This window comes from Eupeodes corollae, chromosome 1 (genome assembly GCF_945859685.1).
Source record: "Eupeodes corollae chromosome 1, idEupCoro1.1, whole genome shotgun sequence".
In the NCBI taxonomy this organism is placed as follows: domain Eukaryota; kingdom Metazoa; phylum Arthropoda; class Insecta; order Diptera; family Syrphidae; genus Eupeodes; species Eupeodes corollae.
The window spans coordinates 309,869,811-309,977,594 of record NC_079147.1 but is presented as its reverse complement, the minus strand read 5'-3'; the positions used below and the strand labels follow the sequence as shown (position 1 = coordinate 309,977,594).

General features: G+C 32.3%; 6 protein-coding genes across 15 annotated transcripts; 4 read left to right on the top strand and 2 right to left on the bottom strand.

Moving 5' to 3' along the window:
* Nucleotides 1–6,786: 6,786 nt before the first annotated feature.
* LOC129952321 (putative nuclease HARBI1) lies at nucleotides 6,787–7,604 on the bottom strand. Its single transcript, XM_056064859.1, has 2 exons — nucleotides 7,272–7,604; nucleotides 6,787–7,212 (listed from the first exon to the last, which is right to left on the bottom strand). Exons 1-2 carry the CDS (start codon nucleotides 7,602–7,604, stop codon nucleotides 6,787–6,789), a joined length of 759 nt encoding a protein of 252 aa, XP_055920834.1.
* A 20,694-nt stretch (nucleotides 7,605–28,298) lies between these two features.
* Nucleotides 28,299–45,637, top strand: LOC129942868 (protein phosphatase 1 regulatory subunit 3B). The gene is made up of 7 exons (XM_056051979.1): nucleotides 28,299–28,778; nucleotides 28,904–29,009; nucleotides 29,255–29,482; nucleotides 43,669–43,872; nucleotides 43,963–44,137; nucleotides 44,206–44,566; nucleotides 44,634–45,637. The coding sequence occupies exons 2-6, from the start codon at nucleotides 28,924–28,926 to the stop codon at nucleotides 44,506–44,508; spliced, it is 996 nt and encodes a 331-aa protein (XP_055907954.1). The 5' UTR covers nucleotides 28,299–28,778; nucleotides 28,904–28,923; the 3' UTR covers nucleotides 44,509–44,566; nucleotides 44,634–45,637.
* Nucleotides 45,638–48,117: 2,480 nt separating this feature from the next.
* LOC129942867 (phosphate carrier protein, mitochondrial) lies at nucleotides 48,118–50,705 on the bottom strand. Its single transcript, XM_056051978.1, has 4 exons — nucleotides 50,547–50,705; nucleotides 49,914–50,298; nucleotides 48,981–49,321; nucleotides 48,118–48,916 (listed from the first exon to the last, which is right to left on the bottom strand). Exons 2-4 carry the CDS (start codon nucleotides 50,268–50,270, stop codon nucleotides 48,568–48,570), a joined length of 1,047 nt encoding a protein of 348 aa, XP_055907953.1. The 5' UTR covers nucleotides 50,271–50,298; nucleotides 50,547–50,705; the 3' UTR covers nucleotides 48,118–48,567.
* Nucleotides 50,706–54,023: 3,318 nt separating this feature from the next.
* LOC129942864 (rho GDP-dissociation inhibitor 1) lies at nucleotides 54,024–60,117 on the top strand. 2 transcript variants are annotated; one of them, XM_056051973.1, is made up of 5 exons: nucleotides 54,024–54,232; nucleotides 55,040–55,251; nucleotides 55,317–55,426; nucleotides 55,616–55,730; nucleotides 59,187–60,117. In XM_056051973.1, exons 2-5 carry the CDS (start codon nucleotides 55,062–55,064, stop codon nucleotides 59,381–59,383), a joined length of 612 nt encoding a protein of 203 aa, XP_055907948.1. In that variant the 5' UTR covers nucleotides 54,024–54,232; nucleotides 55,040–55,061; the 3' UTR covers nucleotides 59,384–60,117. The 2 variants fall into 2 exon arrangements, with proteins under 2 accessions (XP_055907948.1, XP_055907949.1); XM_056051974.1 differs by lacking the exon at nucleotides 54,024–54,232 and adding an exon at nucleotides 54,803–54,956.
* Nucleotides 60,118–65,538: 5,421 nt separating this feature from the next.
* On the top strand, nucleotides 65,539–81,004 carry LOC129942861 (protein phosphatase 1 regulatory subunit 16A). Of its 9 annotated transcripts, none has more exons than XM_056051963.1 (9): nucleotides 65,539–66,013; nucleotides 76,784–77,044; nucleotides 77,105–77,735; nucleotides 77,798–77,923; nucleotides 77,981–78,056; nucleotides 78,121–78,241; nucleotides 78,308–78,404; nucleotides 78,489–79,062; nucleotides 79,681–81,004. In XM_056051963.1, the coding sequence occupies exons 2-9, from the start codon at nucleotides 76,899–76,901 to the stop codon at nucleotides 79,944–79,946; spliced, it is 2,037 nt and encodes a 678-aa protein (XP_055907938.1). In that variant the 5' UTR covers nucleotides 65,539–66,013; nucleotides 76,784–76,898; the 3' UTR covers nucleotides 79,947–81,004. The 9 variants fall into 9 exon arrangements, with proteins under 9 accessions (XP_055907938.1, XP_055907942.1, XP_055907941.1 ...); XM_056051967.1 differs by lacking the exon at nucleotides 65,539–66,013 and adding an exon at nucleotides 67,771–68,375 and having other exon boundaries at nucleotides 78,489–79,002; nucleotides 79,696–81,004; XM_056051966.1 differs by lacking the exon at nucleotides 65,539–66,013 and adding an exon at nucleotides 67,771–68,375 and having other exon boundaries at nucleotides 78,489–79,002.
* A 10,001-nt stretch (nucleotides 81,005–91,005) lies between these two features.
* On the top strand, nucleotides 91,006–102,794 carry LOC129942859 (caprin homolog). Its single transcript, XM_056051959.1, has 4 exons — nucleotides 91,006–91,191; nucleotides 91,770–91,952; nucleotides 92,045–92,211; nucleotides 99,876–102,794. The coding sequence occupies exons 1-4, from the start codon at nucleotides 91,039–91,041 to the stop codon at nucleotides 102,397–102,399; spliced, it is 3,027 nt and encodes a 1,008-aa protein (XP_055907934.1). The 5' UTR covers nucleotides 91,006–91,038; the 3' UTR covers nucleotides 102,400–102,794.
* The last annotated feature ends 4,990 nt before the right edge of the window (nucleotides 102,795–107,784 follow it).

Genomic DNA, 107,784 nt, shown 5'->3' with positions numbered 1-107,784 from the left:
ATTATTATTTGAAAAACTGATAAGTTAAGAACAATTCCTAGCACGCTTTAGACAAGTGCTGATAATAGAACAGTGCATAATAGTGAACAAATTTGTTCCATATAGCTCTAATCAATTTCATATAGTTAATCACACCCATTATAATCATACAACTATAATAAAGTTACACACAAAATTTTTTATCCATTGATGAATGGTAACATAAATAATTTTAAGCAACTTTTATCTTCTTTTAACTGTTCTTAAACAAACTTAGAGAACATATAACATAATGCTTTTCAAGACCACACGGAATTTTATGTACAAACTTTTATAGAATTATTTTCTTTCCTATTTTGACAGCAAATTCAGAACACTTATAAGGTTTAAGAAATCAAACAGAACTTTCCACGTTAAAATTTTAATGTTTGAAATATGCATAAGGGCCGGTTGATAGTTAATCAGTAAAATGTTTGTTTTAAATTTTTAAACATGTTTGAGTTTATTTTCAGCAAAAGATAAATTAAGTTAATGCATTTTTTGAGATTTATTGATTGCTATAAAATCAGATGCCTCCAATTCAAATTTTTATTGATGGATTCTACTGATAGCCACAAACGGCCCCTAAGTAAGATTAAAGTCCTTACCTATTTGCAATTTTGTATGTAAAACCGTATAAAATACATTTTTGTTGTGCTCGTTGTAAAGAAAGAATATATTGCGGAAGAGAAATATGGGGTCAAATTCTGTTATACACGTGTTTCAGTTTTGGTTCCTTGTTTTTCAATATTTCTGATTTCCGTATTATTAGAAATTTAAACAACATTTTTCATACAATTTTCTCTGTTTTGCTGTCAAAACTCTGAGAATAGAAATTTTATAATAACAGTCCCTGGAAATTCTCAGAAACTTAAGAAATATAAACTGACCAAATTCTTCAAATTTGCATATTTTTAGGATGTTAACAGCTGTCAGATAGCGTACGGTGAGAAATAATATCGTTATAGAAAACTTAAGGCAGTGTTTACATTAAACTTTTTCGAAAAATTGACAAAAATTGGCGATGTAAATTTAAATCAATCATTTTGATGTCAAAACATCGTTTTTAAAATGTTTACTTCAACTTAATAGAAATCAAAATAAAATCATTATAAAAAAGCTAAGTTGATAAAAGTATAAAAAGTAAACAAATATATTATATTACATGATCAATGAAATAAACAAGATTATTTTAAAATAAACACAATTATTTTTTGATAATAATAAGTTTACTATAAAAATTGTAGTAAATATAATTAATTTGAAAAGCTTATACCGATTATGGTATAGCAGTAGCTGAAGCCCTTAGAAGTATATCAAAAAATTAAATAGAAATAAGTATTTAAAAGCTGACCCAACTTTTTGCTACTGCTTAAGTCACACCATTGTGTTCAGGGGCTGCCTGGAGGCTTATCGCCTCGTGCTGTTTTAATAATTTGCAACTGGCGCCATTAAATTAGGTTTAAAACGTTTGCGATTACTAACATGTCGTTAAAATAACATTTATTTCGAGTTCAAGAGATTGCCAATTAAATCTCATAAAATGAACTCTCCTCCAATGGTTCAAACATGAGTGGCAGGACCTTACATAAGGCAGAATTGCAATAATACCAGAAACACGTATAAGCTTATGAAACATGAAGTAATATGAGAAATATTATGGGTTCATTTGTTTTGATAAGAAAACTTGACATTCTGACCTAAATATATGCATTGTTGATGTCTATTATGAGACCGAATATTTAAGAAGTAATCAGTTTTAAACAAAACATAAACAATTAATTTCGCTGACACAAGTTCATTTGATTGATTTCCAAAACAAATGTTAGGGTGAGTCGGAATAATAGAAGGTAAGGTTGTCATATTGGATCCTTAGAAGAGACTTTTTTGACGTCTCATAATTGTTTCTTTTTTCGCCTTGATTATGCTTGAAAACTGAAAGGAAAGAAAGACACAGTTTTATGTGTAACCTGTCATAATGGTTGCTTATGGCTGTTAAAGTAAAAAACAGCTGGGGGGTCATTTCGTAAAACGATAATCGTTAGACGATAGCGTTTCGACGATAGTCTTACTTCACGTAAAACCATAATCGTCAAAACGATAGCGTTTGCACGATAGCTAAGTAGGTCTCGTCTGCTATTAATTTCCATTGATAACTAAGCAAATGGAAGTAAAAATGTTTCGGTGTAGTTTAGTTTTGTTACAAAATGAAAATAAAAACTCTAACAAATACAATGAATTCGGTTACGATTTTTTGCACAAAGCACTAATCCAAAGTAGTTTTGAAAACAAAAAATATTTTTTAAGCCAAGTTATGTTCCCTATTGATAAAATGGGTCTTCACTTTCTTCCCTTGGAGAAAATTAGGTTTATTACTGCAGCTGATTTACAAAAATATCACAAAATAGTTAGCATGTTTATTAACAATACATTTTTTGCAAATTTTTAAAATTTCCCAGAGAGAAAAACCAAGTTTAATAACATTTTCAAGTTATTGAACAAGCATTATCTTTCGTTGAGTTCATTTTGACATTTTGAATATACTCAACGAACTTATACTGAAAACGATTTAACGAGACGATAGTGATAAAGTTACGTGAAGCAAATTATTGACGACATCGTTAATGATAATCGTTTTGACGATTATCGTTTCGGAAATTACGGAATGACTCCCCTGATCCAAAAGCTGGGATGTCAAAAAAGTGATCCACGAATCTCTGAAATATGGTGGTACTTGACAGAACAACTGATTCAAAATAAGGTTGAATTTGAATCCAAAACCAGGGAAATTTTCAAAATTATGCGTATAAAATTTTGTTTTACAATAGTTTTGCATGCAACTGACTGTTGTTTTTATTTTTTGACAGCTATCTCAGTTTAGCTATCCAACTCGCTCTAATAAAATTCGTATCTCATAACATAAAGTTAAATTAAACTATTTTATATACAATTTTTTTTTTTTTATATTTTCTCTTATTAATTTATTCTTGTAAATACTTACATATTTAAATTTGTTGTTTTAATTTTCATAAACTATTTCTCATTTGTATGAAACTACCCAACCCGTGATAGCGTTGCTTAACATATTTTTCCATTCATAAGGAAATAACAAATTTTATTAAATGTGTGTCATTTACATAAATCAGTTGAGAATTTTATGAGATAACGTCTAGTTGACATTTAAGGTTCTTCTCTAAAGATAAGATACGAAAACAGAACGTATGGCAAAGTTATACATATTTTTATTTAATTTCACTATGTTTTATGTATACCCACTATACATTTTTAATTAACTATTCTTGAGAAAATTACATAAGTCTAGTTTAAGTTTCGAACAAACATTCAATTGTCATCATCAGAGTTCAATAAAACCCTATCTAAGTTACCTACAAGGGCACTTGCGAACTCATTTAAAATAATTTTAAACTAGCTTTAGGTGAAAAATTGAATGTGTCATCTATTCCTATAATGATAGTGACAAAAAAAACTTAACGATAATTAACCTTTATTCGGAGTTAGATTTTACAATTTATAAAAAGAAATTGTAAAGAAACAGTAGAGTACCTTTTACTAAAAATCCTTTCCCATAAAAATCGAATCCAATAAATAAGATTCCTGTTTGTTTACATGAAATGTTCCCAAAGTTTCGCAAGGCCGGTTTTTTTTCGTATGAGTTTTGACAGTTAAATTTGAAAATCTGTTAAAAAAAATTAAGATCAAGTTACCAAACACTTCTAATAATTCCGTAAAAATTGTTATCTTTTTAATTGTTTGTGCAATGGAAAATTCAATAGCTTTAGAACTTAATGTACCCCCCAGCCATTATTGTTTTTATTCATAGTTAAATTTGCAAAATTATATTTTGGTCATATTTTTAACTTAAAATACAAAATGAAAATCTTGTTCTAATTTGCTGGTTTAGTTTAATAAACGTAACTTAGGAGCAATTCTGTTTCATTAATACTATTTTGGAGTTAGTTAATTGAATAAGGCCTTATCTTTCGCTATTACAGGGCTAATTAAATCGTGCTTCAAAATGTACCTACGATGCAATCTTTTATGTTCTATTTTTTCAGTTGTAAATGGTACAGGAAGAGGTAATTTTTGGAATCAAATCTTTGTAGTTATGGAATACAGCTCAGGAAGTGCATATAAAAACTGTTCAAGTGGAGCATTTAGTTATTTTTGTTAACGCTCCGATTATTAGTCACAGCAATTAGAAGCAGAAAAAGCGATAACCGCAAATTTAAAGGTATAAACAACATCGACAAAGGGGCTTGAGAATATAATCTTATAAGTTCATTATAAAACATATTCAAATCAATTGACCTTATAGACAGAAGATGAACCTATTTTTTTCAAGTCAATAAAATTGTCCATAAATAAAATCAGTTTATTCTTAAATTGTTTTTTTGTTTTTTTCAAATAAAAACAATAATAAATACAGCAAAATTGTAAAGATTACACTGATTGACAAAATTACGTTTATTTTTCTGACCCACAGAGTAAACAACACTTTTTAAGTTTAAGTATGGTAATGAATTTCAATCTTACCTTTTAACTTGTGTATTACATCAAGTTTTTAAAATATGCCAATGTTGGGAATAACTAAGAACGTCGTTTTTAAGCCTTAGGTATTACACAACATTGTTCTTAACAATAAATTGTATAATAATCTTTGTCTTCTAGATACAAATTAAAGTATTCTAGTATTTTCTTTGCTCCTAAAAATTCTCATTAGTTTAGATTCTTAATTCAGTTTTAAATGGACTTTCTTAGACGTGTAGACTTCAAGAAGAAAAAAGAGGCTGGGATGCGACCCACACTGATAACTTCTCATCCCGTCTGTCGATTTGTCTTGCTTAAAAGTTTGTCTATATGTACTCGTATCAATTTTTTCCAAATTTGAGTACTATTTTTTGTAGATTTTATTTTTTTTATGAAAAAAACGGACTGTTGATTTTTATATAAAAATTACTGAATATCGAAAACAATATTTTCTGTGAAATAAAATAAGTTTGAAGATAATATTTTTAATTTTTGAAAAGCTATTTGAGTCGAAAGTAAATTTTTACCAAGTTTTAGTATTTTCAGAGTTTTATTTGTAAAAAAAACTATCAATTCGATTTTTTTCAAAATTTTATCAAATGTTGACAACAATATTTTTTGAAAGATAAAAGTAGTTTAAAGCCAGTTTCTACGACTTTTGAAAAGATAATTGAGTCAAAAATGAATTTTTATCATTTTTTATACATTTTTTTTTAGATTTTTATTTTTTGTAAAAAATCTGTCAATTCAATTTTTCTCAAAATTTGTCCTAATGTTGAAAATAATATTTCTTATAAGTAAAAGTAGTAAAAAGCTATTATCTCAAATTTTTGAAAAGATATTTGAGTCGAAAACCATTTCTTACCAACTTTTGTAAATTTGTTTTCGGTTTTTAATTTTTTGTAAAAAAAACTGTCAATTCGATTATTTTCAAAATTTTATTGAATGTTGACAACAATATTTTTTGAAAGATAAAAGTAAATTTAAGCCAATATCTCAAAGTTTTGAAAAGATATTTGAGTCGAAAATCAATTTTTACCAACTTTTATTAATTTTTTTTAGGTTTTTATTCTTTGTAAAAAAAACTGTCAATTCGATTTTTCTCAACATTTTTCAAATATTTGAATCGATATTCAATTTTTACCAACTTAGAGTAATGTTTTTTTAGATTTTTTTTTTATAAAAAAAAACTGTCAATTCGATTTTTCTCAAAATTTTATCAGAAGTCAAAAACATTATTTTTCGTTGCACACAATTGTTTTGGAGATGAAATCATATTTTAGTCGTAAAATTTTGGAGGTGAAAATTTTTTTTTAGTTTTTTTGAAAAAATATACTTCTTTGATATCACGTTACAATATATTACTTAAATTTAATTCAAGTCTCTAGCGGTTTTGGTTCGTAAGACATTTAGGGTTAACCAAAATGTTCACCTTTTTTTCAATCTGCTATGGTAAAGAACCACCCACGCAATTTTCTTGAGAGCCCTTTCTGCCTTATTATCTGTATAACAAAATTTATTTGAAATCGATATCTCTTCTAGTTCTTGAGCTATGGCCGACGAAAAAAACGTCGCGAACGTACGGACGTACGAACGTACATACACACGCACGCACAGACATCTTTCTAAAAATCTGTTATTTTGACTATTCACCTTGAAACGTCGACAAATGTTAAAATTTTCATTTTGACAAATCGGACCCATTACAATGGACTTTTTTTGGTTGAATTTTGAAGTTTATGCTTTTGACAACCAATAAAAAAAATAAAAAATGCATAATTTACAGCTATAAGTTCAGTGAAATAATGTAAATTTAATTATTTATTTAAATGATTTAAGAAATGTGGACAAATACTCAAACGGAAGTATTATTAACGCTGTTTCAAAGCTGGCCCAATTTGTATAACAAGCTAAACAAAAATTATAAAAATAGAAATAAAAGAATTGTGGCACTTGAAATTATTCGAAAAGAGCTTTTAAAAATCCAACCGGGTGTTACAATTTCGGATATAAAAAGTAAAATTAAAACAAGATGAGAACATACACCACAATTATTGTAAAATCCAAGTTATTTCACTTTCGACTTTAACGAACAGAAGCTGTAAGGAAGTTATGCAAAACGCAACATGCTTAGACAATTTTTTTTAACTTTTTCTGGGAGCAGATGAATTTTTGTCTGCAGAACTCTAAATCTATTGGACAAAATTCCAAAACTGTGTTCTATTGTCTGTCTGGCATGGCTAAGACGAGGTATGGAAAAGGCTTCAAAATCTGTTTTGTCAATGGAAATGCGTCGTCTCCAATGACAACATAGGGAAGATTTAGCTCATTGCCAATGACTTCATCCTTCGAAAGAGAATCGTCATTGTAAAGAATTTGATTCAGATCGCTTTGACTCAAATCTCCGGCATCATGGCAGCCTCCATTCAAACCAAAGTTAATATATGTGAACGTGTAATCTGCCTTACACATCGCCAGTAAAATTATGCTATTGAATCCTTTGTAGTTGTAATAGATGGCCCCATGGCCCCTTGATGCGCGGAAAGCTACATGCTTGCCATCTATAGCACCTAGGCTATGTGGAAACTGCCATCGAAATTCGAAACCTTTAGCAATATTTATCCATTCTTCGTTGCAACTTGGAAACTATAACAGCAGATATTAACAAATGTTTCGATTTATGTTTAGAATATAAAAATACGCACCTTCAGATATTCTGGTCCAAGTTTTTTATAAATGGCTTCACACACTTCAGGAACTGTAATAAATATAATTGATTCCGAAAGCCTACTTTGGTATTCAAGGCTCCTAAAAGATTCACCGGAGGCCAAGAATCTGAGAACAAGAGCAACCTTTTCTGGTACTGAAATCGAATTTCTCATCACTGTGTCCTTTTTTGTAAGATCAACCTTTACGTAGTTTATTAGTTCCTGGAGGCAATGATCATCCATTCGTAAGTACTGTTTAAAAGCATTTTTGTCTTCAACTAAAAGTTCTTTCGTGAGTAAAGTATAGCAACCACAATCTTCCCTCCTCATTTTCCATTTCTTTACCCACTCTCGTTTTTTTTTCTTTCTTTTCTTTGCTAGCTAATAAGCAAGAAATAATTTTATTAGTATTATCATCCATAAATTTGTTTTATTTTTCACTAAATTATTGCCACAGAAATCCAATTATAATTTGTGGGTACTCTCTGATTATTACTGCCCGGACCACGAAACAAAATTAAATTCTTCCCCCACAGTTTTTTCAGAAACGTCAAAAAGAGGAAATAACGTAAGGAACGAAAAAAGGAAAGGTGTAATCACGAGGGTAGGTACCTGTCAAAAAGACGAAAACGACCGAAAAAACATACCGTGTAATCAGGATCAACGTGTCTTAAAATAACTTTGTATAAAAGTTGAGTGCAATACTAGTGACGTAATAAGTAGTGCCTAGAACTGTTATATGGCAAAAGTCTTAGGTCGAAGCATTGCAGGTGCCATTTATTTATTCGTCTTAAAAGTTACACACTCCATTTAGACTAATAACTGTGATCAATAACATTCAATGCATAAATAAAAACCAAAGATAACAAAACCGGACAGTCAATATTAAAATTCAAGACATCAAAAGTAGAAAGTATTGAGTTTAATTTGCTTCTCGGGTCACAAATACATACGATGTCGACAAAAATGCCACAAGATGTTTGGGTTTTCTAGGGCGATGCTAGAAATGTTTCTTGTCCTCTTTTTACCGTTATTTTAACGGTTTATGCTTCAGCTTCGTTCCTCCCCTTAAACAGTTCAACCTTAACACTCGCTCTTCCAGGAATGCTCATAAATATACCCTCGAGCCCAACTTCGGTCGTACTATCAAGTACACAGATTCGTTCTTGAGCCATACTACGCGAATGTGGAATGCCTTGCAACACTCTGTCTTTCCCAGCCTTTACAATATTCAGGAATTCAAAATCAAACGACAAATTCTAGACGCGGTAAAATGGCTCCATACAATAGAACGAAAATTCTAAATGTGGTCTGACAAGAATAGAATAAAAAGATTTCAATATTTTAGGGTCTTCGAAATCTTTTGAATTTCGAATAAGAAATCATAGCATAGAATTTGCTTTTGAGATCGCATGTTATTGATATTGATATTACACCATTTAATTAAATTATTTAAATCGTTTTGAACTCTTTTTGCATAGTGCAATGAAATAATGGAACTGAATATTTTCAAATAATCAGAAAAAGTAAGATGTAATGAGAAGTCGTTAATAAAAATGATAAAAGAAGCGGTGCAAGGTGACTACCTTGAGGAACACCCAATTTCCTTACCTGTTTTTTACCTACTAAATAACACTTTATCTAAATTAGGAGCTGGCAGTGAAATCCATATATCTCTAGTATTCTTAAGAGAATACTCGAATGCCTTTGAAAAATCAGTGTAAATAGTGTCGTTTCGAGAACGATTTTCCATCTGTGATAGACAAAAAATTGAAAATATTGATAAATTTGTCGTGGTGGATCTACCTTTTAAGAAAGCATGTTGGTTAACTGGAATGTTATTGTGAATACGATTTGTTGTTTTGTTTTTTACTACAGCTTCGAAAACCTTAGGATTTAACTGCAGTTGTCAAATGGTCTGGTTTAAAGCTTTTTGCACTGGTAGTGCCTTTTGAGAGGAATTGAAAAACCCTCCAAGAGTAATCCTTGTCATGGAAAGTGCTTTCTATAATTAGCCGTTCGGATTGGGCCTACAAGTTAAGGTTGTATGCCCCTTCTGGACAACATTACTGGAACATAAGAATGGTTGAGACTTGTTAGTAACTAGGTGCTAGTTCTCAATGGATTGTTGCGCCAACTAATATATATACATATTTTTTTATTTTTATAAAGCTTGAGAAACCTTGAATTCAATGGTTTTATATATTCCAAAAAATATTTACAGACATTTTTTAAAGCTGAAAAAAATTTAACAACTTTTGCTAATTTTTCTAAAGATTTACGAAATGCTATAAATGCTTAAACTGAATATTGAAGATGGAAGGTCTTTGAAAATCCATGACGAACTTTATGGACAAATACTAAGATCGATCTTTGAGATTTCAAAACTTTCGACTGAGACACCAGATTTGATGAGAAGTTTCACACGCCGATGTTTAGAACACCAAAATGAAGCTATGAACGAATTTCAAACTTCATAATTATCACTCATTCCGAGGTTGACTCCAGATCTTACCTTGTTTTACTGGACTGTAAAGAAATTTGAATTGTACAAATTACCACATAGATTAAACGAGTTAACACTCGGTATATGTCAAAAATATCACCATTTATAATTTTTATACTTATTATGTTCTCAAACTATTTATGCATACCTAAATTCAAATGCAGACTTGTTAACTTAAAAAAGACCATTGAACTTGTGAATATTTGAAAAACTCTCCTACGGCCTCCTGCAATAACTATTGCAATTATTTTTAAGTATAGGAAAAGCCTCACATTGGAAAAGAACAAGCTAAATTTTGCATGCGTCAAATCATGTTACATAGTTTATTAATCATAGCTTGTTTCAATCTCTATGCATTTTCTTAAAACAATTAAGTCCAACTAGCAGCAGCGTTAAGAGGTACGAAAAACACGTTTAGGCTGTAAAACAAGATCTATGCACCTCTTATAAGCTGTAAGCCTGAACATAACATTGTTGAGTGTTGCCTACAAAAAATCATTCTTATAGGTTGCCACTTGGAATCGAAGAGTGGTGGGTTTCTCTTTAAGCGACTGACGCGACGGCGACGTGTAGAAAGTGTCAGACGCAATCTTTATGTACCATCAAGAGTATGTTAAGACTTGATATAGGTAGAAATTCATATAAGTGCCTTATTTTTATTATTTTAAGATTCCAAAAGGGCTCATGAATAATTTATATTAATGCATACCTACCTTTAGTTTGCTTGCATTTTTTATGTACACAACTTTGTAGCCTAAACATATATAATTATTATAAATGCTTTTTTTTCTTAGTGACACCAAATTTAGATATTTGTTTTGGTTAAGAAAACTGTCGAAAAGATCATTAAATTTTATGTTTAAGCAGCGTGAAATTCCGTGACAAACGAAGACTTTTTCAATGCTCACAATATAATTATGTTTATTGTTTTGGACGATTGGAACTCAGTTTGGGTTCAGGTCATGACTTTCCCAGCTTCTTGTACCATTTCCATATTTTGTTTGTCATTTCAAATAGAAAACTCTGTTCTCATTGCCTAAGCTAAGAATATGACATTTATATACTTATGAAAGCTAAGTGCAGGGAGTTTTCAGATCTCAAAACATTGAAAGAGCAGTCAATGCTCTGATAATAGCTCCCAACTATGATTGAATAATTATATGTTCCCTCGGTTGACAGATTTTATTTCTCAAAGTCTTGCAATATTATTGCCAGGTGGGTAGGTGATGATTGAGTTACATCCGATAATGTCAAACGTCAATCATCTGATAACAGCTGACAATGATGTTTCTGATGACAATATTAGACAGATCCAGACAACATAATGGCTGCGTTCAATCTCGTGTTGGATAGGTGGATTTTTTGATACCTTGTTGAACGAGTTTGATAGCAGTATTGAGATAGCTGTCAAAAAATAAAAACAACTTTCAGCAGAGAAACATTTAAGCTTTGAAGTCAAAATTGTTGTATTATAAAATATTTAATGGATAATTCAACTGATTCGTCGGACGATGATGAACTGATAGGTGCGTAACAATTTAATAAATAAGAGATGACCTTTATATGTACATACATATATAACCTGGATTTTGTTCTACCTCTGGAACAATATGAGGTTCTTCAACTTCAGAATGCTGGACACTAGACTGGAGGTAAGACTTAGCAAATTGGTCATCTACAAAACGAGAACAAAATAAGTCAATTTTGAAGTTTTAAATAAATAGATCATAATTATAACCTTCTAAGATTCGGAGGCAAATAGCTTCTTCATCGTATTTTATGTACTGAACATCCTCAAATACAACTTCAACTAACATTTTGTATCTTTTTGTTTACCAAAAAATACAAAAACCTAAAATCAATGTGTTGAATCAGCTGGTCTGTCAGATACCTACATACCCCAGAAATTCCTTTTTTGACTTCTCTGCTGTTTTTGATCAGCTGTTATTTTACACGTAAAACCCTAACAAAAAGGTATCCGGACACCCTATCTGTCTGAGATTGAACGCGGCAAATGGGCTGCATTAGCAGTTTACGGCAATCTTTAAAAACAAAATAAGACCAAGCCAGAAGTTTATTTTTCACAAGTCATTAATTTCAAACTTGAACTTGAACTTGACCCGACTATCTGTTATTTGCGGTGAGTTCCATCAATTTTATCTTACAAGTCCATTAAAGCTGCCTAAACAGAACGAAATTTTTGTCTTTCTTTCAAATATTTTATTTCGTTGTATTGTATTTGGTACAATTTATTTGTTGAAAGATCTGACACTCGTCTGTGCTAGGCTAAAGTCTCTACTACAATAACTAGAAAGAGACTAGGATCCGACCCACACTGATAACTTCGCATTCGTTTCCTTTTATCAATATATCGATATAAAAAAATAATTATTCGTTTGTGTACGATTAAAAAAGCTTGAAGTTAATATCTTTCTTCATTTTGTTGTGTTGTGTCTGTAGGCCTTCGCTTTTTTTTTTTTTTTTAAAGTTGTCAATTAAATTTTCCCAAAAAATGTACTAAAAGTTGACAACGATTTCTTGAACATGTTAAAAGAATTTTGATTTCAATATCTCTTTTTTCGAGAAATTTAAGTCATTCTCTAAATTTTTTTGAAAGTCCTTTTGATGTTATTATCTATAAAACAAAAAAGTCACTATCTCTGCCGGTTCTTAAGATTTGGCGAATGAAAAAAGATACTCCGAACGTACGAACAGACCTTTGATTTAGTTTCTAGGGAACTGGAAATAGCAAGAAATGACAAAAGTTTCAGTTCGATAAATGGGACCAATTTTTAAAAACTTGCTTGGGAAGTCATATATGATGTATTAAGCTACTAGCCTCAAAAACAACGATATGTATTAAACTCTGTAAAAATTCCTTAAACACAAGCTCTTCATAAAAAACGTATTCATTTCCGGATTGAAAGTGACTATTATGGAAAAATACAGCAAATAGATTTTATGAGACAATAACTAAATTAACCAACATCCTGATACCTAAGGTAAAGTTAGTTTAACTTCACCGATCAAAAATAAAAGTTACGTATGTTGGTCACTCTGCTAGTTTTTAATAAATGTACTGGACTACTTATATTTTATTTTCCTGCCAGACACTTTGCGTGGGATTATGGTATGGCATGGAATTGTTGGTTGTTGGCTGCATAGTCACATTTAGTTCACAATTGAACAATTTATCTGCGTTGGGAAGAAATACCTCAAAGTCAAAGTATCCCAATGTCTATACGGAGTATCCAGTGGATCAGTTGAAAAAATTTGTGCAGCCAAACGACAACTGTTGGTGTTCCAATAGAAGTGGTGGGACACCTAAATTAATTCCCCACCAACTATGCATATAGGCACTAGGAAAATGTTCAAAGCATGGCACCCACAAAGAAAACCGGCTAAGAACCTCAACCTACCTACATACCTACCTATGTCTATTTCACGTAGACATTCGCAAGTCCTGACGTAGATTTCAAATGTCAGGCGAGAAAGGCAAACTATAACGAATGGTGTGTTGGCTACGGCCATGGAGTTAACGGATTAAAACTAATGATTTACGTCATTTACAAGATCCCACGCAAAAACAAATATGCAAGGGAAGGATTATTTGAGAGGTTTTCTGACCTGGTGCGAAGGCATTTTTCACATTGAATTGGTTCAATTATTTAAACTGATTAATTTTTCATTTCAATTAATACAAGTTTTAAAAAACCTTAACAAATCTTTCGAATTGGGACCATGCATTCCATTAAGGCTTATTTTAAGAAATATCAAATTATGCACGATCTTGCAAGGGATAATCAAACCCGATTGAACGGATAAAATGTATGGTCAAAACATATAAATCTTAGTTCACCAAACGTATCGGAAGCAAAGAAACATTTAACAGAGTAACATATTTTTCAACATTCTCAAACAAACATCAAACAAAGTGATTAAAAGTAACATGAAATTGGATGTGCACTGAGGCGTATGTGCAACATTTTATTATTTATTGCTTTTTTAAGATGACTCTATTTCTACTCGGTTTGAAGAATATTTATTTAGAAAACTAAGCATTCTCTGCGTTTCCAGATTCAAAAGTGTGTTTATTTCTGTCCCACATGCAAAACAATGCCTTTTTAAACTAGTAACTTGTCTTTAATTCAAATTTTAAAATATTAAAAATGTTCAAAATAACTAAAATCTGTGGTTATAAGGCTAAGGTAAAATACAACATACAGTTACTCACAAATATATTGGGTCAAAACTTATATTTTAAAACAATAGTCCATAAAAAATATAAGCTCAGATTTAAGTGCAACCATTTCGTTGCTTGCACTATTGTGATTTTAATTGTGCTGAAAATAGTTCTCGTTACCTTAGTCAATGAACATCACTATAAGAAAAACAACATTACACAATTATTGGGTCAAGTATTCATTCGTGTATTTGACAGCATCAAGTGAGGATAACAAATTGAGCGCAGGAAAAAAAAACAATTGTACAGTTGTTCAGGTCCGTTTTATTAGTCGATTGAATTAATTTGTTTGCAACTTTTAACACAGATTTTCTGCAGTATAAGACGAAAAGGCAAAAATACTTCTTTTGACAAGAGGCAACGTGTTATTTTTCATGATGCCAAAGGAAATACGCAAAGATAAATCGCTGATTTTTTGAAAATTCTGTTGGAAATATCATCCGGAGGCCAAAAATGAAAATAGGATATATTTTAAGCCCAATCCTGGGCGTCCAAGAATCTTAAATAAACATAACAAAAGATGGATTCTGCAAAACCTCAGGAGAAACCCCTGTATGAGCGCCACAAAACGTTATTAGAGAAAATGGTTATGACGGTTAAGTGGAAAAAACCATTCATAAATGGAAAAAAGGTTAGAATTTGCTAAGACTATTAAAAATAAGCCATTGGATTTCTGAAAAACAGTCATATTTGCTGATGAGAGCAAGTACAATGTATTCGGATCGCACGGCCGAGGTAAATTATGGCGCAAGGCAAATAACGAGAAAGAAAACCTTTTACCAACCTTAAAACATGGTAGATTTCGGTGATGGTATGGGGCTGTATGTCGCATGCGGGGTTGGTAATTTGGTATTTTTTGAAGCGATAATGGATCGAATGGTGAATGGTGTATTTAGAACTTCTAAAGCAAAATTTACGACAAAACGATAACAAAATAGGTATTTCAGGAACTTTGCAGTTCTATCGAGATAATGACCCAAAACATAAATCCCGCGTCGTACAGGAATGGTTGCTTTATAATTTTCCTAAAGTCATGCAAACATCACCTCAGTGCTTGAACCACCCAAAAGTTAGTCGAATCTATGGGAAGATGTATTAAAGGGGTTATCGAACAGAAGGGATACTCAAGTAAGCACTGAACACAAACAAAAAATCCAAAACTGCACTATTAGTACAACCCAAAAGTATTCTTTTCATATTTTGGCCCAATAATTTTGTGATTAAAAAACTGCGGTTAAAATTAATTTTGTTTTTTTGTTAATTTTTAGTACCGAAGGAATTGCTTTTTGTTAAGTTTGTGTTGTTCTTTTTTTATGAATAACTTTTTAATTTGTTTTTATTGATTTGTTTGTTTTTCTTTCTTAAATTGACATTTAACTAAATAAATACATTTGAACCAATTATTTTGTGAGTAACTGTACATATTTTTTAACAATTAATTGCATGATTTTTCGAAAGGTAAATGTCTTTATATTCTTAATGGTTTTCAACCATTTTACATAATTAAAAAAAAAAAACTTTATTACCAGCAACAATCAAAACATTTTTGAACTTGGCTTCATTTATATGGCCACTGTTGACACACGTTTACAACGGTCCATTCGTAGGATCCAATTTTCTACGATTCGGGCGCTATTTGGCGATCAATATTGGCTATGAGCTCTTGCCACGATCGTCGTCGGTTTGTTCGCATAAACCAATGACCGAACGTAGCCTAATAGAAAATGGTCTAGAGGAATTAAATTGTACCAACGAGGAGGCCAATCGACTAGTCCATTTCTATAGATAGCACGCTCACCAAACTCACCATTCGGTAAATCGTAAACTTTTTTGTGTGGCTTGTGTCACGATACTTTTAAAACCCCATTTTATCTAAGTTTACATGTTCCAATTTAGAATGCAAAAAATAATGGGTAATCATGGCGCAATAGCCCTTGCCAATAACAGGAATTTGATCGTTATTGTCGATCAAGAACTATAACCCAATAACGCCGCTCCCGTCATTCAAACTCCACCAAACAGCTATTTTTGCGTATTAGGAAGCAAATGTTGATATTTACCCGCCCAATAACGCATTATTTACACATTTACAAGCCAATTGAGCCAAAAATGTGTTTCTTTACTTAAAAAAAAAGCTTTTATATTTTATGCAGGTACGTACCAGCACTTTTGGGAACGTAAAATGTTAGGAAACGATGATGAGCATTTTTAACAACATTTCAGAACGAGTCGCGGTACTTTCGATATACTCTGCAATGTACTAAAGGATCTGGAAATGCAAGATACAAACTTAAGTCTTATGTAGGTACTTATCAAGTTAATTTTTAGGAAAACAAAGATCTCTCCAAAAGAAAGAATGGGATCCCGTCATTAAGTGGTTTAACAAACGTTTCGATACTAACATACAAAAAAACTCCCAGTATATCACCACTAGCCGTCTCGGATTTGTCTTTGCCGTCGACACCTTTATGTCCACAATCCTTTCCTTTGCTGTGATAGAGCAGCATTTCAGCGCAGACAAGGCGGTAACACTAGCTCGTCTCGAATAAGAGTTTCAACTGAAGTTCTGGAAACGGGTGGAATGGGCTCAAGACATGAACTAACAAAAACTGCAAGCTCCCTTGGCTGCAGCGATCCTCTTTGTTCAATTCAACCTAGCCGAACAATTCACTAAGGTAATTGTTAGAAAATATTTCATAGAATCAATAACAAACAAAACTGTTAGATACAATACAAAATCATTTTATTTTCTTCTTCTTTCACAACAAATTCAATCCAAAATACTGAGCTTATGACTATTGCTTCTGTTGGCCAAATGTGCCTTATAGGCGGGGTTGAGAAGATTATGAACGATTTCGTGTAGGTCCTTATGGCCAGAGTAGAAAAGATCAATTCCTAGTTACAGATTCGTACCAAAATCACACTCCTCCAAAGCGATCACTGGAGCTTTTATGATGGGCTGCAATTTCTCCATGTCTATCTCTTTCTATTCTTACTTTGATGACTCGCCTGACTTGTCCAAAGCACTGAGGATCTTCTTGATGATGGCATCGCTGTCCATCTTTCCTTTCATACTTATTCTCCTCCACAAATGAACTTATCGCCTTTCTCGTATCTGCTAAGCCAGGTATAGTAACCGAAAGCATCGAACATATTTGTGGTTACGTGTTCAGAGACGCCTCAATTGCAAACGTCATTACGAACTATCAGCAAGTCTTCCACGTTCTTGGGGTCGTCACGCCAGTAGCCATAGTGAATTTCGGTTCCTCGCTTAACAAAGAACGGAGCTTCATAAAAGAACAGCCAGTGCCGCAAATATTCACTGGGGCTTTTATTCTCGACGTTGCAAATTTTACCGCAATTTTCTCTGCAGCCACGCAGCTCCCCCAAAGTTTCTTATATTCATATTCTGTAAATAAAAAACAAAGATAAAGTATTTGTATAAATAATATAATTTACCACGACCAAATTTATTTCAAAATGAAATATTTGTTTTGACAGCAGCCATCAGCTGTTTCTTTACATTAATTTGGGGGCTGAATGTTTGGAAAGGTTTGTTTGTTTAGTTCAACTTTGAATTGCTACTAGTTTCCGAGAGGTTTTATATCAAACTTGTTTTACGAAAACTTGTGGTTTACCAAAAATTGTTGAGTTTTCTCTGAGGTTTTCGGCGAAAACCGAACATTTCGCGAAACCGGCTTTTGGTCTTGGTGTGAAAAGCCTATTAGACTAGTTATGAATTTTCATTTGACTCTACAAAAAGGTTTAAGTTAACTTGTTTTTAAAGTTTTCATAGTTTCTAAAAAAAATTATTCGTTTTTATTACCTATTTGAAAATACCCGTTTCCTTCATTATTTGTATACTATTTCAATATGTTGTAAGAACTTGAGGCGATACCATTGTTTAGAGGACGGATTCGTCACAAAAACCAAAATGTACGTTCAACCCGTTTTGCCATTTTCTGTAACAAGTCGATTAAGCATAATTCGTTCTAATTTTTTGTAAAGATCTATGTGTGACAGGTAAGATCCAAAAACTAAAAGAAAGGTTTTTGAAAAATTTAATCTAATACTATAAGTATTTAAACTAAATATTGAAAATAAGTACATTATGTAAATATTATAGATTTGAAAACATTATTCATTTTATTGAAAAATTAATTTAGATATCCTTAATGATTCTTTTTTCGAATTTTAAAAAGTAATATCTCAAAAACCAGACATGAACAGTGACTTTGAATTCAAATTTGAATTAAGATCATCGATGCCCATCGTAAAAGTGCAATTTAATTGTCAGGACAAAACCTTGACGATGAGTTTATTTTAATGCAAAGTGATAATAAGAGTTAATTTTGTTCATATCGACAAAAAAGTAGTTCATAAAAATTCCATAACTTAATTTAATCGCAATTTAAATTATAATTTTTGTAAACATCAACTTTGAATAGTTTGGGCGTCTGAAGTATATATCAAAGGGCAGTTTAAAACACATAATTTGCGCGATAAGGAAACTATGAGTTCGAGCTCATTATCATTATCACTGGATGGATGGCGCCCACAGAAGCCAAGTCAAACAATGATTTGTAAATACTATCGTCGTCATTCGTATAGAATTCAAAACAAATCAAACTGAGATAGTTACCTATGCATGTAAACATATTTAGCAAAGGTAAACAACTTACGGCAAGTTTTCCTTCCTCAGCGCAAGTTTCATTTCTATCGGTTGGAGGTCCATGTTAAAGTCGTTCATAACTAAACCAGCTTAAGTTTTTTTCAATACTATATTAAGTTTTTGAAAAGTAAATCTCCGACGACGGACGGGGCAAGTCTTACCATTGACCTTCAATTAATTCTTAGTGCGTGAAGAAGTTCAAACTGTTATCAAAAGATACAATTTCAAGGACGTGCAACTGACTTCATTTCATTTATTGAATATGCACATGTGATCTTTAAACTCGCAAAACAAAGCAAAGTCTTTAAATCCAACACAAGATCAGAAGAATAATATTAATTTGGGAATTTAGCTAAAACGAGAGATAAGAAAGTATTTTTTTAAATATTTTACTCAAAAAAAAAAACATTATAAATCTTCTCATGACGGTGTATATGGCACGTATTATTGTTTGTTAAATTAATATGTCAAATATTGACATTATTACCTCGTAAAACTATGACTGATGCACTCGAAATCTTTTCATAGACAAAATTGTTTGATTTTATTTATATAAAAACAAAAAGAAAAACAATATAATTATTACTGAGTGCGATTAGAAAAATACGGTCGATTAACTTGAAAAATATTCCACTCTGATCAGATCAGCTTGCGCCAGCGTGCGTACAACAAGTGCGTGCTATTTATAAACGAGTACGAGTACGAGTATACGTAAATGGCTCATAAATGTATCTGAACCTCGTTCAAGAGGTGATTTTTATTGATAATGATAATAATGCAACGTGGATGCAGTCTATAAATTACGAATGCAAAAATAAGAAACAAAAACATCTTCCTCAGCATTGTGCACAATCGAAGCTAATTACATCTTTTTACTTTGCAAGATTGAAACACTTAAATACTAAATGGTTTGTTTTTAATTATTTTGCTTCTCACAGATATTTACGAGAACTTCAAAGATTATGCCAGAAACATTAAAACAATGGTGACCAGAGGTCTGCTCGTAACGCCAAACTACAAGTACTAGTACAAGTAAGATCCCCAGCAATTGATGGCTTCAATATTAATTGAAGTCATAAGTGCTTGTGCCACTTTAAAGTTTTTTTCAAGAGTTCTGTGCCTCTTTCGAGGAATTGACAAAGCCTTGTTGTCATGAAAAGTGCTTTCTCAAATTTGCCGTTCGGATTCGGCTTAAAATTGTAGGTCCCCTCCATCTCTGACAATATTACTCGCACACAGGAATTGTTGAGAGTTGTAAGTCGCTATGCCCTAGTTCTCAATGGACTCTTGCGCCACCTAATGTTTGTATTTATTCGGCTTAAAACCGGCTTCCTTTCTTCCCTGATAACAGTACTTCCCTGGCTTTCTAAAGACTGTTGCTTCATCCAATTTATTTCTTAACTTCCTAACATTTTCTACCATGGGTTAATTTTGGTGAATTAAATGGGTAAAAACTGGATGTGCTGTGGAGAAGGCTAAAAGTGAGTGACATTGTGCAGTATCCCAGCGATCGATGGCTTGAATATTAAATTTTGTTAACTCACTGAGACAGTACGTGATAAAATGCTACAAATTGTGTAGGATGGTTTATTTTTGACACTAGAGTGGTGAATAAAATAACTTAAAACTGGTCCCGCTTTTTGGCAGGAATATGACGTTTCTTAAGATAGTGAACAACATTTATTTTTTGCTTGTTATTTTTAAATTCTTTGCACGCTCACATTTAAAAATACGCAAAAGAATTAATATAAAATACTATGTCAAATTATTGATCATTTGCCAAACATGAGCACTGAAATAATTGGGCAGGTTTAAACAGTAAAAGACGCTTGAAGGTAAGGCAATTCCTAGTATCTAATTTTTTAGGTGCCATAAGAGTCCTCCAATTGGTAAGTTAAGAAATATCTCCCTTTCTTTCAAGTCAAAAGTACACTGTACAATTGTATGTAAATAATTCACCTGATGGTAACATTTTTTGTATAAATCTAAAGACTTTTTATTTCATCATGGCATGGCAATTTACATAGCAAAAGGGAAACATTTCATTCTACTTTTAACGAAATTTTAAAAACTAATCGGATTACAAATATCTGAATACAAAGATGGCCTAATTTTGAAAAGTTTTTCTTTAAGTTTGTAAATACTTTACAGCACCAACATTTCAAATTTCTCTCTCAACTGAACTTGGTGATGTTTTGTTAATATTCAACTTTTGTATGTTGAATGTTGAATCCACCCATATTGTGAACATCAAATATCAACTGATTGACGGTTGATAGAATTAATGAATTGATAAAATATTATGCTATTGTAAATGCCTTAAGTTTGTTATATTGTCAAAGTCCTTGAAAAGGAGGAAATCAATAAAATCTTCAATCAAAATGAGTTTAACTGAACTTTTTTTTGTAGAAGATGTGGAGATGCATGATCCTATAATTGTGGAACTGACTAGATTGCTCAATTCCATGAAATGATGAATCCTGTTCGAAACAGCTTTGGAACAGAATCCTTTGGCGAGATCAACGTTTTTTGTTGCTTATACCTTAATTATACCTTAATTAATTCAAAACTCATATTTCTTAGCTATTACAATATCATTGATTTTGCAGTTTGAGAAGAATTGAAAAATAGAGAGCTGACTAGAAAATTGATGCAAATTGTTAAAATATTTTAAAAGACAATGACAAATAAATAAACAATTTAACAGAAGAATTTTATTGAATTTTTTAAAATTAAATATTATGCCATTTTACATTAAATAAATAATTACTTAGTTTTAAACATCACCATTATCTATAAATAGCTTTAAATATAAACGTCTAAAAATACGGGAGGCTTTTTCGCCGGACCCTTTATGTAATTAATTAAATAAAAGGTGATAAATAGATTATGTTGTTATTATTATACAGCCTTTTTTAAAGAAATGAGGAGTTTTATTCTTTTGTGAGAATAACAAAACTTATTTTATTTAAATTTGATCATGAAAAGTGTGAATAAGTTAATAAACAAGTAAGGAACACTCCAACAATTTCGTTTTCACTAGATTCATCTACCTGCCCGTTTCATAGGTAAAAAATCATGGCTATTATTATTTTTCTGAATTGTTTGATAATAAGAAAAGGGAAAACATTTTCCAGTCTTGGTACCATAAGCCTTAGGCAAACAAAGTTTTTTCGACACACAAATATTTGCCTTAGGTAGCTAGGTATTTATATTTATGTGGATACACAGATACTCTTGCGTGAAGAATGTTGACGAAAGTACGTGCTTTGATGATTAAAACAGTTCTTAAAATGTACTTCTTCCATACCCGCATAATGAAAATATCTCCTTCCTATTTTAGGAAGTTACGAGTGGATTTGGGCATTAAAAACAGGTAAAAAATGAAATTGAAAAATATATTGGTAACTCTCAGATTCAAGGTTTCGTTTCTAAATCATGTTCCAGTATACTCCTACATCAAGCATTGATTTTTAAACTGATAAGAATTAAAGTGCACTCTTCGGTACGGTAGTAGATGTGAAACTCATTTTCCACGGTGTAACTATACTTTGAATATTCACCCAAGATTGAATTTCACTTTAAAAGAAATGTTTGCTAATTTTACAAATCTCAAAAAAAGTTTAAATGTTTTTTCGTTAAAACAAAAGTCAAACAAGTATTTGTTTAAGTACTTGTAGAGTACCAAAGATCAAAGACCCAATACTGCATGAGTACAGACCAGAGTGCCACTTTAACTGATCGTGGTTTTTTAATGATTCTTCATAATAAAAATCAAACAGATAAAATGTAAGTACATTTATTTTTCTAAGCTAAGCACTGAAGATGAAGAATGCATTGGTCTGGTCACCGACTTTGCTTCATAAGAAAAATCTTATGTAGCAACTACTCAATGCGCTATTATAATTTCACTCGAAATGGATGTGCGTGAGGGAAACCGGCTCTTTTTATGAATATTTCCAATCGGCTTTAATGCTGCTTTACGTACATTCGGATGAACCTACGCATAGTTCTTCAAAAAGAAAAAAAGAGTGAATGAATGTGCCACATCCCGAAAGCAAGTTTTATATTAAAACCATGCCGGGTTGGGAAATTACATTTACACAAATCTTGTAGGTAGGGAAATTAAAAAAGATTTTCTATGACAATCGTTTATCTGATTTGAATACTTTTAGAGTACATTTGATAGATGAGAGATCTTGAAACGCAGAGGAGAAAATTCTTTGTTGAATTCAATGATGTATAATTGGTTAAATGTTTGAAAACACCGCTATCGACTTGACATTTAACGGCTAAAACTCTGTATGGCGCATCATTTCTTATAAGGACTTTTAGATGATACTTTAAAGTTTCTTAAGTATGTGACCTAAAAGTTATATAAAACATAGCAGAAAACCCTGTAGAATAAAAAAATAATAAAGAAGAATGTTTCGCATATTTAAAAATTTATTGGAAAATAACAAAACAAAACTTCACAAGTAACTAAATATTTAAGAACTGAAATGTGCATTTTATCTCGTCCCAATTGAGAAGCATTTAAAAAAAAACGTAAATTTTGAACTTTCTATTTTTAAGATGGAAACTATTACTTTCGGAATGGGAATTACCCTTTTGCTCTCAGCATATTTCAGTCATAGCTAATTGCTATGGGCTGGAGCTGCAGTTGATCTTATAGGAGCAGATAGTTTATCTTGTACGATATTAGGCATTTACAATATACTATAAACCGGTCTTCGAAAGTTCTGTACAAAACAAAAATAATATAAAATCGTTCCAAAATTAAATAAATTATTGCAACAAATAAAATGGACCCTTCGTTCTAATATATTTTTTCATCCATCCACAGTGCAACTTCTGTTTAAAAGCTATTATTTAGTTTTATCGACTTTGCTTGTGAATTGTGTTGAAATAAACCGAGACTTAAAAAAAAGTAATCCGTAAAAGGCAAAAGTATAAAGTACTATGTTTTAAGTTTCGAATGTGTTACAGAGTTGGAATCAAAAGCGGAATTGAATTGCGAATCTAAATATACAGTATGGCCCTAATTGAACAACAATGGGCACACGACTAGATTTGTATTCGAAAGTAAATTAAATTAAAGATTTTAAAATTTTTGTTTGCACACCATTTTTTTCGCCATCGACCACGAAGACTTGAATTTAACTACATTTACAATCCATTTTTTTTTTACTTTCTTTCTAGCGTTAGATCGGGTATTCTCAATTCTACCAATCCTTGTTTCGATTCTGCTAAAGAAAAATTTGAGAGTTGATTCTAAAATTAATTTTGCCATTTTTGTTTGTCAAAAAAATACAAAAGCCTTATTTGAAACTTCAATTAAAATCAAAATTAATATAAGACCATGTTTGTTAAAGTTCCCACATCCGATTTGTTAAAGTTAGATCGGGCACTAGAAGAAATATACAGGCCTATTATTCGGGGGAATTTTGCTTGAATTACCACTAATCATTATTCTGCTATTCATTCGAAGTGAATCTGAGTATATCGGTAACGTCGTCGTCGGTAATACTGTGCGGAGTACTTCTATTCACGCTAAAGCATTCATTCTATACAATTTAGATGCGCGTATAAAATGCAGCGGATTTCTCATTTGATGTCTGATTTGTTAATTTGTAAGCAAAATGTAAGTGAAAACTAATTTATTGCTAAATTTAGAGTATTAGTTTTATAAATAAAAGAATATTAACATTTTTAGGGAAAAGTAGACATTTCTCCGAAGCTCTCTGTTTGAGGATTCTCTTATTACTTAATTTTTTTTGCATGAATCGAAACAATTTATCCAACACTCCCAAGATTTTTAAATGAACAGCTGTTTATTTGAATGTTAAATTGGTTTGGGATAATGTAGTTTACCCGATGGATAGCAGAATGTAAAGGCAGTGTGAAAGAGAATCGAATATCCGATCCACGTGAATAGCAGAACTGGGCTGATAGGTTTATTAGTTTTTAATATAAGATCTCCATATCAGGCCTAGCCTGACTGGGGACAGCTAAGGAAAGTGAAGACATTGAGGGTTTCTGTTTGTAAATTGATGCAATCAATTAATAATCTGTACCATACCATCTATTTTTAAAAACTACTTTACCATTTGTGTCCATCACAGTGTTCCACTACGCATAATGCATTAACTGTGGTCGTAAGAACGCAAACATAGACACCTTAAATTCATCGAAATTGTATTTGTTGTACATTTTTTTTATAATAAGCCTACCATTGACTCCTTTATTAATTGGACAGATAGTACCTTTATTTTAATAGTTCAAAAGGTATTATGATTGTTACACATTCTAAATGAGTAAAAGAAAGAATACTTTACCATCGTTTTGAATCAAACAAACTTGTTTACTATTTTTTTTTTTTCAAATGTATTCTCCGTTGTGAAAACCAAAAATCAAATAGTTTTACAAAATCACAAATTTTGAGTTGAACTTAGCTCACACTCTCAAAGTACATATATGAACGTCATAATTTGTTAAATCTTCCTATCGTCTTATTTCCAATGATAAGATATCCGAATATGGTATGATAAAAAAAAATAGAGAAATAGATTAGATACATAATGTACTTGTGGTGTACATATACTTAAAACCATAAGGGTCATATACAATAATTAAACCATGGCACACATAAGGCATACTATACGAGAGCGTAATCAAAATGTGTTTCTGTCTGCTGCCATTGAGTCGATTATTTTAAATCGATTTCTGATTACCCATTGTAATCTAAAAATATTGAACATTTTTTTATAAGTATCTACCATATAAACCTATAGAGTATTTATAAATATAGTAACACCGCATTTTAAAGTGACAATATTATCGTTGACGAGACAGATATTCATTATTTGTATAGTAGGTAGTTGGTACTATAGGGATAGACCGTCTGTAAAGTTAGGTAGACGAATCTACATCTACCAAAAATAAACTAATAATAATCAATCTCATGTTATGTATGAGTATTTCCCAGATCGGTCACACATGGGTATTGTATGTTTCTATACTCATATTTAAATAGAATCAATTTTTCCAACTTCAACACATATTTTTTTTCAATTTCCCTAAGTGAGTCACTCCAACTCAATCGGGCCGATATTCAGTTGACATTCTATTTATGACTTTAAATTTGTACGAGCACGGTATAAAAATAAACTAGGTTATTGCATTGATAACGCACTTTGATAAGTACCTATACTCGAAGTAGTTAAGCCGCATATAAAATTAAGTATTATTATAAATAGGTACTCAAGGTTTGAAACTTACAGTATGTAGTTACAGGCTTGCAGTCAGGTAGATTTTATAAGAGACGAGTTTCAAGTAAGTACTTAATGTAGAGTTTCATATGGATAAGAGCAGCCATATACATCTTAAAAATAATATGACTATACAAGTATACATAAGGAAGAGAAAAAAAATCACTCATATTTTGTATAGAGTCGATTTAATCAGAAATTAAAACAGGACAGCATCGTAAAAGGGGGAATCAGGGGCTTAAGCGCACTGCATCTTCTAATTTAAAATAAAACGAATCGCATTCTAAGTGATTTCTATGATTACCTTTAAATAAACTCTAAGCAATACGCTTAAAAATGTTTGTAAGTGGTTTTTGATGAAATGCATTACTCAAAATTTCCTATGATTAAATAAATAAATGTAGTGGCGATATAGCTCGAAGAGAACCAGGTCTTAGTAATAAACAACTTTTAATTAATTCTGTGTGGCAGTAATGTCAGATCCGAACCTGAACGGCTAATTTTTCATGAAAAATTGTTTATTCATTAAAAGAGAAAGTTCCCTTTTCAGCCATTTATTTTTTAAATATTAAATGGGTCCTCAAAAATAACATATGTTCCAAAAATTATGACTCGGTTTACGAATTTTAGTACTCATTATATCCTAACACTCAAAACTTGAAACGCGTTTATCTTAATACTGAATTTTATAATTGTAACTCAGACAATTTTCAATAAATTGACTTAAATATTTGCATATATCCTGATCCTGAACAATTATATGGGCATTTTTGTAAGCAAGTGCTTCACTTTACTTTTGCGAAGTACTCCGTTTAGCAAAACAGTATATATAGCAAAAATCCTTTGTGAATATCTAATCCTTTTATTGCAGTTATTTTATATAATCATCAAAATTCATTGGGAAAATATTTAATAAAAAATCACAACAAATGTTAGTCTGGGCCCTTGTACGTCCGTCATTTTAATAAGAATCCCTTTAAGTTTTGTTTTACTGAAATTTTAATAAAAAAAAACGTTTCTGTAGTCTCGATTTATTTTGTAATATTTCTGAAAAGAAAGCCTATCTTATTCGACTCAGCCTATAATGACTTAATGGGGGTTACAGCGCATAAAAATTCATTCGGAATGTTCCTCTCTCTTAAACATAACGAATCATGGTTTTCAAAAATTAAGCTTAGAATTAGTATCTATAGGGAAAGAAATGTTCAATGAAATTTTGATGTTAATTACATTAGGCTTTTGTTACTTGGATATGTATGCTCTAGAAATGTTTTCCTGAATTAATGGTGTTTAATATATTTAATAAGAATTGATACCTACTGGGAAATATTTGTTTTTTTTTTTAGGAAAATTTATATCAAGGAAGATTCACGATGACAAAAAATATTTAGAGGGAAACGATAATCGCCTGAAATTTGTTGATAAGACCCAACAAGTAGTTAGAAGCGGTTTTAAAAACATTGGGCAGGCTCAGACAACATATGAAACTTAATTTTCAGTCAATTGCATTCTTTAATTGGTCAAGTGTCTCAAATTTCAAACTTGGAACTTTACTTCAATAACCTCTGCCTCCAGTTCATCGTACAAAAACTATTAAAAACATTATTGTCTATAAAACACTCAGACAAGCTGCAGACCATCACGATTTGTATTTTGTATCGTAAAGAAATATTACCTATGTATTTCGTTTCCAATTTTACAAGAAAACCTTCGACACAAAAAATTTAATGGATTTGTGATTGTGAAAACATGATCAATTGTCATTGTGACATAAGTTGACTTGACTTGATTCTTAGAAATATTTTTTCTTGACTAACTTTCCAGTCAACTTTTCAATAAAGTAGTCTTAATTGGAAGGCAATTTTTTCAGCATGGCCAATCAAATACTAGAAACTTGCCTCACTTTCAAGTCCCTTTTGTCGCCTGAACCTTCCCATTTAAAGAAAGAAGTCATTGAATAGATATTATAAACTTAAAATAAAAACTGTTCTTTCTCTGTTCTAAAACAATGTTTAAGAACATTTTCTATTTGTGTAATAAGTGTGTGCTTATTTGTGTCGAAAAAAAACAAAAATTCATCTTTAATTTTCTAACCTAACACAAATATCTAACATCCACACATTTTATAACTGATAAACTGATAAAAATATTATTTCTAACCACATTAATATACCTACATGTGTAATTCAAACCCTCCCGATAATTTTTCTCAGGCTACGGCCTTGACCCCAGAAGCAGTGATTTCTACGTAATGAGCAGTTTTTCGAATTCTCAAGGGAGACCTGCGTTCACTCCAAGGTGCTCCTGCTCAGACTCTAGAGCACACATTGAATACAACCACGATCGCGATCGCGTGTCTTGCTCGCTGGTAGCTCTAGCTGGTTGTTGGGTTGGTGTTAAAAAATAAATAAATGAAATAAAATAAAATAAAACAAACTATAACAACAAAAAATTATAAAACAACCCAAAAATATCTGGCACTGTTGTTATATTTATCTAACAAATTCGATCGAATCTTCGTTGACTCGGTGACTCGGTTCGGCCTGTCGCGCCGCGAAACAGTCTACTTCGGCGTACTGAACCGTTCAGACGCGTGAAAAGAAACTCTCTTCTCTGTGGTTTTTTTTTGTCCGATTGTGTTGATCAAAATTTACTTTACGTCTTCTTTTAAAATCAAGTCAAAAAATAAATCAATCAAATACAAATTTCAAAAAAAAATAAAAGTGTAACATTTTAATTAAAAAACAAAAATTAAAACCATTTGGAAATTAACACCTCAACTCAAATTTACAGAAAAACAGAGAATTAAAAAGTATGTTCATTTTGTGTTAGCACAGCACTCCCCCCAAAACCAAGTGTCATTTTTGAGAGACAAAATTGTTAAGCTTCAAAGTTATCAACTTTTTTTCTATTGTGATTGTTGTTATTTAATTGCAGTTTTAATTAAAACAAAATCAATGATGATTTCTCACAGTCCACCTATATTTAGCCATAGTCCGCCAGTCAGCTTCCTGTCTGAATTCAGGAGTACCCAACATTTACCGTAAGTAAATATTATTAGGCTCTTTTTTAAATCTAATTCCACAATAATGCTACTCGCTCGTACATAAGTTCAGTTTATTTCGATCAAACTAAAAATCTTCTATAAAATTGTCTCGGGAAGGGTTTTTGTTTTGCATGTTTATTTTCGTGCTATTTGATTGCATATAAAAGAATGCTTCTTTTAAATTGAGATAATGTAATTAATTACACTTTATGGTACGTTGTGCCGTGCCTATTTTTGTGCAGTTTCCCCGATGATCAACGAGGCAGATTTTGTCGGCCGCAGGCACTAACACTGGCGTCTAGAGCCATTGCCAACAATGCAAATTCACAAGTGTACCGAGGACGAACCAATGGAATTGAACGTATGTCATCAGCTCCAGAGATTCTGTTGCCACCTAAATCGTGTATTCGACGTTCGCAAACAGATAATCATGCCAAGGAGAGTCCATGTGCGAAAAATAGCAATGAGAGGTATGTAAAGTTAAAGTTAATTAATTAATTTACAAAAAACAAAAAAAAACTTTTACAAAATGCCCTTCAGTGTAGATATAGGCTTGTCAGTAGGAATTGAGTGTTAATTGATTTATAACCAAACCATCCCTTGGAAATATTGTTGTAGAATCGGGGTCAGAGTCAAAGTCGAATATTTGTGTTGAAAAGTTTCCTAAGAGAGAGATTTATTTTTAAAATCTTAAATCTTATCATAAGATGTGAAACTTCGTCTTCTTTGATAACCTGATTAAGGATTCTTCATCTCTTCTATATACTAAGAAGGTATATTAAAGCATTGCCTACAGGTAGTGTCTAAATAGATGCTAAACATTTTAATAAAATGCCGAATTCAAAAAATAAAATCATCCAACATCTAGCATAGTACTACGTAATCAATAGTATTTGAGTTGGACACCAGCTGACGAAATTAAACTGGATCTGCCGACACTCTTAGTCGTTGGTTTCATAATTTTAGCCAGCTGATCATTTTCCTTGATCGTGATCGTGAATACATAAAAGAAATTAAAAAATAAACCGTCTGCAAAAGTGCTTTCCATAAATTCGATTAATAAATTTGATGGCGTGTTGGACCAGATTAGCAAGTTTTTAGTTTTTTTGTTTTGATTTTTATTTTTTGAAACTGATAATTATTTTTAACTTTAACTTTTGGGGTATCCCATTCATGATGAGTTAGTATGGTAGTTAATCTGGCGCCTCTGTTTTGATTGGTTAGAAAAGTGTATGAATTTGAATTGTTTGATATTTTAGAAAAAGTAATACAACAACTACAAGAATTTTGATAGCAAATTGAAATTAGGTCGAAAATCTAATACGCAGTAAAAGAATTTTTTTGAATTAATATTTCAAATAACTAAGTGTTTATGAAATAAAAAACATTTTAAAAATAATATACTAAAAGCACTGATTTACTATACATTGATTAGGTATATGAATTTTGAAGAATCATAATTTTATTAAAAAATCAAATAGAAATAATTTTATGAACCTAATAATCGGCACGTTTAACATAAAAAAAAGTAAATAAATAAAGGGTACATTTTATTTAATTTTTGTGTCAACAACAACACTAAGAAATATTTTTAAAATTTATGACTGTTTGCAAAATGTTGGTATAATAAACCTGAAATACAAACATTAGCTAATTTATTAACAATCTTCTTAGTTTTTTTTTGTTTAACGACGATGCATTTTGTTATCATACATTTTTAAGTAATCGTTTTTAGACGATAACATGGTTTTATTTTATATGACGTATTTATCTTTTATTGACAACATTTAAAATCAAATTTTTGGAGCTTTTTTTCTGATCCAAAAATTAATTCATATTGTTCTAAACTATTTTGTTGTAATGAATTCGAATTCGACCTTTTATAATTTCGCTGTAAGGCAAGGTTTTTAAATTTTAGCTCTTTGAAAACGATAAAAATAATATTGGGTTTTATAATGATCTCGTAATGCTTAAATGTTTTTCTTTTTGGTACAAATCCTTTCAGAAAATAAAGTTTTCGGAACTTTGGTTTTGCAATGAGTCTTGATATGACTTAAATACAGCTTTGGAAAACCTTAAATATTGTGCTTTGTATGTTTTCGAAAAAATACTTTTTAGAGTCAATTTGTAATACTGATTTCGAATTCGTAATTCGATGTTAAGCTCTCAGCAATAATTTAATAAACTATTTTTATATTTTTCCTCAACAATTGATCGTGTTCATTATCAGATCAAAAAAAGACTTCTCTGTGTCTTGAATATTTTTTTCTACGCAAATACAAAAGAATCTTATTATGATAAATATGTGTCTAATGTTTCTAATATTTTTTTTCAATTTAACGTTCAATCGAAAAATAACTTTTCTTCTTTTGTTTTTTGTAAGATGTCAAAATCTTCGGAAAATAAAATTTTGGAAGTGTTTTGTAAATACTGACAGATTTCGATGACAAGCGGCCGTATTTTTTCAACGCCAATTTAGTCTAAGGCAACTAGTTTTTAGATGCTATTGGGCAGGTTCTGATACTTTATTACGATCTGTATTTTGTTTTGTAAAGAAACTTTTATTATTTATTGTCCCTTTTTCTTAAAACATTAAATGGACTTGGGTAGAAAATAAATAATCATAGAGTAGTGAAGTTCAGCTTTCAGTTAAATGAAAAAACATAATGAAGTGTCATTTTGAAATAAGTAATATTATTATAATAAGTGGGATTTTTCGTGACTAATTTTCCAGTAAACTTTAAAGTTACCTTATTTAGAAGTCAATTTTAGGCAGCTGGCCAATCAGATTCTTGAGACTTGCCTTACACTCATGTCGCTTATGTCGTCTGAACCTGCCCATTAATTCATTGAATTTGAAATGAATTTGTGTCCCTAATTTTGTTCAACCTCCTCAATCTTTATCACTTTATTAACTTCGATTAATTTTTCAATTCAGAAACTGTTAATCTGTGACAAACTCTGAATTAAAAATAAGATTCTTCGAAAAATACAAATTAAGTGTGGTCACACAAAATAAAATCAAAATGTCAAATCATTAAGAACAGCTGATCTTCAAAATAAGGTTAATTTCGGTTCATTATCTGCAATATATATTTTGTATTCGAATCTCAAAATAAACAAAATTCATTCGAACGAACAGATCTAGTCACTCGAATCAACGTTTCGTTCGAATCTCAAAATAAGCATAAACAAATCTCAAAACAAACAAGGTTCAGCTTTTAGTCAAATGGAAAAGAAAATAGAATCAGCTAATAATTTAACAGAAGAAGTGCACTTGACTTGAAAGTTAGAGATTTTTGAAGGTCAATTTTTTTGACAGCTGACCAATCAGATACTAGACACTTGCCAAACATGTCCAATATTGGTTCACACTTCTCTACACTTATTAATTTTGCATCTGTTAGGTACAAACATAAGTTCATTTTTTAACAGTCCGCCTTAACAAACAATTATTTGATAAAGACAAACAAATAAATCCATCAGACAAGCATAACCACAAAATCAGCAAAATCCCAACAAAGTAATTCAATAGGGAACCAAGTTAAAATTAATTTATTTAAGTCTTGTCTGCTCGTGCAGTTAATTTGATATAACTCACCATATTGTACTTACAGACTTTTTAAAAAAAAGGTCGTAGGTAGTTCTTCTGTTTCAAAAGAAGAAAAACGATATGAAATAAATATTTTCATTGCATTACGTACTTTTCACTTCCATTGACGATTACAACAAGAGCCTATCTTTAGTTTGTTTAAATAACGAAAATAAAAAAACCAAGCATTTCTTCCGGACAGACAAACAGACATATAAGTAGGTGCTTAATATCTGTCACTTGAAACCACAAGACAAACTTTCATTTTCAGCGACTTATAGACTGAAGTTTATTCAAGTATGGTACCGAAGTAGTATCTACATCTACAGGTCTTGACGTACGAGTACAAGCAATCAGCATGAACATTGTAATTGTTGTAGGAAGGTGAATAATTGTGTTCACCAAATGAAAAGACAGGCGCCAATTGTCGATTCGGTCGTCAATCTTTTCTTCAAGTCTATAAATTCAGGCGTAATCGTATCTAATAAAGTAAAATGATCTGCAATCTGATTTTGTAATTTGACGTATTTATATATTAAAAATCTGTATTTATACATTTGTGGTTGATCGATATAATCAAATTGCACAAAATGAAACACAATATGATTTTTTTTTTTTGCTGTCGTTGTCGATTATAACAAAATATTATTAGGTTTGATAGTGCAGCAGAATAACCCCACGTCTTTTTGGGCGACGACAACCACGACGTTTTGGAGGCAAATTGTTACTTTTCCATCATAAAATCAGCAATGTAAATATATTGAGAGAAATCTGCGGCCGGTTTATTTCTGTTTTACTTATTTGTGGTGTAGTGTACTCAATTTGCAGATGTTACTTAATCTCGACTTGTTAATTATGTACTCTTAATTAAATTAGCAACTTAAGGTACTCCTATTTGCGAAATGAACGAGCCCCTGTTCTATTTACGTCAAGGCGTAGAAAAACATTTCAATTTACCTATGAGCAACAGATGTGCAAGATCCAACACTTAATTATTCATGTATTTTTTGTTTGTTTGCATAATTGACAAAGGGGAAGGGAGAACTTAGAAATACGTAATTCACATTTCAAAAAATCGATACATTTGCTTCAGAAGCAAATAAGGGGCTTTAGAAAATATTATAATCTAGGTGATTCAAATTTAGTTTGCAGATGAAAATGGATGAACAAATAGAAAATATAAAATAAACTATAATCATTTTAAGTGCGACAAAGTGGCTGCTTAAAATTTTGAGTTGATCAAATAACCATTTTTGCCTGCATATTATTTCATTAAAAAATGGACTAAGCACGTGTGTTTAATTAAGGAAAGCAAATAAGAGTCTATTTTAAATTGGCCAACTTTAATTTTTGTGAATAAATAGGTATAATGGCTAAAAAGCATCCCGGTTTACTTTTGACTTGCTAAAAGTCGTACCTAAACAAATATAAGAAATCAGTTTGTTTACAGAAATGATGGTTATGAATTGAATATCTTCGTAAATCGTAAAGGTGTTGCCAAGATTTGTTTTCAATGCCAATATACGAAAACTTTAGAATCGAAATGGATTTATGACGATACTGTGATATTTCATACCAATTTCAATTGATAATTTAAGAATACTTCGAGATTTGTTTTTGGCGACAGATGTTTTGCGTATCAGTTTATTTTTTCGATGAAATTGCAACCATAAACAGATGTTTTTAGAAGGCTTGGAATATATGTATACTTTCAAGTATAATTAAAGCATTGAAAGATGAACGTTAACGAATTTTTCGTACTGCAAATAAAACAAAAAAATAACGAAAAGGTTTCCAAAAGGGTAAAAGACTTAGTCACAGAAATACAAACTTGTTGTAAAACATTAGACTTTTGGAATTGGACTAATTTTCAGTTCAAACCCAACCAATTTATGGAACTTTTCTTTGACCAATGATTTATTATTTTTGAAACCTGTTATTGGTCTGTGGATAAAACATTACGGGAATTAAAGACCATTTAAAATGTTTGCTCTATAACAGCGTTTATCAACCTTTTACATGACACGGACCCTTTAGTACGAAGAAATATTTCACGACCCCCTATCCATTGCTTTTTTTTCGTCCCGTCGAACTTTGAAAGCTTGAACTTCGATAACTCGAATTTTCTTTAATTAAAATAATGTGCAACATCTCGAACTTGTTTGCTTGTATAATTTTATAAAGGAATTCATAGGTCGGCAGGAAAACCTCATACTATTGCTGAAAATTTGATTCTACCAGCGACTTTAAATATTGTGGAGATTATGTTTGGCAAAGTAGAGGTCGAAAAAACTCAAAACTTCCCTCAAATATTACAGACCAGTGCTTGCATAATACATTCATTGAAGCTACGCAAAATATGAATATTTTTTGGGAAAAGAAATGCATTTCTATTTGTAGCGAACGGAGCAAAAGCCGTGACTGGTGCAAACAGTGGTTTTATTGCCAGATTAAAAGAACAGATGCCAAACGCTTATTGGACGCATTGTTTTCTCCATCGCCAAGCTCTTGCGGCCAAAACCTTGGCGCATGAATATTGTCAAGTTCTTAATATCATTATAAAAAATTTGAATTCTATCAAAGGCAAAGCGTTGCAGACATGACTGTTTCGAAAAATGTGTGAAGATTTGGGAACATTCCACTAAAATTTATTTTACCATACTGAGGTTAGTTGGTTGTCGAGAGGTAAAGTACCAGCCTTAGTATTGGAACTTCAAGCTGAACTTTTAACAGCAGACCAAGTCAGAATACTCTAAGTTCATTTTGAGCCAGAATTCCTTTTGAAATTAGCTTTTCTTTCTGACTTATTTGGCATTTAAATATCTTCAAAATAAAAGTGTTCAAGGGCGGGATGAAAATCACTGCTAAAGACAAAATCCATGACTTTACAAACAAAATTGAATTTTGGTCATCGTCTCTTAATCAAAATACTTAGAATCATTTTCCTCGACAAAATCTTTTATTGATGAAGTCAGATGTGAGATAAATAACAAGGAATTTATAGATGGTATGAAAATAGTGTTAGAAAAGTTGAAAGAAGGAATATAACATTACTTCTCAATGGAAGAGATATCGAAGAATATTGGGTAAAGATGGATTTTATTTTTTGTTTATTGGACACAAATGAATATCCTTTAATTACCACTTTTTCTTAATAAATCTTTTCAAACTTTATTGTTTTTTTAACTGCAGTATTTTCTCAACCTTTTGGAATTCCTCTTAAAAATCTTCGCGACTCCCTTAAAAAGGCACACGTTGAAAAACACTGCTTTATAAAATAAGTTAAAAATAGATGTTTTTATTCACTACTCCAAATTTATAAAAGTACTAATATAAAATCAAGAAATTGAGTGACAAAATGAAAATTTATTTAAAAAAAGTGTTATAGTTTTTTTTGGTTTTAAAAATTTAAATTTAACTAAATTTATAATTTTCGATTTGAGCTTATCTACAGTGGGTCAAAATGAAACAATTTAAATAGAAACAAAATATCAACTATAAAATTGATTTTGGTGCACGAAAATCTGACAAAAATTGTGTGTTTTTCGAAAGTTCATTAGAAATATCGTTATTCCAAAATGGTAAAGTTGCGATGAAGAAAAATTAATAGATTCTGTTGGGTCATGATTAAACCTTTCAGCATTCATTATAGGACACCCAGTATGTTTGTCATTTAACTAAGATAACAATTTTCCAGATTGGATAGAAAAACATTGTTGAAATATAAAACCGAGTAACCGATAAAAGAAACATCTGTTTTCAATCGAAAAGATATTCTATATTTTCTACCCATCGACTAAGGCAATTCAAATGTACCATTTATGTATTATTTTTTTTTGAGAAGGAGGAGTACTCGACATTGAACATAAACCATTTATCATTAAAGCGACATTGTTTTTTCTGTACAAAAACAACATCACTAAAATGCACTTTAAATCAAAATAAAGAGTGTACTTAATGTATATTTTTGATAAAGTGGACTGTAGAGTTTTTTTTTTAAATAAATGGTTGCTAGGAGATAACGTGTTAATAGAATTTCTTTTAACATAAATATTCCAATTATTCATTTAAAAAATGATTCTTTTTAAAAATGTCGATGATGATAACGTCATAGTATAATTATTTCTATATTTCACAAAAAATTACTCTAAAAATATTCTTTCATGTTTGTTTTATTTTCTGTTTCTGACCTTGCGAATTTAAGAAATGGTGCAACAGCTGAGCAAAATAATAAATATAAACGCTGGTGACTAGAAGATCGTTCAGTTCAAGGTTTTTGTATTCTATTGGCATCTTATCAAAGAGATGTTCATGTTCAGTTCAAAGAACTCATATTAAAGGTTTTATTAGGCTTAGGAATTTCTCTTTCCTTCTCAGCGGACATTAGTTCCTCCAAAGGGATGATTGAAAAAGAAAGCTGATTGAGATACAACTTTATTTTAAAGGCTCTATTGTATAGTTTGGAGGTCTTCAATATAAAAAAAATTTAAATAGAACTTTGATTGTTTTGTATATAAGGGAATTGAACTTTGTAGTCCAAATTTGATCAATTAATACTTCAAGGATTGCCATGTTTGGTTTCCCTAATTCAGCCGTCAGCCCCACAAATAACCTCACCAAAAAAGGGTTATCTGGTGTCTGTTTTCGAAAAACCCATTCAAATTTTTAAAAAATACCAAAAAATGATAAATCTTAATTTTTTCGGAAGCAACAACAATGGAAAAAGTTTATCACGAAACCCAAATTTTCTAACACAAATTGTTTTCTTATCTTATCTTAAGTTGCAATCAACGACAAAAAAAAAAAACCTAAACAAAAATATTTATAAATCTAAAGAAAAAAAAACATCTGATTTCTTTGGAGTGGTGACACGAATTTGTACGTGTTGCACATTAATTTCAATAATTTATTTATATTTATTTAATCAAATATAAACACAGATCAATGCAATGCGGGAAAGATAATTTGAAAATATGTATAAAGAAATTATTGTAAAAATATATAAAATATTTTTGTTTTAAAACAGAAAATCGAAAATATTGTGATCACGCATTTATTGCGTGATTATTATCAGCCATCAAAAACGCCAAGACCATCATGATCTTAAACGGCAGCTGGCCGCGCCGCACCGCAAAGGCGTGATTGTTTTACATCAGAAGGTTTCTTTTCTCTCCATTTCGTCTTATTCTTCTTGCTTTGCTACTATCAACATCACTACGCTTTCTATATGAAGAATGGGTCAATCACATCTTGAATCGCTCGTATGTCCGCTCCTGAAGCACATGAAGCAAGTTTTCTGCCGCTTACTGTGTTGCTTTTGCTGCTGCTTAAAGTGCAACATTATAAGCGGACGCAGTGGGCAGTTATGTAGGTATGTTATGTTAAGTTGACTTTGGGCGGCTTGTCAAGTCATCTGTTTTAAGTGCAGCAGGTTGCGGCTATGCATTCTATGCGTCCCGCCGCCGTGTGTCGTTCGCGTTCGCGTTTGCGTTCGTCAGTGGTTGGGACTTGAATTGCAATTCAAGGATTTACCTGTAGTGTGACACGTTTCATTGGTCAAACGAGTGTCTTTTGCATAATATACAAATTTACAAATGCACATAGTGTACGACATTTTCAAAAAATCAACACATTCCGTGTTGTACCTATGTTAAGTCGAAAACGCGCTCCCCAATATTGAATTTAAATATAAATATAAACAAGCATAACATTTGTATAGCCAGACGCCACTCGACCTGCCGATAGTGAGTTGGACTAAATAAATTGTTTGGTTTTTCGAAAGGGGGGTTATTTTGGTATTGATACGATTTATTTAATTCGGCAGCGGTGGCGGTGGTGGCGAACACGGCATACGGGTATGCTATGCGTAGGCCCACATCAGATTGACGAGCGTGGGGACGTTTCCTCGTTTCAATCATTCCATTAGTGCATGTTACAGGAGTATCTCGCACTATTCGCCTTCAATATGCTGTAAAATTGGAACTTTCGAAATCGGGTGATTTGAAAGGTACCTTTTGAGCAGAGTCTATAAGAATTTCTTCATATCTTATCTCTTAGTAAGCAGACGAAATATTTTGTCGTCTTTTAGGTACTCATGCTCCGCTCGTAGAAGATTGGCTATTTTATATTGCGTCATTAAATATTGTGACCTATGGAAATTTTTCTTGATTTGTTTTTGTATAGCGGTCGAGAAATATTTACATAAATATTGGAATCTCTCCCAAATGATATTAAAAAAGTTCTCCTGTTCGTAAAATTAGTTTCTAAAAACGTATCGGAAGAAAGAAATTTTTTGATACAAAAATGTAGAATTTTCATGTGTGTTATTGCGTCGTCTAGTCTCGAATCGAATCGAACCGAATCACTTAGCCACCACGTGAATATATTTAAAATAAATTAAATTTCATGCTCGTCGATAGGAAATTCGATGTCAAGTACGAAATTTGAACCTACATTTAAATCAAATTAGTTCTGTTACAGCATTTTTTTTAGAACACACTTTTGTTACATAAACCATCAGAGAAGGACATGTTCGGTTTTTGTGTTTTTGGTGTGATGCCAAAATGTTCAATATTTTTGAACTCAAATGCACCTTTAATTTTATGTACAAATACTTGGTACTTTTTTGGTTCAAGAAGAACTTATTATTTTTATTATTATTCCTGTTATACAAGGACACTAATTACTCATTAGTTTCAATTATTTAAAAAATTGTAGCTATGTGTACAATTTACATGTACATATTTTGACAGCTGTAACTTTTCTCCATTTCAAGTATATTTCAAGGTGTTGTTCGAAATAGATTTTTCTATCAATGAATTTAGTCTGAGGTATTCAGAAACACGCTGAGGCCTCGGAAGAAGAGAATAGGGTGACTCACTTCTGCCTAGAAAAATCACTACATATTTATGTTTTATAATTTGTCAACCAAATTTTATACAATATGTTCTTTAAATAAAAGCAAACAACTATTTCTCGATTTTGTTTGTCTAAATTCGGAATTTTATTTTGTAAAATCATTTAAAAAGTCTGAAGGCAACTTTCGTTATTTACCATGAATTCTTAGAATTCTTATAAACATAATCATTATTTTTGTATTTCACTTTATTTTAATTAATTCAAGCTGAATATTGAATTTATTGTTTTTTTTTTCTTCTTCCCTCTCCAAACATAATCGCATTTCGATAATTCTCTTTTTTATCATTTTTGTCGGATATTTGATATAAAATATAAAAGGTACTTATGTACATACACGTTTTGATTAATTATTTTATAATAGAGTAATAATATAGGGTGTTTTTTTAGCTGCATAAGAAGTTGCAATGGTTGTTGCTTTTGCTTTTGGCAGGTGAGAATTGGCAAGTTCAGGCGACATGACATAAGGGACTTAAAAGTAAGGCAAGTTTCTGGTGTCTGATTGGCAGGCTGCCAATCCAATTAAGTCAACTTATGTCAAAATGACAGTAAACCATGTTTTTTCATTCAACTGAAAGTTCAACTTTATTTCTCTATGATTTTTTTATTTTCTGACCAATTTTATTTAATGTTTTGTGTGAAAAGGGTTCCTTGTCAAATGGGAAAAGAAATGAGTAATATATTCTTACAATACAAAACACAAATGTTGATTGACATGTAGCTTGCCTGTGAAATGTTTGTAGACAATATTGTTTTTTGTACAATGAACTGAAGGTAGAAGTTTGTGAAGTAATCTTCTGATTTTGAAATTTATGACACTTGAAAAAGTAACTAGCTGCCATGTTTAAAATGTGTGTTCAAAGAATGCAGTTGACTTTAAACAAGTCCCTTATGTTATCTGAACCTGCCCAATGTCAATGACTTTTCTTTTCATTAATGTTTGGCAATTCATCATGAATCGTTATCAGAAATATAAATCTTTTCGCAAAGTTTATATCTTTGTTCATTTTCCGGTGTTTAGTAATGGGCTAATTTTCGGTCAGATGGTTTCGTTAAAAATCTAAATTGGAGAATATCAAGCTCAGACAATCCTCAAGCCAAAAACGAATCACCAATAATTCAATTCAATTCAATTCAATTCAATTCAAGGAGTCACGGTCCTTATTTCTTTTTAAATGAAGAACGTTCCGTTGTTACAGACTGATTTTGTGCTTTCAAAAACGAATCGGTTAAAAACTTGCCATAAAGAGTCAATCCCTTCATTGCAAACTCAAATTCTTAACATATTTATGTCCAAAAGTAGTCCTATTAAAACCAAGCAATTATTTTTATGAGGCTATGTTATGGCATACACTAATGTCGAAAAACCAACAACTCGTTGGAAGCCAATATTCAAGCCACCATTGACGCCGTACCGCACTTTTTCATTCGGTAAAGTTAGAAGAAAGTTGAACTGATCAAATGGACTATGTAACTCGTGGTTTCAGGGGATATATGCCAAATTTAAAGTCTTGAAAAAAACACCTGGTTTCTTTAAATTAAAACATTGAAGTTAATTGAGAATAAAATTTGACTCCAATCTTGTCAAGTCTTCGAAAATTGGGAACATGAATAATGACTAACGTCTCGTTTTATTTTTTCAAGAGAATAATGTGACAAATATGAGCAAAAAAGTTCCGAAGTTCCCTAATTAGGAATTTCTATTCCCCATAGCCTACATAATTAGACTTTTAAAGATTAAGTATGAAAGAATAAAAACACACAAATTTAATAGCTAATATTACATGGCTATTAAATAAATCTACATTAAATGCATTGAACCCGCAGAGTTTTCAACTTCAAATATAATTTTCTTTTTGTATAAATCTCAAAACCTATTATTCAAGATACTTTATCTACGTGTATTTCTTACTTATTTTTGATTGATGATACTCATAGTCATAGTGTTTTTGTGACGCCAAAGAAATTCTTCTACAATTTTCTTTTTATTATTATTATTTTAAGAACATTGTTTTATTAAATTGTTGATGCGCGTTTTCTATTTGGAGGTAGGATGTTTCATTCTTTCAAATTCATTGGAAAAACTAAGTTAATTTGCGAATTGAATTTAAATTTTATTTGTTTAACGCTATAAAAATCATATAAAGAAAAAAAAAAAACAACAAATGCGTGTGCCCCCGCAATAAAATTGTGAAATTTAAACAAATCGTATTTTATACCTTTATGCGTTCAGAAAGAAGATTTTTCATTTGAATTCACATCAGGAGACAAATTTATATTTTTAGGATAAAATGCAGCAAAAACAGACAGTCAAATTATTTATATGACCTCTGGCAATTTATATTCGCCCCAAAAATAGAATCGCATATTGTGGTCGGTGTTTTCTTTTGATTTTTCAAATCGAAATTTATACTAAACGAAAAAACGTGAATAGTTTTTCAACGTGTAACTTTTGATGGATGTTTATTTTTTAATTCTAAAAGAAAACACAAACTGCGCAAATACCAACTTCTTATTTGGTATTCGTGTAGTATTTGAAAATTTTGTCTCGAGTTTTGTTGTATTCGAATTTACTGAATGCATTACGAAATTTTAACACATTCTTTACTGATGCATAGTTCAACATCTTGACAGTAAAACAGGTGAATGCTTTTTACTTATATATTGAGATTGAATTTCTATTTAACATTAGATAAGATACAAAAATCTTGGAATGCTACAAAAGTAAATTGCGTTTTATTGAATTTGACTCTAGGAAACAATTCAAATTTTAAATTTAGTTGTTTTTGATTAGAATAAGAAACACAAATCACAACTTGTTTCTGTCTTGAATGTCTTGTTTAATGGTGCTTTAGAAGATCGAACCTGAAACTAAAGCCAGAAGCCAAGGTAAACATTAAGAAATGCCAAGTGAGAAAGAATGTTCTACCTGGTCATACAATTTCAACATCACTGACCGCTATTGCGAGTGTTAAGTCGAATTGAGCGCTAGTGTCAAAGTGTGTTAAAATGTATAGCCTTTTAAAATTGCATTTATTTAGAAATACACAACTTTTAATTGATAATTACCCATTTTTTCTTTACAACAGTTAAGAACATTCCCAGTCATCAAAACTCTTATCAATTGGCGGTATTTATGTTGAACTTTGATATTTATCAACTGTCAATTGGGTTGGCTATCGTTTTCTGAATGCTATTTCAACAAATGACCAATGGGTTTATGTAGTTGCAGTAATACATTATACAAATATAAAATGACATACAACAAAATAGGGTCACTCAAAAGAATGTGTAATATTTAAAAAATTTTCAGCAGAAACTTATTGTTTAACACCAAAACCTATATGCTGCTTAAAGAATTTCAAGAGGTATTGGATCATATAGTTATCACCAAAAGCTTTTCGCATCAGCATACTGTAATAAATACTGTTTTATTAAAATTGCTGTTAGTAATACTAACTTAGATCAACTTGGAGAGAACATTTTCCGGCTTTAGCTTCAGGACCTTATCGTACTTCAACTCCAAGACACAAGCATCCTTAAATCAATTCTTAACCATATTCCTTTTGTAGAAAAATTGTGACTTTCAAATTTCAATATTTAAGTTTTCTTACGAAATCTTAGCACATACAATGTGGTCCTATTTTTTTGTTCATCACTGTACTAAATAAATATGAAAATGAACAAAATTAGCATATAATTCATATAATTTCGGTAAGACTTCTACAAAGACTTCTATGCTATATTTTTTCAATGCAAAGCCGCACCAGTGCCATTTCCGTTTTTTTGTTTTTAACGCTGCACGCGCAAATAATAAAACTAATAAAATAAAATATTTTCATTCGTGAATAGACAATATTTATTAAATTCCTAAAATAATGAAACAAACAAAATTCTCTTTTTTATACATAAATTCCATTTTTGTTTCAAAATATATTTCGAGCTTTTATCAAAATAAGAAAAAACTTTTTAATCTTTTCTGAATGACGTGATTTTTTTTACTTAAGTATTTTAAACGACAACAGTGTCCATACACTTCTAGATCTAGGATAAGGTCAAGAATAATTTTCTCTCTAGCGCATAAATAAACAAAATTCTTTGGAAATTTTCCAATTTTATAAATGTTTTTGTTTTCTTTCTTACTTCCAGCCGTTTACGCAAAAAAGTGATATTTGCAGATGATGAGGGTTTATCATTAACCGAGGTACGCGTGATGTCCGAACCCTCAAATGTACCCCCCTACTGGAGTGTCAAATTCTTGGAACAAATCACACAAGGCCTTGTTAGCCCTCATCCAGCAGATCAATGGGCTGTAGATTTTAAACAACCCGCATCCGACTATTTGTCATTTAGGTGGGTGTGACTTTGAGTTTAAACAAAACAAATGTTTATTTTTATTTATAACGTATACAGAAAATAATAAAAAATAAAATTTAATTTTAGGCAAAAAATCGAGAAAGATTATGTTTGTCTGGAAAATGTGATTGTTAAAGATGACGAATCTATCATTGTGGGAACTGTGAAAGTTAAAAATACAAACTTTGAGAAAGAAGTCATTGTGCGTGTTACATGGGACGATTGGAAGACTCAACAAGACATGTTTTGTTCATATGCAAGGGTAAGTTAAAAACAATGTTCAAGTCTTTAAAAAAGTTATATAATTTTTTTGCTTTCTTTCGAATATAGACTTACGGCCCAACCGCAGCCTATGTGATCTTTGATACATTTTCATTTAAAATAACCCTGCCCCCAACATCTAAGCGACTGGAGTTCTGTATATGCTACCGAACAGCCGGAAAGGAATACTGGGACAACAACGACAGCAAGAACTACACAATTACTAAGAGATCGCCCTTCTATTATCATGCTCTGGCTCCTTATGAACCATACCGACATGGTAACCAAGTCTCAGGCATGTCGAAGCTCTCGAATGCATTGTCCAAAACTGCAAGCCTTTACAACGCACAGGAACCCAGTCCCTATTACTGATCGTATCGATCCAAATAAATTGGAGCAAAATTTTATGCAATTCGAGACTCAGTTAAAGGTATGCTTAGAAATTCTTTCTTTACAGAACATTTTATTAAAATTTATTATATTTTTTGTATTTGTAGAATATGAAACCAGAAACGAATCCTAAATAGAGGTTGTGTGTAAATAAAAGTATAAGGTTGGACTGAGTTGTGGATCGATACGCACCTCAAAGAAAAAAAAACCTCTGCCTCTCAGCTTGCAGCTTTAAGCTGCAATCAACGGTCAATATACTTTCAACTAGACCATGGAACAAACCACATTAATGACTATTTAAAAAAATTAACCATATGTTCTACTCAACAAAAGTTTTATATACCTATTCTTTAAAATCGTGTAAACAACACACTTCCTATACCATTAGTTTTAACTCTGACCAACTGTCGTCCTAGTTAAAGATTTTTAAAATCGATAGTCTCCAACTGTGCCATAGTGTCGTGATCAATGTCATTTTAACAATCCTCCTTTGGAATATAAATAAGAGTGTTTTTGTATGCAAATGAAGATTTTTTTAAACCAGCAAAAAAGAATTTTCAATTTAATCAGGGAGTATGTATTTATCATTTTGAATGAAGTTACTATGTTTGGAGAAATTTTAAAAAACATATATTAAACAAATTTGAACCTATAAATAATTTTAGAAAACAAAAAACAGAAATACTGAAACCAAAAGACTGAGATACTGGTGAATTTCGTACTAAACACAACAAAAATTGATACAAAAAATAAATAAAAAATGTTTGTGTTTGATGTAAATAGATGATAGTTATGTTGATGATAGTCTGTAATTAATTGTACTTCTACCCTTATTGAGTTATTTTTTATTATTATTTTTTATTGTTTAGGTGATGATGTATTATATAAGGAGCTACTTTTTTTATTATAAATTTTTATTTTACTTTAATGTACCTACTCTAGATGTATAAAACAGCGAGGTTGATTTTTTTAAAAAACTATACGATATCAATTCATTATGTGAAGAGGAAATCAATGACAAGATTTAACATTTATTGTATATTACACTGCTTAAGATGTTTAACTTTTCTATTGTAGAATAAAATATAAAAAAAAGATACATGAAAATAACAAAAAAAATGTGTTTTAATATTTATAGTAGTTTATTCACAAAACATTTCTCATTTCATCACATTTTCAAACTAAGGGTCTTAAGGATGATATCTACATCGTAAGCTGTTGTGGAACGTTTATTTTTCCCTTCTATGAAAAAGTTGAAATAAGCCAAGGTATTGTTGAAAAACTGAATTTACAGAAAGACTACAAACTACTAAAAAAGTAAGTATACGCCATAGTGTATTAATTGGGCGTTGACGAAAGAAACTGTGTGGTTTAACTATGCATGAGGGGAAATTGAAATAAGAAATGTTCCTCCTAGGTTACATTCGCCGTTAAATGGTTTGTAGTAATGTTCTTAAGACAATGTTAAGCAGAAAATAAATATGGTAGCACAATCAAGTTGTTGTTGTCGTATTCAAACCCTGCTCAAACCTTTTTACACTAAAAATTCGTGCCTATAAATGCTATGTGGTCGACCAGAGCATGAAATATATTTAAATTTATCGTATTTTTTTTTAAATCTAGCCTAAGCTTTATTACATTTTCATAAAAAGAGGTGACAAAGGAGGATTTGGTTTTGAATTCTTATACATTTTTTAATGGGAGGAATGCAGCTTCACTTCTTCACTAAAAAGATATGAAAAATAGTTTCATACAGTAAAAACGCACATTTGGAAAAAAAATCAGAAATAATTGTATGCAATACCTGTGGAAACCTAATTCAATCTATGCCAAGAATGCGTGAAGAGGTTCTTATGAAAAAAGTCCATGCCACCAAATACTGACACTTTTAGATTTACTTACTTACTTAAGGTGGCGCTACATTCCAGTGTGAACAAGGGCCCCACCCAACAAACTTATCCATCTAGCTCGGTCCTTGACTACCTCAAAGTTACGTCTGTCGATGGTGACGTTTTGACCAAGGTGTTGTATGTCCTTTCTTGACGACAGCATGTACTTTGTTTTGCCTTCATTATCCGTTAAACCCATTTTTGCCGTCTCTGCCTCAATACTATCAAAAGCCCCCTTGACATCATGCTGAGACTTTTGAAAAATAGTGCCTCTAGTGTTGACGCGTGAGCTCTGCACTATTCTTTCAAGCACGATGTTAAAATAAATTTAGATTACCTATTCTAAAAAGGAGAATTTCAACTGATGGTTTGTCTTATCCTCAGGATAGATCTGGTTCACTGCACATTTCGGTTGGCCGAAAAAAGACGCCTAAAAGAAGTTTTATCCATATTTTGCAGTATAAACGCTGTTTTTTTTTTAAAGTCAAATTACTAATTATAAATATTGGCTTAAAATAAGTGTGAACATTTTAAAACTGTTTTTCAAAAAAAAAGAAAGATATTCTGTGATACAATTATAGTAAAATAATTCCACCCCTACTATTTTGGCTACCACTGTATAAAGTTTTGTAAATTGTGGTCAGATCAGAAGGAAAGGCACTTCCTTGAATCATCTCATAAAACCCAAACATCTTTCCTTTTTTTGTGATATGAAGTTTCACAAGAGGTTATTGGTAATGCACATAACGATATCGATATAAAGCTTTTCAGTTTCATTGATGCAAGTCAGCAAGTGTGAGCATTAAATTCTACGTGGTATTTTATTCCCCATTGTTAAAGTTGGAGTTTTATAAGATTATCATATTTTGTCGTTGCAGTTCCACAACAGAAGTAGAGGGATGTAAGTTAGAAAATAAATAAGAAAAGTTAAGAGTTCTATGGTCAGCAGAACAATTACTTGGAATAGAAGTTGAAGACAGAAGATAATTTATAATAATGAGGAAGACTCTCGGGGAAAAAATGGAGCCACCACCATTTATTTTGTAGGTTGGGTTTTAGATTTTGAATCAATTCAAAAACAACTTTTACTGAAGTTTCATAGAAAGTTTACAATCTATCTATGAAGTGATTCGTTTACACCGAAAGCAAAGAAAAATGCCAGATTTGCATTAAATGCCTTTAAAATATCAAGTGCAATAACCTTACTTTCTCTAAACCGATGTAAAGATTTCTTCCACTTTTAGCAGACAATATACCATTCATTAAATCCGTTCTATTTAAAAGCTCTACTAAGTAGTTCGAAATATTTTTACAAGCAAAATGTTTTTATATTGCACCGTCATCAATTATTCGTATTTATTATTTCCTCATCTACAACATAAACGTTCAGTTCAATTTGTTGTTGTTCACAACTTGTTAAAAGGCAATGTGAGCACCAGCACTGTCTTTACCATCAGGGACTGACCTTATAGATTATTAAATACACTTCATTCGAGTTTATCTTCAGAATACCAAATTCCAGTCAATGTAAGAACTGACTCATTTATCATTCGTTCATTAATTTGTATGTGCTTCCCACTCTATCACGTCTTGTGACGTTAAATTCGACTTTTTTTGTAAGTGATATCACGTTCTTGTACTGTGATCAGCAAATAACCTTAAAATATGAAAAGTTATTTCATTGAAAAAGAATTAAAACAAATTTTGTCTGAGGTATTTTCACATAGGGAAACATAGAATATTTTATTGCTTTCTTGACTAAATCGATACACGTTTATTTTCTTATTTAAATTTAATTTAAAAAGAATAATAAATAACATTAACTGTTTCTTCTCAAGAATGATAGTTTCCTACTGCGTTTATTTTCTGCGGAATGAACTGTTTCTTTTTTATAAATGCATTATTTTAATTTTTAATTACAAGTTCTTAAGAACTCTAGCTTATTTTGTTCAAGATGTTGATGACCCTTTTTGAAAGGATTAACATATATTTTTGCATTGGTGTTTCCCTAAGCTTTGAGTATACCTAGATGTGGTTTTCTTAAGTGTATTTGGTTTTCGTTTTTTTTTTCTGATTTTATTTTTGTTTCGGTTCTCGTTAATATGTTTGTTTATAATTATAATTTAACTATGCACTGATTTTTCCTTAAAATTTACTCGCTCTTGGCCAGTTTAGCCTTGAGGGATTCTGGCATCTCTGGTGGTGGTGGACGTGGGAGGGCCAAAGCTACTTTGACACCATCATAGATGAACCATTGCAGGGCAGTCAATGTACCGATCATAATAATACGAGGAACCAAACCGTTCCACATTCCCATGAAACCAAGACTCTTGGCAACATCGAAGGCAGATGAACCCTTGGCTTGGTTGAGTTTGGATACAACAACATCGGCTGGATGGGAGACGATGGCGCAGAAGACACCAGCAATGTAACCGGCAGCAAATGTGACAACCAATTGTTCACCCTTGGAGCAGTCTTGACGTGGTTTTGGAACAACGTGACTAAAAAAACAAAACAGTTTAAGATTCTATCTCAATTTTTGTATGTGAAAAAGTTTTGTCTTACCTGTAAAGTAACTCAACTGTCCTTTCGAAGCAAGCGAACTTCATCATGGTGTATGGGATCTGTCTGCACCACAATGGCACCAGGCCCTTGTAGAATGCACCAACCCCTTCTTCTTTCAGCATCTTAGGAACAGCCTGACGGAATGTGTTGGCGAAACCAGGCATGGTCTGGATCTTAACCTTGGCAGCTTCGAATGGAGCCAAAGCAATATCAGCAAAGAACTCAGCTGAAGCGGATGCGGCCAAGTAAAGGGAGGTACGGTACAAATAGGAGTTTTCCTCACCAAGCATGTTTGCATACTGTACTTTGAAGACCTCGTAGAGACCGAATTTGCATAGACCCTGTTTTAAAAAAAAAAATTAAATGTGAATTACGAGAAATACAATTTTAAGAATCAAAACCTTTCCTTGAAATCTTCAGTTTTTCTAACTTTAATTTAAACCTTAAAATATTTGGGACTTAGAAGTTTTGAGATTTACTTAATTAGATTGGTATTTGCTGTTTTTTACCGTACAATACAGTACAGTAACAATGCTTCAATTAAGTTAAAAAGATAGTTTAAAGTTACGTCTTATTAAATTATATAAATTTTTTACTATTAGCAGAAGTAGGTATGGTATTAAGTTGAAAATGTACATGCGAGCTATATTTGCTGTCTAGACAATTCGAGGTTTTAAAGAACAACCCTTTTGTAGCCATAAAAGGTTAAACGAAACTAATTTAAGCCGAAATTACGCAATGCAATGTTAATGCATGTTAAAGGCATTTATTTAACTATTCTTATTTTCAATTAAAGTCCAACATAAGATTCGGTGTTTTTAATCTTGTATTTAAAAAAAATCATCCCTTTCAAGATTTAAATAAGTAAGGAGTTGCATAACGATTCAAGTTACTTTTTAAAGAGAAAAATTTCTATAATCTGTGTTATCTTACCTGAGCAGAGTATCCAAAGAATGTTGGAGCCCATCCCTTGACTAAACCACGGCTTCCTTCTTCGGCAAAGGAAACTTTGAATCCATTGAACAGATTCTTGTATTTGGCCGAGTCGACTTGAAGACGGCACTTGACCAAATCCAATGGCACTACAAAAGTGTGAGTGGTACCACAAGAAAGGATACCACCAAGACCGCACAGCACGAAGTACTTGGTTGAGCCGAATTCACACGAATCCTGAGTCACTACTGCGGATGCTGCTTGGATTTCCCTACCAGGTGCAGCTTCACATTGAGCACGAGTGAAGGGAGTTTTGAAGGGGGAGTTTTTAGCTGCTTCAAAAATTGATGAAAACATCTTGGGTGATATTTATTAATGGGATCGGCTATGGGAAGATAATAATTTCATATATGTAAAATAAGTTTCGTGATTTTTTTCTTTCTTTCTTTTTGCAGGTCCAAGGTTAAAATCAATAGGTTACATAATTTTTAAGTGACAAAAGAGAAAAAATTACCGATTGATGACCAAATTTTATGAATTCTATGAAACAATGCGTTTAATAGAAATCAATTTAATAGGATTTTATTAGAATTAATTAAATATAGTTTATGTTTGAGGAAATTTTGCACTTACAATTAACAGCACACCAGCCACGGACACGATACGAGAACTTGAAAAGAATCTATTTGCAACCACGACCACTGCTGCTACCTTACGGAATTTTTCTGTGATAGTTTTTCGTTCCTCCAGGGAAGTTGGATGGAATACAAATTATGGAGACATAACATGGAAGCATGGAATTTTGGTACGTTTTGGGAATGAATCATATCAAAGTTGCAAAATCAGTTTTTTCTGTTCGAGAATTCGACAACAAATATTTGTTATGTTTTGATATTTATTTCGCAAATTATTAAAAACATTTTTAATAAGCATAACCCGGTAAACATGAACTCCAAGTATAAGCATTTATACTTACTTTTGTAAAGATTTTTGGAGACTATGATTCAAATAAAAAGCTTTTTTTAGAGTCATTAAATTTATTCCACAAAACTCCAAAGATGGAGTTTTGGTAGTCAACAACACAGAAATGGTTGAGATTTGTGAACCACTAGGCCCTAGTTCTCAACGGACTCTAGCGCCACCTAATTTATTTTTATTATGTAATCACATAAACAGGAAATTTTTTTCTATTTTTAGTTTTGGAAAGAGGGACCTAATGGGTTTAAAATTTGGCATACAAAAATTCCTAAGGACATAGGTACATAACTTGTCTATTAACTGAAATGTCAGAAATGGAGCCAAAATAAACTCACAACATTGTATATGAATAAAACCTTGAGTTCTGTCATTAAGAGGATCTACCGAAGCCATGAATGCTGTCGAGTTGGACTTTTAAGAAGAATGGCTTATATACATTAAATATTAAGTGCGTTTTTTTGGCATTCAATAAATAGTATAGTAGAAAATTCCCAACAAAACGATCCGCAGTAGTCAGATTTTTGTATTTGAAAATTGGTTCATCTGAAAGAAGATCAGTCAGAATAATAATTTAAAAAAAACACAAAAAGAAGAAAATTTTGTGAAAATGAAATGTTAAAATTAAATTAGAAAAAAACTAAGTAAAACTAATAAAATGGACAACTAAGTAAAACTAATAAAATGGACAATTTCAAGAAGAAATGTTAAGAAAACATCTGGAAATTGAGATTCTATAAAAAAAAGTTAATTTAACAATTGCTTCAAGGAGGGGTTTGTTCGTAGACTACTACATTAACATGTGGTGTTGAAGCGAGCTTGAAGATCGCCTAAATTCTTTATAGACCTGAATCGAGTTAAGTCGAGTCAAAATTTGCGAAGAAAAAACTGTGGAGGAGTTGGTTTAACAGATAACGCATTATGGTCTGTTTATTTGCATGTTTGTTTACCAAAAATATAGTTTTGTTTTAATCAAATTACAAAAAAAAAACATGGACATGGAGTAGGTAGCATATTGTTATATAGTGCTGAACTATTCAGGTCTTCATTGTTTAACACGAATCAAACTATCTCACTTGCACTTTATAAGAAACATCGAAACATCATTTGCAATTTAGAAAGTGTTGTCATACTTAATCATTTTTAAATCTTCTGTGTGGTGGAAACACCAAAAAGATTTATTTAATCCAAACTGAGATACAATTAATTATGGCACTTACGATAAATTGGCGAGATATATGTGGGATCTGTCAAATATTAAAGAAAAACAATTGCAAATTCGAATAAACAAATACCAAAAGTTGTATGTTTACTACCATGAATTTTTCATCAAGGTAGGATGCAGTTGGAGGGAAGCGGGGATGAAAAATGCTCGGACGTCGAATCCTAGTTTTGTGGATCGAAAAAGCAGTTCCTGACCCTGAGACATTTCGTTGTAACTTAAAATTTAAATTCTTTTATTACCTGTTTGTCTTTTTAGTTCATCGAAAATGGAAAATACTGTCATTTAAATGGAACCCTATTTTTTCTCTAAGTGCAATCTTTCTTATTACTACTTGAACTGAGTTTACAATTTTGTACTCAAAGAAAAAATGATATGCTAAGGCCAAACTTTACAACGACATTTATAGGGTTTTCTATGGTAAATGTAAATTTCCCTCAAAAATTGATTTTTTTCGTGGCAAATGGAACACGATTGAAATTGTTTTTTGTTGTTATTGTATTGCTGTAGCGTACGTGTTAACGAATACGATAGAGCTACACTTTTAAATGGGTGCAAAGAGGGGTAATTCTGCCGAATTCCAGATCTGCAGATTTGATCCTAAATCAATTTATTTTCCCATGGAAATTTGTGTGTTTGGAAGATTTAGATCAAACATAAATTGATTTATTTAGCCTATTGAAAACACTATTGCTGTATTTGAATATTTGAAGGTTATGGTTTAATAGTTGAGAATACCAAACTGTTCGGTAAGGTTCAGAAATTCATCATGAATCGTTTAAGGCTAGAACACCGCTTTCAAATTGTGAGAATTTACCTAGGAAGCAATAATTCCCCAAGTTCATAGAGCATTTTAACTGAAGAATGGTTTTTAGTGATAAAACAGATTTCTTGAGCTAAGACAATTTTTAAGCAATTAAGGATTCATTATTAAAATTGACTGTTTGGTGCGGTTTACATGCTGGCGGTACACATACCATTCTTATTTCTTCCGAAATGATAAACAGTAAATGGCGGGCGCTATCGAGCCTTGTAAGTCATTGATTTATGCTGAAACTCTTGGAGCACTGCAATACAATATTTAAGCTATTAAAGACGCCTCCTGCGAGTTTTATTGAAAAAGAAGTAAGGAATAGGAATGATTATAAAAATATGTATGTCTTGAAATTCACTACCAGATAATAATAAAAATTCTTAAGCTCTTAACTAAAAATAACCAATATAATAGAAAAACCAAAATGACCATTTTTTTGTATCTTCTTCTCATGCGTGCTAAATAAAGACGACATGAGAAATGAATGACAGACGCGTCAACATTGAATATTTTTTACTGGATTACTTAACACCTTTGGATTTTTATGTTGCTAAAAACGACTTGTTTGACGTTTTAGAGAAAATATTGTGGCGTCATTACTTTTTATTGAGTTTTATGACTCGCATTAGAATTCTTAATAAACAAGCAAGGTTGGGGAAATTATATGTGGAAAACCAACTGAGAATTTATTACACTTTTTGGGTCGATTTCTGTACTTAATATTTTCTCAGCTAGATTATAAAAAAATACTTAACTTGAACATGAAACAAACTATTTTTAAGGCAATTTTTTTTTACCTCGAGGGAATTTTAACCGAAGAAGTGTTTTAAAAAGTCCTATTAGACGCGAATAGTGCAGCAAAAAGCTAAATTTGATCCCATAACTAACCAAACTTCAAAACTTTAACGCTTTTCGCACTGAGTCGAGTAAGTGTCCACTTTTAATACCTTCTCTGTAGTTTTACAGATTGTTCCCATTTTGTTTTGTTCCAACTCCCATTTTCAATTCATTCCAGATTTTTCAACAATCATCAAGCGTTTCGCATACTCGTTGTCGTCGTTTTCTATCTCTTTCTGCATACCACTTAGAGTGTGTGTAATTCTACACTGTGGTGCAATTTCGCGTTTATTATTTTTCGTTGATTCTTGTGTATAAGTTGAATGTGATTCTTTTCCTTTGCAGTACTATAATAAATTTATTTGTTACGTTTTTCTCTATTTATCCGAGATAAATCTTCATTTCGAAAATAATTACAATTAAATTACAAAGAATTCAATTGCCTTTAAGGAATTTCACTAATATTTCTGGGTAAGTAAAAGCAATTTTTATCAAAAGGCCGAAATTTTCAGAAAGATAAAATTAAAACAAAAAAAAAAATCACACAAAACCGGTGAATCATTTTTGTACATATTTTATGGGCTGTTTCACTGTTTCTTCATATTCATATCGGTCTCTCAACGAACGACAGCCGCAGCCTTGTCTGAATCCAAACCTTCGGTAAAAATACGCCATTTAGTTATTAAGCCCCTAAAATGCCTTCTTAGAATTCCCTTCTGCTTCTGGCAAGATAATCAGTGGGCCTATTCAACTAATTAGAATTTATAGATAAATGATAAATGGTTTGGTTGGAAAACATGTTTCCAAATACCAGCCGCAAGCTTTTTTTATTTTTTATCAAGCATTTCCAGTTTGAGAATCTAGAAAATTTGCTTGAGCGGTAGTATGATTGATTCGCTACCTATTTGGGCAGCAGCAAGGTGCAATTTTTCCCCTTTCGTTCCCTTCTCTATGACACATACTTGTGATAACGAAGTTCTCAGACTTTTATCTTTCGTTTTTGGTTTTACAAAAATTCCTTTTCGTTTTTTTAACCAAAAGAATGAAAAGAATAATAATTTATTGAAAAATAATGTGTGCAAAATAAAAAAAAAAGCTTTATAGAACCGTCCATCCACGGCACGACTGGACGAGCGACGTAGACGAGCGAATTGATTGGGTGTGGTTGCTATAGTGAGGCTTTGTGCATTTCAAGGTGTTATTTATTAGGCTTTATGTCCTCTGTAGTCTGTGACCTAAGAACTGAGATTTAATCACATTATTTATTTATTTATGCAGAAACTACATAAATTGATATAGAATGTCATCAAACAATCAAGCTGACCCAGCTTCTGCAGAGATTTTCGATGATGTTGAACACGATGTTAACTATCAGCCACCACCGGAAAAGACTATCGACGAAATAGTGGCAGCCGACAAAGACGACAAAAGTCTTATCGTATACAAAAAGGCGCTGCTTGGTGAAGCGGAAAGTGAAAAAATCATTGTTGGTAAGGAGAATCTTAAGAAAAACCTTATTGGGGCTAGAATTAATTATTTAATGAATTTTGTGCAGACACAAGTGATCCAAGAAAAGTTATTGTTAAAAAACTATGCCTTTGTGTGGATGGGCGAGATGACATGGAATTGGATTTAACTGGAGACTTAACGCAATTAAAGAAACAGGTAATTACATAATTTTAACTTAAAATGAATAAACCTTGTTTAAATAAACCAAATGTTTTCTTTCTATTTTTTATTTTCTCTTCTTTTTATTTTGTTTATTTTTTGTTTCCCATGTTTCGTCCTGGTGGTCTACTCGGCAATGTTAATCCGTAACATGTGCTGTTGATGTTTGCTGTTGCTATTGGCTAGGTCTTTGTTATTAAGGAAGGTATACGCTACAAGGTGCGAATCGATTTTATAGTTCAAAGAGAAATTGTCCATGGCCTTAAATATGTACAAAAGACTTATAGATTGGGAGTGCCAGGTAAGATTAAATATTCTTATTGGTATTATGCTTTTGTAGTTCAAGTTGTAGAATAGGAAACCTTTAGGGTTAATTTAACTAGTAAATTGCAGTGCTTGCATTTTTTTTAATAGAAACAAAAGTAGCTTAAGGTGAGCTAAAACATTCTAAGATTGAATATCAAATACAATACTAACAGTTGCAAATTGCTTGACATTGAAAAACAAAATTAATTTATAATTCGTTTCTCTTTCATTGTTTCTATTTCTAGAAAAAGGATTTTTTGTTACTAAGTAATTTTAGGTCTATTTTAAGTCAGACTCTAACGTGAATCTTGAAAACATTAACAACTTACTTAATCTAATAAAAATCTATGGTCCTTTTTAGTCCTGTAAAATAAATACACAAAACGAAATAATCAGCATTAAAAATTCTAACAAATTTTGAGTACTAATTCTACAGGTTAATTTTTGGACAATCCACTGGAAATTAATTATTTTCCGTGTGCAAATTTTCTCAACTTGCTCTTAGAATCCTAATAAACAATTTGTTATAAATAAAAAAAAATAGGTCATACCTTTTAAAATATATTTAAAGGCAGGTATTTTTGTGTACTTTACAGAGCGATTTTTCATAGGTGAATTTTTAAAGCAATTCCAAGACTGACATTTTCACACTTAGCTCAGTACTAATGCAATATGTAACTACAAGTTTGTTTTAGAGACATAAAGATATAGATAGCTATAACACTATAAAAGTCCAACAAATAAGTCTGACGTATGAAATTGGTGTCTATGTATTTAGTCGTAATTTATGACTAGCAATGCGCTGCATATGTATTGAGTTTGCAATTATAAATCAATTATGATATTAGCTGTATTTCATTGTACGCCAACGAAAATTCAAAATTTATTGAACCCATTTTTAAATGCAAATTATAATTACAAATAAAACGTTTTGATATAGTAGTGGGTAACTCATTCCAAAATATTTCATGAAGAATAGCACTTTGCAATGCTTTCCCAGTTTAGATTAAGTATTGGTTATTTTTATTATATGAAAGATTTTCTCATTGCATAATTGGCAAAATGGCCTTCAGTCCGAAACCTTTTACACAATTAACAGTTTGACCAAATTTGTTTGTATACAAAAGGTTTTTCATGTGGATTTGAAAACTTTTTTTCCAAAATACAAATCATTTGAAATATTTAAAAAACTTTATTTTAGGCTTAAAATGCAATCCAAACATTTATGAAATAAAATCGGCTTCGGTCATATCGTTGGTTTCGTGGGATCCACTTTTCGACGACTGGACTACACTTTTCTGCCGAAGCGGCACCTATGTCGATGGCGCGTTGGCATAAACCAATGATGATTTTTTGAGATAATATTCTCATCAAACTCACTCTTCAATAAATATATTGTTAGGTGTGCTGTGCGCCTTGTGGCACATCCTGTTGAAACCACACGTAGTCCAAGTGCATATCTTCCAATTTGGACTAAGAATAATCGGTAGTCATGGCGCGATAACGCTGGCTACTAACAGTAACGTTTCATTATCGTCGATGAAAAAATATGGCTCAATAACGCCGGCGGCATGCAAACCGCACTAAACTGTTATTTGTTGGTGGTGATTCATAAAGTAAATAACGCACATTTTGCTTAGTGAATTTCAGCACTGAAATTAACTGTGATGAAATTCATCACCTTTCCGCAGCTCCTCGAGAGCATTTATGCAAACTAGACAATATTGAGGTCTAAGCGTTGCCCAATTACTGAGAACGCCGTGGAATTGACTGATTTGGATCAATTTCTACGAAGGCCTGATACGGCAACATCACACATGGAATATGAAGACTCCACATTTTATTGCCTGTCTGGTCTGGAAAATTTAAAATATTGCTCGTAAATTTGAGGTCAACGACTCCGAATTTTGGTAGAAAATGTATATAATTTGCAGACGTTGAGGTTAATGACTCCGACTTTTGGTAAAAATGTTTATAAATTGCAGACGTTGCTCCTTGTTCTTTACTATGATGAAAACTTTGAGCGTACTGATAAATTAACAATGACAGTTTAATGATAAGTGAAATTTTCAAGGTCGCCCTATTGGAACAGCCCATATTATAAAGATTTTCGTATTGCATAATTGGCAATATGATTTGGATGTTAATTAAAAATATTGATTGATGCCATGAAGATAATTCCAATTTCCACTTCCAGAGATAATCCTACAAATTTTGGAGCATGCAAATGTGCATTGTGTCCTTGTATCGAAATTGAAAGTTTCATATTTATTATGAATCGTATGAACATGAACCATTGAATCCAAGAACGGTATATAGAGGAAAGTACTTAAATCTTTTAATATAAACAGTCAACTTCAATTATATCAAGCACAAATACAACAACTTGAGTTGCTTTTAACAAGCAATGTTATGCATATCAGGGAAATGACTATAAATCCAAAGTTTTAATGTGCGTAGATCAATAAATCTGTGTTAACAATGAAAATGAATGTTTTTCAATGTTTTTAATATTTCAATTTAATCTCCTTTTAGGATAACATATTTTTCCAACGATTATGCCACTTCTTTAAAACCTCAGAAAAATACTTTCTCAAAAACAAAAAACACCTCTATCTCGGTGGTAATCTCTTTATTTGATCAATAATTCCGAACCAAATGTCTTTATGTTAGGGAACAAGAAAAAGTCGGATCAAATCAATGCGAAATTTTTGGATTTTAGCAGCAAACATTTTGAATGAGTGTACTGGTACGTTAATCAAGACAAAATATAACTTTTTTCTTGGCCGAATGGGCGTGATTTATTCAATGCCCATTCCATATCGCTCTTTCCATTTTGTTAACTTCTTAAAAAACATGTGAAAGAATGTCTACAAAAAACTAAACAAGCTTATGAATCTGTCTAAATTTTATATAGTGTAGTTTGAAATATAGCAAATTATTTCCGAATAGAAAAACCTACTAATTGATCGACCCTAATTTGAAGATAATATCTAAATAACTTTAAATATTGCAACTAGACATTGTAATGTAGAATGTATCAAAACCGTTGTATAGAAATTAGAAATTTTACTTAAACGTTACGGACTGGATAATTCTCAAGCTAAACAAAAAATAAGACTAGTATATTTTTGATTACTTTTGCTAGAAAACCATCTGTTGTCCAAAAAAACTAACGTAGTAGTTTCATTTGAGTTACATAAATATTGAAAGAATTAAAATAAAATGTTTGTTTTTATTTGCTATCTCTTTTTTAAATCGGAATCCAAAGCTATTGGTAAGATTTAAGTGTTTTCAATATTTCTACTTATTTCTTGCAACACAAAAAAAATACCTCACCTTTAATTTTTTAAAAATAAGAACTCAATAATCAAAATAATTTTTCTTACTCGTTATTCAATTCTTTCAATTTGTAAAATATATATTAAAATGTTGATTTTTTCGTTCCCAGTGGATAAAATGACACATATGGTTGGATCCTACCCACCTAAAAAGGACATCATATCCTACCTAACACCTTTCGAGGAAGCACCATCGGGAATGATGGCACGGGGTACATACTCCGTTTCGTCACTCTTCACCGACGATGACAAGAATGTTCATCTTAAATGGGATTGGACATTTGAAATAAAAAAAGACTGGGAATAAATATATTCTGGGAACATCTACGAGTATTGCAGTCATTAAAAAAAAAATCTTCCTAAACAATAACAACAAAACCACAAGAAAATAAAACAAAATTAAAATTTAAATTTAAATTAAAACAAAAATTAAAAGCAAAAACAACATTGTATAACAATAATATTCTTATAAATTTTTATCCTTGATAAAAAATAAAATTAAAATATACATAAATTAACAATATGGAGAAACGCGTTTACATGTTTATATTATATACATTACGTGTCAATATGTATAGGATTTACTAAAAAAGTATTTACAAAGCAATTATGTATCCAATATATACATATATATATATATATCAATAATATATATGTAAAGGCTACACAATATCCCTCATCGACCATCAGATTTATTAAATTTATCAAATATGTAATGTAATATTAAAAGTAAAAATTCTAGATTATTTTTTGGTTACAATTTTGTATTATTATTTAATAGAGAAACTTACAAAAATTATATAAGAAGATAATACAAAACGCAGGGTTATTAATATATATAGAAATATGAAATATGTATTAGGCATTGTGTTTTCTTAAATTAAAACAACAAACAAACAAATAAAATATTGTATTGTAATCAAATAACCAAAACCTTACAAGTAATGTTATTGCTATTTAAGTCTGATAAATAGTGGTAACGATGAAAAATGAACTTATACTTTATTATACAAACAAAAATAAAATTGCATTTGTTTTAGATGTGTACAATGTTTAAATTAAGTGTTGGAAAATATTTTGAGTCGAACTTTGATGTTACTTTTGTTCTTACAGTATTGTGCACAAATTAAATTTATTTTGAAAAATAGTTTAAAGAGAAGTAAACAAGTACTAAGACAATATTTTATATGCCCTTCTAGTATCTCTGAGTTCTTTCGATCTCTTTGTCATTGGCGAAATCAACTTCCGACATATATTTTGTATATCTTGGTCATGGAGCCAAGATTTTTCAGTCGAATTGAGATCAGTTAAGCTCGTTTAGAATTACTTTAACTTTTTTCAAAAGTTTAGCGTTTTACAAGGTCTTCATGAAAAGGTTTCCCGCATCGAAGTTCTTCTTTTGATTATCGGAAGAAACATATGAGTCAGGAGATCAAAAACTTGGATTTAGTTATCATGCCTTGGACAGACTGCTCGTAGGATAAATAACTATTGGCCTACTGACAAATGAATTGGAACATTTTCTTGTCCCAATTGTAGAGCTATAAATAGCTCTAGTATGATATTGTTATGAGTTAGTTGGAGTTTGACTATCGCACAATAAAGAATCCATTAAAGGCTAAGCGGCATCTTGACTTTTATTTTTACAAGTCAGAAGTGGGATACTAATCTACGCCTCAAGCAGTTCATATTTATTTATTTTTTCTCCTCCGTTCTCAAGCATAGCGGATCAACAATTAAGTGGCGCAATCTTGATAACCGATATCAACACCGCCTCATTTACGACAGTCTAATTTGCATTCGGCTCTGGGTCCAAGAATATCGGGTGTAGCGGTGTGACATCACGCGATAAACTGGCCTTCGACCAGTGATCTTTTTCAGTTAAAAACTGACGGACAATGAAAAGAAGTTCCACTCCTATGAACTGGAAGTGCTCGCCATAGTGGAGAGTCTGGAGCGCTTCAGAGTATATCTCTTGGGTAAACGTTTTAAGGTCGTAACAGATTGCGAGGCCATTGTAGCAACAAGCAAAAGATCCTTCCTAGAGTGGGTCGATGGTGGCTTAAGCTCCAAGAATTCTCATTCGAAATCGTCCATCAGCCAGGTAATAAAGCGGCATACGTGGATGCTCTAAGGTCGACAGCCGAATGAGGACGAACAACCCCCAGAAGAAGCATCATTGTTTGTGCTGAATGTCAACATAGCCGGGGACGACTGGCTAGCCACAATGCAGTGGCAAGATGTTAAGTTACGGTCCATTATAATCGCACTGCAGCCAGGAGAGATGACACCGGAAATGTCGTTTGTTCCGATTAGTTAAAGGGGAGGAGAGAAAGGCAGTTCCAAAGGCAGTTCGATTGCGAGTGTTGAAGCTCTGCCACGATGACGTAGGTCATTTCACTGATGAAAAGACCCTTTCGAGGCTAAGGGAGACATACTCGTTCCCCAGGATGAGGGGATACACGAGGTCGTACATAAAGTCTTGCGTCGACTGTGCATACGACAAACGTAAAGTTGGTTTAATTGAAGGGGATCTGCATCCCCCGGAACGAGTTCCACTGCCCTCGACACGGTTCATCTGGATCACCTCGGACCTTTCCCCGTTGGAAAGGGAGGGACCAGGTACGTGCTTGCCATTGTGGACAACTTCACAAAGTATTCAGTACTTCGAGCAGTGAAAACTACAAACACTAGGGGCGTCCTAAACGTTTTGGCTGAAGTTACGGGGTATTTTGGCGTCCCTCGCATAATCATTACCGATAGAGGAACAGCTTTCACCGCCAAATTATTCGAGCTGTATTGCGACGAGAACGATATCCAGCACGTGAAAAATGCCGTGAGAACACCAAGAGCAAATGGCCAGGTGGAACGCTGCAACCGCACGGTTCTCTCGGCACTTAAGTGCACCCATTCCAGCGAAAGAGGTAAAGACTGATCGAGCCAGCTCGATTCAATGGGGTCTAAACACAACCAGAACCAGAAGAACACTACAACTAGGGCAAGTCCACACGAACTATTGTTTTCCTACACTCCTAGAGACATTCTGGGCAATAAACTATTGCTGGAGCTGGGAAAAACATCAATGTCTGAGAAGGAAGAAGTAGATGAACGAAAGCAGTCCGCACTTCAGAATATCATTCGAAATCAGCATGTCCAAAAGAAGTCATTTGACCAGAAGCACCGGAAACCATCCCAATATGAGGTTAATGATTTTAATATTAATTGAAATTGAACCAGTTGCCACAGGTACATCACGGAAGCTTGAGCCAATTTTTCGGGGTCCAAGACAATCCAGAACTGTCGTATAAAGGACAAAATATATAAAATAATAAACATTTATGTTTTTAGAACTTTAAATAGTTTTTTTTTCTTTTTAAATTCAATAAAACCAAATAAAAGATATAATATGATTGACTTATTATATTTATACCAAAAGATTAATTTCATTTTGAATTCTTGTGTCCTTACCGAGCAGCTGATTGTGAAACGTCAAAACCATTTTACACTAACTTTGTAGCCGACATTTTTACACCACGTCGGAAGGGAAATTTGAACTACTATTGTAGTTAGATTTAGCCAATCAGAATCAGAATGACTACGTAGCCAATAGCTTTGTGAATGCGACACTTTTCTTCACCAGAGTTTATATAAAATTAAAGTTAAAATTCAAGATGAGATTTCTTTTCTTCTCCTTGAAGTGTTTAAAACATCCACTCAAGAAATGTATGACACATTTAAATAATATTGTTATAAATTGATTATTATTTTTAATAATTCAAAAATTTTAGTTTTTTCTTTGTTGAGATAAAAGAAAGAACCGACAATTTTGTTTCCATGTATAAATGGTTTTATAAGTAAGAGCAAATGTTTGTTTAACACAACGTCGTTGAAATAGGTGCCTCAGGTGTATTCGTATAGCACATTCTTTCCATCTCATTTTTCAAGATTCTAGTTTTAAGTCCCTGTTTCTAGATTAGCATATTATATGTATGTGGCATGGTGGGTCATCCTGCATGGAAAAGATGTCTTCGAAATCAATGTCTTTACTTTAAGTGAAAATAAATCGGTTGTACTGGCGCTGTGGCTCTTTACGTCCCCGTTGACTGAAACGATGTTTCCAGACATATTTTCTAAGAGCAAATAGTCCAAATAGTAGTACCCGTAACGTGATGGTTAGTGCGTTGGACAGTCATGCAAGGGGTCTTAGGTTCAATTCCGGGTACTGCCTCCTGCGAGGAATTTCCAAGAGTAATTCTTGTCATGAATAGTGTTTCTCAAATTAGGCGTTCGGATTCGGCATATTAACTGTAGGTCCGTTCCATCTCTGACAACATTACTCGCACACAGGAATGGTTGAGAGTTGTAAGTTACTAGGTTCTAGTTCTTCATGGACTGTTGCGCCACCTAATAATAAATAGTCCATTGACGCCTTCGTTTCTCAATCCGCACTAAACAGTCACTCTGAGTTCACAAATAAACACAAGATCTGATAGAAAATCACATTTTCCCATATCTTGAAATTTAAAAAAAATTAAAGTTGAAAATCTGAAGTTAAAACAACTTCGAAAATAAAAGCGAAAGTTAAAAAAAAAATATCCTCAAGCAGAGAAACAAATTATAAGAATTCATTTGTTTCTTCTTGTGCATTAAGCTTATGAAAAAGTAACGCACTTGCATTTGGTACTGCAATAGTGCAAAATAATAAGTCAAGACTCTGAAAGAGGAGTTCAAGACTTAATTGCAGCTTCTTCATTGCAAATGAATTTTGATTAAAACAATGCACTCGTCTGGTAAAAAATACTTTCAGGGAATGGCAAGAAAGAAACCCACACAAAATAATAAGATACCTTTTTTAACTCAGCTTGTTTGCATTGCAATCAAATTAATTGATTTTGTATGACCATATTCAAATCTTAGCCGTTTCTTTATCATGGTGTCAACAATGATTTGAATTAAATCTTGGTAAGTAATAATTTTACCACCTCAGAGCAGTGGTCATAAAATTGAAATTCAATAAAAAAGATATAAGGCCAAGATGAATTAATTTTTTTTAGTTTTATCATCGTAAATTGATCTATACAGATAAACACTCAACTTTAATCTCAAGGTTGCTTACCAATTAAACGCCTTGAACCAAATATTAAAGACTTTTACTTTACGGAAGTAATAATTCTCTTCTGTAATAAAAATGTGTTTATACCTCTAAAAATAATCATTGCAACGTCATAGAAGCACGATTTCGTTTATAATAATTAAAGAAAAAAAAAAAACAAAAACGAAATATTTTATTTCAATAAAAACAAATACAAAACAAACTATTTACCACATCACAAATAAAACGTTTTGCAGTAAGCAATTTATTTCGATTTGTTTTGTTTACAAAATAAAAACAAATCCTAAGTACTCCTCAAAGAAAAAATAAACAAGACTACGTCTAGCTTGTTATGGCAAAATGTCGTATTTTTATATGAGTGAAATAATCTAAAATTTAAACTATTTTTGAAATATACCCATTAATGGCATTTTTGAAGTGTTGTTAAATAAAGAAGAGAACAACTTTTTTAAAGCTGAAATGTGTTACAGAAAAAAGTAATCAACTAAAATTCAAGTTTAAATTTTTGAGGAAAGCCTTTTTAAATATTTTGTAACTGTCTAAAATGGACTCCAATTCTGACATTTTTTACTCGCACACAGGAATGGTGTGCGAGTTGTTAGTCACTAGGCCCTAGTTCTCAATGGACTGTTGCGCCACCTAATTTATCTATTTGTTTTTTTTTTTATTAAAATGGACCAACAAATTTAAGAGTTCGAAATATGATATTAATTATGATATTTTGATGCCGTGGCATTTTTTCTTAAGGGTTCAATATAAGGAAGGGTCCACATCATCGAGTATTAAACGATATTTCAAAAACACTGATTCCATCAAAAACTCCAACTAACTTGAAAGTTGAAAAATGTATTAAAACCAATACGCATCATTTGCAAAAGGCTTGAATGCACACACATCAAATTGTTTTATACGACGGACGACACAAACTCGGCATGCACCGGAAATGATTCGTATTCGTCGCAAATAAAAAATACAAAAATGACAAAGGAATGGGATTCCTGAATTGTGACGAAAACAGAAAAAGAAAACCTTTTTGATTACTCCCTACCAAGTGCATTCTACCTATAGCCATGCATCATGGTCAATCTTGTTAGTCTAGCCAGCCAATCTTCAGCTTCAGCCTTTTCTTTTCTTTTTCAAATCAAAGCGGACATCGCACTTGTTAAATCAACTTGCTTTCGCTTTTACATTGATTTTTGTTGTTTCTGTAGTGTATAGTGTATGTGCTCCCAGCTCCCCAAGATCATCATCAATCTGTCGGCGCGGCGGCAAGATCATCGATCGGCGGAGCGGCGCGGCGCGGCCATCAGTGCGCCGACATTTTCTCTCTCTTTACTTAGTGCTGTTTTAGATATCAAATTGGATGGTCGGTCGGACGACGTCGATATTGGATTCTTTCACTCGTCTTTCGGTTTGCAGTGTGCCTTCTTTTTGTGTTATTTTATTTTTCCTTTTCGATTTGTGTTAAGTGAAAGATTAAATGTGCCCCTGTTTATAGTGTTGTCCAATAAATGTATTTGAAAAACTATTTTTTAAATAAAATATTTAAATTATTATTAAATAGTGGATAGGGGAATTCTTCGATTTATAGAAAGGAGAAGAGCCTTAAGTTTTTATAACCTAATTTGTTAGTGTGACTCGAGAATATGTGGAAGTGCTGCAGCAGCAAGAGTCGTTTATACAAACCGCCAGACGCAAATAGATAAACATAAAAATCATCGTAGCAGTTGCTGCTGTCGTTGTTGCTGTCGGCTTGGCAATAACATTATTAATATTAATATCAAATAAAATATGGATTATCAATTTGTGGGAATAGTATATTAGGTAAGTACCTTACCTAGCAGCAAAAAAAAAAATATCTCCTAACTTAGGAAGGAATACACAACATATTTTTAAAGGTGTGCAAAAGCTCTGTTCAAAAATAATTTTTAGATTGTTTTTTATTTCTCATGTACCTAACTACAAGTATGATGTATGTCATGCTCTAATGGACAAATGGAAACACGCATTATGCCTATACGAGTATAGTAAACCATTCCAAATTATACTCTTCAATTCGCAGCGTTTTTCGTTGTTGTTGTTTTGAATTTGTGGTGAATTGTACAGCTGTCTGAATGGCACCCACCTCACAAGTGTCAAAAATTTTGTTTTTAAAACAAGCAGCACTTGAGAGTTGGTGGCAGTGTTAATACATAAAGGTATTGGTGGTTGGTAAGGCAACGAGAAGTGTTCGTAGATGTAAAATTTGTTTTTAAGCTACTGAAGTTTTAATTCAATACATGTCTTTATTTTATATTCAATTCAAAATTAAAGTTAATTTAAATGGTACTTCACTTTATGGTATGATGTTATCACAGTACCGCGAATTTGCTGAGTCTATACAGGATGGTAGCTCAGTTCGATAACTTGGTTTACTGAACGAAAATAGTTAATTATTGGAATCTGAAGCTTTAGAAAAGCAAACAAATTTTATAATGTTCAAACAGGGTTTTTTAATTAGAACTACAAGAATTCTCCAGTTTGCTTTCATTACTGATTTAATCAATATCACACCGAAAAAACGTAAATAATCACGACACTGAGGTGTATTTCATTTTTAATTTATAGAACCGATTATCAACTTTATAAAGAGAAAGAACTGATTTGATACTTCAAATATAGTTGTTTTCTCCTAAATCATAAGCTTTTGAACATTGATCATACAAAAATAAAAGAAATAGCATTTTCGAAAATTTGACAGTAAAAAAAGCAATATACAAATATCAAAATAACATCGAAAAAAATTAAGATTACTAACTTTTCAATTAATATTGGTATTTATTTTAAATTGAATTTTTGGTTTAAATCAATATTTGGTAACATTTACTTTATATAAAATGTTGTACAGAGCCTTTGTATGGAGTTTACAAGTCGTTGATATAATCACAATAAAAATTGACTCCTAGAAGCTCTTCAAGATAGACCAGTGCCCCAAAGATTTTCACTAATTGCTGGTATAATTCTGGTAATTATCCTGTTGAAAAGCCCAGTTCAACGGCTTGTGAGTTTGATCCTACAATATCTAAACATAAACACAAAACATTTGTCTATCCTACAAAACATTTAGATCGTTAAAAATATTTCGAGGCAGCAATAATTTTTTGGCGGCAATATATACTCAAATACTAGGACTGGAGACAGAATAGTACAATTGTTATGATACAAAATTTACAAGCAAACATCGGATATTAATGTACATCATTACCCTTACCATGGATAGGTTTTATCTAGCTTTGAAAAATTGCTCCAATCACTAAACAAGTGCAACTAATATTTTTTAACATGACATGGAACCTTTAATTTAGAAATTCAGTTCTGGTAGACTTAACTATCACTTTTAAAAGCTATAATGCTAAGTAATATATTTCATGAATATTTACTAAATGTTAATAAAAAAGAAAAAGAAAAAACAAAACTTTACTAACATTAAATTTCCTTGATCTACGAACACTTTTTTGTATACATTTTCATTGTTTGCACTCTACTTTGTAACTGTGGTGGTAGAATAGGTAGCTCGATAAACATTTTCCAACCTAGCGGCAGTTACTTCCACTTTATCCACACGCAAGGTGGTTCGCGGTCTTCTATGGTTTCCCTCGGACGGACGTGTCATTACTTTTCTGTGTACTGTTAACCACCACCATATAAGAAACTAAAACTATAACCAATCTCTAATGTTCACGTTTTTTATTTTTTTATTTTGTTTTATTTTTTTATTTTGCTCAATGCCAACCACAATTGAATGTGGAAAGTGCAAGACGGCGGCGATCGCCCTCACCGTTCCCAACAACCAACAGTTTAAATATAGTTAAATAAATTAATGTGCAAAATAATGAAAGCTTAACTAATGTGATTCCTTTTTGCTAAGAAAAGGAAAAATAAAACATTAAACAAAAAAGAAAATAAATATACAAAATTCGAGAAGTAACACATCATACTTCATATAAATATTAATTATACATCGTTGAGAGGAAAAGTTTAAAGCAGCAAGGCTGGCCTGGCCTGGCCTGGACTGGTACCTAACGAAACAGTGAGACACCCATACAAAACTACGAAACTAAAATATGGAATGGATTCAGTCAGACTTGTTTTGATCCGGAAATACCGGTTGAATTGAATTGTGAATTCGCTAGCGCTAGGAATATGTGTAAGCCTTAAATCAAGCCTGTGAGTGGTGCTTGATAAATAAAATAAGCAAATTAAAAAAAAAATACCTTTAATATTTCTCATAACGTAATACCTACCTCTAGGCTAATCAATTTGTCAATTGCAAATTATAAGACTCAAATTAGGTGGTTGTTTGTGTGACACAAATTCTGGGAGAGGAAAAAGCAGCCTTCCCTTAATTTGGTGGGGGGCCATGTTTGCGAGTGATGATGACAAGCAAGGGTAAAAGGCAAACTGGCAACTGGCAACGACGATGAGGACGAACGACGACGACGACGTCCTACCTAGGGCAAATAATCAAGAGTAAATTTTTAGTTGACAAACTACCCCGGATATTATTTTGCAATTCAGGGCAAGGTAATGCTATCCGGGAAGGATATTTTTTATTTTGTCAGGGTGGCACTTGGCGGCTTGGCACATTTACGTGTACATAAACGAGAAAATAATTCTCAGGATTTGCCTACTAATTGGACTGAGATTACCTGTTCATTATGGTGGGTATACGACTACCACGACCGCTGCGGCGCGGCGGCGGCAAGGGAAGAGTGTTACTTCAAATGCAAATACAATATTGATTTTTTTTGTCACTGGCTGTTGTTGTTTTTATCGTTGCCCTATTTTAAGCTTAATTGATGTTTTACACGCTTTGCGATTTCTTCTGATACGATACCAATCCGAACCACCATACATGTTCTCGGTTCTCAGTTCTCATTTCTCATTTTTCAATTCTCGGTTCGTGCATGGTGTGCCTGTAGCCTGTACAAATAGTTTTTATTGTTTATGTAATATTTGACCCATTTTGGGGTGTTGTGTAGGTTGTGATTAAGGACACATCATACATGCACCGCACCACAAAAAAGAGTACTCTTACTCGTACATAGTGGGGTTTTAAAAATGCGATTAATTTAATGTGGAGTAGGTACGAGTGACGAAAGAACGGGTGCACTGACCCTTGGGAGGTGGGATTTATAAAAATATTTAGTTATTTATTTATTTATCCTTGGGGGTTCATTTAGGGTCTTTCCGGAGGGAATGATACAACTTCCGGGCAATCAAGTTATGAGGGTTCACTGAACTTGAATTAAAACACCACTTAAAGTTCAATCTAAAATAACTGCGGAGGATAACCCCAATGGGGTTTGCGTTTGAACTCGAACTCGATACATTTTTTTGGCTGCTTTCAGCATCAGGTTTAGGTTACCAAAAAAAAAGGAAAGTCAGGCATGTTTTTTTGGGCATAGGTTTGTTGGTAATTGTTCCGGTCCAATTTAAGATTTATGTGTTCCCCAACCCTTAGAATCCAACAGATCGGAATATATTTTATTTTTCTCTGATTTGTATTGGACAAAATGTGGCAAGAGTGGGATAGAATAAATAAACTTCGGTTTGGTTTCAGATGAATATACGAGTATTCATCTACATTTATTTATTGAAGCATTCGACCCAACAGAAAACCAAAGTTAATTTTTAAATATATATGTACATAGGTAGAGGTTCGTCGTTCATCTTAAAATTCTATTTTTGTATATAACCTCTTTGAGTATACTCAACAAACGATTGATTGTGTAATAGTTTGTATCTGGAATCCTTAACCATTTTCACTCGAACTCGTCGAATAACTTTTTTGTTGTGTTTTAGTAAAACAAACCAACAAGTAAATATATCTCTATCAACCTCTTATGTATTTCATCAGAGAAGTAAAATAAGCTTTAAAAAAGATTTAACTTACATTTTGTAAGAGATTTGATATTTACAAGATGATTGATTTATCAAAATACATGCCGACGGTTTGTCTAAAGCAAAATCGACTTTTTTGTAAACATCACTCCACGTTTCAATCTTTTAAAACTATTTTAAATAAATATGATAGATTAAACAAATATTAATCGTCTCAATGTATCGAAAACAAACAAAATGTGAATCGATGAAGAAAACATTCTGTGACGGGCGGGATGTTCAAGGTGGGTGGAAGGGAAGAAGGTCGATTGAATGTTTTATTATTTGTATACTTATAGGGTGAAGTCATGTGTGCTTCTTTCTGAAAACAAAATGAAAAAAGTGTTAGCAGCTGTATTACATCATTCTTATTTTATTTTTTTTGCAACTCTTTAAGGCAAAGCAAAAGGCTTCTCTTACAGTTTACTGCAACGACCAACATATTACATATGTACATAATATCTAGAGTTTATGTACACAAATCTAATCCGACACAAATTCAATAAACGAAAAGGACTAAAGTTTCAATTTACTTACTTACCAGTTACTCGTACATCCTAACTTCCATTTTATGTAGAAAAGTACATTATAATGTATGCTAACATCGCTTGAAAATTTATCAGATGCAAAGTTGGCATTTCCTTCGAGGGCACTTTAAATTACCTTCTTGAGTTGGAGTAGGACTTTGATTACGTTTAAGTCATGTTGTTTGAACAACATATAGATACTTAAAGTTTCCGAATATAATCATTAACTAGGTTATCTCGTTATTCGCATAAGGGCTCTCTCTTAGGTAATTTTCCGAGCAATGTTAAGCTTTAGTGGTATTTTAATAGGAATTGTATTAAAATATTAATTATTTTGAGGGAAGTGGTCGTACAGATATTTTAGACCTTATTATTTAGTCATAAGAAACATTTTGGAATCATTTAGATTTCATTGTTTTAATAGATTAATTGAATATTATAAAATCAAAGGGTTAATTTCAAATGAGGAGTCCCAAACTCCCAATGCACTAATTTCAAGTGTTTCGATTGAAATAAATCTCTACAAGTTTTGCAATACAACATAATCCAGATTACATGGAGCTATGGATAAGGAAATTGCACATTTATATAATTTTTTTTTTTTTTGGCTTGTCAACTTGAATAATTTATTTCCAGTTTCAGTACATGATTATATTTAGATTTATTCATTGAATGCATACACAATAAGACATACATCTTATAATATTAGTGATATGCTAAAATACAAAACATAAAATAGTAAACAGGCTACTTCAAAGATGAATTTATACAAAATTTTTGAGTTTATACAAAATTTAATTTAATTTAATTAATAATCTCATTCTTTAAATTCAAATTAATTTATTCAGTTAAAATTACAATTAGTATATAATATTTATGTACATATGTATATTTATACAAATTTTAGTAGTTCAGTTCGTTATTTAAAATCATATAATATAAAATTCGTACATATTAATCTCAACTCTAAACTTTATGCGGGGTTCTTTGAAAATTAGGCACTTTGAAAATGACTTCGGAGTTCGAATTGAAACCTAGTTTCTCCATTTAAAGTTTTCAACTTTCTAGGCAGAAGATTTCACAGACGAATAGCGTAAACAAAAAATTGTTGTTCAGAGGTACTACAGGAATAATGAGGGTGCATAAGCATTAAGGATCTGCTTGAGGAACTGAATTGAATCCTATTATATAAACTAGAAGGTTGTTGCGTGTTTATTATGTTAGAGAGTAGGAGTAGAGTCCTCTACCGCATGAGATGATCGAAGGAAAAGTTGTAAATTTGGAGTGAAAATTCCGAAATACGATCAAAACGACGTAGAACAAAAGTGTAGCGAGCTATGTTATTAAAGGCGACATTCAATTTTCTTCTACTGTTGGCATCACAGTTGCTAAAAACTTCGCAACCATAAGTTAATATTGGAATCACAATCGTTTTGGCAATCATCATCCGAGTGTTCAAGGGCGTAAAATGTTGTGACGACCATAACATTCTAAGAACCCCATAAACCTTACCCACCGCCACATTGATATAGCTGTCCCAAGTAAGTCTCCTTACTGGATGTAAATTCAATTGGTATACCATTCAAGCAGATGCTTGAAAAATACTCCAGATTAATTGCTGATTTATTGATGATAACACATTTTGACTTGGTAGGATTTAAGAAAAGACCATTATTCTGAGACCAGTTTGATATTTTTTCGAGATCTTGGTTGATAGTATAAGTTCCATCTTTTATTAGCCCCAGGGGACAACTATAAATCAACTGTACTTCATCAGCAAACATTTGAATCGCACATCCCGAAATCTGAGTTAGTATTTCAATAATGTATAGGGAGAAGAGAAGGGACCCAAAATAAAGCCCTGGGGAACTCCTCTGGTTGTGGGAAGGAATGACGACATTTTGTTGTTAACCGACACCGCCTGAAATCTATCTTGCAGATATGTTTTCATCAACTTAACAGCCAATGGAGACAAACCAAAAAAAAACTAGAAAGTTTCTGACATAAAACGTGGTGGTCCACCGTATCAAAGGCTTTTGAAAGGTCTAGTAATACTAGAAAAGATACATGAAATAACATCTGATGATTTATTTAATATTTTTTCTTAAATGATTTTATTCCAATAGTATATTTAAAATAATATATTTTTCGGTATTGATCACATTTTTTGTGGATATAGAAATAGTACACATACCTTTAATCGTAAAAAAAGAACAAGTTAAAAAACTCGTAAAACGTAAACTTTCAACTATAATTTGACATCTATTTTATGGGATGGAGAACCGGACTTTATGTGTCCAATTCCTTAAATGTTCTATAGATATTTACGATATTTGATGCATGTTTAGGGTCATTGTCATACATGAATATCCATCCCCCTCCGGAACGTTTTACCATATTCAGCGTTTTTAACTATCTCCAGAGTGCTCTTAACAAAACTGCACGTTTTTGTTCAGATATGCTTCATTTAACAAATTTTATGCGATCTCCAATGTTATTTCAAGCCAGAATCCGTATTTTTCCGGCTTACCTGTCGCAACAGCTTAGTATCATGAAGACTTCTTCAAATGATTCTGCCTGACAAGTTTAAACCGAACTCCTAGTTTATTTCAGTTCTAAAAGTGGGAGATGACATAAAATGGGGCACATTTACGTTTTTTTCTATCGCTCTATCTATTCGTTTCGAAATTTTATTATGAGGTCTTGATTTCTTTTTACCCAAATAAAAGGCATTCTAAACCACTTTACGCCAACAGTTCACTGTTTTGGCTATTTGGGACGGATTTTTGCCTCGACTGTAAAGATGGATAATAAATCTCCTCTTCTCCGTAGTATAATTATTTTTTTTAAATTAATAAATAACAACCTAAAATAAAGTACAATATTCCAGCACGAAATAAAACAATACAGTCAAAAAATGTGTGTAATTTTTGTCCTCAGAAGTAAGAGATTAAAACAAAAAAAAAAACAAGCTAACCAAGATTACAATATTCCTTGGACTTGATTGTAACCATTAGATGTTGATCTAGACAAAATACAAACAAAACATTACAAAAATTGTACTGAATGTTAATTTGAAATGTATGACTTTTTTAGTTGTTTTTGAAATATGACATTATAATCATCAGAAGAATAAATAAAATCGATTCGAGTTTTAATCTCGATTTTAAAACATTATACTCTTATTAGGCGTTTTTTTTTAAGAATAAGGCAAAAATATTTTTGGAACCTCTTCTGGAAATAAAATTGTTACCACATTGACTTTAAACATATTGATGGTTAAGCGCTGTATGACAAGTTTGGCCAAATCAGTCAGCATGACTCGATAACACTAGTCGTAGCCGCAACTCCTCTTCATTTTAAAGGAAATAAGGAACGATTTGATCATAATGCTGCCAACGTGCAAATCAAAGCAAACAGTAAATTCGAATAGATCTAACAGTGATTCGTAAATAGCTTAGAGTGTCTTCGCTCCATGTACGAAAGTTTTGCTTACTTACAAAGCCTTTTAACCAGAAATGAGCTTTATCACTAAGGAAATCGAATGAAGTCTCTATGAACTTGGCGAACAGAGGTGGAATCGGCTAAGGTGATAATTGACTATCATATTTTTGATAGACAAATTGACTATCGCTGATTTTACCGTCTATGTAAGATGATTTAAAGTAATTCAATTCGATTGAAAAGAATTTGATTAAAATTGTCACTATTCATTGTTGCTATGGTGTAATTTTACAATGATTTATATAAAATATCTAAATGAAAGTATCAAATTGGCTGTAATAACATTCTTAATGTCGTAGACTTTTCGAGTCACAACAATGTTATTTTTAAAACTAAAATGGGTAACTGAACAAGTTTTCTATTCGATTGTGTAAGCGTTTGGTAGCTGTATTGAGAAACGACATATTTGTTGGAAAATGAGTATCTCAGTTTTGTAGTGACAGCCTTTTAGACATCAATTTGACTATCAACTTACATAGATCAAATTCATTTAACAACAATTACCTTAGCCGATTCCACCACTGATTTATTTCCTAAGAAATTTCAACAAGATGCGTTTTATTGTTTAAGTTCAGTGCAGGGAACTGTGAGCTCAGTTTGTGTTTCCTTTTTCAATCTGTAGTAGCTCGCAGCGCCTTCCGAAAATATTTTATTATTTTTTTTTAATTTATATAATTTTTCATTTAAATGCTCAAATGTGTTTTATAAATAAATCTGAGAGTTCTGATCAAACTCTGCTGAAAGCATTCTCAAGCTCTGTTCCTTGCTTTACTCAGAGTTAAAAAAGTTACTTTGGAAGACTTGTTTTGCCGTTTTTCAGGATAAATTGAGCAAGATCATAAAATATAAGGGACTTTGCATATAATTGCATTCTTTGAACGCGATTTTAGATAACTTTAAATCAAACTTAGAATTTTACTTTACTATCTTTTACATAAAACATTAATAACAACAAACAAAAATCATAAGGTACAAGTCCATAATAATTGAAACGAAAAAGTCATTTGCTTTTTTCATTATGACAAGAAACCCTTTTGCATTAAACTTTAAATAAAATTGTGCAGTAAATAAATAAATAACAGAGTTATGTCATCTGACCCTGCCCATCGATAAGCTTTGGTGAAATTAAAATCAACTGTCATTATGACATAAGCAAACTTGTCTTAATAGAGTTAGGGAGACTTTTCTTGACTTACTTTCCAGCAAACGTTCCAATAAAGCTGCCTTTTTTGGCAGCTGACCGATCAGATACTACAAACATGCCTTACTTTCAAGTCCCTGTCCATTCTCAACTGTCAGACAGACAACAACCATTGAAATTTATCACGCGGGTAAATTACACCCTTTATATGAGCTTCAATTAACTAAAACGAATTTTGCCTCTAAAGGAATCAACAATAATTTTTAAGAATTAAACATTGATACGAGTATTTGAAACAATTCTTTCAAGTAATTTCATATTTCAAAAAAAAACTGTTTCTAAAAATTATTAAACAATAGTTCTCTCAAATTTCTTTGACCTTTTAATGAAAATAAATTGACCAACTGCCTCAAACGAATATATGTTACATAAATTTAACAAAATAACATTCAATCCATTTTAGCTTCCATTTGCAAAAAGCATCAGGTAATTGATTTGTTTTTCTTTCCCTTGGTTTCCCATTGTCACTATTATTGATTGAGATGAATTAAAAATAAATACAAAAAAAAACCTTTTACCGTCATGTCCCACAACTGATTGATGCATTTAAACAACACCACGAGAGTGTTATTAAGTGTTTTTCAACTCAAATAAAATTTATTACCCTTACCCTTTCCGAGTCAATATAACAATTTTTTTCTTGGAACGTAACGTAAATATGATAACTTCTTGATTTTTATTATTTACCCTAATCTGTACAGCTAATTAATATAATTTGTGTGTAGGTACGATATATTTTGTTTTCATTTCATTAAATATCACATGGTACCGTGTTTCATTATTATTGATTTAATGTCACACTGATGTTAAGTATCCATAAATATGTATTGGCATCATCCGTACCATACGCACGACGACTTCCCTATTGTTGTTCAGCAATAAACTGGTCGAACCCACACTGTTTCAAAACCAAAAAATATATATTTTGCTGTGCTGTTATCACTCATATCACGTAACTGATATTAGAAATATTTTTGCGACATTCACACTTCTTATAGAAATATTAGCAGCTCTAGTTCAAAAAAATAAAAGTAATTTTCATGAAGGTCTTTCGTGTTTTCAAATTTTTGTACTATCTGTTTACATAAAATAATAAAAAAGATATTACGAATATCGTTACTTAGGTTTTTATTGAGGCTGTCATAAAACTCTTAAAGGGTTTTTCTTGCAAATTTTCAACAACGTAAGAAAGTATGTTGCCTACAGTTCAGTCAGCATTGAGTAAATGAAAATTTTCAATTTTATTATCTTATCTTTAGTTATAACATTATTATTTTTTTTTCATTTAATGATCGAAGTACGAACCTACGTTCATACCTATCTATAGTATAGATGAGGTGTTATGTATACGATTACACCTCTTTTGTACACAAAGTTGACAGTGAACAATTTGCAATATATTGGTTCTTAATAAATTATTAATTTCTTTCCTTTTTTCAGTAACGAGTCATAATACATGAGTGTGTTTCTGCTTCGCTTCGAGGAAGGAAATAAGAGAGAATTCCTCTTTTAGACTTTGGTGGAGTGGTACAGATAAAGTTGATGCAATTTAAAAATGGTTAAGGGAATACTTGTTCATCGGCCACGGCCGGATGATGCGGACAAATTGGGTGCACTGAAAATGGATCATTCCGATTTGGTCGCTGAAATGCAAACCGTCGAAAATCTTCCCACTCACGAAAGACTCCAATTGGCACGAATGTAAGTTCGAAATCCCTCATAATTTCACTATAAATTCTATTTTATTATTTTATTTTTTAGGAGAAGAGCACAACAATTAAAAATCAATCGCCAAAAAGAAAAGGAATGGCTAAAATTACAGCGAAGCCAAAAAAACAATCATCAAACTGATAGGCATTCCATTAGCAGACAGAGTTCAAAGCATATCTTCTTCGAGAATAGTGTTATACTCCTGGAAGCGGCTAGTCGCAACGACATTCAGGAAGTTGCAAACCTGCTTCAACGTGGTATCACTCCAGATGCCGCTAATGAAGACGGCCTTACCGCATTGCACCAATGCTGCATTGATAACAACATTGAAATGCTTAAGCTTCTCCTTGACTACGGTGCTAATGTTGATGCTCAGGACAGTGATAAGTGGACTCCGTTACATGCAGCTGCTACGTGTGGGCATTTGTATTTGGTTAAGATTCTTATTGAAAGGGGTGCAAATTTACTGGCAGTTAATACTGACGGTAATATGCCCTACGACCTTTGTGACGATGAGGATACATTGGATTTCATCGAAGCGGAAATGTCGAAGAGGGGTGTCACGCAAGAGCTAATCGACGACACGCGATCAATGACCGAGAAACAAATGCTTAGTGATTTGCTGGAGTTGGCCAGCAACGGAGGTGACCTGGAAGACCCCGATCATCAAGGTGCTACACCTGTAAGTGCTCGAAGTCAGCCTGCAATTTAACAATGAAATAACAATCTGTATTTATTTTTTAGCTACATATTGCTTCGGCAAATGGCTATAATCGGGTGGTGGAATTTTTACTGGAACACCATGTAAATGTCGATGCCGTCGATAAGGACTTATGGACACCGGTTCATGCAGCTGCTTGTTGGGGTCACGTAAGTTTTTGGTAAATAGAAGTCTTTAGCAAGAGGGTTTAAAGATTTTTTTCCTAGCTCGAGGTATTAGAGATGCTAGCCCAATATGGCGCTGACTTAAATGCTAAGAACAAAGACGACGAAACACCCTCAGGTATTTTAAATATTCTATTTGAAAACCATAAAATAAAACGTTTTTAACTTCCTTTCCATTAAAGACATATGTGAGGATCAGGAAATACGAGAACGAATAGAACAATTAAAATCCGAACAAGAAACAAAACGTTTAGCTGATGCACAAATAAGACGAGTACGTCGTTCACAAAGCAGCAATACGAGGTAAAGCAAGCGACATTGATTTTAAGAAAACTGAAGTATTAAAGATAAATGATTTATTCGTTATAGGGCGCAATCAGTACGGCGGACTTCACTGCGAGATAAAACGCTGACAACAAAGAAAGATGCTGTGGAAGAAACAAGACTGCGATTACAAGCACAAGAGGTTTGGGTTTTTTCAAGACACTCTTATTTATTTAAAATTCTATTTAAAATGTATATAACTTTCCTGTGTCAATTATTTCTTAAGGTGTATACAACACCGGATAGCACAACAGAAATACTTCCAACATATCTTCGAAGCAACCAAGAGACTAAACAACCAACTGGCAATGCAACGAACACCCACGATAATATGCCAACGAGTACAACTCCTACAATTCCACCGCTTAAAATTGAATTTCGTTCAAATAGCAATAGTGAAGGGGGCGGAAGCGGCGATAAAATCTCAACAAAGGCATTAGATAGTAAAAAAGATAACACCCACCACATTGGTTCCAACAACAATGTGATCCTCGTCAATGGCCATCATCATGGCTCGAGTGGAATTGAAACCAACGAAATGTGCGTAGACGACGTGGATGCAGCAAACTACTTATCAAACTCCCGTTATCCACCCGAAGGTAAGGAGTATGATGAAGTAAACCGAATGGACAAGATGAACACGATGACGAAGACTTCGACCTCAGGCTATACAAATTGTTCCAATGGCAACAATAACACTCTGGAAAAGATGTCTGGCGGCAACAATCGAGCGACGACAGGTATTTTTCAAACGAGTAAAGAAAATGGGAAAATAAATGTGCAAGTTACTGTGCTTGTAGGTGAGTACAAGCTGAAACCAGACGTTATATTTAAAGTAACGTTGTTAACTATGTAAAGTCAAAATAAAAAAAATAAAAAACGTTCGGGAAAGTGATGATAGTATGAGCAAAGAATTTTGGACACATCATGAAGCGGTTGACAAACACAAAATAAAATGACAAAGCTTACCATCATTCAGTTGAGTGCATTTTGAATGCATGCAACGAAGAAGGTCTGATGTGCGAGACTCAAGTAACAGACATATACATATTCCTATTTTCAAATAAGCCATGAATTCATTTTCTTTTAACGCTGTACTATCATTGTTTTCCATAGTTTATAGATTTATTTTATTGCTTTTTTGCAAATGCTTTTTCATTTGTAGTTTTAAACATTTTTAAATTTCATTTAAATTTAAGCCAAAAAAAATCCCCTGCATGCTTTAAATTAACTTAACTTATTTATTTTATTTGTTTGTTTTGTTTTTGCCCATTGCGATTGTGATTGTGATTGCCTGGTTGTTAACCGCTTACCCTGTGTTTGTTGTGGTGTTTTGTTATGCCTACATACACGTAAACCCTCGTCCTTGTTCCCGTTTTGTTGAACAAAAAAAATTAAATGTTATCATCCTAAATAAGACACTCATCATGTAGATAATGCATACGCGGGAGCAACACTAGCCAATTTGAAAAAGCAACGCTCACAGTCGCGTTCAAATGCACTAACCGAAAACGGTTCTGTTATAGGAACCAACAATACCACAGAGGCAGTTCAGTCAGCATCATCGCCATCCTCCTCCTCAATTGATCCGCGAGTCTTGTCTATGACGAAGTTTAGTGGAGTTACCGGAGACGTTGTCGGCGATAGTACGAGTTCCAGAAGAAAATGTTGTACCCTTATGTAATATGTAAAATGTAAAAGGTGATTTGAATTCCTTTATCTTGGCATATCAATGTTTATTTTTACATAAATTATACGAAAAACAAAAACACAATAACCAAAGTACACAAATAACAAACAAAACAAAAAGAGTGTTTGCGTGTTCTTTTTTTGTTCTCTCTTTCTCTTACTCTCTGTCTCTCTCTTTGTACTTCAATGGTATAACAGTATTGATTAATTATAAAAAAATATTAATGCAAATTTAATGATCTACAATTTTGAACAAAAGCTCAAAACTTACATATATTAATAAATACAAAATGTCACTTAATGCATCACTCTTACTCTCCATACAGTATACAAAAATACATAAATTTATACTTTTAATAAAATACTTATATATACCAACACTATATATATATACATACAATTCTTAATCACTTAACATGTTTGTTATACATATATATAAATAAATAAAAAATATATATATATTTAGTTAAGTTACTCAGAGTATAAGTTTTTATTGAATACTTCTTAGGTTTAACTAGCAGCATTATTAATTTAAAGTTAAAAACTTAATTTAAATTATTTAGATACAAAACTGCCTTATATATGTCTTTTTAACAAAAAACAAAAAAAAAGTCTACACTGTATAGTATTATACACATTGTATTTATACATCACATGTGAAACCAATTGATTTGTCTTCTAATTTTGTGTCAAGACTTAGTATATATTTACCTATATTTACCGATGCAACAAAAATGTATGTAACGTGCATTTCTTTTTAAACAAATGCACAGTGTGTGTTGAGTAACTAATTAATAAACAAAAAATATAAAATTATATCTTTACAATCGACGAATATTTTCTTTTTCTACAAAATCAAAATAAAAAAAGAAAGAAAATCAATAGTTTTCGAGCGAATTAAAATTTAATAAAAACTAAAGTAAAATCAAACGTATTCTAAATACGCAGAATGTAGCCCAATGTGTTATTTAATAGCAAATGTAATTTATATTTTTATAATCTTATCTGTTCTTTAATCTTTGATCGGAAATAAAGTTCTAAAACAAATAAAAAGTTTTCTTAGTAGTTTTAACTATAACACCTGTTTTTTTGACACAGAAATATCACGGTAAGAATATAAATAATAAATATTCAATAATAAATACTCAAGCTAAGTATTGAGGTCGCAAAAATTGGATTCGCGGGGTCCTGCTTACTTTCAGACACTCACTACTTTACCTTGAAGAATACAAATGAAACGGCTGTACTACGAATTCCATAATCAACGCGATTGTTATAAATGGGGACTCATAAGATGATTATAGTAAAACAACGCCATAATAAGGATAAAAAGTTAACAAAATTTGATTCAAAAATTATTTTTTCTGGTTTTTGCCTTCTAACCCTCGTGTACATCATGGGGTCGAAATATACCCCAAGCATGTAAACACTCATAACTTTTTTGTTTTACAAATTTATTTCTATGGGATTAATAATCAGTGAACGAAATTAAGTTATTATTTATTAAGCTTGTATGTTTTTACGATCTAGTATCATCACAGGCTTATTTTGAGTACCGGAAGTGTCTTTTTCATATTTATGCTGCGTCGATAGCAAAAAAAACTTGATACTTTAGCTTTGGAACATAAGAATATCGAAAGATACATATATAAGAGAATAGCTGGATACTGTTTCCCGTCATGAAAAAATTCCTTTACTATAGAGGGTCTTGGGAAGGATCTTCTGTTTTTGATAATTTTTCCCAAGATTGTGCATATTTTTATTGAGCAACCTCGGGGCTAGGTTCACGGGCGTGAAGAAGTAAGGTTGCGGCGGGTGTTAAAATATGATAGCGTCAATGCCATCACAACATCATATACATTTATACAACCTTCCTTTGATCAGAGCTTTACTAAGTACTAGTTTTACCAAATATAAAAAAAATCAATAAATCTTAGCACTGAAGTTTTAAATCAATTTTACACTTTTTCTTTATTTTAGTTTTTCCAATAAAGTTTGTTTCATATACCACCTACACACGATTTAACATTTACAGCCAAAATTTTCAATTGTAATCGAATAACAAATTAGAAATAATGGACCTTTGTATACGCATAAATGTACCTACTCAAGATCTAGAGAACCCAGTCGAAGGGTTTAACTTTATTTATAGGTAACGGTGACCATCCGGTCATTATTATAATGAACAGTTCATTATTTGAAGAAAATTTTCATTATGAATTATTGTGTGTCAGAAAACATAAAAATTCTCATTATTTGTTCATTGTTTTATGACTTTTTTCTTTAAGGAAAGCCTAAGCATGAAAATCATTAAATGTTTAATGAAAATGTACCCTTACATAATAATTCGTAGCCTTTCTTTTTCGGAGCACTTCCTACCCTCCCAATTACAAAAATCAGATCATATTATACATCCTTACATACTCGTACAGAGGTTAAATCCTTACATATAAGTTAAACTAATACTCTTACACTTGCGCACAGGATGACTTTCACCACTGGAAATTAATTTTACCATTGAATTTTACTGACCATGACAATTTTAAAAATAACTTTCAGTGAATGTGAATGAAAATAATTTTGTTTGCATTTGGACTAATTATGGAATTTTCCAAAAGTAATTTTGAGAGTGCAAAGTGGAGTTAAGTTTAATGTAAATTATGAAAAAGACAAGCAATATTTCTTTTAATGACTCTGATGTTTTTGACGAGTTTGCTTGTGTAAAAAGTTATGTTTCTTCAGAAAAAATTGTTGAATGGAAGGAGAGCCAAATAAGTGTTGGAGATAGGAGGGTCTAAATTTTCAATAAAAAAATGATACAGTATGAAAACATTTCAAAAATCGTAGATTTGTTTATGCCTTCCTGGGTCTAATTCCCCTACAGAGAGTTTTCTCAATTTTAAACAATGTATGGACAAACGAAAAAAAAACAATATTAAAATTGAAACACTCAGGTCTATTTTAATTTGCAAATGGAATCATGAATTAAATTGCATCGAATTTAGCAATTATTTAAAAGGAAAGCCAGAATTAATTTTAAAAAAAATATTCTTCCGAAAAGTACTTATTTTAACAATATTAATATATTTTAATTCGATGTCAAAGTTGTTTGACTAACAAACATGATATAATAGAGTTTACGTTTTTTTTTGTTGATAATAAGTTAGAAATTGCAAGAATCTGTGTTTTTTATGTTTGTTTTGTTTATTATGGATGAAAGTTCCTTTTTTGTTTATTTTTTATTTATATTTATTTACTATTACTCAATGAAATAAAAAAAAATCTTGAAAACTGTACTGTTCATTATTTTGTGTCGGAAAACATGGTCACCGTATTTATAGGTTACTTATTAGGGCAAACCGAAAATCCCCATCAAAGGTAGACATTTTAAACTTATGGCATTTCCTGTAAGTTTTGAAGTCAACAAAATTTAAAAATATATTTCCGAATGACCTTTTTGTTTATCATTATTTATCTGATAAATGTTTGAAAATCATTCGTAAATAATATTGACAAAATTAAAATTGCATAATATAGCATAGATAATTATGAAAAAAATCTATCGAAAATATCCTGAGGTACAAATGGACCCCAAACGCGATTGTTCTGATGTTGGTCGTGATTAAAAGGGGGTTTACATATAAAGCTTTGTTTAATCTTAATATCAATTAAGAATGTTTATTTGACTTTCCTATTCAACAAAATTAAGATAAAACAAAAAAAATCCAAAAGATTTTGCTGCCCTTTATTGAAACCTTTTAATTTATCTATTAGGCTAAGTTTTTAAAATGTATACCGCTTTAAAAATGAAAACAAAAATCATAATTCGCTATTTTTAAGACATACATACATAACTTAGTCCTTAAAATCGTATGATGACGAATAAATCCTTATATTATAGATACATTTTAAATCATGGTAGTAGCTCACTTTGTTTTTGGGAATTCTGATTAGTAATGAGATGGTTGGTTTAATCTTTATTTGACTGTAGATAAAGTTTTTGAAAGCTTTGAATTTGACATACTTTTGAAAAATAGTTTTAGAGTTAATTTAAAAAAAAAATGTTCGAATCCGAACTTCGATTTTATCTGTCTGCTCAATTTTTAGAATTACCCGTTTTCAACATATTTTATAACTTGACGTGATAACCTTATATAGACGACAAATTCGTAACAAGAACAAAAATTACTTTCAAACCGTTTTGTTTTTTTTTGTTTTCTGTTTCTGGCGTTTGCCCAGATTTATGTAACACAATCTAACAACTTTGGGATTTTTTGAAAATTGTATGAAATACTATTGTACATATTTCCAAAACCTGACGTAAACCCAAATTCAAACCATTAAAAACTATAGAAAAAGTAGAATTTGGTGGCCAGTAAAAAACCTTTTTTATTATTGTTATTCGTAATATTTTGTGCTTTAAATTTAGAATTAAGTAATATTTTAATTATAAAATTCTACGGAGCGACCCACACTTACCGTTGGTACCATTGAAAATAATTAATTTGTTGTCATAAGCCAAATTGTCATGTAGTATGACATTTTGGTAGAATTAAAAATTTGTTTGTAACAAAACTGAAAATAATTGTTTTTTTTTTTTAATTTTACAAACAATAACAAGAATAATTTTATTAAATGATAAAGATTAAATTTTTAGAAACTTAAAGTAGTAGGTACAACTTTTTACAAATAATAGTTCAATAAATTTTGGAAAGGTTCATACCAATTAGTTGATCTACTTCAAGGGAACTGTTTTCTTTTGACAGAACGTGTTATGCAGAAATAACTAAATAGTCTCATAAAACATAGTTTCAGTAACGTTTAATTTTCATAAAAAAAAACTAAAAGAAATAGTTGTATGCGGTTTTTGTGTTCGATTTACAATTCATCAGCATCACAATCAACATTGACAATTATATTGCTATATTTTTGTTCAATTGTTTTTATGCTCTCAAAGACGATGGACGCTATTCATTTATGTGTGTTTGCAGCAGAAGCTGCAGAAAGTGTTTTAAATTTAAACTAAACCGTACATAAAAAAGAAGTGGTAGAAGAAGCGATGATTCTTTTTTAAGAGAGCTGTCAAATTTCGATGAAAATTAAAGGAATTTTCCTAGAACGGATGAATATATATTTGTTGAATTGACGGAGAATAAACGGATTACAGTGTTTTTCAGTTTAGTAAAAAACCTAAGCTGTCTGCGGAATTCAAATGCGACAAGCCGATGGATGCCGTTTCTTGGATGATCAACCAACTCCTAGGGGAGCAAAACTCAGGTGCCAAAGCTAAATTTTTGGCACGAGAACGATAACTTTGGCTACAAGATATAATAACGGTTTTTGGTAGAGGGGCTTAATACAAGCATTTTTACTATGGGAGGGGGGTCTATCTCCCCCCTTTAGGCGGTAGGGGCAATTTAAAAAATATGTACATTAAATGCAAAAAAATAATTAAAAAATAACGGTAATACTTACAATTAAGTATTATACCTTTTTTTAAAGCCAACATTTTGTCTATTAGCTTGTTTTTAAATCAAGTCAAAACTATGCATAGTTTTTGAAAATTAGGTTTTAAAGTAAAAAAAAAGGGTTAAAGTGTAATTTTTCAATACTTCAAGATTAATATTACCACTGTTTTTATTTCAGAATTTTTTGCTCTTATTTGTTTTTGATCAAAAACTGAAAACTAGATGATTTTATGTCTTTCAGTTTTTGATTATTACTATCAAAATAAGCCTACGTTAATACTTAAGCAAGCAAAAACTAATTTAATTGAAATATTTTGTTTTTGTAATTTCCAATTTTCTCAAAAACTAAAAGACATAAAATCATCTAGTTTTCAGTTTTTGATCAAAAAGAAATAAGAGCAATAAATTCTGAAATAAGTATTGAAAAATTACACTCTAACCCTTTTTTTTTTACTTTTTTTTGCACATAATACTTAATTGTAAGTATTACCGTCATTTTTTAGTTATTTTTTTTTCATTTAATGCACATATTTTTTTAATTTGCCCCTACCGCCTAAAGGGGGGAGATAAACCCCCCCTCTCATAGTAAAAAATGCCTTTTTTAACTGTTCTATACAAATCCGTCATCAAACTTTGTCGCCAAAGTTGAATGTTGCACCTTTTAAAGATCGTTTTTTTTGGCATGCCAACATTTTTGAATGTTGTGTCCGTTCCTTCAAGTACAAGCAGCAAACCAAGTGTATTGCACAAAGAAATTAAAATGTATTTCCTTTAAGTGAAAATACTATTGTTTTTGAACAATTTCCTCTGGGGGAATTCAAATCACTTGAAAATAACAAATATCGAAATGAAGACCACATAAATTCACTTCGTTTTGAATTAAAAAAAAATGAAATCGATATCGATAAAAGTGAATTTTAGAACTCCAATTTATATTTTGAATCGATTTCAATTTCATTCCGCTGTTAGTATTGTGGCCTTTTTGCAGCATTTTTTAAATTTAGTTGACGTTGACGTTTTTTACATTTTTTAAAGGGTTTATAAAGATACTCCCCTCCCATACTAAAGAAAAATAATTGTTTTCGACTGTTCTATAAAAACCGTTACACGTTTTTGGTTCAGCCTCAGTCGTTACATTACTGCAGCACGCGAATAATTACTTTTGATTTACTGGTCTCAACCCTTTACTTTAAAAAATATTTAAAAATATTAATAAGTTTCCTCACTCTAAAATTATGATATTTATAACTTTAAAGTCATAAATCTATGAAATAAAAGTGAAAGTAGAAATACTCATGGCTTGACTTTAGAGCCAAAAGGCATTTGTATTAAGTATTATATGGGCCCAGTAAGTAAGTTGTAATTTTTGGTTAGTTATTAGGCTAGATTTAGTTTTAAGAATGATTAATAAAAATAAATTTGAAAAAAATGCATAGGACTGTAATGCAAAGTTCTTGGGCTCAATTACTGCCTACTGCATCTTGCTCTTAATTTGAAAAATGATCTTAGTGTACTCCTTGTCATAAGAATTGCTTTCTTAAAGTAGCACATTCGGCATAAAAACTGTAGGCACATACTGGAATAGTTAAGAGTTATAAGTCATTAGACCTTGGTTCTCTACGAGCGGGCGCTTCACTCAATTTATTTAAAGGATAGTTGAGCCGTGTCCAATAGTTTAACATTTTGGATAAAGTCCAATCACCTGTGAAATTTGTTGGCCACGTGATAGATCTGGATGCTCATTTTTTAAGAATGTGCTGTTTTTTTCTAACAAGATTTCGGCACCAAGTTTAGGTTAATATCATTAGGTATATCTTTTGTCGTTCCTCTAATGAATTACTTTTAATAAACAGACTTTATAATACCAAAATTGGTTATTCACTTACCCTTACCGTCTACAGCACCCAGACCTGATTTTGTTTGATGTCTATCAAACTAACGGTGGAATTCAACACTAAGGTAATTATATGTTTAGAAAATTTTCATTAACAGAAGCGAACAGTTTATAAAATTTTACGATTTAAGTTAAACATAAATTTATATATATTTCTAAGTACTTTATTTCAATTGTGTATTAACAAAAATAGACCGTGAACATTGAACAATAAAAATGCAACCGGTAAATTTTCTAATTTTGATTTTTGAATGAAGTATTTTGTACAGTACGAACAAAAATCAAATACTATTTCATTCCATTAATTCCGTTGAATGCGTTCAGTAAAAATAGAAATAATAGACATTTTGTTAGTACTTATTGTAAGGCAGACAACACACTAAAGTAAAAGCAATTTGAAATTTCGTAAAAGAAAAATTGAAATATATAAAATGATCTCTTAATTGAATTACTGTGTACTAAAATCGAAGTTTGTCATTCTGTGATGCGCGCATTACTACACGAAGACTTTTTCGGATGTTTAAGTCTTTGCATTATTTTAACAGATATCTTTTTTTCTACTTTCGTTTGCTCGGTTAACCTAACTCACGGTTGCCACATTGGTCATGTGTGACCAAATTTTTTAATTTTTGTATTGGTCGGTCATTTTTTATTCCATATGTTCATATTTTTCAGAAACGAAAAAAGATGTTTGACAATTTGATTAACGAAAACATTCCTTTAACATACTCACTTGGCTAAACAGAAGCAACGGTTAAACTCATGAGTTAATTATAACTTTATTAAAAATATAAACTTTTGATCTGAGTTGGACTTAGGGAACAGAAATAATTATACAAGCCGAAAAAATTCTCAAAATCGAACCTTACTACCTTAAATAAAGTTAATGTAAGAACTTATATACTCTGATCTCATGTTAAAACACTTTGTTTTTATATTTCGTCATCTTCATTTAGGTTAATCTAATTCAATTAAGTTTGCTAGGGATTTTGTGAGTTTATCTGTACGTAATTAAAAAATCTGCATAATTGGAAAATATGTTGAACAAATTGTGATGAATTCATTAATCTGTGTTTACAAATTTCTTGAACTTGAATATTGTTGGTCATTTTTACATATAAGTGGTCATTTTTATTTTCAAATTTGGACACAAACATTTCTTCAAGTGGCAACCATGGGTATATTTATCGTTGACTTGAATTCACTTTCGTGCCCCATATTGAGGCATTAGCTCTACTAAACACGAACACGAAGTGAAGCAAATGCGAAAAAATACGAAGAAAATGAAAGACAGCCGTCAAAAACAGGCAAGGAATAGGTTGTACGTGCATGCTGAGACAGTTTTATTTCTTTTTCATTTTGTTTTTATTCCTTTCTCTTTCGCACTTCATTGATGCAAGGAAAATCATGAGCTGTGTAATACCGGACTATGTGCTTTTAAATATTTATTTTATAAAGTAAGGTACATGCAAATAAGAACTGCCCTATTAACGAAAAAGATCCATATGTGTTATCTTTAGACACGTAGTACTGCGCCAATTTTGAAAACCTCAAAAATATTGTTTTTAAAATACAGAATAAGGCCTAACAGAATTTTGATCGTTTAAAGTTTTATTAATCTGTATTAAGACCTGGTCTTAAATGTTTGGCATTTGTACTTCCAATGCCAATGTTATATAAAATCGAATGATAGGGTAACCATAAACTCATAGGAATTTTTTTAAGAGTAGTATAGCATACCACAACCACTCTTTATGATATCATGTGTAAAGCGCTACCCAAAAATTTGCGAAATGTAATGTAGCTCCAAACCTCAGACGATGAAAAAAAAGTTTACTTAAGTTAGCTTCAATTTTTGTGGCTTATTTATTTATTTATTTTATTCTTTTTATAAATTAAACAACAAAAGAGAAGACAGTGCTGCTAGAGTCACAGTGTAAAATAAAGCAAACCTAAAGAAATGTCAATATAGTTGTCAGCTGTCAAAGCTTTACAAAATAGAAATTAGATCTATTCGGGCGTTGAGCTTGAGCTTCCGATATTAACGATCTAAAGTGAGCACATAGATTGAGATACAATTTCAGACTTCATTTTAAATGTCAAAGTTCTCACGATCGAACGCTTGATAGTGATATACTTACTAAAGAGAAATTGTTCAGGCTCAGTAAAGGTAACATACATTTTAACTTTTCTATTATCTTAACTTTTCTTTGCAAGATTAATGCCAACAAAAATTGTTACTTGGGGAACCTACATAATTTAAATGCTTATGTTTAAGATTTAATGATTCATAGATCTCATTGTTAATGCCTCCATCCCTGACAACAGTACTCGCACACAGGAATGGTTGAGAGTTGTAAGTCACTAGGCTCTACTTTTCAAAGGACTATTGCGCAACCTGATTTATTATTTATTTAGATCCCATTTAAGTCGACTTTATGATTTTGAACGACTTTTTTCGAAATGGTTGTGTTTAACAATTTGTTTGTTCCATTATAAGAAACAATTTGTGTAACTTGTAACTGTATAGAAATTGTATACTTAAAGTTTCCTTCTTTTTTCAAGTTTCAAAGTCATTGGTCGCTTTTGGCGATCCATCCAAAGCTATGCGCATCGATTTGTGTTGTTTCAATCACATAGGAAAATAAAGTTGATGAGGAAATTTCCAATTTGAGGAACTTCTGGTTTGATGATGGAATGTTTTTTGTTGATAGTTCAATTCGTAGCACAAAATCTAGAAAAAAAAAACAAAAATTCATATTATTATTATTTAAAGTGCAAAGCCTGCTAGTAAAATTTAACTCAACCCAATAAAAAAACGTCTTGAAGAGGAAAAAAACGTCTTGAAGAGGAAAGGTAGCTGCAGAGCCTATTTCTTTGAAAACCTTGAAACTATTCTGTTGAGTGTTGGTTAAGAAATTCTGTGGAAGTCACCTATTGTAACTAAATATTTATTTACTGTGGTAAAGCTACGTATTATACAATATGATTTACTATGTCACTTTGGTGAATATTCCAATCGTAAAATCTAAGATCTGTTATGATTTGCAAATTGCAGATATTGGTTTTAACTTTTATTTTGGGATATTGTTACCTATCTAGTTTTGGTCGTCCACAACCATATCCGATGCTTAAATATCTCATATATGTGATAGCGCTTGTCAGATTACCCCCTGTTCCACAAACAAACGGCCATACTGATCTGATTGGAACATTTGTGTTAATAATTTGCTCTTGATTATTCGCTTATGCAGGCTTATCATGGAAAAAAAATCTACCGGGTTGATTTGAGAATCCTATTTTCTTATTTTTAATTTTATTTTGATCTAGCAATCAAATAAAAATGTGCTTTAATATAAAAGAAATAGTATAATTGAAAAATAAAATCTAAACACCTATTATAAAATTTTTGACAACAAAAAATTAGGCATTTTGTTTTCATAACTGAAAATAGAAAAATTTTCGAGATACAAACTGATGGAGTGTGTACATTTCGTTAGTTTGTTTTGTCTCAAATTCAAATTTAAAAAATAATATTCATATGGCAATACCAACCGCAGGCATTTCAAACCAGATCCAACTTCACTGCTGAAACTACACTGAATTGAACAAGTTATTTTTTTTGTTCTTCTGTTCTGTGAAAAAAGGAAAAGAACACTTTTTTTCGTTCTTTCTCCAATCATCTCGTTCTCGATCTCCATTCCTGCTTCAGCTTTTGTCTGTGAATGATGCCGTCTGCCTCAAACAACACCAAGTTAGAAAAACAGGTCTCCGGCACCCCAGCGGAGTCTTCAAGTGACAATAATAATGCCACAAATCCGATGAAACAAGCTTTAGTAACAATCGAACATAAAATTCGCAACCTGGAGAAGCGCAAGGTGAGTGAAAACCCAAAAAATCTGTTGTCCAAAACCCCCAGTGCCTGCCTTGAATATTTTTGTAAAAATGCACAATGGCTTCCCCCCGATTGAGGTATATACGAAATACGAAGACGACGTCGTTCCACTGCCATTCGATTCCTCCAAGAAAAACAAATTTTATATTACGAATATATTTTCGAGTAATTTGTGTTTTTTTAATTTGAAGTAAATAAATCTAAAAATAGCCGTAATCGATTTTGTTAATAACAAAAATTAGTTTGTTAACAAAGCGTTTTTTGTGTTGCTTGTTCTGTTTTAACGTGGCGTTTGTCCGCTTTACCTTTTTACAAAAGAAAAAAAATACATGTCCAGGCCCTGGCGATGGCGATGGTGGTGATGGTAATGGCGAGTCGATGTCGCGATTTTCACGACAAGACGCCATATTTACATGTGCTTTGGTTTGGGTTTGTAAAATTTAATCAAAATCCTCTGGCAGTGCCAGGTCCAGCAGCACCAATGTTCCTTTATTCCTCTCGATGTTGCATGGTTTGCCTTGCTCCGAGTTAAAGTTAAATTGTTTTGTGCTTTTTTTTTAGACCAAATTGGAGTCCTATCGAGCGATACAGGCCTCCGGTAAGGAATTGAGTGCTGACCAAAAGGCTGCAGTTGCTAAATACGATGCTGTTACCCAAACTCTGGAATTCGCAAGGGATCTCTCTAAGCAGATGGTCCAATTCTCTAAGGATGCCGAAAAGGAGCAGAAGAAGCAAGCAAGGAAGGTATGTTGAGGTTTTTTCTGCTGCGAACTTTCTTAAAAATCCTTTGTTCTATCATTACCATTGTTGTTATTGGGATTTTTGTTGTCTTGTAGGATGCCATCGTAAGGGCACAAACGGAAACAAGTAAGATTCGTGAGGTTCTAGTTATACAGAACATTCTGACAAACATGTCCATCGATGAGATCCGTCAAGCTTTTGTAAGTGGTGAGAATTGCGCTGTCAAATTGGAGCCAGCCGATCTGGAGAACTTGGATAAATTGTAAGTTTTATTTTAACTTATTTTTTATCATTTTCCATTCATTTTTTGTAATTGGTTGAAAAGATTCATGGGAGTTATTTTGTTTACTGTGCTTAGTGGGGTCGACGAAAATACTTGTGACTCATTCGAACATGGTTATGGTTTATTGTTGTTATCATTTTTGTATTTAAACAATTCTGCTTTGAGGACAACAAAAATGCAGTCTGAAAGAGATAACAGCTTTTAGCTTTTGTGTTTTTGTTACTAATTTGTTTGTATTTGGGTTGGTAAGGATCAATGTTTTTTTTTAACTGTTTGGTTCTCTGTTGAGTCAGTTAAACAAAAATAACTTATGAACTGGTTTTCTTTAATTATTTACAAGAATGTCAATTTCATAATAATTGTATCAAAATGCCTTAACAAAGTTGGTTCTCAGTATCCAAAACTTTCAAGTTCACAAATTTCGTAGAAACAAAAAGTTTAAGAGCTTAACTCTTTTTATAATTTAGATATTGGCGGTAGGATCAGAAAGTGTATAGTTTTTTTTGTGAATTTTTAAAATTACTACTCAAAATTTACATTCCCAAACAATTTGACGTATTTTACAATAGATGGCGCCATAATATCGATATGAATAAAGAAGTTAGAATCATATTTTTTAAATTTTTGTTAAGTTTTTAAGAAAAGGTATAATAATTTTATATTTTCTGAAATATTGTCTATCAACTAATGCACACTATCCAAACTTAAAACTACCTTAATTTTGGTCATTTATGCTCTTTTTACTCTCACGATTGGACAAAAAATATTACACTTTTTTTTATAAAATAAAAATAAATTAGGTGGCGCAATAGTCCGTAGAGAACCAGGGCCTAGGGACCTACAACTCTCAACCATTCCTGTGTGCGAGTACTGTTGTCAGGGATGGAGGGGACCTACAGTTTACATGCCGAATCCGAATTTGAGAGAATTTATCAATTCCTCGCAAGAGGCAGTAACCGTGAATAAAACTTTAGGTGGGACAGGCAGGGATCGAACCTAAGACCTCTCGCATGACAGTCCAACGCACTAACCATCATGCCACGGGTACTATTTTTTACTATTTGTTAATTTAACAAATATTTCCAAAACTTCTCGGAAAATGGTCTAAAATGACAATTATTTGGTTAAGATGTTACCACAACTCCCTCGAAAACTTCGATATGAGTGATAAGAAGTTATCTTCCGCCATTATGACAGTGTCAAGCAGACTTTTTAGGAAGGGGCTCAATAGTGCAAAGCTTTATGGGCGGTTAAACCTTTCGCTAAGAAGCATCTAAACAGAAACACACATATTTTGGAAATTAGTATTCGGTAGGGATGAAAACAAAATTAACCGCGAAGAATGTTTATCGCCCTAAGTGCGAAGCGCAAAACCTTGCCACATTGCGGGGCAATTAGTTTGGGATTCAAATTCCTGGCTTTGATTTATTAGGATTGATGACGGAATAAATAAATTCTTGTATCTCCGTTATCAAAAAATTGAGGTTTAACTTCTAAAGATCATCTTTTAAAAATTTTCAAAAATAATCGTTTGTAGATGTGAGGTTAACGTAAAAAGAGGATGAAATACTAAGGAATGCCATAAAACCATATATCTTTGAAATTCATGCGTGTTAATTGGGTACTCATGCAATACCATGACTCTAACAATAGCCGCGTTTTATTATCACCGTGATCTGATCCGGATCAGATCATGATAATAAAACAGCATTGGATCATCATATTTTTTATTATTTAAAGTTTGGTAGCAGTGTAAAATTCCCAAATACCCAAAATGGAAGCTGCTGTGGTTGATCGAAGTATTCATTTTAATTTTTATTTCTTTTCTCTTTTAAAAACTTTTATAATTTGCAGTTTTTATTTGAAAGCGATGAAAGCGAAGAATCAAACAATTCAATTTTATCTCTATTGAATCTTATCGATGATGATGCAAGTTCCAGTTGTAGTTCCACAACTTCTGAAAATGTGCAAATTACAAAAATCAAAAAATGTTGAAAATACTTTTACATGGGAATTTTTTGAAATCATTCTTTAAATTAAAAATGGTTGTAAGAAACACTTAGGTGACATAAATTAGAACTCAGAACCGTCTGAACCATCTCAATGAAGAGAGTAGTTTTGAAATGACAGTGGTTTGTATATAACACTTCCAAGAATTTCGAGAGAAAATCATACACAATTCTTAAAAGTGTTACATACAAACCACCGTCATTTCAAAACTACTCTCTTCATTGAGATGGTTCAGACGGTTCTGAGTTCTAATTTATGTCACCTAAGTGTTTCTTACAACCATTTTCAATTAAAAGAATGATTTCAAAAAATTTCCATGTAAAAGTATTTTCAGCATTTTTTTCTGCTGCAGCTTTCTCGATTTTATTTATGTTTTTTGACATTTAAAGCAGGGTTGCCCATAGAACATTTTGCTCAATGATTTTTTTTGTTCCTTTTTTTTGGGGAAAATAATATCCATAAATTATGTCAAATATACATTTTTTTGGACTTAATTATTTGAATTTCACCAATTAATTAGTTTTGTTAAAATATCTAATTATTTCATGGATTATATACCAAATAAATAAATATAAAGCTTCCCGCTTTTTATTTAAAAAAAAATATTTTATTTCAGTCAAATTGAAATGTTTATATGGCAATATAGGTTTTATTTAATTTGTTTGCAATGATACCAACATTTACATGTGAAATTACAATGATAGAGCGTTCCTTGTTGTGAAAAAAAGAATTAAATTTTAGATCTCAAATTGAGATCCAAACACAAAGCAGGATCTTGTGTTGTTGTTGTAATGCATGTAAATCCATGATCCGGATCAGATCATGGTGATAATAAAACGCGGCTAATGCATTAAATGTCGTAAAAGGTTACCGTTCGTACGAAAAGTTGATGTTCTTAGCCAGCTCAAAGTTCTGATCTTAATCAAAGGACACCAACCATGTTAAAGTTAAAATGATGCGAACACAATTCGATTTGAAAATTTATTGTCAAATGTTTTCCAAGGTGGTGCCCAGCAAACACCAAAAAAGTACTAAATTCGTAATTCTACAATTTAGAAATTTTGAGGATTCATAGCTTGAAAATTCTAAAACTATCTATGTGTGCTATTTTCGTCCACTAAAAACGTGAAAAATTGAATTAAAACTACACACTTTGTAATAAGTCACAAATTCAATCCTGAAATAAGAAATAAATTATTTACAATTTACAATTTTACAATTCAAAAATATAATATTATTTATTTATTTTTTTATACACTAACATAATCTTAAATCGATATGTTAGTACAGTAAAAGTTACAAGCTTCAAGGCTAGCTGTAGATAGCACAGTATAATTTAAGTTCGGTTGATACAACAATTTATGTACATATTAAACGGAAACATATATGTAACTTGAATATATTTAAGCTCGTTGAGTCTCTTTTAGTCTTCAGTGAAACTAAAAAGTGGAATATAAATTATCCGAACTGAAATGAAGTAATAAGTAGTTGCCTTAAGTTTAAGTCCAGAAAATTCGTATTCGCTGGTGTAGTTGTGCTTAACACTTAACACTTGTGACTTTATTTCTTTTTAAACATCTGTAAAAGTGTCGATAGTTTCAAACTAGCGGTCCCAAACGGATTAACAAAACTGCGAAATACTTTTTTGCTGATACGGAGAGCATATTTGAAAATATAAATACAAGAGTTCCAAAATACAAATTAAAGCAATTTCTTTCGTCATATTATGCGTTTTTCTTTTTTAACTTTGAGAAGAGCTTTCGAGTATGCTTTACGGAGAGTTTTTGAATATACCTATGAAACACCATCATTTCCCTGAAATACTAACACAAAAGAAAAAGTAAATTAAGCCGCGTTTTGGTTTTTTACTTTCATGAGTTCACAGAGTTTGCTCTGAACTAGCCTGAGTTCTGGTGTGTCTTAGATTACAAACAAAACTGATCGTTTTTGATAGCTTAGTTTCCCACTATAAAGAAAAAACTCTATTGTGCCTATTACATTCCATGTGCATCAGGCTTCATTCAAAATCCAAATATGGACCTTTGGTAATTTTGACTAAAAACCAATTTCGGGGAAATAATTCTCAATGTGTCCATACTAAAAAATTGTATTCCAAGATGAAGAAAAGCATCTTCAAAATGAACCATTTCTTTTTTTTTAGTCTCAAGGGTTAAGTGCCACGCTTATTCGAAAATATTAAAGTTCCACTTACAAACTTAAGTTTTCCTTTGCATAAGGTTTCTCATAGTTTTAATGTTGGAACACAAGAATTTAATTTCAACAAATGAGTCTTAGTGCGTAACTGTTTTTTTTTTTTTTTTGAAAAGTCCAAAAAATCTTTTTTTTACACTTCAGAATTTCAGAAAGTAGTAAGCTTATAGCAAACGTCAAACTACGATCAGAGGCTCATCATAAGTGCATGTGTTAGTTTTTAGTAAAAAATAATACAATTATAGCCTAACGCACGCACAAAATACAAAACAAAATTAACATTTAACTATTACAGAACAAAAAATAAAATGAGAACGTTTACGATAGTGGAGCACAGGTTCTAAATAATGATTTTAATCCCACCTTATTTAAATTTAAATCTATCGATGAACAGTTTAAGTTATATAAAATGCTCATTCGACTTAAAGCTTCATTCTTCCCATAGTTAGTTCTATGGAAGTCAATATGTATAAAATCAAATGTGCGCAGGTGATGAGTTCCGCCCCGGTAATTCAGATGTACACAAGAAAGCAAATGAGGTGCATCAATTTCACCATTAATGACTTGATAAAAAAATACTAAGTCATTATTAACACGCCTTTGATCGAAGGATTTCATTTGAAGAAGTAGAATACGATGTTCACAGTGAGGCAGATCATAAGGATCATCCCAAGAGCAAAGCGAATGAAATTACGCTGAATTGATTCAATACGTTTTCTATGAATTTCATAATAGGGAGCCCACATTTGCGAAGCATATTCAAGATGAGGACGAACATGGCAATTATACAAAGAAAGAGTAACACAGGGATCATTTTTATTTCTATGGAAGTTAATTCAATTAAATAGATTCCCATTTTGATTGAATAAAACTGCACAAATAGCTTCTTTCTTACTCGCTTCCAAATTCACTTAAATTTGTTAAATAACTTATTACTTAGATAAAAAAAAATTCCCAATTAATCAAAAAGTTAAACGAATAGTCCTGTTAAATTAGGATTTCACCTCCTAGTGAGACATAGGAGGCTAGACATTTGTTTATACCATCCTTTTCTTCTTCCAAACGTTTGTAAAGTCTCTTAGAATCATAGTCTGAGGTTAATCCCTTTTGGATCAAACTTTCTAGAACAGAAATCAAAAGATAGTTTTGAACTTCATCTGTGCAGAACACAGCTGAATTTGTTTTTACGACAGAGTTTAAAGCTAATATTTTGTCCGATAAAATAAATTAAATTATTATTGTGCATTTGCGAATTTCGCCCTCGACACTTATTTTTAAAAATGGTCACAGTTGAGCTTTTACTGGGTTGTTGAAATTGTGACTTCGAAAAAAAAAAACATTTTCTAATAAATATGTTTAAAAAAATAGGGGCAAATTTACGATATTGACAACGATTCCTTATTCTATTCTATTGATTTCGTTTAACTCACCCGACAAAAACCGATCTTTCTTCCTCCATGTTGATTTGTAGGGTATAATTACTAACTTAGGTCCCGTGGGTGTTTCCTAGCTCGACATAGACCCTCAGCTCGACTTTTCTTCTCCACGTCCTTCTCGGTTCTCTGACTCTTCTGCCTCTTAAAAGCGTTTGTCCAATCCACTGCATTTGCCTCTTTGTATAATAGTGTTAATGTGTTCTTGGCCTGTTATCCTATCTACTTCTCCATTGCATATACGATTGGTACAGAAAACCAAGAAGATGTTTCGTAGCCACCTATTAATGGTTTGCAATTTATTAGTAATCGTTACTGTTATTTTTGAGGTTCTGCATCTTCATCGGCATAACAAAACTGATTGGCGGAACTGTCGCAACTTTGGCTGAGAGAATTGTTCCTCCAAACAATAGACAATATCCCTAACAGCCTGATTTTCCGATACAGCTATCGATATCTTGTTTGTTTCCGTCTTCAGACAATATTTCTAAGTCTTTGGAAACTTCGCAATTTTACTACTATTTGAGAGGTTCCGAAAGCAATCATTTTAGTTTTCACCCCCACGATTTCTGCTTCTCCCTCCACCCTTGTTGTCATTTTAATAAGATTATCCTTTGAGATACCAAACATGCATCGTCTGAGTAGTCTATATGTTCGAGGTATGTTGTCGGATTCCTTCGTTCCCTGTAAAGGCTTCCCACATCACATCACTGATCAGAAATAGCAACAAAATTGTTGACAATATGCAGCCCGTACCTGTGGCGGGATGGTTAGAGCGTAGGACTGCCAGAGGTCTTGAGTTCAATCCCTACCTGTGCCATCTACATTTTCTTCACGGGTACTGCTTCTTGCGAGGTATTGAGAAATCCTCCCACAATAATTCTTGCCATGGAAAGTGGTTTCTTAAAATGAGTCGTTCGAATTCGACTTACAACTGTAGATCTCCTCCATCCCCGACAACATTACTCGCACACAGGAATGGTTAAGAGTTGTAAGTTACTAGGCCCTAATTCTTAATAGACTGTTGCTACACCTAATTCATTTTTTATGCTGCTCTGCCTGACTCCACTTTGGTAGTATAATTGCTCATTTCAGATCAACATTTTTATTTTCGCAAGCTCTAAATATTTTCTATTTGGAACACAAATTTGAATGACGAATTCGGGGTAATTTAATCAGCAGACCATCAAAGTTTCAAATTTTTGAAAATAGCCATAAAAACTTACGTTAATTTTTCTGTTTCATGTTCTTTTTTGGGCCACAAACTGCACATCCAAATCTGGCTTAAAAAATGCAAAAAAAAGCAGTTCTTAAAGCTTTACTCTTATGAACTTGAAAACTCTATTTAAAACACTTAACAATAATTCTTGCAATTCTTCCCTTTTATTTAAGAAAATAAAAAAAAAACAACCCTTTAAGTTTCTGGAGCAAACATTACGCTTTTTCTTTTACATTGCCGTTGGCCGAAGAATTTTATTTCTATTATTCAATTACTAGGTCAAATGGTTATTGCGTGTTTTCTTTAACACTGAACATAATTGAATTCAATCGTTCATTCATACGAAAGGCAAACGTGTAGGATGTGGTTCGTTTTATTATACAGAAAAGTAAAATGCAATGGCCATCGATTTATTACAAAAATGTTACCTACCTACGCAAACTTTTCTGTCAATGAACCTTAACTAAATTTTGTTCATAACATTTGCATTCTTTTGCATCGTAGGTTGATTATAAGTTTCACAATATAAGCTTAAGCTACCAAATACTTATGTAAATGTCCTGGCTTCTATGATAGTTCATATTTAGTCCTGTTCTGAAGTGTGTTTCAAAAGATTATTCGTTTTTTGTCTAGTGATGCCAATCTAAGATCCAAGACAAATATTGTTTTTACAAGAGTACATTTAACCGAGGTTTATTAATCAGGTCTATGAACTTATATGATTCACGTTTTTAAACAATATATATATTTTCTTTTGAATCTATATTCAGCTATGCGGATATCCAAGTAAGACGCCCAGAACAGACTGAAGATGTTCCATTTTTGACTCTCGCTCAGAAGGCTGCAGAGTATTTGTCTATGACTATCGATGGTCGCCCCAAACAATATGGAGAGACAACTTTTGAGAATTTAAAGCGTATTTGTCAACAAATTCAAGAATCTGGCTACTTGGATAAGATTCATTGCGCCAATCAACCTGAGGTTGTTGAAGAAGCATCTGTTGTCGCAGAGGAAGTCATGGCAAGTGAACAACAAGAAGACCAAGTTGAAGTGAACGAAGAGAGCGTGGAAGACGATGAGGTTGCAGATGAAATTCCTGAACAGCAGCAACAACAAGATGAACCCCATCAAATTATTCAGGTCGCTCCGATCTACAATGCCAACGCCCCGGTTGTGAACAACGTCTTTGTAATGGAGTCGAATGAAGTTGCATCCGGTTATGTTGCCCCGCAGATTCATAATCATATGCAAACCACACCACCTCCCACTGGGATCGCCCAGAACCAACAACAACCACCACAGCACCACCAACAACAGCAGCAACAACAACAACATCAACAACATCAACAACAGCAGCAGCAACATCAACAACCGCAACATCAACCACAGCAGCAGCCACCCCAGCAACATTCACGCCAAGTGGTTCCTAGCCCAGTGAATATGCAACAACCAACTGGTATGCCGCAAGTAGTTCCCGCTGCAGTTGCAGCTGTTCCACCGCATTTCCCAGCAACAACAGTTCGTGCTGTTGAGGAAGCCTACTTCAAACAGCAGCAATACCTGCAGCAGATGCGTCCCTTGGCCGAAGTCATTGGTGGAGGTAATTTCTTCTTCCTGCAGGACAGTGAATTGGATTCTCCAGAAGTTGGTGGTGGTGCCACAGCCTATAACAACCCCATCGAGGTTCAAACGCAGTGCACAAACGTTTTCAATCAACACCCATCGCAGCCACCACCTTCCCATCAACAGCACCCAATGCAGCAAATGATCCAGCAATCGCCAGTTCCCCAGCAACAGACAGCTCCTCCAACACAACAGGCACCACCACAGCAGCAACAACAACAGCAGCAGCAGCAACAACAACAACAACAACAGCAACAACAACAGCAGCAACAACAGCAACAGCAGCAACAACAACAACAACAACAACAACAGCAGCAGCAACAACAACAGCAGCAACAACATTTGCCAAAGGGACCTCATGTCAATATTGCCGCGCCAATCCCCACACAAACATTCACAAACCAATCATTCCCTCCACTAGTGCAAGCAGCACCTGCACTCTATCCTGTAGCTCCCAACTCTGTGGCCGCTTCACTCCAATCCCCTCTTGGTTGCGTCGCAGGAGACAAACAGCAGCTGCCCCAAGCAGTATTTTCACCATCAGTGGATGCCAGGCCCGCAATCCTCTCAGTTCAACATCAAATAATTGCAGCCACTGGCCATCAGCCACAACTGGAGCAACAGCCAGGAGCGGTAGTGATGATGAACCGCGTGCCATTGGCTACTTTCCAACAGTTCGAAAACAGCCCAACGGCTGCTCCCGTGCAGGTGCTAAACCCAACGCCAACCCTCCAACAGCCAAGCGATCCATATGCTGAGCAAGTCGAGACTATCAAGGATGAAGTTGCCGCTCTATCGACAACAGAAGAGATCAACACCAGCCCCTCCACTGATTGGGAGACCCCAAATGATCGAGATGACCGCCGACGCGACACCTCCCAATCGAAGCCAGTGGAACCGTCGAACCAATGGAGCAGTGAAATGAACAGCGCTGCTTTGTTCAGCAGTGGTGGAGGCAATCAATCCGATTCGAGCTCCAACGCCAATTCCAATTCCCGGAAGAACGATTGGAACGACGACAACCACCATCAAAGCCGCCACGAAAGTAACCACTGGTCGAACAGCAACCATCAGAACGACGGCTATGGCGGTGGAAGGCCCCGCCATAACAACTACAACCGAAACGACCAACGTGGTCGCGATGGTGGCCGTTCTAACAATGGAATGGACCGCATGGATCGTGGTGGCATACGCGGCGGCAATGGTGGAGGACCAGGTATGGGTGGAAGTGGTGGCTACCGTGGCAGAAGCAACTACTCCTCTCAGTCGCAACAAAACGGCGGCGGCAGAGGCAGCAACGTATACTTCCGCGACAACGGCTACTATCAAAACGGAAGTTCCAACAACGGCAGCGGTGGCGGCAGTAACAACGGAGGCAGTGGAGGTTACAACAAGGAAGGCGGTGGCAACAACCAGCGCTACGACAACACAAGCAACTACAGATCTCGCGGAGGAAACAACAACAGCACCAACAACAACAACACCAACAGTCGGAACAACACAGGCTCCACCAACGGCGGCACCAGACCCTCAATGTCGTCAATGTCTGGCACTGGAATGAACGGACCGCGCACAGGTGGAAACCGCCCATCCGGCGGCGGCGGATCCTCCAGTTCATCCTACGTCAATTCCAGGCAACCAAACCCAAGGCAACAACAGGACGTTGCGTAAACATACAAAAATTTAAGCAGGAAGCAATTAAACAAAAACAAATTATAAAACGTGTGCTCGCATCCCAGAAGAAGCAGCGCACTTCAAAAAAGAATATCTAGTACTAACTTGCAGAGCGGAAAGGCATATTATTCATTCACACACAAAACAACTGAACTTCGTCTTTAAACAAACAAAACAAAAACAACAAAAAAAAAACATATATATACATAAACAAAAAAAATGGAAAAATCTTTAAACAAAAAAATAAGTATAACAAAAATCAAGTATTTATGCTTAATATAATTTTCAACTATTCTTATTCTATATTATAATTATTATTTTATGTTATCTTTAAACTTAAAACAAACACATGATGAAAATGAAAAGAAAGAAAACAAAAATTATGAAATTTATCTGAGATTTTTTTTAGTTTGTTCGTTTTATGAGAGAAAAAAAAATTATTACGTATGTATAACTAAAAAAAAATTGTGTTTTGCTCGTCGAAGTTAGAGAAGTCCGAGTCGAGTCTGAGCAGGTGTTTGGTTTTAATCTTTACTCAAAATGCTTCTATATCATGGATCTGGGATGATTTTTCATCAATAAATAATAAAGACAGCTTTTGATATCAGGGCTCGTCTTAGGAATTACGAAACTTGAGGAAAAAAGACGTTTCTAGCCAACTCAAACAATTTTATAAAAATAACAAAACGAATGTGTAGATGACAAAAAAAAACGACAACCCAAAGTAGTCGTAAATAATTGTTCAAAAAAAAAACTACCATAATCGTAACATTTTTATTTGCCATTATAGTGAAGCTGACCCTGTGTTGTTCAACGAACTAAAAAGGTTTGTTTTAATAATATCCTCATGAACCTCATTGATACGCTGCTGTAGATCGCCACAATCGTTTTTCTTGTCATCACTGCAAGCGTGAACCTTGCGAACAAAACAATAGGTTGTACTTTCTGGTTAGTTGCTCAACATATGAAAATAACAACCAATCGAACATTTATGATAAAGCTATCGATTTACTAGGTTTTAAATTCTATGAGGGATGTCAAAATATCGAATTCAACATTCGACTCAAAGTTAACATTTTATGTTCACTTCAAAAAGCAAAAGTTTGGCAGACTATTTGAAGGACGAAGTTCGCCTTTCTTTTAAATTGTGTTCTTCGGTTTTTTTACTGGCATTCGCCTTAAGTTGAATGCCGGCTCGATTAATTATTGATAATGGGGACCTAGATGTTTTTTAACCAGTAGGTCTAAGACTTTACAAAATCGAGTAGAATGAAAATTTCAAATAAAAACCTGATATGTCATTGAAGAAACGTTTTGAATAATCGTTTAATTTATTAAACCTTTTAATGTGGCATGCCATTTTCCATTGTTTATTTATTTCTACTGTTATAAAGAGGAGCGACGCGACGGTGCAACCTCTGAGAGGAGTGGTTTTCTCATACCCCTTGATTGTAGTGGAGGAATTGAGAATGAGCAAAAATTGAACGATAATCAACAATAATTAAAGAATAGAAAATATTTCTTATTATTTGTATATGCATATTCTACTTCAAGATTTATTTGTTTTAGTTACCATAATTGATTTAAATTAGTAACCATGTAATTTTATAATTCAACGTGTTTTAAAGAAGCTATTATGAATTTAATGAAGACATTGAAATGTGTGCTTTAAATTAAATTTTTTGTAAGAATTAGAATTTTAATGTCATGAACATCAAAAGCTCATTTGAGTTTAGGTAATGTTAATATAAATATAACCTCTCATTTACTAAATTATTCAAAAAAATAAGATGTTCATGTGAAAATTATTATTTTATTCAAGCCTATCTCAAAAAAATGTTAAAATTCATTTGGTTTCACTTGAAATAAAAGATATTTTAAATTTCATATTAAAATTTTGTATAATTATCAATTTAACAGGGACACGAGGGGTTATTCACACCCTTAACATGTTAACGTGACATAGTGCAAGTGTTGGAAAAATAGGTAAGAATTTAAGAGGCACATTGGTCTTAACATTTTGAATATTAAAATGGGAGGGAAAAAACAGAGCTCGAAAGTATTCCACATTCTCGATGAGTGGTTGAAAAAAGAATCTCTTTCCTTAAGCAGTACGTCCGAAATTGAGCTCATGGCTAACTGATGAGCATTGATGGAAGTGCGAGTTTTACGGCTGAGTTGTTTAAGGGGAGTGATAATGCAACTGGCTTATTCGACAAAACATTGTTCCTTTAAAAATATCTCTAAGACAACGAGAGAAATCCTTAGCACTTAGCAGCATTTTGGGCAATTTTGTATATGTGATCATTTTATAAGATGTGATCTGTGATACACATACCGAGTACCAAAAGTTGACTAGTCTCCTAAATGCAAATGCCACTCGTGGATAGCGGCATCGGGGTGGGTTATGCTTTAACGACCAGAGACAGCATTGAGTTTTTGAAGCATTAAATTCTACACGGTTCTTAATTCCCCATTGGATAGTGCTGTCGAAATTGAATGAGCTGTATCATACGCTGACGTTGAAGTTCCACACCCGAAGGAAAACGATGTCTATCTAAAAACGAATATGAAAAGCTGAGGGTACTGTCAGAAGCAAAACAGTTTAATGGATTAGAATTGGTAGCTAAGAGATCGTTTATGGATATGAGGAAGAGATTCGGAGAAAGAATAGAGCTCTGGGGGAAATCAGCATTTATTATATGTGTTTTAAATTTGAAACCATCCAATACAACTTGTATTGAACGGTTAGAGAGGTTGTTTCTAATCCAAAGAAGAAGAGATTTATCAATATATCGTTGGATCTATTGCTACGAAAGCCATACTGCTGGTCATTAAGAAGCTTTCATTCTTCGAGATATTTCTTAAACTTATAATTAATCATCGTTAACATGACCTTGGAAAGAAGGGACGTGAGTGCTATTGGACGATAGTTGCAGGGGAGGTGTATTCGCTTTTTGTAGGGAGAGACTAGTGAAAAATTCTGTTTTCAATTCGTTTGGAAAGAGACCTTTAGAATATAGGGAAGATGGAAAATCTTACGTAGTGATTTGGCCAGCGTTGAAGTATACCTCTTTAGAACAATAGGGGATACTAAAGCGGACTTGTGTATGTAAAGGTTTTTTAATACTGTTGCAACTGCACGAGTGCAAAGGAAGTTTCGTCCCATAAAATCGTTTACGCTCACTCTCTGGTATTGGCTTTCAAAATCGAGCTTACATAAGGAGTATCATTATGGACGACCCGAGGATGACGTCATGTTTCGTTTGTTTCCTAAGTAATTTTAATTGATTGTATCTTTTACTAAGTTTAATTTAAAAATTCACGTGGATATATTTTTTCCATATTCGGGTTTATTTGACAATCGTAGATAATCACCCCTATCACAGAGTTCGGGGTTCGTACTACGAATCTATTACGACGGGGCCTGTGATAAGGCTGAATTCAAAAATCTCGTTTTTTTTCAAAATTCTTTGATTACTAAAAAGCTATTATAAATGTTCATTAAAAATTGTAAATTTTCTTCTCCAAATGGTCAGCATTGTTCATACACTTTTATCAAAGCGGTTGTTCAATTGGTCTTTAATCAACTTTATGATTTTCAAGCTAAAAAATGGTAGCAATATTGTTTGGGTCCTATTCTGTGCCCAGAAACTAATGAAAATGTTTTTATTACTAAGGAGTTTACCAAGAAATTTTCCCTAAACGATAGGAAATGAAGATGTTCAAAGGGTTGACATGTGCATTCAAGAGGACACAAGCGTCCACAGGTTTTTCTCAAAACCCACCTCTGTCTATCAACTCCTACTCTCACCTCCCCGCGGTAAACATCGGGTGCCTAGTACCTCAACTGGAGATTGGGTTCCAACCCCAGTGGAAAGTTGTTGGGGGCAGCAAACGAGAGAGGGGGGAGAGGTGTTTCCACTAAGGCACCTCTCCTTATCCAGGCGGCAGCGGACGAATTCTCGAGATGTAATCTACGGTGGCGTCTACAGTTTTAGTAAGGTTGAACTACTTAGGGAACACCTTATAGGGCTTCTTCGACATATTCGGAGCCCAGGCCTGTAAGGAGCGGTTTATCCAGCTCCCCTTCCTTGGAGTTATACTAAGGATCTGGCCTTCCAGGTTGCCAATTAGAATAAACAAAGGCAAAATGTTGCATAATTTTAACATGAATATTTAATCAAGAATTATATAAAGTTCACATTGGCAGCTGGGAACAGCAAATGAACTGATCATGAATTTAATATGTATGTATATTAAATAGCTCCCGTTGATCAAAGGAGTGATGGACAATTTGCTCAAATTGAACCATGGACTTGGACATGGGAAACATGAATCCAATATTAAGCGATGTTGAGTATAGAAAAGTCGACGATTTTAAAGTTGTGTTGTCTTGTTTTAATTGTGCTACTAAAATGTATTGTTTACTTTTAACAGTTAACATTGAACTGAACGATTTCAAGAGTTTAGGCGGTCGACTACACAAAAATCATAAATTTAATTGTAATTGTTTGCTAATTGTAACAAAATTCTTTAAATTAACATTAAGTTAATAAACAAAGTTACAAAATTGCATCATTAAAATTGTTGAATACATATTTTTATATTATTTTTATACTCAGCTTTTCGAGTGGACTTAATTGGATGATATTTTGATCGTTTTTACCAACAACGGCCGTTGACGCACCTCCAATGAATCGGAAAGCTGTCCGTTGTTTGTAAGACTTCTTAATAATTGCGACTTTTTCCTCACGATACTCACGGTTAACCCTGACGAATGCCTTTTAAAAATCGGCCAACATGAGGTAAAGAGGTAGATACTCAGCTGATTGTTCAAGAATATGTATTTCTTTGGGTTTAATATGATCGACACAGGATCGACCACTGGGAAATTTAGCTTGATGTCTCTTGACATGTGTTCTAAGAAAAATGGAAGACGCTAAAAACTGTATTATTTTAAAATACACATCAAAGTAAGCCTTTTTCAATGAATAATTATTGAAAATTGAAGATAGGTCATTACTTCAGAACAATTTTTCACTTGCTACAGATACGAACTATTCACAAATTGGATAGATATTTCAATAGTACGTGACATTACGAAAAAATTATTCCCTGCGGCTCCGTTCGTCTTCGTCCCTATTGGCTAAATCATTGGGTAAATAAGTTTAACTTGAAAATTAAGGTTTTAGACCTTTTGGTCCAAAATTCGAATCTTCTCAAAAAGGGTTCGAAACATTTTATGAAATTTCTTTCAATATACAAAATATATTTTTGTATTGCTCGAGAGGGTACCTACCCCTATGGAACCGGTATTTTGTTTAAATTATCTTAGGAACGTATGAACCGATTTGGCGATACAAAAAATTGATTTAACGA

What these genes read in the sequence shown, in the direction of transcription:
- LOC129942868 (XM_056051979.1), top strand. Translation starts at nt 28,924, where the DNA reads ATGATGATTTCTCACAGTCCACCTATATTTAGCCATAGTCCGCCAGTC. An exon ending in GCGAAAAATAGCAATGAGAG is followed by an intron (nt 29,483 to 43,668) that starts GTATGTAAAGTT and finishes TCTTACTTCCAG; the next exon opens with CCGTTTACGCAAAAAAGTGA. An exon ending in TCCGACTATTTGTCATTTAG is followed by an intron (nt 43,873 to 43,962) that starts GTGGGTGTGACT and finishes ATTTAATTTTAG; the next exon opens with GCAAAAAATCGAGAAAGATT.
- LOC129942861 (XM_056051963.1), top strand. Translation starts at nt 76,899, where the DNA reads ATGGTTAAGGGAATACTTGTTCATCGGCCACGGCCGGATGATGCGGAC. An exon ending in AGACTCCAATTGGCACGAAT is followed by an intron (nt 77,045 to 77,104) that starts GTAAGTTCGAAA and finishes TTTATTTTTTAG; the next exon opens with GAGAAGAGCACAACAATTAA. An exon ending in GCAAGTTACTGTGCTTGTAG is followed by an intron (nt 79,063 to 79,680) that starts GTGAGTACAAGC and finishes ATCCTAAATAAG; the next exon opens with ACACTCATCATGTAGATAAT.
- LOC129952321 (XM_056064859.1), bottom strand. Translation starts at nt 7,604, where the DNA reads ATGAGGAGGGAAGATTGTGGTTGCTATACTTTACTCACGAAAGAACTT. An exon ending in TTGGACCAGAATATCTGAAG is followed by an intron (nt 7,213 to 7,271) that starts GTGCGTATTTTT and finishes CTGCTGTTATAG; the next exon opens with TTTCCAAGTTGCAACGAAGA.
- LOC129942867 (XM_056051978.1), bottom strand. Translation starts at nt 50,270, where the DNA reads ATGTTTTCATCAATTTTTGAAGCAGCTAAAAACTCCCCCTTCAAAACT. An exon ending in TCTTTGGATACTCTGCTCAG is followed by an intron (nt 49,322 to 49,913) that starts GTAAGATAACAC and finishes TTTTTAAAACAG; the next exon opens with GGTCTATGCAAATTCGGTCT. An exon ending in ACAGTTGAGTTACTTTACAG is followed by an intron (nt 48,917 to 48,980) that starts GTAAGACAAAAC and finishes TTGTTTTTTTAG; the next exon opens with TCACGTTGTTCCAAAACCAC.
- LOC129942859 (XM_056051959.1), top strand. Translation starts at nt 91,039, where the DNA reads ATGATGCCGTCTGCCTCAAACAACACCAAGTTAGAAAAACAGGTCTCC. An exon ending in GCAACCTGGAGAAGCGCAAG is followed by an intron (nt 91,192 to 91,769) that starts GTGAGTGAAAAC and finishes CTTTTTTTTTAG; the next exon opens with ACCAAATTGGAGTCCTATCG. An exon ending in CTGGAGAACTTGGATAAATT is followed by an intron (nt 92,212 to 99,875) that starts GTAAGTTTTATT and finishes ATCTATATTCAG; the next exon opens with CTATGCGGATATCCAAGTAA.
- LOC129942864 (XM_056051973.1), top strand. Translation starts at nt 55,062, where the DNA reads ATGTCATCAAACAATCAAGCTGACCCAGCTTCTGCAGAGATTTTCGAT. An exon ending in AAGTGAAAAAATCATTGTTG is followed by an intron (nt 55,252 to 55,316) that starts GTAAGGAGAATC and finishes AATTTTGTGCAG; the next exon opens with ACACAAGTGATCCAAGAAAA. An exon ending in TAACGCAATTAAAGAAACAG is followed by an intron (nt 55,427 to 55,615) that starts GTAATTACATAA and finishes GCTATTGGCTAG; the next exon opens with GTCTTTGTTATTAAGGAAGG.